General features: G+C 37.7%; 2 protein-coding genes across 6 annotated transcripts; both read left to right on the top strand.

Annotated features, from left to right (window-relative positions):
* Window positions 1–33,870: 33,870 nt before the first annotated feature.
* Window positions 33,871–123,358, top strand: RGS17 (regulator of G protein signaling 17). 2 transcript variants are annotated; one of them, XM_055311115.1, is made up of 5 exons: window positions 33,871–34,000; window positions 95,297–95,440; window positions 113,419–113,508; window positions 115,602–115,836; window positions 123,165–123,358. In XM_055311115.1, the coding sequence occupies exons 2-5, from the start codon at window positions 95,322–95,324 to the stop codon at window positions 123,351–123,353; spliced, it is 633 nt and encodes a 210-aa protein (XP_055167090.1). In that variant the 5' UTR covers window positions 33,871–34,000; window positions 95,297–95,321; the 3' UTR covers window positions 123,354–123,358. The 2 variants fall into 2 exon arrangements, with proteins under 2 accessions (XP_055167090.1, XP_055167089.1); XM_055311114.1 differs by lacking the exon at window positions 33,871–34,000 and adding an exon at window positions 99,652–99,751 and having other exon boundaries at window positions 95,340–95,440.
* An 8,416-nt stretch (window positions 123,359–131,774) lies between these two features.
* On the top strand, window positions 131,775–142,921 carry MTRF1L (mitochondrial translation release factor 1 like). Of its 4 annotated transcripts, none has more exons than XM_055311692.1 (7): window positions 131,775–132,065; window positions 135,593–135,672; window positions 137,935–138,118; window positions 138,602–138,765; window positions 140,307–140,424; window positions 141,794–141,930; window positions 142,690–142,921. In XM_055311692.1, the coding sequence occupies exons 1-7, from the start codon at window positions 131,807–131,809 to the stop codon at window positions 142,888–142,890; spliced, it is 1,143 nt and encodes a 380-aa protein (XP_055167667.1). In that variant the 5' UTR covers window positions 131,775–131,806; the 3' UTR covers window positions 142,891–142,921. The 4 variants fall into 4 exon arrangements, with proteins under 4 accessions (XP_055167667.1, XP_055167669.1, XP_055167670.1 ...); XM_055311694.1 differs by lacking the exons at window positions 141,794–141,930; window positions 142,690–142,921 and adding exons at window positions 140,562–140,670; window positions 141,702–141,741; XM_055311695.1 differs by lacking the exon at window positions 142,690–142,921 and having other exon boundaries at window positions 141,702–141,924.
* Window positions 142,922–144,179: the final 1,258 nt, after the last annotated feature.

The raw sequence follows: 144,179 nt of genomic DNA, 5'->3' as shown, positions 1-144,179 counted from the left end.
AAAAAGAACCCATGTAATCTTAATCATCAAAAAAAGTAAAAAAAAAAAAACAAAAACAAGCAAATAAATACATATTAATCATCATTGTGAAGCTACGGCTTAGATATGGTAGCGATAGTTTTCTTTTTTTTTTTTTTGAGACAGACAAGGTTAGTTTAAGTGAAAATGCCTGATTGTTTTTCCTTTTTTTTTCTTGAATTTCTGTGGTAATCAATATCCAAAAAGACTATTCCATGTTATTATTCATAATTTTCTTATCTCATAACTATCAGTATCATTTGTAAGAGGAAAAGTATGTTCTGTGGTTATTACTGTATAAAGTCATCAAATATTAATGCAAGCGGAAAAAAAAACCTTGATAAAAATGACATTTTTTTACAAGTAAATCTGTGAATTAATCCAAACAATATAGGGGTGGGATAGAACTCAGAGGATGGACGAGAGGGTAGATAAGTGGTTGAGACCCCTGCCCTTTGTGTAAGAATGTGATGTTCATGACTCATTGTCAGGAAGCCATGCTCTTTAAATTTCAATAACGGTGATGAGTTTATCCTGAGTCATCCACGCTCTTGCCCAGATGTTTCTGTGACTAAGTGCTTAATTTTCAACAAGCGCATGCCAGCAAAACAAACATATAGCACAAGACATTTATATTAATTTATAATGTTTATAAAAATCAATAATGTATTAAATTGCTATAATTTCTAAACCAACTCCTATAAATATGCAGATTTGCTGCACAAAATGATCCAGGCCACTAATATTTTTCACCACTAATCACTGAAGACTCTCCAGCCACCTAGCCAGCACACCAAGTCACCAGCAGTCTTAAAAGACAATTTCATATTACCAGCCTCTAGGGTTGTTTTACTGCTATTTCCGATCTATTCACAGCCATACAGGGTTTTTTCCCCTTCGTTCCACAAAGTAGGAAGCAAAAAGGATTTTTCAGCTCTTCTGTGCACTTAGAGGGAGTATGGAGGTCTGACTTTGACTTAGGTCATGATCCCAGGGTCCTGGGTCTGGCTCCCTACTCAGTGTGAAGTCTGCTTGTCCCTCTCCTTCTGCCTCCTCCCCTCTCCCTGCTTGTGCACTCTCTATATATAAATAAATAAAATCTTTATTTAAAAAAAACAGAAAATCATAAAAAAGAGAAATATATTTACAGTGTTGCACTGTTATTTATTGGGGAAAAAAAAGAAGCTACACATAACTGGACCTGCTAAGTTCAAACCCACGTTGTTCAAGGTTCAACTCTATTAGGCAAGGTTAGGCCACATATTTTTTTGTTACAGCCAAAAGAGGCTGCCTCTTTTCTAAAAAGCACACTAGGGAAAGTTTCAAGTTTTCGATCTTTCTACAGATCTCACAATTAGTAGAAGAAATCTATGGAAATTCTAGAAGGAGAAAAGTTAAGTCTTTGGAGTTATTACATGAAATCCTTCCAAAATTCAAGATCTTCCTCTTGGCCTGCTCTACTTACATTGATTGTCCAATAACTAGAGATCATATAAGATAGAAATCAAGATAAGTTCAGCATAGTTGATACTAGTTGTGTCTTGATAGTAACCTGCATGTCCACCTGATTTTTCCATGTAATAATACCTTAGGACCAGGAAGTTTAATTGTGGAAGGAAAGTGGTTCTGTTTAGAATAGTAGACACATCATAGTTAGGTAACTCCTATCCCTCCGTTACTTTCCTATTTTATTAAGTAAAATGCATAAAGAAAATAAGCCACTACAGAGATTTATAAAATTATTTTTAAACAGAGGGCATTATCACATTTGCATTTTGAGCAATCCTTTGTGGGGACAATATTAAGTGTGGTTTCAAGTGGGAAGAGCACAAAATCAATTAGAAAGCTATTTCATGAAGGCAGGTGATTAGGAGCCTAAGACTAGAGGTCCAGCTGTTTCATTTGTGACTCAACCCACCACCACTCCTTAGTCTTGCACCACTCTTGGTGAAAATTGAAATGACAGCCGAACAATCAATGGAGCTGACATAATCCAAACTGAGTGGTTAGAATCAACCCTCCTGAAATAGAATAAGGTGGTGGGCAGAAGGAAAAGCAGCCCAAAGCAATATTGTAGGGGGGAAAAGGCCGAGGGACTGAAGCTTGGACCTTAGCAGTGAGCATTTTTTATCAGGACTTTGGGAATATCCTAACTTCAACTGTTGGTGGAGAAGCACTCAAGAAAGGAAGATTGGAAAGAATAGAAGGTAGAAAGCAATAGAAAAAGCAAGCAGTGATGTGGGCTGAACAATTCATTACCAGTGACTGCCAACTAGATTAACTTATGTACTGTTCATTGGGAAGCTAAGTAAAAAATGATTCTAGATACAAATGTGGGATGGGAAGACTGAGTAACATTCTTCCACTTGGTTCCATTAGTTTATTTGAAAGATTGAACATTCTCAGACCATCAAACCCACTCCTGTTCAAAGGGAAATCCAAAACCACAACAAATCATAAAGATAATTGATTTCTGTATTACCATCCATTTAAAATTATCTGTTTTATTACTTATTCTGATTATGCAGATAATTTGGAAGAAACTTTTTTTTCAACTCTTTCCTGCTTTTATATTTCATTAATTTTTAAGTACTCACCAATCATTGGACATTTAAGATCTCATTACAAAAGAAATATTCTAATGTTTAAAGTTACTAAAACAAGACTTCATTGGTGTTCAATGTTCACTATGGGTTTTTTTTTTCTATGTTGTGAGAATTATTTGGAAGAGGCAGGAATCAAGAACATGAGCACAGCTTTGGAGATACACAATTTAGTCTCACGTTTAGACTATCTTTAGCTGGAATCCAGTTAAACATTTCAAAGGAACGTTTGTGCTATATGTGAGAATAGCAGAGCTTTGAAAGCATTAGCACGCATAAAGGAGAATAGCACCTTTACAGAAATTAAATCTCAACTGAGGTCAAGCGTTAGTTTTCAGCCCTACATTCTCATGTTGCTTTCTTCTTTAAAAATTAACATTTACAAAAATATTCTAAACATAAAAATAGCCAATTTATTTTTAAACCTTTTATTGGAGTAAAAGATAGCATAATGTTTGCCACTTTAACTATCTTTAAATATACAATTCAGTGGCATTAAATTCACAATGGTGCATAACCATCCTCATTGTTTCCAAAACTTTTCTGTCGCTCCAAATAGTATCCATTAAACAATCATTCCTATTCCTCCCTCCTCCAACCCCTGCTAACCTCTACTCTAGGTATTTCACTGGAAATACCCAGTCTTTCCATCTCTAGATAGGGAGCAGAACCATACAATCTTTTGTCATTTTGTGTCTGGTTTATTTCACTTAGTACAACGTTTCCAAGATTCATCCATGTGATAGAATGTATCCAAATTTCATTCATTTTTATGACTGAATAATATTCCACCTTATGTGTGTACCATATTTCGTTTTTCCATTCATCTGTTGATAGACACTTGGCTTGCTTCCACCTTCTGTCTTTGGCGAGTAATGCTACAAAGAATATTGTCCTACAAATATCTGAGCCCCTGTTTTTAACTCTTTGGGATATACACATGCAAGTGAAATTGCTGGGTTGTTTGATAATTCTTTATTTACGTATTTATTCATGAGAGACACAGAGACAGAGGCAGAGAGATAAGCAGGTTCCCTCTAGGGAGCCTGATGCAGGACTCGATCCCAGGACCCCAGGAACAATCACATCCTAAGCCAAAGGCAGACGCTTAACTGCTAAGCCATCCAAGCATCCCTTTTTTTAATTATTTATTTATTTTATTTTATTTTTTTAAGATAGAAAGATTGATTAGAGAAAGAGAGAGAGCAGGGAGATGGGATCAGAGGGAGAAGGACAAGCATACTCTGTGCTGAGCATGAGCCCAATGTAGGGCTTGATTTCGGGACCCTGAGATCAAGACCTGAGCCAAAATCAAAAATCCTGAACCAAAATCAAGAGGCAGGCACTTAATTGGCTGAGCCATCCAGGCACCCCCATTTGACAATTCTATATTTAGCTTTCTGAAGAACCATCAAATGTTCCACAGTGACTGTATCATTTTATATTCCCATTAATGGTGTATGTGGGTTCCAATTTCTTTATATTCTTACCAATATTTGCTTTTTTCTTTTTTATTATTATTATCATTTAGCCATCCTAGTTGGTGTGAGGCTTCATTATGATTTTGATTCGCATTTCCCTAATGACTAATTGCAATTTATTTGTAAAAACCAAATTAAGTAAAATAGTTAATATTAATGTTTCTAAATGTTCATTTCTGGTCTTTTATTTTCTAAGGTGATCTTTAAATCTTTGTATCCTTAGATCAATATTTTCAAATGTGTTTTATAGGAAAGAGTAAACTTATTTGCATTTTTTCATTTGTAATATATTCTAGGGCCAGATTCAGCAATGTTTGGATGAAATATACAGTTTTCATTTTAAGTGTGCAAAAATTCATGGAATATTTCAAACCAAGTTGATAGCAGCAGAAAATACATTCAATGCCCAGATATTACTAATCTCTTTAATAAAAGTTTCATATTCACCTGATTTAAATAATATATAACACTCTTCTAGTTCTATGAGAGACTCTTAAAAAGAGTAGATGAAGGACTTTCTCTTTGTATTATTTTCTTGATCAAAGTACATGTCTGCATCGCTTCTTGGCCTTTTGGCTAAGATCAAGCGTAAAATACAGGTCTGGGCAGCCCGGTGGCTCAGCGGTTTAGCGCCGCCTCCAGCCTAAGGCGTGATCCTGGAGACCCAGGTTCGAGTCCCGCGCGTTGGGCTCCCTGCATGGAGCCTGCTTCTCCCTCTGCCTGTGTCTCTGCCTCTCTCTCTGTGTATCTCTCATGAATAAATAAATAAAATCTTAAAAGAAAGATAAAGTACATGTCTGCTTATTAAAAATGTAGCTTTGTTTTAAAATACCTTAAGAGTGTCATCTGATCCACATGACTTTGTAAGATACAAATAAAAATATTTGTCTATCTTAATACTTAGTCCTCTCAAATTCATGCCTATTTTCATATTCTTATTTTATTTTTCTCAAAGTATAAAAACTGGGATTTATTTTTTAAGAGCTGTTGGGCATGACAGGGCAAGAATTAATTATCATAGTTTAAACATAAGTGAAGTGTTCTAAAAATATGTATATTGCTTAGTAATTAATCTATAATTCAGACATCCAGTGATTTTAAAACATTAAATTTTGTATATGGTTTAGACATGCAGATGACCCATTCCTAATATTAAGATAAAGCTTCTTCCAAACAATTTTTTTATTTTAATAATTTATTCTCCATAAAAGTATATATTAATTTGATGTTTCCTAATTTCCTAACTCATACCAGTATGGAAAGAAAAATAACTTATGGGAAAATACACTCTAAATTACATTCAATAGTTCGATGACTATTAAAACAAATATTCCTCATTTCTTAATAGCATTCCATTAAAGGTTCTAAAAATAATGTATGGAGTTGCAGAATCACTGTGCAACTAATGTAACATTTTGTGTCAGCCATACTTCAGTTTTAAAAATGTTCTAAAATAAGGAGTAATGGAAGATTTTCCTTTTTTTTTTTCTCTTCTTCAAATGAGAGTCACTTAGACAAAGGATTGCCAATTTATCTTTAAGTTTCTTGTCTTATCTGTTTCCAGCAGCCACACTCACCAACAAACCTCTCCCACTCAGAAGCATTGAAATAGACAGGCCAAAGTTGTGGAAAGGATGTATGTCTGTGATATGGAAACGGGAGTGGGTTGCTTCATTTCTGTCTCCTTCTGGAGGATTAAACTGATACTAATCCTGCAAAATATACAGGGAAAATCTCCTTTGCCAAAACACACACTCACACACAAGTCATTTGAGTAATAGGGGGAGGGATGCTTGAGCAGCTCTAACTTTCAAAAGGGGGAGACTAACTTCTAATTGGTAACAGAAGAGTTTAAAACATAACCAATTATCAATAGGTTGTAAACATTCACTGCCCAGGAGATCCTAATAATGTCCTCTACTAACAATTCTTCAAGTAATAGTGGGAAGTAATTGACAGAACATTCACCGAAAAAGAAAGAAAATAGGCAGAAATAGCTGACCTAAAAATTAAAATAAAGGCAAGCATAGCACTCTTGGGTCAACTAGACTTATTGCTACAAATGAGAAGGAAAGGTATCTTGACACTTCATAAACTTTTGAGTCCCTAGACAACATGTGTGGTCTTACTAACGATGGTGAAAATGAACAGCCACAAAAAATGTAAACTTCAGAAATGTTTGCCTAAAACAAATGGTTAAGTTGTATCTGAATCTGAGGGACTTTATCCACAAAACGGGGTGATGGAGCACAATCTACAATGACCTCCTGGGTTCTGTTAGAGTGCACCTAACCATGCCCAGGAGAACGGGAACACCCAATAGACCCGTAATTGACACTCAAGAAAGGGTGTTATCAGTCAGGAAGTTCCATCTCAATTCTTTATGTTAAGTGTGACCACAAGCCCTGCAGAGCAAAAGCAAGAACCTCTCAAGTGAGAGCTTTTCATCATTTACTCCCTCAGTTGCAAGGAGGAAAGCATTTAAGTGATAAAGGGATTCTGCTCCACAGCTAAACGTGGTATCTGAGAAATCCTAAGAAATATGTGAGTACACACACACACACACACACACACACACACACATCCTTCAAAAGCATATCTGAGAGCAAGTGGCTGTGATAAGAAGTCTACTGACTACTAAAATCCAAAGCATTCTCTGGAAAGAGGAGTGCTTGGATTTTTTGATCAACAATAGTACATCTCCTGGAGTTCTCATTGGCCATAAATAAAGGAAATCAAAATAATGCTGTTTCTAAGTGTCCATCATACACAAATACTTCTATCTTCTCTTGATAAGTGGGTATAGATATTTTGAACAGGAATATGTCTAAATGTATTGTTGGGTTTTATTTTTAGATACAACATGTATGGTAATGAATATGCTAAACTGTATCTTTCATTATATCCTATTTTATTTTATTATTTGATATTTCATACAAACAACCCCTGGACCTGATATTCAAGATTTTATTTTCATCCATCTTCTCCAGCTTCCAGGAAAGAACTCCCCCTTACGTATGTAAACGTCCTATGATCATTCCATGTAACTTGAGCTTCCCCACAGCATGACAGATCCAGGGTGGTCAAATTTCTCACAAGCCTGCTTAGGGTTTCAACTACAAAAAGTGGAATCTGTCAGGCCTTTAAGAGGCTAAGCTCAGAGAGCCTAGGTGGCTTAGTAGTTGAGCATCTGCCTTTGGCTCAGAGCATGATCCTGGGATCCTGGGACTGAGTCCGGCATCGGGCTCCCACAGGGAGCCGGCTTTTCCCTCTGCCTGTGTCTCTCTCTCTCTCTGTGTGTCTCTCATGAATAATTAAATAAAAATCTTTTTTAAAAATTAAAAATAAATTTAAAAGAAAAGGTTGAGCTCAGAGTTGGCTGTGTATCACTTCTGTCATATGTTATCAATCAAGCAGATGAATAAGCTGTTCCATATTCAAGGGTAAAGGATTAGAATACTTTTCAATAAGGACAGTACAAAATATGCAGCCATTTAACTTATGACAATCAATGGACCCAATAGTGCTCAAATTATCTGTGACTAAACAAATGGCTGTAAGAATCTTGGGGGAGGCCTTAAATGCAAAAATCACAGTAGAAGCTGGGGAAGAAACCATGCCTGTCCTAACAAGTAACTTTTCTCTTTTTGAGAAACAGTTTTGGGCTTGCTATTAAGTTCTGGTAGGGATTGGCCTTAGAAAAAGGGACACCAACTAATTAAGTGAACTGAGCAGAATATTATCAAGTGGATCATCCAATCCACCAACTAGAGACATGCCCAACAGACATGCCAAGGGGAAGGGGTACATATTTTCTCAGGCTTTGGTAGGTCTTTACTACACAGTAACATCAAGCGGATATTCACATTCCAGGATGCCTGTTCCTGCTGCACATCACTTAGTCCTCAGCAAACACCTGAGCCTTATTCGGAATTCCCTCTGACTGGATGAATGAGAAGGAAAAATGTTAAGCCTGCTTTACAGATGCTTCTTCATGATATCCACACAAAATTGGATTATCATGGCTCTCTGTTTTCCATTTAAGGTGGTCCTGAAGGACAATGGGAATGAAAATTCCTTCAAGTAGGAAGAGTGTCAAACAACTATATTCATTGTTGTGTTGTCTCAGGTATGTGATTCTTACTATTAAGGGGAGATAGGAGTGCTGATGTATGGTTGGAGACAAGGAGGAGAATGCATATTATTTAGGGAATCCTACTGGATCCCTAGTAGTTCACCCACATGTGATTGTACAAGAGAAGGACATAATTCAGCAGCCTAGTACAGGCAGGATCATCAAGAGTTCAAAATTCCCAGGAATAAATTTCAAGTCACCTGTCAACTAAAGAAACTGTTCAGTGAAGGTATTGGTCAAAAGCAAAGGAAATGTGAAATGAGTAGTTAAGAAAGAAATTATTCTATATCATATATGACTTTGTGACATTTATAAATGATGACTACAACAATCACCTACGTTTTTGCATCGTGCTGCTATATTCTTATTTGTATATGACTCTGGGTTTTTTTCCCACTCTCTATTCTTACCAATGATATTATACAGGATGTGTGGGTAATGATGGTAATGATATTTTAGTGCAGAGATTACAGGATATCAAGATGCTGCTGAGTTATGAACCAATAGAAGAATGAACATAAACCAGAAATTAATGCAGAATCTGATGAGACTTTGTGCAATTGCTTTCAGAAAGAAGGTTGTTTTGTTGATGCAGGAATGGATCCATTATGTTAGGCAGTAGCATTTTGAAGGCTATGCTTGCCTTTATTTTAACTGACTGAGCCACCCAAGTGCCCCTACTTTTGCATTTATTGAAAATGTTCATTTTTTTCCTTTTGGTATGTTAATACACAAATTTCATTTCCAGACACTGCAGTACTGGGAGATGAGCTCAAGAAGGGTGGGGAGGAGCTGGAATTGGTGTTGAGTGAGCCGATGTACATTCTCTACCTGGTTTGCCCCTTTGGTTTTTCAACATTTACCTCTTCCCATCTTCCAGTACTTAAAGTTCCAAATAACCTCACAGTGACTTCAAAATATTTCATCTCAGGTCATAATCTCAGGGTTCTGGGATGGAGCCCCCCTTGCCCCCTTGCACTGCATCTGGCTCTGCACTTCAGGGGGGAATCTGCTTCTCCTCTTCCTGCTCACACACACTCTCTCTCTCTCCTCCTAAAATAAACAAAATAAAATCTTTTTTAAAAAATAGATGCAAAAGTAACACTCCACGGAGACCTGGGTGGCTCAGTCAGTTAAGCAGTGGACTCCTGGTTTCAGCTCAGTTTGTGATCTTAGGGTTTTGGGATCCCACCCCACGACCGGCTCCATGCTCAGTAGGGAGTCCTCTTGAGGATTCTTCTCTCCTCCCCCCTCTGCTCCTCTCTCTGCTCTCTATTGTCTCTCTCTCTCTAAAATAAATAAATCTTAAAAAAAAAACAAAGTAACATTCTTTAAAATCAACTCATATTCATGATTGTTTCAAAGCTCATAACCAATAGAAGTTAACTTCCTAACCTAATAAAAGAATTTGCCAGCCTTGGCAGCAAAAGTTGCCTCATATTAAAATATATCTACATTTCTACCATTACTTACAATATTCCAAACTAACACAATAAAACAGAAGAATAAATGAAATATTAACGTGAAATAAAATAGGAAAATGTGTCATTGTTTGCAGGTAGTGAGTGCATTTGAGTACCAAAAATTAAAAAATAGTAATGAAAACAATTATAATACTAACATTTATTAAGCCCTTACTGTATCAGGCACTTTTCTAAACTGTTTATTTACAGAAAGTAACTGAATAAAGAAATTATTAGCAAAAATTATAATCTCTACCAAAAACCAAATATTTTGGATAAAATATAATTTTTAACAGTCCAGCAAGTAATTAGATACATGCATATACAACATACACAATAAAATAATGGTCCTGTAAATATTGGAATCTAAAAAGAAAATATGAAATAAAAAAGCCTAGTCCCAATAGAAATAAGTGTACAAGTAGCCTAGAAATAACCAAATTAACAATGAATAAAACCTATAGGGACAAAATTGAAAATATTATCTAAAGGCATAAAATACAAATAGATAAGCAAATGTAAAACAGGGGATTCAATATGGTATATAGTTCATGTCTATCTAAATTTATCTGTAAATCAATGTAATTCAACTCAATGTAGCAAGATTTCTGCTAAAAATTGACAAACTGGTATTAAAGTGCATATTTAAAATAAGCATATGAAAATAGAAAATAACTAAGAAATTAAAGAATAAACAACAAAATGAGGAATTGTGGGTTATTTTGAAGTTATGGCAACTAAATATTTTATTGCACAAAGACAAATATATCAGTGGAAATAAAATTGGAAACAATGAAAACAAACAAACAAACAAGTAAACCTGCACTGAAAGGAAAGCTTCCTCTATAACAGGAATGGCATCATGAATTAGGTCAGATAGGAAAATAAAATATGATCCCAGATGAATTTAAATAAGCAAGTATAAAAAACAAGGTAAGTAGTTTAAAACTCTTTGAAAGAAATGTAGAATATCTTTAGCATGTCAAGACAAGAAGAAATTTGTTAAGCAAGATATAGGCTGCTCAAATCATAAAGAAAAATATACTGCAAAATTAATACATCACAAATGACAAAAGTAACTATAAGCAAGGTTAAAAAGCAGGCTTTGGACAATGGAGATATTTGAAACATATATAACATACAAAAAATTATTTATCAAAGTGTATCAAGAATTCCTACACATAGAACAGTGAGCAAATAATAAAGTATTCAAGCAGAAATTCACTGAAAGGAAAATCATGTAAGCAGCAAATGAATTTTCCAGTTGATTTGCATGTAGGTGGGATCTGTGTAACTGAGTTTTGGCAAATAGGATGCCAACAGAAGCAATGAATGGTACTTTCAATTTTGGGGGAAAATAAATCGAAATGGAGAAGGAGGAGGAAGAAGAAGAGGTGGAATAAGAGGAAAAGTAGAGAGAGAAAGGAGAAGCAACAGCACCTGTCACCACCTGCATGGTCCTCCAGCTCCCTTCGTCCACCTCTGACAAAAGTGAAGATAAAGTACTCCTGTGGCAGAGCTACAGGATGAAGGAAGTCAGCTTGCTGCCATCTTATTCCTTATGCCATGGCTTACTATTGCAGCACAGCCTAACCCTAACCTAACGTGACACTCAATCACTCAGTCTGATGTAGCCACAATTTCTACATCCCAGTTAAGGACAACTATTTCCCTCCAAATGTTCTACCTCCTTTTCTTCCTTGACATCCAACCTCCAATCCATCAGTGAATCTTACAGCTCTGCCTTCAAAAAACATCCAGAATTGAACTTTGATAATCATCATCCAAGTGATCTTCATCTCTCACTTAGGTTACTGCAGTGGTGAAGCAATTACTCTCCCTGCTTCCTTATCATTCTCCTATAGTCTAATCTCAACACAGTAACTATAGTGATTCTCTTGAAATGCATGTCAGGATTTCTGTAACACTATGTCAGCAACGCAGTTGCTTTAAACCTCCCAAACATCTCCAGAAAACCAGATAGAAAAACCAGTACAGGGGCTTCTGAGTGGCTTGGTTGGGCAACAGACTTCTGTTTCTCAGAACAGGCCATGTTCTTGGGGTCCTGGGATCAAGCTCTGTGCTCAGCAAGGAGTGTGCTTCTCCGTCTCCCTCTCCCTCTGCCTTCTCTGGCTCATGCTTGCAGGCAGGCACTCTCTCTCTTTCTCAAATACATACATACATACATACATACATACATACATACATACATAAAATATTTGAAAAAAAGTAGAGAAAGAGGTGGACAGAAGGGAGGATTTTTGAGGGGCTCACAGAAAGGAACCCTAAGAAATATGAAGTACTTTGGAAGACAAGGCTTGTGAACCTCAGGGACAAGAAGTAGAAATTCTTTCTATGCTAGACAAAGTTTTGAGAAACAAACAAATGGCTAACAGAGAGAGAGTATATATTTAATCTTTCCTGGTAAAAACCAAAAAAGAAATTCTTAGACTGTGATTCATAGAAAGCCACCCAAATCTGCATTTCTCCTAATATCCCAGGAAATCTCACCTTATTTTGTTCCTTATGCAAACATAAGAAACAACAGAAAACTCTTTCTAATGTCACATGAAATCATTACAATGGAAAGATAAATGAGACCTTAATAAATAAGACAAACAGTAAGAACTCACTAGAAAAATGAGGTCACAGTAGATGAAAACTGCAATGTAATATTTCAGTATTAGACAACAATTAAAGCTTTGATAAAAACAGCACAAGAAATAGAAAATCTCAGAAGAAATTTTTTATGGTTTTTCGTAATTTTTTTATTGGTTTTTCGTAATTTTTTTATTGGAGTTCAATTTGCCAATATATAGCATAACACCCAGTGCTCATCCCACCAAGTGCCCCCCTCAGTGCCCATCACCCAGTCACCCCAACCCCCCACCCATTTCCTCTTCCACTACTCCTTGTTCATTTCCCAGAGTTAGGTGTCTCTCATGTTTTGTCACCCTCACTGATATAAGTATCAATAAAGAATTAGGAAAAAATAAAATGGTATGTTGTAAAATAACTCTAAATTAGAAAAGCACGAGAGTAAAGAAATACTAAAAAAGACACAATAGGGGAAATAGGAACAAGAAAGAAGAAAATTGAGGGGAAATCAGACAGAAATAAAGAAAATGATTTTTAAAAATCCAGGATTTGAAAAATGTGTGTGTAGTAGGCAGAATAATGCCCTCCACCAAAGATGTTTACATCCTAATCCCAGGAACCTGTAAAAATATTGCCTTGCATAGTAAAAGAACCCTGCTGTTGTGATTAAGTTAGAGATGTTGAAATGGGGAAATTATCCCGGATTACTCAGATGGATACATTACAATCATAAGAGTATTTATGGGACTGAGGCAGGAGTGTCAAAGTCAGAGAATACGTGACAACAGAAGCAGAGGTCACAGTGATGGGAGCCCATGAGCCATAGAATGCAAGAAGCTTTGAGAGGCCGGAAAAGATGGAAATAGACTCTTTATAGCTTCCAGATGGAACAGAAACCAGCCAGTCTCAACTTCTGACATCCAGAACTCTAAAACTATAAATTTGTGTGGTTTTAACTCACAAAATTTGTGATAATTTATTGTAGCTACCATAGGAAATGGGTATAGGAAATGTGATAGACATTGAAGACAGAAAATAAGAAAACCACATATATAATTGAAGTCTTCAAAGAGGAAAGCCAAAGTAATGGAAAAAACAAATATTTAAAACCATGATTGGAAAATATTTCCTGAAATAGAATAGTAAAGAACAGAGCACACTGTGTACCTGAGAAAATTGACCAGAAATGATCAACTTCAGACCATACTGTAGGCCAAAATTACTATTTTTTTTTATAAAGGGGGGATCCCTTTAGTTTCCAAACAATAAGTCAAAATCACTTATAAGAGAACAACTCTCAAATTAATATGAGAACTCTCCAAAGCAACTTCTATGTTAGAAAAAGAATGTAGCAACTTTAAAAAAAAAAAAAAGATTTTAAAGGAAAGAAAATGTGAGACAAGAATTTTATGTTATAGCCAAACCTGTCTTCAACATAAAAGCCAAAGGCAAACATCTATAAATATGGAAGATCTCAAGGAATATCATTCCTATAATCACTTCATGATGAATCTACAAAAGAATGAGGTTCAAACACAAAATATTTGTAGAAAGTTTAGCAAATATTTAACTTGATAGAACTAAGACTGAAACACAGGAATAAGGGTAAAAAAATAGTTTTTACATGTTTAATCATTAACATTAACAAAAATTACAACTTAGAAATATCATGGATAATGAAATAAACCCACAGATTACCACAGATGACTTAATTAGAGGCAAAATAATATTATCTGAAGCTAATAAGTTAAGTAATAGAAGCTGAAGTATATGTAAGACTTGAAATATATATAAGACTTAACAGTATATTTTAGGATAATTAAGGCAGTAGAAGTTTAAGTAATTTGGAGAATAGAGATTAACACCAAAATAATGCTCAAGATTAAACTTGGAAGGTCAAGGCAAAGCAGAAACTAACTTTAGTCTTAGATACGAACAGAATCTAAAAAGAGAGATGATTAAGAGTAATACAAAAATAGTATAGGGCAGCCCCAGTGGCGCAGCGGTTTAGCGCCGCCTGCAGCCCAGGGCGTGATCCTGGAGACCCTGAATCGAGTCCCGTGTCGGGCTCTCTGCATGGGGCCTGCTTCTCCCTCTGCCTGTGTCTCTGCCTCTCATTCTCTCTCTGTGTCTCTCTGAATAAATAAATAAATAAATCTTTTTAGAGAAATAAATAATAAAAATAGTATAAATAAAACTACAAAATTTGAATCACAACTTCCCATATCCTGAAAGAATTATCAACAGAAAAGATTTAAAAAGGACACTTATTTTTAGTTGAAATATTAAGCCATATAGAAAATATATTATAAAACAAGATAACAAACTGAAACCAACAATATCAATGATTAAGTAAATGTAAATGAGCTTAAATCACTTATTAAAACATTCAGATTACTTACACAGCAAAACCCAATACTTTGTCATACCTAAAACAAAGGGTTTTGGTAAAGTTAAAAATTTAAGAACAAGCAAAGATATGCAAGGCAATGCAAAAATAACGTTGTGAACAATATCTTGAGGTAGAAGGAATGAAGTAAAAAAAAAATAATAAACAAGTCAAATAAAGGTCATTTTATAATGCAAAAAGCTACATTCAAAAAAGTGCATAACACTGATATCTAGCTATCAAAAAAACATGAGAGTCAAATTTTCCAATTTGCAGCAGAAGTAACCACTGTTCTTGAAATTCATAAAAATAGAACCACATGAGACTGGCTTCTTTCACTTGATAAAATGTTTTTAGAGTTTTATCCATGTTGTTGCATGCATTGATATCTTGTACATATTTTATTAATTATTTTATTTTTAGTGCTTTAGTCTATGAACATACCACTTATTCACTCTTCTATTGAGGAAATATTTTTTCCAATTTGTGATTATTATGCATAATTCTGCTATGGCATTCATGAACCTTCCTGCAAATAGGTTTTCATTTCCCTTGGGTAAATATCCAATATGGAATTATTGAGTCTTGGGGATAAGTATGTTTTGCTTTATAAAGAATTGAGTTTTTCAAACTGGTTGTACCATTTTATACACCAGCAATGTATGTGAGTCCCTTTGACTCAAAATCCTTTTCAAAATCTGACAATTTCAGAATTTTTAATTTTACCTTTTCTTGCGGTCATAGGCTGATTTACATTCGTTTGCAGTTATAAACCATTTCATTGTGGTTTCAATTTACATTTCCCAGATGACTAATGACATTCATACATTTTTGTGTGCTTATTGACTACTTATAATATTTCTTTATAAAGATTCTGTTCAAATAATTTATCCATTTTAATCAGGTTGTTTTTCTTATAGATTTTTGGGAGTTTTTGATATAGATTCTAGATAGACATATATGTCAGATATATGCATTTTGAATATTTTCTTCCCAACTATGACTTGAATTTTCATTTTTGTACTGTGACTTTTGATAAAAAGAAGTCTTGATGATGTGCAATTTATCATTTCTGTTTTCATACAAAAGATTACTAAGTTTTGTAGATCCATAAAACTCTAGCAAACATGCAATTTTAGCTCTTAGGATTATCTATTTCATATAATTTTTTTAAAATATGGACTGACATGATAGTCAAGCTTCTTTTCTTTTTCAATATTAATATCTGGCATAGTACATTTTACACTATTCCTCTCCCCCACTGAATTGCATTGGCAATTCTATTGAAATTTATTTAACTGTAAAAATGTAGATCTGTTTCTGGATTCTTCATTCCACGTCATTGACTAATTTTTTTTTAAAGATTGTATTTATTTATTTATTTATTTATTTATTTATTTAGGAAAGAGTGAATGAGAGAGAAGAAGCAAGGGGAGGGGCAGAAGGAGAAGCAGACTCCCCGCTGAGCAGGGAGCCTGATGTGAGGGTGGATCAGGGACTCCAGGATCATGAGCTAAGCCCAAGGCAGAAGCTTAATGGACTGAGCCATCCAAGTGTCCCTGACTGACTATTCTTAAGCAAATAGTATGTCTTCATTATTGTATCTTTATACTAAGTTTTAAGTCAGGTGTTATAGGGATACTTGGGTGGCTCAGTGTTTGAGCATCTGCCTTTGGCTCAGGTCACAATCCCGGGGTCCTGGGATCAAGTCCTGCATCAGGCAGTCTGGAGGGAGCCTGCTTCTCCCTCTGCCTATGTCTCTGTCTCTAATGAATAAGGAAATAAAATCTTTAAAAGAAAAAAATCAGGCATTGTAAATCTTGGAACTCTTCTTTTTCAAGATTGGTTTGTGTATTCTCAGTCCTTTGTATTTTCATATGAAATTTATAAAAATTGCATTCAAAATACAAGTACTATTCCAAAAATGATTTTGCATCCTCATACCTTGCCAAATACACTTATTAATTCTAGTTGATTTTTAATTTTTTTCCTCTAAATTTACTATGTACAGAATCCTGTCATCAACAAATAAACATAAACATTGTTCCCTCTTTCCAAACCTCATGGCTTTCATTTTTCAGTGCCTTTCATTTTTTTAATCACTTATTGCACTAAGTAGAACCTCCAATGGAATATTAAATAAAACTGGCAGGAGTGAATTTCCTTGTTTTGTTTCTGATCTTCAGGGAAAGCATTTAATATTTCATCATTACATATAATTCACTGTGTTTGTCAGGCTCTCCTCATCACATTGAGGAAGTACTTTATTGTTTCCTGTTTGCTAAGAGTTTTTATCATGAATGGGTGTTACATTTTGCGAAATACTTTCTTTGCAACTTATTTAGATGATTATTTGTTTTATTCTTCTTTATTCTGATAATACGGTGAGTTATGTTTATTTTTCTAATGCTAAAGCAAACTTGCATTCCTGAAATAGACCCAGTATTTGTGATGTGCACAATCCTTTTATGTATTGATAGATTAGATATATCAATTACATTGTTAAGAACTTTGTTTGTATTTAAATGAGTGCTATTGGTACATAATTGCCTTTTTTAAAAGATTTTATTTATTTATTCATGAGAGACACAGAGAAAGAGGCAGAGATATAGACAGAGGGAGAACAGGCTCCTCGCAGGGAGCACAATGTGGGATTCATCCACAGACCAGGGATCACGCCCTGAGGCGAAGGCAGACACAACTGCTGAGCCACCCAGGCATCCCTAGAATTGTCTTTTTTAATATAATTTTCCTTTTGGGTCAAAAGAAGGGTTATTCTAGACTCATAAAATTAGTCAGAAAGTGTTGTCTTCCTCTATTTTCTGATAGTACTCATATAAATTTGGAATTATTTCTTTTTTTAGTGTTTATAAAAGTCACCAATGAGCCACCTGGGCAGAGTTTTTCTTGTAGGAAATATTTTAATTACAAATTAAATTCCTTTATATAATATAGGAAGATTCAGATTTTCTATTTCTCCTTATGCATGATTATTTTCTGTCTTTCAATGATTTTGACTATTTCATCAAAGCTATCAAATTTACTGGAAAACATCATTCATAATATTCCTTCATTATCCTTTTAATTGCTGTGGGAACTGAAATGGTACCTATCAATTTTTCCTGTCAATTTTTGTTGTTATATTTCCTCTCATTTTTTATTGTTAAAGACTTAGTAGTAGAGGTTTATTGATATTATTGATGAATTCAAAATACTTGCTCTTGCCTTTGTAGGTATTCCTTATTTGTTTTCTCTTTCCTAGATTTCCTCTCTAAACTTTATTATTTCTTTTCTTCTTACTTTTGGTTCATTTTTCTTTTCTTTTCTTTTCTTTTTTAGCTTTTTAAGGTAGAAACTTATTTCATTGATTTGACATTACATTTTTTTCTTAATAATTTTCTTAATCTGACAATTCTTCTTGACCATAACTACTAATTTTGTGGAAAGAAAGAGAAGGAAAGCTAGGCTTAAAATGCAGAAAGAACCCATGCAACTGACCCTGGAACCTTGGGCCTTGCAGCTCAACAGCATGGCCCAAATGACGCTGGACTAGGGCAAAATCAGTGAGATTCACATGGTGGTGGAGGGATTGGGCTAATAGGAGATAGATAATCCCAATGTTATTAAAGTTGGTTATCCCCTCATTTTAGCTGCCAGACATAGGAAATAGCTCTCACTGTCTGGAAAAGTACTATCCAAAAAAGGTATAACTTCATCTCCACTATTATTTTATATACTTCTGATATGAAATTAAGCATTACAAAAGGTACAAAGATTCAAGGAAAAAGGACCTGCAATATCAAGATACTGTATCTAGCAGATGAGGACTTTGAAAATACTAATGCATATAAATTATAGCAAAAGGTAAAGAATGGGTAAACATGGTAAATCTCAACAAATAAATGGAAACCACAAAAATAAAGACACTAGAAAGTCTGGAGCTGAAAAATAGACCACCTGAAATCAAAAGTACATTAAATAGGCTTAATAGTCCATGAACACTGCAGAAAAAAAGTGCCGTGAATTTACACACAGGTTGACTGATGCAAATTATTCAAAATAATGAGGGAGGAATAAAAGGATCAAAGAAACTGAATAGAAAATGTAAGCAATGTTCACTAACTTTACAAACACAAAATTGAGTTTCCAGGAGACGTGGGGAAAAAATGAGAGGAAGAAAAGTTGAAGAAATAGTAGAAACTAATCTATTGTGGGGTACCTGAGTGACTCAGTTGGATAAGCATCTGACTCTTGGTTTCAGCTTGGTCATGATCTTAGAGTCATGAGATTGAGCATAAAGGTGGGCTCCCAGAGAGCTGAGCTGAATGGATCCCACAGGAGATTCACTCTCTCCTCTGCCCCTCCTACCCCCTCACCCCCATCCCTGCTCCCTCTAAAAAAATTAATATTTTGTAACTTATACAACTTCCTTCTGTTCTGATAGTTATTTCCTAGTTATTCCTTATTTTGAGTGTTTGCACTTTATTCACCTTTATTTATCAATTTTACTGGTGGTTTATTGATTTTATCAGCTTTTCAAAAAATCTGTTTTACTTTATTATTTATTCTGGTTCAATTTGTTCTGCTTACATTTTAGTAATTTCTTTATCTGCTTGTCTTCAGATTATCTTGTTTTATTCCCCTAACTTTTTGGAGGAAATAATTATCATTATCATAATTGCTTTTAGTCTTTCTCAGCTTTAAGAACCCAACAAATTCCAAGCATGTAAATAAAAGAAATCTACACCAACATTGTAGTGAAACTGTAGGGGAATAAAGACAAAAAGAGGAGCTTAAGAGAACTCAGAGAGAAAAGATAGATAATATAAAAGTGAAATGATTAATAGAGTGACAGTTGTCTTCTCAGGAGCAAATATAGAAAATGAAATATGTGAAATGCCTTTAATTTCACATCTAAATATAACTCTAAAGAAATATGTGCTCACACAAATCATAGGAAATATTTCTAAGAATATTCATATCAGCAATGTTCTTAATAGCTCAAAACTTGAAACTACTGAAATGTCTATTAACATTAGAACAGATATACAAATGGTATATTTATTCATTATATCATGGTATGGCATATTCATAAAATAGAATACTGTGTAGTAATGAAAATAAGTACAGCTCATGCATCAACATGGATGAACCCAAAATCTAATTTAAGTAAAAAAAAAAAAAGTAAGTCACAGAAAAAAATACCTATTTAATTCTGTTTATGTAAAGTGCATAAACAAGCAAAACTTACAAAATATGTTTTAGCAATATATATATGTGGTAGGTAAAATAATGCTCCCTCCCAAGATGTTAACCTCATATATAATCCTCAGACCCTGTGAATATGTTACCTTACGTGGTAAACACACACAAACACACACACACCTTTGAAATTGTGTTTAAGGACCTTGAGATGGGAAGATTATCCAGGTGGGTCCAATCTGATTACATGGAGCCTTAAAGGCAGAGAATCCCTTCCAGCTGTAACCGAAGGGAAACTAAGTAACAAAGTCACTTAAAGGAAGATGAAGTGTGATTTAAAAAGGTCAGAAAAGACCCAGAAGTGGACCCTGAACTTTATGGTCAACTAATATTTGATAAAGGAGGAAAGACGATCCACTGGAAGAAAGACAGTCTCTTCAATAAATGGTGCTGGGAAAATTGGACATCCACATGCAGAAGAATGAAACTAGACCACTCTCTTGCACCATACACAAAGATAAACTCAAAATGGATGAAAGATCTAAATGTGAGACAAGATTCCATCAAAATCCTAGAGGAGAACACAGGTGACACCCTTTTTGAACTCGGCCACAGTAACTTCTTGTAAGATACATCCATGAAGGCAAAAGAAACAAAAGCAAAAATGAACTATTGGGACTTCATCAAGATAAGAAGCTTTTGCACAGCAAAGGATACAGTCAACAAAACTAAAAGACAACCTACAGAATGGGAGAAGATATTTGCAAATGATGTATCAGATAAAGGGCTCGTTTCCAAGGTCTTTAAAGAACTTCTTAAACTCAACACCAAAGAAACAAACAATCCAATCATGAAATGGGCAAAAGACATGAAGAGAAATCTCACAGAGGAAGACATAGACATGGCCAACATGCACATGAGAAAATGCTCTGCATCACTTGCCATCAGGGAAATACAAATCAAAACCACAATGAGATACCACCTCACACCAGTGAGAATGGGGAACATTAACAAGGCAGGAAACCACAAATGTTGGAGAGGATGCGGAGAAAAGGGAACCCTTTACACTGTTGGTGGGAATGTGAACTGGTGCAGCCACTCTGGAAAACTGTGTGGAGGTTCCTCAAAGAGTTAAAAATAGACCTGCCCTACGACCCAGCAATTGCACTGTTGGGGATTTACCCCAAAGATTCAGATGCAATGAAACGCCGGGACACCTGCACCCCGATGTTTCTAGCAGCCATGTCCACAGTAGCCAAACTGTGGAAGGAGCCTCGGTGTCCATCGAAAGATGAATGGATAAAGAAGATGTGGTTTATGTATACAAGGGAATATTACTCAGCCATTAGAAATGACAAATACCCACCATTTGCCTCGACGTGGATGGACCTGGAGGGTATCATGCTGAGTGAAGTAAGTCAATCGGAGAAGGACAAACAGTGTATGTTCTCATTCATTTGGGGAATATAAATAATAGTGAAAGGGAATATAAGGGAAGGGAGAAGAAATGTGTGGGAAATATCAGAAAGGGACACAGAACATAAAGACTCCTAACTCTGGGAAACGAACTAGGGGTGATGGAATGGGAGGAGGGCGGGGGGTGGGGGTGACTGGGTGACAGGCACTGAGGGGGACACTTGACGAGATGAGCACTGGGTGTTATTCTGTATGTTGGTAAATTGAACACCAATAAAAATTAATTTATTAAAAAATAAAAAATAAATAAAAAGGTCAGAAAAGGGATCCCTGGGTGGCGCAGCGGTTTAGCGCCTGCCTTTGGCCCAGGGCGCGATCCTGGAAACCCGGGATCAAGTCCCACGTCGGGCTCCCGGTGCATGGAGCCTGCTTCTCCCTCTGCCTGTGTCTCTGCCTCTCTCTCTCTCTCTCTCCCTGTGTGTGACTGTCATAAATAAATAAAAAAGGTCAGAAAAATGCAACATCGTTGGCTTTAAAGGCGAAACATCAAGAGCCAAGGAATGTGACTGGTCTCTGGAAACTAGAAAAGTGAGAGATGGGTTCTCTCCTAGAGCATCTAGAAAGGAATGCAGCCCTGTCAACACCTTGATTTTATAGCCCAGCGAGACCCACATCAGATTCCAGACCCACAAAACTATAAGATAATTCATTTGTATTGTTTTAAGCTGCAAGATTGTGATAATTTGTTATATCAGTAATAGAAAATAAATATAATATACATGTACTAAAATTATGTTTTTAATGTATAAGAATGAATTAACACAAAATCCAGAGTCCAAATATACTCAGAATTCTGAGGTACTGGGAAATGTTTTAATTCTCAAAATGATAGATACATGGTGGTTGTTTTTTAGTGTTTATTAAACTTTATCATGAATGATGTATTTTATACATAAAATATTTTTAAGACAAAAGCAATAAACTAGGCATGTTTGCCACAAAAGGAGCATCTCCTTCAGTGCTCTGAATAGGCATCTGCTTGGGTTGTAGATTTACTTATCAGTGCCATGACTGGATGGATGGATGAATGGATGGTAGGGCAGAGAGGTATGGTGGCAGTGTGGTCTTTTGCATTTTCTACCCTCTAGAATAGCAAGGTTGTGTGAATTTCTCATGAGTGTGTGGACATCATGAAACCTAACCTGTTTTTGAGTCAACTTGCTGGAGTCCCAGACAAGAGGACTGCCCACTTGGTGAGAAGACTTTAGCAACAAGAGTCCATGGAGAGACTGCCAGTGACAGAAACCAGTGTGACCACAGTGCTGGAACAGCAAGCAGCTGGATCCCAGGTATAAGGGGCTGAACAATGGAAGCCCTTGCACAGCCCTCCTAAGAACTCATGTGTGTGCTCACAGCCAGCCAGCATATGGACACATGCCATATAAATGAAAACGCCAGTAGTCCATTAGTGTCTGTTTCCAAAGCACAAACAGCCAACAAGGAGAGAACTGTGGCCAAAACCAGTTAAATAAAGACATGTTTGCCCTTTTCTCTACATCTCTCGTCCCTGACTCCCTTCGACCCAGTGGAGCTGAGGCCTGGCTAGAGGAGGTGGGGGAGGGAGTAACAGAGCAGAGTGTGCCCAAACTTCATTCCAAGTCCCTTGTGCCAAGAGCCTGTCCTGCAATGGAAATAAAAAGAGTTTTGAAAAAAAATAAATTAAAATTTTAAACTGGGCTGGAGTGAGCTTAATAATGGAAAGTGACCAGATAATTATGGAATCTGCCCAAAATATCATCAAGGAATGGGAAAAAGGGATTTGACACAGAAAGGTTTAAAACTGTAACTGTAAAATGGAAACTATGCAACAATATTCTGTCAAATTGATACTGCTAAAAAAAGTTACATTGACATGGAAAGGTCACATGACCCTGTCAAGCAGTGAAGTGTAATGTTCAAGTTCAAAGATAGCGGGGATTGTAGCCCCTACATCAAGTGTCATAGCTCAGCCAGTCTTTTTTTTTTTTTCAGCCAGTCTTTAACCTGAGATAATTTAAGCTTTTTGTGAATCTACAAAATGTAAAATAAATCCAAAAATGAGAAAGTATCTCAGTTTGCTCAATTTAAAAAAGGATAGTAGTACCTATTTTATAGGGTTGTTGTATGGATAAATCAAATTATAGGCACAAAGTGAACAGGGTAGTTGACACAGGGTAAGTGCTCAATGGATGTGAACTTTAATGACTGGGTGAGAGTCCCAGAGATTTTCTGGAGCTGGTGAGTCTTGGGCTACAGAATGAATAATCATTAGGGGACAGGTCCACTGAGGGGTGTTGGTAATAGGGAACGATGGGGACAATCCAGGCAGTGAAACAGCATAAGCAAAGAAACAAAGCAAGAAACAGAAGCACTGTGGTGTTGGAGGGGTAGGGGAGGGTGGGACAAACATTTTGGTGCTGCTGGAGCAGACCCTGTTGGTCAGGGAGAAAAGTCTGAGAAAGGAAGGTAAGGAAAGCCTCGAGTGCCCTACCTCATAGCATTCTGTGCTCTGCATCCCAGAGAAAGGTCCAAACTCTTTCATTATTATACATATAAGGTCCTTTTTGATATAGCTCCTGTCTACCTTTCAAAATTCAAAAGCTCATGCGGTGCATAGACAGAAAGATAGATGACTCCAACATGTGACCTGAGGTTTTTTGAATACATTAAGGGTCTCCCATCTCAGCACACTGCTCACACTCTCCTGAATGCTGGAAACGCTCTAATTCTAACTTCATGTGATGAATTCCTCCTTTCAAATTTAATTTAATAGGCACCACCATCACCACTGGGAAACCTTGTCATTCTTTTTTTAAAAAAAATTTTTTTTTATTTACGTATGATAGTCACAGAGAGAGAGAGAGAGAGAGAGAGAGAGAGAGAGAGAGGCAGAGACACAGGCAGAGGGAGAAGCAGGCCCCATGCACCGGGAGCCCGATGTGGGACTCGATCCCGGGTCTCCAGGATCGCGCCCCGGGCCAAAGACAGGCGCCAAACCGCTGCGCCACCCAGGGATCCCCCCTTTATATATATATATATATATTTATTGGGCACTTTTTCCTACATGGCACTGTGTATGATGCTGGGGCCACGGTGTGAGCAAGCAAAGTACCTGCCCGCAAGAGGCAAGTCTTATGAGGGAGATGATCCAATACATAGGCAATTCCTAAAGAACGTTATGACTCAAATCTGTACAGGGCACTCTGAGAGCCCTGGACTCCTGACCCAGGCCCCTGGGATCAGAGAAGTTCCCCCTCATGACAACAATTCTTCTGTATTCCTGTCGCACCCACTTAGACTGCCAGGGAGGAAGGAGGAGGAAGAAGAAAATGAAGATGTGCTAAAACATTATGCTTTGGTATGTGTCAGCAGCAATGATAAAGCACTTTAGATGAATATCTTATGTAATTCTCACAACAACCCTATAAGGCATCTAGTTATTATTCCCATTTCAAAGACGAAGAAACTGAAGTAAAGAGGTAAATTAACTTGCCAGTGTCACTCAGCTACTGAGTGGGAGAGCTGAAACTCTAGCCTTGATCAGATTAATTCCAATTCCATGCTGTAAAACACTGTACCATGCTTTTTGTGTAGCCGTAAAATGTCTCAATTTTTAAAAGATGATTAGAGATTGAGAGCAATTATCACAATTCACTGTAAATATTGCTTACGTGTCTGTCTCCCTCATTAGCTCATGTCCTTCTAGATTCTAGGAGCTTCTCTAGGACATAGAGAATAGAGCCTACACATTATTCACCTTTCATCTACAGTCTCAGATAGATGACTCAAAATTAGCACTCAGTAAATGTTCATTTGAATGCATTAATGCAGGTATGAATGAGTGAATCCTTAAATGAATGAATTATCTTAAGAACTGGAAAGAACTGAACACACAGAAAAAGCCACAGAGCTCTAGGGGATGATGACAGCAGGTAACAGGCAAAGGTCCAGGCTGGCAGGGCAAGTTGTTAGCATTAGAGAGGTCCAACCCAAGGCAACAGGCAGATGTCCTGGCATCCAGGCAGAGCTCTGTGGCAGTGGATTTGGCAACAGGAAACAGATGGAAAACCAGACGGGCAGGTGGTTGGCATCGAGGATTTGGGAAGCAGGTATCTGGTGGTGAGGTACTAGAGCAGAACCTCATTGCACTTAAGTATCTGAGTAAAGAGTGACATTCCTATCCCAGATGACAGAAGTGGGCATTCAGAGGCCAAAGGGACACAGCAAAAGACAAGATCTGAAGCACAGGTTCAGGATTCAAAGTCAGAGCTGCACCAGCATAAGAGACTGATAGATGCCTCTGCACTGCCCCTTTTTGGAATCCCTCTTGTTTTTTGGACCAAGAGGTCCTGCCAAGACTGTTGGTTAAGTCTGTTTATATTAATTTATTGGTCTCAGCTGTGGGGATAGGAGGGCTCTGGAAACAGGAAGTCAAACACGTCGTTATTAAAGGAACGTTTCTGTGATCAGGCCAAAACCAATGGAGTCATCCTTGATTTCTTAGATTCTTTTATACCACACATCCAAACAGTCAACAAATCCTGTAAACTCGACTTTGAAAACGTATTGAGTGTTTTCCTTCTGCTTGATATTCCCAGAGCTGTGATTCCAGCCCTTACCTCCACCATTCCTCCTCCAGCTTGACTGTAATACCAGCCCAAGAGCACTCCTGGCTTCTGGTCCATCCCCTTCCCCTATATCCTCAGCCTAGGAGTCAGAGAGATGCGCTTCTCATTTTGCTCCATTTCTTACCTGGTTGTTGTCTTTTTCTTATTGATCTTTAGCAGCTCTTTATAAGGTTATGTTATATACACATTGCATGTAATCTTCTTGAAGGCTGTAGCTTCTTGCATAGACACTCCATTAGAAACCTTCCAATGGCTTTCTAATTCACCCAGTGAACATGCCAACATGCTGAGCTACAAAGCAGTGCAGGATTACCTTCTTTTCTCTCTCTCACACCATCTCTTACAACTCCCTCCATTTGTCCACTGCTGTCCCGGGACTATGATTGACATACTCTCACCTAAGGGCCTTTGCAGTAGCTCTTTCCTCTGCTGGAATATTCTGTCTCCAGAAAGCCACTAACTTAATCTCTTGTTTCCTTCACATATTTATCTGAGAGAGAGACAGCATGAGCAGGGGCCAGGGCAGAGGGAGAGTGACAAGCAGATTCCCCACTGAGTGGGGAGCCCAACACAGGGCTCAACCCCCACATATTGACTCAAATATACCTTCTTGGTGAGGCCTTCTTTCCTTCCACATGTATATTTTCAGGACCCTTTGCAACTCACAAGCACACATACTCTCCCCTTTTCCTGACTTAGTTTTTTCCCTTAGATCTTAAAATCATCTAATTTACTATATATACCTTGATTTTTGTCTCCATCACTATAATATAGGTCCCAAATGGGTAGCAATTTTTTTTCATTTTCTTTCTTGCTGGATCTCCAGTACCAGGAACAGTACCTGCCACATAGCCACATAATAGATGTCCAGTATATGTTGCCCAAATGAATGGTAAAAAAATAGAAGTTAGATACACTTATGTTTGAGGAAGATTCTGTTTATGACTTTATGACTAACTAGAACTAAAACTAAAGTTAACTTTATTTAAATTTTAGATCACAGAATCAATAAAATTGAGATTGATACCAAATATATGTGTGCATGAGTGTAAATAATGTGTGTGTGAAAGAGAATCTTCTCATGTGTTTAGTAGCCATTTTGCCTTTTTGTAATCAAGGAGCCTTTCATATGGCAGTGTATTTATCAAATCCCAAGAAAGAAATTTATAGATCAATTTCTATTACCCCAACTTATTTACCAAGTGAAGTCATTGTTCTCAGAATACCAATTTTGGAGAAAAAAGTAACAGTTTGAGAGCTTCTCAAGAACTATTGTCCTGAATATATACAATTCCCCTTTTTCAAAATCATTTGACTCCCTATTAACTAAAATAGTGATTTTAAATACTAGACAAATGTACCAACAGCATTATCAGACATTGTTAATAATCACAATCATCTTTCATGTTTAATATCAGATTTGGGGGATCCCTGGGTGGCGCAGCGGTTTGGCGCCTGCCTTTGGCCCAGGGCGCGATCCTGGAGACCAGGGATCGAATCCCACGTCGGGCTCCCGGTGCATGGAGCCTGCTTCTCCCTCTGCCTGTGTCTCTGCCTCTCTCTCTTTCTCTCTCTGTGACTATCATAGATAAATAAAAATTAAAAAAAAAAAATATCAGATTTGGCTTCAGAATCCTGTGCAACACAGTAGTAGTAAGTGATTAGACTTGGTATGGAGGTGAAATCAATTTGCAATACTAGAGACTTTACTCCCCACCCCCACCCCTGGATGTCGCCTCAGTTTACATTTAAAATTCAGTAACTTTATTAAATCACTAAGCTATACTTATCAAGTTTTCCCATGCATATCCTGTTATTCTGAACCAATACAAAATCATGATACCACATTGTGATTTCCAACCCAAATGCCCCTCCACGCATCTCAACATATGCAAATAGTTCCCATTCTTTGCAGGGCTCCCCAAGGGCCACAGTCAGCTATAAGCGATGAGCTGAGAGTGATCTCTAGACTCTATACTACTCACTACTGTGTTCTTTATGACTCACCTTGCAATCTTCCCAGAGGCCTGCACAATGCTTTGCATACTGAAGGTGCTGAATAATTTCTAAATGGCTGCAACTTAGAACTTAACAAGCAACTTCCTATTTGAATATTATATTTTAAATCCCTCCTTCTTTGAATTCTTATAACAAATCTGCAAAGCCATTCAAAACTAGCTCCATGGAATACAAAGAAAGTTCCCAGTGTGTACTTCAATGGGCCACTTTGACCATTCGCAATTTCTGTGCTGTGCAGTTGAGAGTTCTGATTATAAAACATGCAATTTCCTTTTTCATCATTCTCTGCCCTACCTCCTGGAAAGAAAAAATAATACCACATTATCTCAAGTGTTCTCATTGATTTCTTCTGGTTACTTCATGTATGTAGAGCCTATCTCACTTTGATTATAAACTCATGTCAAGGATATGAACGTTATTTTCCATGGTATTTCTATTTCCCACGATGATGCCAGGACAGACACTCCCTAACTGCTCTTTGAGTGAGTGGGTGACTGAATTAATGGACAGATGAGACTGGATGGGCAATCATTCACAGTATTAAGTAAATTCCACTAAAATTCAAATGTGAAGACTTAGGTGAGACTACGAAAGATTTTCATATACTACTTTAACATTGTCACACTGTGAAACTAGTTCACAGGAAATCAAGAAACCACAGAGCCTTTAGCAAAGCTTTGGCAATGTGAATATAGATTTTCTGATTTGCAACTTAAGTATGTTGCAATATGAGACTCAGAAATTAGTTACCTGGGCTCTTGTAGGTCATGTACACAGTACACACATACATGAAGACATTCATTAATTTTATGCATCTCTGAATTTGCATCAATCAAAACATAGTAAAGATGTGAGAAACTACTGCAAAATCAACCTTCCCCACCTTCCTTCCATCAAACACTGGAGGAAGTTCTGACAAAGTCAAAGCCTGCTCTACAATCCAGCTACTACCACTTAGAATCTTCCCAAAATCTCAAGATAATATAACGTAGACCACTAAACTCTGAAATCTTTCTCCATTCACAAAGAATCTGACTGTAATAATTGAATATCATCATGTTTTCTAGTTGATATAAACATTTTGCTATTTTCCATGGAGAAGCAGAGTACTGTTGTTCAACACCATATGAGAGATCTGTTGAACCAAAGAGAACGTGAATATGTGGGGCCCATCAAGTGAGCACTTTTATAAAGTACTTGGGTGACTGAGACTCAAGTTTATTTTATCAAACCACTGCAGGAATTTATGATGTACAAAATTGAGCATTAACTGATAAAAATCACATGAAGGTCTTTATATCTGTTTCCATGGACTTCATTCAATTATGTTGAGGTATAAAGCACTAATGCCATTCTATCAGAATAATATTAAGCCTTTTAAGTTTGATGCTGATAAGTTAAAGAAACATTAATAACTCATGATTTATAAAAATGTACATGTAAAATGTGAAACTCTAATTATATCTCATTTTATATATCTGGGAATCAGACTGTTTCCATCTAAAAAGTTTTCTGAGAAGAATGTGTCTCTAAGGCTTGATTGAAACCAATTGAAGAAACATGGTAAGCTCTGTTTACCAAAACTAAAGAAAAAAGCATGTCTAAGCAGTCACATTTTAACTGTCTTTCTGGCTCTACTCTGATGAAGTTTGCCTAGACAGAGCAGTCAGGGTTTCCTAGATTGAAGAAAATTTCTTCCTTTTCCCTCTGCTTTTCAAAGGTAAAACCATTGCTTTTAAATAAATGAACATGTTGGAAAAGAGACAATGAAATGTAAAGATGCCACATAATTTCTTCCTGAAATAACTGTCCAATGTTACCAAACTCACTGAGGTAGATTTCAGGTGTCCTAAAGATGAAAAAGACCCCTAATTATGAGTAAATGTACTGTAAACATTTGATGCTCTGTCCTTTTCCAATATTTTCTGTCTGCAAATATTTTGCTTGCAGATCTCCTGTCTGCCTTACTATGAAGTCATTATACCAAAATCTGCTGCTGTATCCAGATTCTACTTGAAAAATGCATCCATAATGGTATGGAAATGATCATGATCAAACACTTCTTTTCATAGTTACCACACAGCTGCTTGATAACGATAAGCCCAAGGAGCTCTTAAATTCTGTACAAAGAGAAGGCATCTCCATGGCTATAATGAACCGAAATCCATTTCTGACTCATATATAATAATTTTATATAACATTTACAGTTTTTGCAAAAAATTTGAAGACTTAATACCAGGCATATGGCAGACATTAATAAAGTTTATTGAATGGATTTTTTCACCGAGTCATTGTTTAATGCATTGCTGTTGCAAATATTTCCTGCGACCCAGATGTTCACATAGATTGCAAGTGATCAAACTCTATGAGGTGAAGGTCATTAAAGCTGTGGTTACTTGCACCCATCTCTTCAACACTCAGAGCGAAGGCAACATATCCAGTTCCTACAACACTGTCATTGAGCATTCTAATTAATAATGCATAAAGGATTTCACTACAAATTATACCTATGAAAGTCACCAAGAAGTTGCATTTGACTTCAGCAAGTAAATTATGGACAGAATATCCAAGTTGTTACAGGTGCAAAATGTTGCCCAGACAGCCATTATTATATTTTAGAGAAGCCCATGGAAGTAAAAGATCTCTTTTCTTGTTGATGATGCTTGTCATAAAGTTGGTTCTAAGAACAGGACTCTGGCATCTAGTTTAAATGTGTGACATTGCAAGGAGCCATCTTTGATAGAGTGGGCAGCAGAAACGATGTAGTCTATCTGCGGTCTTCTGGGAAACAACAGATTCTGATAGGCAGCAATGAGGATCCAAGAAGAAGCACCAGAAAAAAGAAATGAGGAATGCTTTTGCTAAGTGTGTTATTTATTCACTCAATCATGAATTCATCCGCTAAATCCTGAGTATATACAGTGTGCCAAATCTTGTTCTGAGCACTGGAGATAAAACAGTGAAAAGTGCAGGCAAAACTCTTGAGATACTTTATTCTAGAGGAGGAGAAGGAGATAATAAACAAGTAAACCGGGACGCCTGGGTGGCTCAGCGGTTGAGCGTCTGCCTTTGGCTCAGGGCCTGATCCCGGATTCCCAGGATCGAGTCCCACATTGGGCTCCTTGCATGGAGTCTGCTTCTCCTCCCTCTGCCTGTGTCTCTGACTCTCTTTCTGTGTCTCTCATGAATAAATAAATAAAATCTTTATACAAAAATAAACAAGTAAACAAATACAAGCCAACTCAGATAGTGAAAAGTATTTGAAAGAAAATAAAGCAAGGGAACCCAAGAGAGAAGAACTCTGGGGAAGATTACGCTGAGTGGTTAGGTAAAGCCTGAGTTGGTGATACATTAACAGAGACCTTTAGGATATTAAGGTTTAACCTACTCTAAAGATCTGGGGGCAGAGGACTAAGGGGAGAAAGGACAGCAAGTACTATAAGTCAGACTTATTCAAGAAAGTAAAAGAAACAGGTACACTACACATAGCTATGGTCTACAGGAGCATGGTGTAAGAGAAGTAATCTAGGACAAGGTTACACAGAACCTTCTTGGCAGTGGTAAGGATTAGAGGTCGTATTTAAAGTACAGTGAAAACTCATTCGAGATTTTTAAGCAGCAGCATGACATGATGTGACTATGTTTTTAAATTTCTTTTTTAAATTGGCTCCATGCTCAGTAAGGAGCCCAACGCAGGGCTTGAACTCATGACCCCTGAGATGGAGACCTGAGCTGAAATCAAGAGTCTGACATCTAACAACTGAGCCACCTAGGCGCCTCAATTGATGTGATTATGTTTTTAAAAGATCACTCAGATGTTGTTTAGAGAATGTGTTGTTTTGGGGTTGTGGAAGAGAGACTAACTGCTGCCTTTTGTAGGTAGTTCCTGTGAGAGATGATAGAAGCTTGGACTATGGTTATCACAATGCAGAGGGAGAGATGTGGATGAACTGGAGATATGTGTTGGAGGTTGAGACAAGGTGACTTGCTAATTAATTAGATGTGAGGTGAAAAAAAAAAGAGAGAGAGAGAGACAAAACAAAGATAGCTTCTAAATTTTGACTACAGTAACTGAGTGGAACAATTTGAAAAGGAACAGGTTTGGAGGGGGTGGATATCTAGAGTTCTGCTTCTGAGATGTCTGTGAAACATAAGAATAGCCTCTACCTTGTAGAGAAAATAAGAAACATATGTATGTAAAACATTTAGATCGGAACCTAACACACAGTAATGGTTCAATAAATATTTACTAGTATAATTATTCCTCAAATGGAGCCATAAAAGTAGTTGAAACACCATAAAAGCATTCTATCAGACCAGGACCAAAGATATAAGTCTGGGAGTGATACAGGGTTTGGGGCTACCCAAACCATAAAACTTTTTTTTTTTTCAATTTTAATTTTGAAAAAAACCCACTTTTTTTAAAAAAAAATATTTTTTTGCATCATGGACCAATACTACTGCAAAAATCCAACAAAAATTCATTGCAAATAAAAGAAGGCTTCCAAAGCACAACTGACTACTGTGCTTGGATGCCAAGGCATGCCATGAAAGTTTCTAAATGTTACTCTCCATTTCTGTACTTTTCTCTCATTAGAGACTAGCAAGGAACAATTCACAGACATCAATGCCGGTCCAGGAGATACACTTTGAAGAGCACTAGTGCTTAAAGCCATGATGTAGCCGGAGAAAGGAGGCCTGGAGCAAACCCTAAGACGTATATTTAACCCACTTAGATAGAGGGGGGCGGGGGAGGCCAGGAGGGTGTTCAGTAAGGGAGCCTGAAATAAGAATAACACCGTTTGAATGCAGGGGCGCATACAAGCCATGGGAAATCGTTATGTATTTACGAATAAACAGTTTTAAGTAGGTATAAGAAAAAAAAGCCTAATCATTCCAGCCAGGAACTCACTCCTCTTCCCACAGATGTCACATCTGAGGAGAGACGCCCGCTTCCCTAATTCGCCCTCACAAACACTTCAAATTTAATCATCGGAGATGCAATCTAGCGCTCACGACGCATTAAGCATCCGAAAGCTTCTTCACTACGAAGCTGGGTTCCGCTTGCGAATGGAACAATTATCAGACCCGAGAGCTCCCGAGCTGTCCCCAGAGGATGCTCCAGGCCCCTATAGCATCAACGCCTCCGTGAGTTAATTCGCGACTCTTGCCTTGTCATCGGCTCCTCTCTCTCCCTCCAAACTCGGGCGGCCGCGGTCCAGACCCCTGGGACAGAACATATGCCCCCACCCCCCCACCCCTCCAGACCAGATCTGAAATCATTCTTACGGGGGAAAAGGGTCAGATTTTTGGGTGAGGACGTCAGTAAAGAACTCTTCACAGGGTGGACTCCTTGGGTGTGCAAAACTTGCTTAACTCCACTCTTTCCTGAAGCCCCACGCGGGGACTGCTTCCCTGGGACCCCGCTGCTGCAGCTTTTTTTTTTTTTTTACCCCCCCCCCCCCGGCTTAAAGCCCAGCGCCTGGTTTCCAGCGGGCTCCAGAAGCGCACGAGAAAACACCGCGCGCGGGCTGCGGGCGAACGTGGGGGGGAGGAGCCCAGGCGCCGGAGCCTCCCCGCGCAAGAAGCTCCCCGGGCCCCGAGGCTCCCGCCGAGCACCCCGCGCCCCCCAGCCCCCCGCCCCGAGGGCGCCCCGCCGAGCCGAGCGCGCGGGGGCCGGGCCGCCGGGGGGGGGGCGCGGGGGGCGGGGCCGTGACTCACGCGGCCGCGCGCGGGGAGGAGAAGCGGCCCCGCGGGCCGAGCCGGGCGAGGGGCTGCGCCCGCCCGCGGGGCGCATGCGCGCTGCCGAGCGGCTCCCGCTCGCTCCCCGCCCACCCTCCCTCCTCCCCTTCCCCTCTCCCCTCCATCCTCGCCTCGCTCCCTCTCTCCTCGCCCGCTGGGTGCTGAAGTTGGGCGGATGGCAGCGAACCGGCTCCGCTAGAGGACCGAGCAGCCCAGCCTCGCGCCCCCGGACCCCTCGGTGCGCTGCCCACACCTCCAGGCGACGGGGTAAGGTGCTGCCGCTGGAACCGAGCGGTGCTAAGTGAGTGACATCAAAATGTCTGCTCGGCCCCGACGGATGAATTCTTAAAAGGTGGTGGCTGGGGGCGGCGAAGGAGAGAGGGGGCGGAGAGTGCCCCGCCGGAGCCCCGGCGCCGAGGCTGCGGGCGCGGCGGGAGGGCGCGGGGGCCGCGCCGCCGCTTCGGGAAGTTGGATCCCGCGTCGCTGCCGCCGCGCGGGCCGCTCGCCGCCCTCCAGCTGCGGCCGAGGGGCCGGGGGAGCGCGGCGCCCGCCCCGGGAGCCCGCGGTCGGGCGTGCGGCGCGGCGGCGCGGCGGCTCGGCGGCTCGGCGGCTCGGCGGCTCGGCGGCTCGGCGGCTCGGCCGGGGGCGGCGGGGACCCCGCGGGGGCGCGCGGTCCGGCCGGGTTTTCGTGGTGGTTTGTTAGAAAACCGAATGTGACATCAGCGGTGCCCCACGGACCGATCACCTCGGGGTGCTGGGGGTTTTGTTTTGTTTTGTTTTTTTCTTTCTTTCTTTCTTTACCTTTGGGTAGATGCATCAACCAGGTGGGGAAGGTGGAAGCCGAAGGGATTGCAAAAATGCATACCCAGAGCGTCGGTGAGCTGGGTGCGCGCGCGCGCGCGCGTGTATGTGTGTGTGTGTGTGTGTGTGTGTGCAGGGCGTGGGGGTCTCTTTTGTTCCTCCCCTCCCGTTAGTCGTAGGAAAGGGAGTTCTTGTGTGCTGGGCTTCGGGGGGCCCGGAGGAGGAACGCCCACCACCCCCCTTAGCCGCTGCCCTGGTGGGTGTACCCGAGACTTCCCCTGCCGGGGCTGAGGACTCTCTCCATCGTCGATGGAAGCACAGTTTAATAGCTGCCCCCTCGCCAGCCTCCTTCCTCCTCGCCTCGCCTCGCCTCGCCTGGTGCTGCGGCACCGTCTGGCTGCAGACGCTCCGTCGTTTCCTCTTCTCCCTACCTCCCTGTCTCGGGGAAAAATGTCGGAGGACTGGAGGATGGCGGAGGGACAGCGCCGGCCTCGGGAGCCGCGGGCGGGGAGATGCTCCTCGCGATCCCGAGGCCGTGGGCAGCGCGTCCCGGGCAGCCCCGCGCCGGCCTCGGGAGTCGCTGGGTCCCGCGGGCGGCGAGGGGGTCGGGTCGCCCGGCCGGGAAGGTGCCCGCCGCGCGGACCCGCCCTGCGCCCTGCGCCCTCCGCCCTGCGCCCTCCGCCTCCAGCCCGAGCCCGGGACCGGGACCGCTCACCTGGGACACTGCTGGTCTCTCGGGGAAGACCGCCCCTGGCTCCTGGCATAGTTTCCCTAACCTCCCTGACTCTTCAATAAATGCCTCCCTCTGTGAAAGAGTCTCTGGCAGGTTTGTCTAGAGAACTTTGCTAGCTTCCCATAGTTTGTTTTTTTTTTTTTCCCCTTTCTTTCTTTTTTAGACTATTTTACAGGGAGATTATTTCTATCATGGGAAGGCGATCATCAATCACAGAGAGAAATCTTATAGTTTGGTTCCCACTTAGAATAAACATTTCTGAGACTGGATGTCATCTGCATTTCCGGCGTTCATCCATACCGGTTTTCCGGGTAATGAATCCTCCTGAAACCATTGAATTGGAGAAATGAGAAACAGTTTGGGTTTTTTTTTTTTTTTTTTTTTACTGTTGTAGTGGGAAATAAGGTTTTCCTCCTGGTCGCATAGCTCCTAAGAACTATGTGTGTTAGGTAATTTTGAAAACTGAAATGCTTTAAATTGTATTTGTTTCTAGAGTCTTTGGGAGTTAATAGTAGCAGGTATCCATCATATATGCATTATAGCGCTAATATCAAATGCAAAGGTGATTTGTGCTCATTAGTTTAAATGAATGAGAGCAGTTTGACCTCCTCCAGTTAAGTTGCTGTTATTAAGCCATTTCTTATGTTACCATGAACTAAAACAGTAATTAGCACACTCACGGGAGAGTAGATTTACTCAGTATTTTTATAATCTTAAAAAACTATATTTAGAGAAACCATAGGAGGGTAGTTTATGATTTTTGGAGATGATAAAACAAGTATTTATTATGAGAAGATTGGATGGTATCATTTATTAAATAGGATGAATCTCCATGGCAGTGACACCTGATCTCAGAACTATGGGCAGTCATCCACCCTCCTAAATTTGAAGTCTGAAAACCACCTAATTTACAAACAACATAAGGTATCTGTTGTACCAATTTGGACCTTTTTTTGCTCTGGTTTCTCAATGATTCCTTGGTGTTTAGTCCCCAGGGAAGGGAATTAACAAGGAGAGTTAATTTGTTGTCCCTGTTCAATTTTAAGGCATGCCAGTTTTTCCTTCTCAAATAGGTATCTCTTTGCTTTTAGGGATCTCCCTACAGGGTCCAAATTTATCTGAACTCAGTGTTGAAAGTCTAAATTACTGTCATCCATATGGACTTCTGATCCTTTTTCTTAATAATAATATTCCTTAGGGGCATCTGGGTGGCTCAGTGGTTGAACATCTGCCTTTGCTCAGGTCATGATTCTGGGGTCCTGGGATCAAGTCCCTACAGGGAGCCTGCTTCTCTCTCTGCCTGTGTCTCTGTCTCTCTCTCTGGGTCTTTCGCGAATAAATAAATAAAATCTTCCATAAACCACAACATAACATTTCCTATAACTAGGACCTGGGGCTTTGTAGACAAGGAGAAATATATATTTATTTATAATATATGTATCCTAACTTATTTCATCTTCTTATAAATGCCAAATAAAAGTAAATGATCTAAATCTAAATTTATAAACAAATTTCGTTGACTCATAAGCTAAAATGTAAGAAAGCATTTACTTGTTAATCTATAGTTGTAGAGACAATGGCCTTTGCTATAGAAGTTTGCTGAAAGACATGGGCTTTTCTGGAGAAGTGGAAGGTGGGCATATGGGCAAAGAGGTATGGAGCCAAGAGAGATGTAAATCTATCCAACTCCATTTCTGCTAAGAACTCTTTTTCTGAGAGTCCAGGTCTGCTTACTTAAAAATCAAATTATTGTACCACCCAGGAAGGCAAATGTATAGCCAGCCTGTGGAGGAGAATAATACCATGTGATATTTAAAAGCATTTTCGTTCATCTGACTAGTACAATTAAAGTATGAATGCATTATAGAGGCTTCAAATTGTAGGACATTTACTGGGGGGTGTCCTGGATCCTCAGGAGTATTTTAAGTTTTTATGGAAAGCTTAAAAAAATTCCTTACATGTATGTAGCCAGGACTTTCAGTGTTAGACTGACAGTCTTATTTTCCCTTTCTCTTTCCCTCTCCACTTATCCCTCAAAGACTTTCCTAATATCCAAAGAAAGTCATTTAGACTGGTTCTCCTGCTTTTGTGCCAACACCTAGCACAGTATCTCGCAAAAGGCAGGTGTTCAATAAATCTTTCTTAAATGAATGAATGTTGCAGAATTCATATGGCTCATGAAAGCCTTTGGCATTACATTTATTAAAAGGAGTGCTCATGCTCATTACCAGGTACACTAGTTTGAGATCCTAAAGATCCTGTTCATGGTCCTAGGTCTTTGAAGGAAGCAATTTTTAGAATTGTCACTTTGTGAATATGCAATTTTTAATATAACATTTATATTCTTAATTTTTTTCAAATTATAATGGTACTATATGCTTATTTTAGATCCCCTAGAACACATAAATATATATGAAACAGAAAATTAAAATTATGTGGGCAGACATGGATGTGATGAATAGGAACTTTGGGTCAAGCTGACCTTAGCTTATGTCCTGGCTTTTCCATGTAAGAGCTTTGTCACGATGGTTAAGTTACTTACCTGTTCTGAGTCTCAGTTTCCTCAGATATTCAACAGGGATAAAGACCCACGGCCCAAGATGTTTGTAAGCATAAATGTAATACATTGTATATAATGTGCTGAACATGTGCCTGGCATGTACCTGAGAGCTTATAATTTTCCCAATGCCTAAAGAATTGCCATTGAAGTTACAGTGTAGTTTACCATGATGCATAATGTGTACTATTTTTTAAAGAATTAGAATCATATTGTAGAACCTCATACTTGCTTTTTTAAAAATTAACCTTTCTTTGTTGATATTTCCCAAGAAATTTTTTAAAATTGACATTTTTAATACAATTTAGTAATTGGAAAATAATTCAATGTGTGGATGTCTTAATTTATGTAGTCATTGTTTTATTTTTAGATTTTTATGTTCTTTCCCACATTTTACTATTTTAAGTGATATACATCCTTAGGCCTGGCTTTTGTCTACCTATCTGTTTAGCATTTTTTTTGTGTGTAGGCTTGATGTTTAGCAGAGCCTCTAGTTCTTACCCATGTAATAATCATCTTTTGAAAAATCTTTCCTAACTTGATAGGTGAAAATGGTATTTTTTGTTACTAATAATGCTGATAACTTTTTTTTGACATGTCCTTTATTTAAAGTTTTTTTTTTTTTTGGTCTTTAAGGATGGCTTGTTCAAGTGTTTTGCACATTTTTCTATTGGTATTCTGCTATATTTTTCTTATTTATTTAAGTGCTAATGTTAATTTTTAAAAATAGCAGGAGTAAACAGAGAAAGGAAATGCTTAGTGACAAAGAGTGCATGTGGCAGAGGCTACAGAGATCATTGTGGCTGAACCAGATTCCAGCTCAGCTGGAGTGGAGCAAACATCACCAAAGTCTGGAGATGGATCAGCCACGGATTAGGGCTGCTGTGGTGTCCCTAAAGTACTGCCACCTGCCTTTGTACCTGGGCTTTTCAAAGTGTCCTGTCCCTTTTAGAAGCCTAGAGTCACTAAATAGTTAGGGTCTGCTGTTTTTCTGTTTAGGTACTGTGCACACACAGTCATACCTTACTACATGATTAGATCCTGGATTTTCATGGATTATATATTTCTGTTAGTTGCCTAAAGTAAGAGAACTTTTGGGTTTTCCTGAGATAAAGGAAATTTAAAAAGAAATATAAAAGTAGGTGGAGGTCCTCCGCAGGGCATTCATTGAAATTTCTCAGCAGAATGCAATCAACTAAAATTGAATTATAAAACAGTATCAGATCGGAATCTTATCTCAGATTTTCAGCTGGAGGTAAAATTTAAATATTTAAAAAGTGAGAATCTAATCTAGTCTCTTAATGAGTTCTGTATCTATAGTGTTTCACATGATTCAGCATTCTTATAAGCTCCTAGTTTTGACTTTTTAAATTCTATAACTTTTGACACATTTGGTTTCCAAAGCTTGAGTATTTAGTTGGAAAAATCTGCAAAGTCCCTTAGTTAAGAAACTACTTAGAAAGGGTAAACTGTTGTATGACCTCTGGTTCCAGTTTATCAAATATAGTAAAACCTCAGTAATTTAGCATCAGTGAACTTGGAATTTATAATGAATGGGAGGCCCTACTAGGACAAGCAGGAAGTTGTGGTGGAACAGGAAATCTTGTTTCAAAGAGAACTGGATTTGATTCTTGCTGTACTCTTTACTAGATGTGCAGACTTTTTCATTAAATTGTATAAACGATTCAGACTTGAAATTCTAGCTTGAGTAATAAACATCTAAAATCTCTGAATTTCTTAAACTTTGTGTTTGAGTTTTTTTTTTAATCTGTGTCAATAAATGTAATTTTATTATAGACAATGAATGTGGTTCACAAAGCAAATATTTACTTCCTTGTATTAGGTCACAGGCTTTTTGTAGTACTGCTGATTGTCTATTGAAATACAAAGGTTATAATTCAAGAGCCGTGACATTACAATAAAACAGACACAACCCAAGGGAAATTATGACATAATGAAATGAGCAGGTAAGTGTTTATTTCATTTCTTCAATTATCTCAGGTCTTCCCAGTGGTATAGTGAGTTAAATCCAGGGAAAACCCTTTTGTTAAAATTGATAACACTGTCTCTATTTACTTCTAGTCTCTGTGAAAGGCAGGGGCTTGTTTTTGGTGTAGCATGAAAGACTATCTAATCTAGAGATTTTATGAGTCAGTTTTAGTTCTAGGAAGACAAACCCATGTCTCCACCCTGTTTCTCTCACTTCTTCCACTTATTCAAGCTTCAGTTAATCAAAATCAACAAATATTTGAAAGTCTGCTATATGAAAAGTGGTAATCTGTGATTTAATTTAGAGGATGTGAAAAAGCATGTGGAAAATCACCCTTAGAAAAAAGAGACTTTTGTATTTTATTTTATTTTATTTTTTTACTATAATTTTTTTATTGGAGTCCAATTTGCCAACATATAGCGTAACACCCAGTGCTCATCCCATCAAGTGCCTCCCTCAGTGCCCATTACCCCACCCCCCGCCCACCTCCCTTTCCACCACCCCTTGTTCATTTCCCAGAGTTAGAAGTCTCTCCTAACTTATTAAACTCAACAGCAAAGAAACAAACAATCCAATCATGAAATGGGCAAAAGACATGAACAGAAATTTCACAAAGGAAGACATAGACATGGCCAACAAGCACATGAGAAAACGCTCCGCATCACTTGCCATCAGGGAAATACAAATCAAAACCACAATGAGATACCACCTCACACCAGTGAGAATGGGGAAAATTAACAAGGCAGGAAAACAACAAATGTTGGAGAGGATGTGGAGAAAGGGGAACCCTCTTGCACTGTTCGTGGGAATGTGAACTGGTGCAGCCACTCTGGAAAACTGTGTGGAAAGAGACTTTTTTAAACCAGAGAATGTAACTCTGTAGAATGAGCCCAGATTTGGGATTCAAATAACTGGAGTTGTAGCTTTAAGCTTGCTGAGCCTTGCATTATCATCTATAAAATTGAAGACCTGATGCTGTATACCTCAAAATGTGGAAGGATTAAATGAAATTATGTCTGCAAAAATGCTTCAAATACTGGCAATCACTATGCAAGTGTTAGCTACTGCACTAGAGTTAAATAATTTAAATTAATCCAAGAAGCATCATGTAAATGGTAAGTCGTTAAAGGGATTTTAATTTCTGGCCAGTATTTGTCTTCACTTATGGGTCTTTATTAATGTTGAAGTTGTCCTCTGTGTGTTTGCTGGCTTATCTTTTCCTGACCAGCTTGTTTAACCAACCAGTTAAATAAACATCCATTCATTCATAAATATTCTTGAGCACCTACTACGCGTCAGGTTCTATGATAAGATTTTTGGATGCAAAAATTAATTAAACATGGCCCCATTCTACAAGGACTTCACATATAAAATTCTTCAATTAGTATTTTGCTTCTATCTAGTGAGCATTGATCATTCTTGTTTGCAAGTCATAACTAAATACAAGGTGGAAGTAATGAGTAAGAATCTCCTTAGGATTCAGCAATTTTAGGCAGATTGACCTCAAAGTGTAGACGTCTCTACCCCAAATGAAAGCAACTAAGCAGAGACTTAGATAAGGAGAAGGGAAAGCAGGAAGTGGCTCTCACTGGTGGATGATTTAACAGCCACCTCCACACCCAGACAACAAAAGACTAGAGGCTTAATGCTTTTTGTGAATCTACCTCGACTCCTGTTTCTCACTCATTAAAATAAAAAAAAAGTCTACATACATTTATACTATGCCCTTTCTGCCTCACTTGAAAAAATTTACCCTGCATGATCATTAAAATATAATTTAGTGTATATTAAAATGTTGGGGGAAGGGTGAGCGAATGAAATCAGAGAGTGACACCCTTACTCTTCCTTAGGATTCACACTTTCTGTGCAATAAAAATATAAAATTTTCTCCTGATACTACTCTAATTTCTTCTTTGATAACAATCTTTTTGTAATGTAGCAAATTGATCAGAAATCCAGAATACTCTTTTCAGATTAAGGAAAAAAATTACATTTGATTTTGGAGAAAGGAAACCATCTTCAACATCTACTTGTTGAAATCATTAGGGTAATCTCTTAACCTAGCAATTAGTTGTATCCTGTTCTAGGAAGACTTGATATTATTTATAAAATCAGGGGAAAGACTTCAAATCCTCCCTAGAAAAATGTGAACAGTTAATTTACCTATACATAATAATGAAAGACATTGACATTATGAATGAATGAACTTGAAGATAAGCTACACCCTCATTTCAGCCACTAAATTTAACTTGCTTGTCATTAAACCTGTAGCTAGGCTGTTAATAAGTAACCATATGTGATAATTTGAGTTTTGAACCTATTTCTTTCTCAATTTATTACTACTCAGCACTACCATACCATGCAGCGTTTTCCTGTGCCCTATGAGTTTAATATGATCAAGACTTACATAAAAACAAAAGAAAAACCAATTATCTTTTATGGGGGCATTAAGGCATAGACATGCAATACAGCAATACAATGACCTGGATAACTTACAGACTTATGACTAACTGAATGCTGTATTTTGGAGCATTAAATACTCTAATGTAAATTAGAGTATTGAATATTCCATTGTGAAGTGGAGTATTATCTTTTCTCTACCTACTGTGTGGGTGAAACTTGACATTTGACTTACCGTTTTCTCTCTTTGTATTATTAGTATAATTGGTAATATAAGTATTATTCTAGGTAGATAAATCGAAAAGAGTAGCAATTCTTTTTGTATATCTAGCATTTTATAGAAAACAGGTGTTATTTTATATAATTTTTAGGATAGTTCCATAATTTTTGCCTGAGATTTAAAATGTATCAAGAACTAAAATATTAAATCTGTCAGGAGAAGAAATGAAAACAACAGTCCTTTTGTTTTATTTTCTTCTGGTGGTCAGGAATAAACTGGCCTGATTTTCATATCTCTGCTAGTTTATGATAAATAATATTGTCCATTTTGATTCGAGCTATTGGAGCCCATGTTTTCTTAATTTGCTCATGTCCAGTAATCTGGGTTTTTGCTGTTGAAGAAATATTTTAGACTAAATTATCTTTAGTAAATCCAATGCCTAATGACCCACCTATATTTACACAAATGCTGGATTTAGTTGAAGGATGTATTTATCATTTTTAATGCTAAAAACAAAGAGAGAATCCTTATACATTGGTACTGTCTTCAAAGTTTAATATTTTGAAAAGGGAATTTTATGTGACAGTGTTGGAGTGTATGTGTGTGTTTCCCCTTTTTGTTCATTGGTTGATAGCAAGAAACAACTGACCTGATGCCTGTGTAATCATAGCCAAGTGTTTAGGAGGAAAAGACACATATCTTAGAATACAAGGGCAAAAACCAATGAGATAAGAAGGAAAGTCAAGTACGAGGAAGACAGGTCTCAGCAAACAAAACTATTAGCTAAAAACTCATTATTTCTTAAAGTATAATATCATTCAATACATTATTATATAATCCTGCTATATTATGTAACCACTTCCAATTTCGTGAATTCATGTGACCTAATCTTAAGAAGGTAATTTTTTTTCATTAATTCAGTAATTTCATTCATTGAACATCTGAGTAATGCAAGTGGTGTCTTATGATGTAGAATTTCATTAAATAAATGTTAATTCCAGGAAGGAAAAAATGTGAAGCACTTTTCTTGACCTGATGTAGGTTATGTTGAATAGTTAAGCATTCTTGTAGGCAATACCAAAATTCACTTCCATCTATTAAAAAATCTCCAAATTTTTCTTTTTAAATGTAACTACTTCTAAGTCCATTTTACATAAAATCAGTATTTTCATGATATAAAGAGACCTTTATTTACATTTTGATTTAAAATATCAGCAATGAAAAATAAAATAAAATAAAATAAATAAAATAAAATAAAATACCAGCAATGAATAAATGCACATGCTAAGATTTGTTTTATTGAGCAGTGGGCAGTCCTGTGGCTTAATGGCTAAACTATTAAGATTTTGGGCAGGGGTGGAGGGAGTGACAAGTGTACTTGGAGAAGATTATTTGCTCATTTTATTGAGATTATTTTTAAGGGAATGTGGATTTATGACTTAGTAGGCTCACTGAAAGTAGTTACTCAGTGATGCTGTTAGTTACAACCAAAATCAACTTTGGCATTTAGTGTCCTGGCCTCTGACCCCTAGCCCTGGGAGTTCTAGCCTGGTTAGATCTCAGGGAAGAAGGAAGAGTTCATGTGCTTGAGGGTAGAGCCCACAATTGAAAAATGAAATCAAAGGCAGGCAGAAATAATGAAATGATCTTTTGTTGCAACTGTAAATATGGCCTCTTTGGGTCTGATTTTCCAAGTGTTTGCATTTGCTTGCCAAGTTTTCTTTAGGTTCAACTAGTCATCAATTTCACCTTTTTTATTTCCTGGCTCTTTATTTGTAATTAACGCAATGAATTAGAGCCCTACTCTGTAGCCTATAATAGGAAAATTAAATAAGCCATAGCTAAGATGTAAGGAGCCTAAAGACCAGTTGAAGAAAGAAATATGTATGTAAATTGCTATTGTTTTTCTATTCTAGGAGAGAAACAAAGTGCTGTGAGGACTCAGGCACTTTAGATTAATTTTTGATGGCTAGATCCAGGATCTGGCAAAACTGTCATAGAGGTTGTGACATTTCCTCAAGTTATTGAAAGATAGAATTTTGACAGGCAAACAAAGGTCTTCCAGGCTCAAAGATAATGTAAATAAAGGTACGGAACTAGGAACATTCGAAAAATACTTTATGGCACAGTTTTCCGGTATATAGTACATGTAAGAAATCATAGGTCATTAAGGCCAGAAAGAAGACAGGTCCTGGTGGGCATGGAGATTGGTGTGAGAAGCCAGGCACAGAGCACCACAGCACTGTGCAGGTAAGAGCTGTCTTCATCAGGTCTATGCTACAGAGAGGATCTAGAGGGAAATAGGAACACAAATTTAGCTGTCCAGGTGGGAGAAGCTGAGCCTGGACTGGGAAAGAGAAAGGTCCAACCTAAGGCAGTGGGAAGATGACATTGTGAGAACATATTCAACTCTGAGCCTCAGGACTCAGTTACTGATGAGATTTAGAAGATGTGAAAGGAACCTCAAAGCCAGCCTGGAGGACTTGAGCCTGTGTCTCTGGGTAATACAGGTGTCTCTGAGATATGAAGAAAACCTGATGAAGAGGATAGGAAGGAAATAAGCTGGTTCAGTTTGAGAGTTTGATGTATGTATCAGAGTTCTAGCAGATAGTGACTGAGCAGGCTGTTGGTTAAAAGCCTAGTTGATTCTGTAGGAAGCAACAGGTCTGCCCTTAGGCTATGTCAACCAAGGCAAACAGTGTCTAGAATGAAGCTGGTGACAGTTCTGTTATGCATATTCATACCACAGCTGGAATGTTATTTTGAATTTCTTTCCTTCTGGACACCATGGTTGAAGGTTTGCAACACAGAAATTAACAAAATCCAGTAGATCATGGAAGAAGTGATCCGAGGAATTTGTACTTCCTGAACCTGGAATAGAGTGGTTCCCCTAGAGAATACGTGTATTTCACCATTTGGAGAAGAGTCATGTGAATAAGTAGATTAATTAAAAATTGCCCCAGTGATATTATAATGGGAATAATAAAACCACATGGAAGAGTTGTAAAGAGACAATATGTGGAGTGGCCCTGGCACATGTTTGGTATTCAGTGTGTCCTAGCTCTTAATGTTACTCTTAGGAATGGCATTAGGGGTGCCTGGGATGCTCAGTCAGCTAAGCAACTGACTCTTGATTTCGGCTCAGGCCATGGTCTCATCAACCTGACATTGAACCCTACTTTGAACTCTGTGCTCAGTGGGGAATCTGCTTGAGATTCTGTCCCTCTGCTCCACTCCCCCCACCCCACCCCTCAAATAAACAAATTAATATATTAAAAAAAAGAATTGCATTAGAACTGATGGGCATGTGTCATAGAAATAGATTTTGCCATCCTATTGGAAATAACTTTTTAACAGTCAAAACGGGCTAGTTAGATGGGTTGCTTTGAAAGGCAAAGTGAGTTTGCTATCAAATGCTTGGTGGACACACACTTGGCAAAGATGTTTTAGAGGAGGTTTAAGGAATGGGCTGGTAAAAGAACTGCAGGGCTTCATTCTGACTGAGGTTCAAATGGTTCCAGGGAATTTGGAATGTGAACTCAGGAGAGATGCCGGGGCTAGAAGTACAGTTTGAAAATCTTTTACTTAGAAGTGACAGTAGTAGATGATTGCCAAGAAAAAAAGGGTAGAGAGCAGTGAAAGCTTGGAATAGAATCCTAACGTATATCTGCATTGAATGTGCATGAGGGCAAAGAAGGAAACTAAGATCAGCGCACACACGCATGCATGCACAAACACACACACACATATTCATACATAAGATGGGTCAGAATGGAAAAAAAAGTGTTAAAAGGAGAATGAAGACACTGTAGTATGCCGTGAAACCAAGGAAGTGGAGTTGGTTTTAACCAACTCTATTTATATTTATAGTAATCTTCCCCAAAAGATTGGGAAAGGGAGACAGGTTTATGAAGGAAGAGCAGCTGAGTTATGTTGAGTAGCAGGGAGGGTAAGCCTGGGACCAAGGCAGCACGTGAGATTTTGCAATGAGGAAGTTGCTTGTGATTGTCCAGAAGGCACTTGTGATTAATGATTTATACATCATCTATTTCTGAAAGGTCTGAAGCAGCTTAAATAAAAGCACTTTCACATAGGGCAATGAAAGTGAAACAAAATAGAGATAAGAGGGCACAAAGAGAAATAAATGGGGGGAGGGGTGCACATACCATAAAACATAGACAAGGCTGCTCTTAAAACAGGAGCAGTAGGCTTTACTTGGGAGGTTCCAGTAGCCAAAACGAAAGGGTTGCAGGACAGGTTACCTATAACTCATTGTTTAATGAAAGAAAATAGTTTTTCAGAAGAAGTTTTATTTCCTGGCACTAAATTGCCTGCAGAGTATATCCCACTGATTCTTTTTTTTTTAAGGTTTTATTTATTTATTCATGAGAGACACACAGAGAGAGGCAGAGACATAGGCTGAGGGAGCCTGATGCGGGACAGGATCCCAGGATCCCAGGATTACCCCCTGAGCAGAAGGCAGATGCTCAACCACTGAGCCACCCAGGTGTCCCCCCCTCCCCCACCATTGATTCTTAAATAAGGTAAAGTGACATATTAGACAGTGAGGGCAACAGTGTTTCTGCTTGAAGATACAGGCTTGCTTTGAATTGCTCTTTCTTTTTTAAAACCATGCAAGGTCAAGTGTGTGGTATTAAGTCCGTGAAAGACTAGCTGGGCATCTGAATACTCCTGAGTCTGAAAAATCAGCATTTAGGACAGCATTAAAGAGGAAGGTATCTGGGCATCCCTGGGTGGCTCTGGGTTAGCACCTGCCTTTGGCCCAGGGTGTGATCCTGGGATCCTGGGATCCAGTTCCACATCAGGCTCCCTGCATGAAGCCTGCTTCTCCCTCTGCCAGTGTCTCTGCCTCTCTTTCTCTGTGTGTCTCATGAATAAATAAATAAATAAAATCTTAAAAAAAAAAAAGAGGAAGGTATGCTAGATGGGAGAGAGCACAGTGGGACTGGGAGGGAGGGAGGGAAAGACGCACCTTACAACCTCCTGTCCTCTGCATTTGCCACTCCCTCTGCCTAAACTCCCTATTCTTTTCATCATTCAAGTTCCAGTTCAGATGTCACCTCTTCAAAGAGATCTTCTCTGGACTCCCTGCCTAATGTTGTTCCTCTCTAACGGGAATCTGCTTTGTTTAATTCATAGCGTTTACTGCTCTCTTAAATTATTATTAGTCTCCCTTTTCCCATACAGCAGAATGTAAACTAGTACACTGAGCGATGCCAAGAACAGAATAGGTGCTCAGTATGTTGAAGGCATGAATGTTTTGTGGATGGGGAAGAGCCCAGTTCCATGCTCTCGCTAAACGGAGCTATTGCTGGGAAGGGTAAGCGCTCCCTAAAATGGTAGCTGAGAAGAGAAGGATGATTGTGATAATGACATATTTTGTACTGGGAATTTTAAGAACACTGAGGTTTGAAAGAAGAGCACAGATTCTCTGTACATTTTCCTTTCTACTCACAAGGAGCCAGGGCACTAATACGAACAGTAGGTTCATGAATATTCATTGATCAGGTTTCTAAGGGGCGAAGAGCATCAATAGGGCCCGCCACTGTGGCATAATTCTCATTTCTTTTTGGATAAGATTATTTAATATCACCCATTTACATCTTGAAAAGTATCTTTCAGAAGTATCTTATGCTATTTTAGCATAAATAATGTGGTGTAGGACTCTTTCTCAGGGCAATTAGCTATTAGGTACAATTCCTTTTAGGATCGCTCCTGACAGTAAAACCCCTATTGGTGTCAATGGGTGTGCGTACCTATGGGTGAGGAAGGCACAGCATGTGTATGGTAGAAAAGAATGCATCAAAATTGCCTCAAGTGTAAATCAAGTCACTGACATACAAATAGAAAAGCAGAGGTGCCAGGTGAGGGAAGACCCTTAGTAATGGAGAGGAAATAGGAAGCAGCTTTAAAAAAAAAAAAAGATTTTATTTATCTATTTGACAGAGACAGAGCCAGCACAAAAGGGGGGAAGCAGGAAGAGGGAGAAGCCAACTCCCCTGGGGCAGGAAGCCTGAGGTAGACTCGATCCCAGGACTCTGGGATCATGACCTGAGCCAAGGCAGACCCTTAACCGCTTGAGCCACCCAGGTGCCCCAGGAAGCAGCTCTTGAGGTTGTTTGAAAGAAGTATGGAGGGGACTGAGTGGTAGGCGACTGAGGAGAGGTAACAGCAGCCTCAGGTGGGGAGCAGAGCCAAGGAAGACTTTCTTTAAACATTTATTTTAGGTGTAGGGAGGACAGAGTTTGTTGGCAGTGAGAAGCAAAATTATCAATGGAGAAGTTTCAGGGAAAATACCATAGACTTCTCTGGAGCACTCCTTCTATTCATTCTTGAAAATTTTTAAATGTTTCTGTATCAAAACATAAGCAAATATATAATATTTGTTTTTTCATTCATTCATTCATTCATTCATTCAAGGTCAGCCTGGTGCTTGGAAAAAATTTTGATTATTTAGCCCTATTTTGAGCTTTGCCTCCAGACTCCAGGGAGAAGTTAGCAGTTCCAAGGTAGTGGAATTTCCCCAAGGTTATAGGCAGGCAAGGGATTTTAGAAACACAGAGTATAATAAGCTCAAAAGGCACCTTGAAACTATCTGAGTCCACAGAAATAATGGGTTCTTTTTTCCCTTCATCTCCTCATCACTAATATTTTAACTCATAGCCAGAAGAAAGATGTCACAGGACAACTATTACAAATTGGGTTTTCTCTAATGGGTCTACTGGAGGCATCCAAAATGACAAACGGTGTTTGCAGCTTAGAAGATAGAATAAAAATTCTCAATCTAATTTTCCTTGTATGCTGAATGAGAAGTTTTAATCATAATATTAACTGTATTACCTAGTCCATTGATGAAATGTTTGGTTAAGACAAGTAAACAAAGAGTTTCCTAATTATAATTTGTTAAATCATTCCACATAGGGATGTCCAACCTAGAAAGTGTTGCCTTTGTGTAATGAGCAAAAGTAAGTTATCATAGTCTCAACTGAGTAAGAATGCAAGTTTAAAAACTAGAAATTAGTGTAAAAAAGAAAAATCTGACACTTCACAAACTCCTTGGGAAGGCAGTCTTTTGAATACAAAATGAAATAAGGAAGATTTTCTTTTATTCAAAGGCAGAATAGTGAACTGTCATTCAAAAATAGGGAAATAAATAGGAGACTGAAGCTTGAATAATAAAAATGAAAGAAAGCAAGCCATTAACTGCAAACCTTTCAAACTACAGAGCAGAAACTATATCCGAACCCATGATATTTTGTTGTGTGTTTCTAACTCTGCACTGCATTTGGCTTTTATAGGAATAATCTGGGAACATGGAATGAGTGATTTTGGGGAAAAGTTGTAAGAAAAATGGATCATGAATGATGGAGAGACAGAATTTTTGTGCATTGCTCATCTGGTAAAGTTTCTTACTTTCTTTTTTAAGTTTCTTTTTTAACAAATACTTATTGAGCATTTACTGTGTTCCAGGCACTGTTTTGGGAGATTCAGATTTATTAGAGAACAAAGTACACAAAAATGCCTGCCTCATGAGCCGCATAGGTGTGATCTTTGATTTTTTTTTTTTAATAGACTCATAGAGGAGTGGAAAGCACTTTTGGAAAGCACTTGTGATCTTTTTTAAAGCAGAGCTATAAAAATATATGTATATTATTTATATTCTCTGTATATTCCATACACACACACAGACACACACACACACAGACACACACACACATATATATTCTTTATATATATGTTCTTTCACTGGTATTATTAGGTGCAAATAAGTGACACTAAATGGGAGTATACCAAAGACACAGTGGCTATATCAGATTGGAATATAATGGGAATTTTCTAGACCTTGATTCTTTTAAAAGTTGACTTGTTATCAGTTCATTTCAAACCAACATATTGTACTACTACAAACGTATTCATTGCAAGTCAGAAAATACTGGAACGAGAGGTCAGAGGAAGGAGACAGCATTCTCCTGCCTTCTCTCCTTCAAGAAAATCTATGACTGATAGCATCCAAAGTTCTGGGCATAAGGGGGAGTGAGCTCATTTTTCTTAGGCTACAAATCTGACTTCCCTCCAGGATTTTCCCAGGAATGAGCTGCCTGTTTTATCTTCATCCCTTAGCTGTTCCTTGCATTTGCCTGCCAAACTTTCTTCCTGGTGTTCTATGCTCGGAGGTACATTTCAGAGAATTTAAAGCATAATTAACTGGAGTTGAAGAATTCTGAGGTACATCAGAAAATGTAGATCACATTTAACAGAGGTAGAAACCAAAAGGAATGAGTTCCTGAAATGCATTATTTAGGCAGTAAGATAGGAATGAGGTTTTATTGTGTCTAAGCTCTTGGAAAAATTATGTATGGAAGCTGTATAATGTGCAGAGCCAGCATGGGAGTGAAATGAATAAAAATGGATAAAACTGTAAAAGAGAAGAGGCAGAGGCAGCTTAAAATTACAAGGAAGGATGTGGTACTTTTTTTTTCTTCCTTTGGATAGGTGTTTAGCAGATTGCCCTATAACTGACATGTACTCAAAGCTTCCAATTATATTATAGGAGAAGCAAGCAATATTTCCTGGAAGAACTCATTTCGAGCAATCTGAGTGCCCCTTTTACCTATGATTTGTCTTAGTTCATAATGACATATACAGAATCACAGGATGGCTTTGTTTTCAAGGATGGCACTGAAGCAAGAAATGATAAATTATCAAGAGTTGTTAGGGGTTTGATTGTTGCCAAGGGGAAATGAAGGAAAGAAATCTGAATGTGTTCCTGGAAAAATAAGTAAGTCTAGCTAATGCCCTGGTTGCTATTTTATTTGTGTTTCAATGACAGACTTGAGAAGATGTTACAAGTATTCCATCACCACTTGCAATAATTTAAGGCTCAACAGAGCAAGTGATATTTTCAGAGCTCGGGCTTTAAAATATTACTTTTTAAAGTTATGTGATGTTTGGATAAAATTAAAATGTGATTATCCTAGTGCCTGATGATAGGAAGGATAGTATAGACTCTAGATAGCTTATTTTGTGCTTGTAATTGTCTTATGCAAATAATATGAAAAACTCATTGTAGAATTTATTTGGTTTAACTTCAAGGAACAATTAAAGGCTTCATGGTGAAATGAAATCAGCTTAAGTAAAGTGTTACACTTGTCCTTGACACTTCAAATATAACTATAATATTAGGTGTTGGGAGAAAACATGGTACCCATGGCTGTGAACACAGAACTGTCAGAATGTCCATTTAATCTTGAGATGGGATTCAGGAGATCGACGTTCTAGCTATAGCTACAAAGGGGCTCAGTGAGCTCATGAATCCTAGCATGACAAAAACTTGTAATATTCATGGAGGAGCACATCAGTATCATCAGAATATTTCTGGAGGCTTCCATTCATCATCTAGGATTGCTGATTCATAGTAGACCTCAGTGTCTCCCTCAATAGTGAGTTCTCTCCCCCAAAAGGAAGATTTTAGATGCAGACTATGTCCTGTGAGGACCAACCTCTTTTTCTCCTTTCTTCTACCACTCTCCTTACTCGCAAAGACCAGCATACTTAACCTGCAGAAAATGGTTTCTATGCTGCCACTTTTATGCCTTTGCTCAGACTCCTTTCTGCCTGGAATGCTGTACATGTTTCCCTTCACTTTTCTAAATCCTGACCGTCTTTTATGGTCTAAGCTAAAGTCCTGAGACCTTCACAAATCCTTATCTGGCCACCTCAGTGACCTGTCCCTTCACTAAAACTGCCTGCATCACAACAGTGACATTTGTATTCTTGTCTTCCCCATGAGCAAAACTGTTTCCTTCCCATATTCTTATCAGAGGGTGGCATCTACATAGTCACTTGTGCTAGAACATCAGGAGTTGACCTTGAATTCACACTCACACTGCTCCTAACTAATCTATCCCTTACCTAGGCTTATTTTACTTCTCGAGTACTTCTTACCTCTGTCCTGTTTCTCCACTTCTTTTCTCCCCATTCACCATCATCATCTTGCCTGGACTATTGCAGTAGCCTCCTGCCTGCATTTTCACATCATCCCATCTGTTCTGCACACTGGTGTCAGAATGACCAACATATGACTTCTGTTGCTACTTTACACTCAGAAAGCATGCCATGTCTCCCCTTCACCTACAGACAAAATCCAAATAGTCTGCATGGCCCTCTGCATGATTCTTCCCTTCCTGGTTTTCTTCAGTTGCTATTACTTCTCAGGCACCTTATGCCCCAGTCACACTGAATGAATGAATGAATGGGTGGATGGATGGACAAATGAATGAATCTTTAAAAAGTAAGCTGTGCTATTATAAGCCTCCTTGTTTTTGCTCACACTGTTGCCTCTGAATGAAATGTTTTACCTGCTTTTATCCACTTAGAAAACTTCACCCTACCTATTGCTTTTATTTTATTTTTAAGATTTTATTTATTTATTAGAGACAGAGAGGAGAGAGGCAGAGACACAGGCAGAGGGAGAAGCAGGCCCCGTGCGGGGAACCCGATGTGCAGAACCCGATGTGGGACTCCATCCCGGGTCTCCAGGATCACGCCCCCGGCTGAAGGTGGCGCTAAACCGCTGGTGCCACCCGGACTGCCCACCTATTGCTTTTAATAAGATTATCTCTGGCTACCCCTGGCATAATTCCATGCTTGCTCTTCCACAAGGGAACACTTGGCACAGACTTGAATGGACTCATAGCTAAGTTATAAGCTTATTGAAAGTGGGGACTGATTTTTGCTGGGGCTGGGATGGGGGAGGTGAAAGAACTTTTCTCTAAAGACCCACCATAGGGCAGCCTGGGTGGCTCAGCGGTTTAGTGCTGCCTTCAGCCCAGGGCCTGATCCTGGAGACCCTGGATCGAGTCCCACATCAGGCTCCCTGCATGAAGCCTGCTTCTCCCTCTGCCTGTGTCTCTGCCTCTCTCTCTCTCTCTGTGTGTGTGTATGTGTGTGTCTTTCATGAATAAATAAATAAAATCTTTAAAAACAAACAAACCCCCACCTCTTTAAAAAAAAAAAAAAAGACCCACCATAGATTTATTAGCTGTCCATAAAGCTGAAGTCTTACCTGTCAACACTCTCTGGAATAGGCAATGGTATATAGTATAAGGTGGATATAGAGTCACATCTGTTCACCAGGTGACCCAAGATTAAATTGGACTCTGTGAAGTAGACTACTTGGGATGCCTCAGACAGATTCATTGAAGTTGACCAGATTCCAAATTCCTTGAGGCTACTCTGCCTGAGGTTATTATTTTGCAATTTGAGTAGAAAGAACCCAGAATCCTTAAAATGCCCTTTAGGCCCACAGCCTCCTCTCCTTCAGACCTCCATATCCCTCTAAAGTCATCATTTCCACTCCTCCCTTGCTACTATGCCCCGGCCATACAGCCTCTTGGCTGTTCATGCAATGGGCCAGAACATTCCTAATTCAAATCCTTTGTTCCTCCTGCCTAGAATGGTCTTCCCACAGATATCCATGTGGCTCACTTCCTTATCTCCTTTATCTTTGTTTAGATATCACCTTTTCAGGGACACATTCTTTGGCCACTATCTAAATTGCAAGCCCCCTACCCCTTGCTTCTCTCCACCTTGTTTCTCTCCATAGCACTTAGAAGTCCTGTGTGATTTTTATGTCTTATTAATTTCTGTATTCCAGGTACTAAAACAGCCTAGCTCAAAGTAGCCATTCAATAAATATTTGTTGAATAAACCAACAAATCCATCTGACATGTACAACAGCTCTTCTTGTGTATTTCTCTGAATAATCTTTATGTCCATGAACTAATTTCAGGTCCAGTAGTTGGTTAATGTCTGATCTTAGTCAAACAGGTTCTGGCTTAAGAGTCATTTATCTTAGGTTTCTCTCTTGGCTCTGCCACTTACTAATTATGTGACCTTGAGCGAGTCATTCCATCTTTCTGGGTCTGGTTTTTCTCATTTATAAAACAGGGCTAATGATACCTAGTGAATTACCAGGAGTATGACAAATACTTCAACAAGCAAACATGTTGGTTGGTAACTATTTTTATTTATTATCTCTACAAGGAACTGAAGAGGCAACATGGCATAATGAATAGTCAAACAGATGTAGATCTGATGTCTGTCTCTACCGCCTGTTAGCTCTGTAATCCTGAGAAAATTTACCTCCTTTCCTTAAATAAAGAAGTAATTTTATCTCTGAATTGATTGAAATACCAAATGAAATAATATACCATGTTTCCACAATTCTATATACAGGTGTGTCTTTTTTTTTCATACGTTAACATTTTCAGAACTCGATATGTACTTGTGCTTTACAATCAGTGAGGTCTTAGGTTTGGTGAAATGTGGCATCTACTTCAAAAGTATTATATATTAAGCAGGATGGTAATTATAGTTTAGAATCTCTCAGGTCACTCTGACAGTTTTAAAATGTTTGTCTCTCTTCCCTTATTGGGAAAAAGTGACTCTCAGTGAATAATGATACAGAAGCGCATTTTATCTTAAAATTGTTGAATAGCCATTATTTTGCAGGTTGCCTTTAAAATTTGCTACTTTTTTTTTCTGATTTCACCCAAAAGAAAAGAAACTGTATATTTATCTAAAGCATCAACCACAAAGTAAGTTGCTCAGCTTATTTCTTTGTAATAAGAGGAGGGCCCTTTGTTTTTCTGGGTCCCTCTTCCTGTGTCTTCACCTCGAGTTTGGTTTATACTTTCTCTTCCCTTTGGTTTGGTCATGGAGAACAAGAATAGAAGAATATCCTGGCAACCTCAGCAACCGTACTTTAACATAATACGGTTGCTAGGAGAAGAGGGTAGTAGCCGCACTTGAGAGGACACGTGGCTCTGCCGGCCTGGAGAGCCAGTGGGCCAGAGCAGGCCTTCTCTCCGCCCTGCCTTCTGCAGGAAGGCATGGAAATAGAACTCTCCTGCCATGCCCTCTGTCAACGGGTGATACTATTTTATGGCCTATTTTAAATAAAATATAAACACAAAGGGAATAAAGAAGTTCCTACTAGTAAAGATGTCATCGTAAAGAAATGTTGTATCTCCAGCTATCAGTCCTAAAACAATCTCCTGTTGCTCGGAGAACTACTAACTCGGTGTTAGAATCCACCATAGGTCATTGCTCAACTGTTGTATCCTCCTGTATGTTTTGTGGTTTGTTGGAGCACCCTGGTTTTTAGTTAACAGACCTGGGGGAAGAGTGACTGACAAGGACTATGTCCGTGACTGCAAGAAATTCTCCACACATTAGCCATACTCACTGCTCACCAGATTACCACCAGTCTGAGATGGCCGTATACTTGAATAATGATTTGCGGTGAGAAAGCTCATTGCACAGTTCATTTTACTCATTTGACAATTATGGCAGGGATTTTACCAAGTGCCAGCTACTGAGTATCAGGGCAGCAGCCAAAAATAAATATATATTTTTAAAGATTTTATTTATTTATTTGCGAGAGGCACAGAGAGAGAGGCAGAGATGTAGGCAGAGGAAGAAGCAGACTCCCTGTGGGGAGTCCCATGTGGGACTTGATCCCAAGACTCGGGGATCACGCCCTGAGCTCAACCGCTGAGCCACCCAGGCATCCCCAAAAATAAATATTTTAAGAGAGAATGCATAAAGCAAGACCCGTGCACAATGAAAACAGAATGCCTAATGTTTGCATTGTACTTTTCCTTTATTTGAGGAAGGCACCAAAACGTTTTGGGCTTAGCCCTTATTAGCATTTGAAAGAGAGTAATATGCAGACAAATAAACATTTTTGGATCTATCCACATAGGCCAGCCCTTGCTTGGCAACTGTGATTAGATTCTTCCACAAACATAGGGGACTGGAGGGAACTCGGAGTGACCACCACTGGCTATGACATTGTGTTACAGCCACGGGAGTGAGATAGGCCCACAAAAGTCAATGAACTACCCCTGGATAATTTTAAGACAACTCAGATAGAGATCTGTCCTACCGGTTTTCATTATCTACTTGCTGGGTTCTGGACAGAGTCTGACTCCAGTATACATCTATTACATTCTGTAGCTGCCGTTTCGTAGACGAAGGAACGTGTGATTCAATTAATCATGTTCCAAGTACTGTATCATTCACCTACCCTCGTTTTTTCCTTCTCTGAAGAACTGATTAACCAGATTGACATGTAAGAAATTCTTCGAACTCGGTGAGCCTATGCCAACCAGTTGTTTGATTCTTTTTTCCCCTTTGATCTGAATATTAAGAAACGAGAATGTTAACTTCCATTTGGGTATGCTTCAATCCAAAATAAAAATGGAAATAGGTTACATACAGAGTGATGTGGCTATGACTTCAGTGTGGAACTTAGAAACATTTTTTTCTTTGGGAAAGACTAATGATTTATATCCAAAAAAGAGTTCTAGTATAGCAAATTATTATTCTACTCCTTCTTAGTCCAAATCACATTTCTGGGAATGTAACAACTCTAGAACTAGTCTTTCTGTATGTTCATGTCTGTTTATGTACATATGGATATATTATATTCATGATTTTACTTTGACCCCTAAAGAAAAATCAAAGACAAACTATATCTCTGGCAGGCTATGTTTTCTATCCTCCCTACTGGTGTCCCATCTGACTCTCCCAGCATCATCTGGTGTCTGCTGTTAGGACTTCTAGAAGGAGTGAGGTGATAAGGTTTATCACTTCCCTTAATAGAGGGCTGTGAAGGAGCAAAAATGCCTTTGAAGTACAAAGACAGGTTGCTGCATCTGATGGGATGCCAGGCAATGAATCTGATATCTTGCTGGTAGATACTACTTCATAACCACCTAATGCTTGCTAGTAGAATAAGTAGTAGTAGGATGGTTGTGAGCTCTGCAGTCCATCAGACCAGGTTCAAATCGCTAATTCCAGTGCTTAGAGCATAGGTAGTTGCTTAAATTATTTAAAACGGAGGTTAATGGAAGTGGAGACTATTTACTGGACAGAATTATAAAGAATAAATTAGGTAAGATATTTTTTGAAGATTTATGTGTTTATTCATGAGACACAGAGAGAGGCAGAGACACAGGCAGAGGGAGAAGCAGGCTTCCTGTGGGGAGCTCAATGCAAGACTTGATCCCAGCACCCTGAGATCACGACCTGAGCCTAAGGCAGACACTCAACTGCTGATCCACCCAGGTGCCTCTAAATTAGGTAATTTAAAATATCTAGCAATAATGTCTAATATTTATGAGTACTTAAACTGTTATTCCCACACTTCAGCAGTCTTTTAACACTTGGGAACCTAAACTCCATTAAGTAACTGTCCTTCATCCCCTTGATGTCCTCTTGCTCCTGGATGCAAAAATTCATGTAAAAACTTGTCTCTGGATTGCTGTTTTCTAAATGCTACTGGGCACATGATAGTTGTTCGGTAAATGTTAGGATTAAAGAAGAAGAAAGGAATGTAATGAACATTTAAATCTACAGGTCATTTTTCCTTGCTTTTTGTTCTTAAGAAATATTTTACCATTTTCTCATGCAGTCAAAATACATATTTTATCAAGAGCCACAAAATAACGGCTGATTAGTTCACTGCTTTTTCCATTATGTGTCAAGGAACAAATAAGTCAAAGTGCTGGTTAAGCTATTATATTTCATTCTTAAGTTACAATCCAACAAGACACTGAGTCGAAACAGTCACAAAACAAACAGGTTCTGGATCCTTCTGCTATCACCAATGTTATTTTTAGAGGAAGAGGCCCTGTGATAAAGAAGTGCAGTCTCTACCTTTGGCCATGTTTTTCAGATGCCTTCTACCATCTTTCTGAAACTCTTCAAGAAAAGTTCATTTATCTGAAATTAAACATGAAAGTCAGAGATTTTTCAGTTTTAAATGAAGCATTCAACCTGAAGACATGGAGGCCAATACTGTGACTCTTTTGTTCATCCAATTTGGCAGCTCAAGTTTTCTAATGGACGTTTTCCTTCTAGAAAAACAAAATACCTTACATTTTAGAGGTCAGTGTGGACTATTACTTATGTGACAATGACCATAATGGCCATAGAACTATAATGTAATAATCTGTAAGCTGAAAGAGACTTGAGATCGTCATCTAGTTTGATTCTCCTCCTGTTAGGGAGAAGGCAGAGGAAACCCAGTGAGATTAAAGGGCTGACTTACTGTGATAAGGAAGTGAACCCAGATTGACACTCACGATCTCTGTTTTTCAGCCACTCTTGCTTACTGAATGTTTAAGTGCAGAGCAAACACTTTGCCGGCCTTTTATGTGCATCACAGAATCCTCACGATAAGGTAGTGAGTTAAGTCTTGTCATTCCTTTTTTTTTTTTCAAGTGGAGACAGCCCAGAGAGGCTGACTAACATTTCTATATTGCACAGCAGGTAAGAGTCAGAGCCTGTCTTCAGACTCACTGAATGCACTTTTCCCCAACACTTTTTGTCCTTTTCTACCCTATGCTTTTGCATATGATGTCTCTCCTACCTGATGGGCTTGTTAGCCCTCTTCCCTCATTTTTTTTTTTTTTTAATTTTATTTATGAGAGAGAGAAAGAGTGAGGGGAGGAACAGAGGGAGGGACTAATAGTCTCTACACTGAGCACCAAGCCAATGCAGGGCTCAATCCCAGAACCCTGAAATGACCTTAACTGAAATTAGGAGCCTGCCGCTTAACCAGCTGAGCCACCCAAGGTGTACCCTACTTCCCCCATTCTTAACACCCAGCTGAAATGTCATGACTTGAGAAGCCACTCCAGTCCTCTCCTCTGGATTCCAGTAATACTTTGTTCATATCTCCATCAAAGCCCTTATACTGTGGCATTCTGAATCCTGTATTTGTGTTTCTCTTCCCACAAGACCATTAACTGCCTGAAGACTCTACTCTGTCTTATTTTTCCCTTAAATTTCCTGGATTTAGCATTCACCCAGGACATAGAAGCGTTAGCTGGATGACTGTATTATAAGACAAACTCTGTGTTTTCGAGAACTGAAGCTGATACATTCAAATTGTCAGCTGAAAACAGTTTGGATCCTAAGTATTATTTGTAGTTATTTGCAAAACCAAGCTACTAATATTTATCATAGAACAAACGTACTGCCTAGCACTCCAGTGCCGTGTCAACCCCTCATGGCGCGTTATGTACATCCTCCTGCCATTTTATAAAACACCGACTTTCGTCATGAGATGCCACCCGCCACCACACACCTGACTCACCAAATATATTTTACCACCACTATCTACATACAGCCGCCCCACCAAGTCTGCCCATGGCAAACAGTAACCACCCCCATCAGAGCTCCAAATCTCACCAACCCACAACCACCCCACCAAGCAAATCTCCACCCAAAATGGCTAGCGAAAATCGGCAGATTCCAACCCTAGACATAACATCACGCCACGCCACTCACCAAACCGACCCCCAGGCAGCATACCACCTCGCAACGCAACAACCCATTCATCCGTCAAAACCAGCTCTCTATCCCAACGCTTACACCTTACCGGTATACCCTATCAAACACCCACCAACCAACCCAATGCTCCAAAAACCCCCGAGCCCTCCCCCCCGTCTACCACAAAACCCCACCAGCTCCCCCACCAACCACCAATACCCGCACAACCAAGTAACAAAACCAATGACAACAGTAGTATTCTTATAGCAGCTATCTCAGAATAATACCAAACCTCGTCCAACCCAATGAGGTGTCCCAACGCGTACCACATACATAACATTACTACCCAACGCTGTCTCGGGATTCAATCATCCCCGTACGTAAGATCAGTGCCCCCATCAGATACCCCCCCCCCCACCCCCGCCACTCTCCTACTCCTTGCATTCCCGCAACCTACCACGCACTGCCAACGACCGAGACAAATCCTTATTCCCACCCGACATCCTACTTCCCCACTCCTTCACAGCCAGCCTAATAGAGCCCCACAAGTCCGCAGACAAGCCCAACTTGTCACCTTACTCTTAAACCCCAAATAACAAAATACAAATACCCCCCCCACCCCCCCCACAACCCACCCACCCCCCCCCGACCCCCGACAAAAAAGAGGATTACGTAGCCAGAATCACAGAGGCAGAAAGTAGGCTAGTGGTTGTCAAGGGCTGGGGGGGGAAGGAAGAATGGAGAGTTACTCTTTTATGGGTGTAGAATTGCAGGTCTACAAGGCGAAAATTGTTCTAGAGATGGATGGTGGAGAAGGGTAGCACATTCTGAATGTACTTGATACTACTAGGGGATCCCTGGGTGGCTCAGCAGTTTAGCGCCTGCCTTTGGCCCAGGGCATGATCCTGGAGTCCTGGGATCGAGTCCCGTGTCAGGCTCCCTGCATGGAGCCTACTTCTCCCTCTGCCTGTGTCTTCTGCCTCTCTCTCTCTGTGTCTCTCATGAATAAATAAATAAAAATCTTAAAAAAAGTATGTGATACTATTGAACAGTACACCTAAAAATGGCTTAGATCGTAAATTTTATGTTTGTATATTTTGCCACAATAAAATTTTAGAAAAGTTATAATAGTCATCTCAGTCTTTTTACCCTGGAAAAAGTGCAAATGAGAAATAAGAGTTGGTCAGTGATATTTTACCAAAATTTTGTCAGAATTCCATTGAAAAGAATTTGAGTACATGGTGCTCTGATTTGAACACTGACATCGTGAACTCAATATATTTATTGAATAATTGATCCAGCTTTCTGCTTAGATCTTCAGTGATAGTTTAATAAAAAATCATGCTGTTAACTTCATTATTTTCACACCCTTTGACAGGCATATTAGTGCAAGCACAGGAATTCATACATAAAAATAAATAGTATATTCATAATGGATTAATAAAAATAATATGCATATTCTAGAAATATGTGATGACTGTTTCAGAAATTCCCACAAAAACATAGCAAACAAATATTAAACTCCTAATGGACATGCTTGAGATTTTGCATTATTATTAAAATTGTTTTTAGAGATAAATGTTTATCTTATTTAATTTATGAAGATTATGTTAGTCACAACATTATATGTGAATGTTGTAACTATAGAACCTACTTGTTGAATGTGGTAATTATTTTTTAATTTAAATTCAATTAACCCGTCGGGCTCCCGGTGCATGGAGCCTGCTTCTCCCTCTGCCTGTGTCTCTGCCTCTCTCTCTCTGTGACTATCATAAATAAATAAAAATTAAAAAAAAAAAAAAAAAGGGATCCCTGGGTGGCGCAGCGGTTTGGCGCCTGCCTTTGGCCCAGGGCGCGATCCTGGAGACCCGGGATCGAATCCCACGTCGGGCTCCCGGTGCATGGAGCCTGCTTCTCCCTCTGCCTGTGTCTCTGCCTCTCTCTCTCTGTGACTATCATAAATAAATAAAAATTTAAAAAAAAAATAAATAAATAAATTCAATTAACCAACATATCATTAGTTTCAGATGTAGCGTTCAGTAATTTATCAGTTGCATATAATACCCAGTGTTCATCATATCACCTGCCCTCCTTAATGTGGTAATATTTTAAAATGATTATTTATGAGAGAGAACATGCACTCAGTGGGCATAGGGGTGGAGGGTGGAAAGGAATAGAGAGGGAGGGAGAAGGACAAGCAGACTCCACGCTGAGCGCAGAGTCCAATGTGGGGCTTGATCTCATGACCCTGAGATCATGACCTGATCTGAAACCAAGAGTTGGACACTTAACTGACTGAGCCACCCAGGTGCTCCTGAATGTGGTAATCATAAAAAAGATTTAAATTTTTTTAAAAAATTTTATTTTTTTAAAGATTTTATTTATTTATCCATGAGAGATAGAGAGAGGGGGAGGCAGAGACGTAGGCAGAGGGAGAAGCAGGCTCCATGAAGGAGCCCGATATGGGACTCTATCCCAGACCCTGGGATCATGCCCTGAGTCAAAGGCAGATACTCAACCACTGAGCCTCCCAGGCATCCCTTAAAAACGTTTTAGATTGAAAATCCTGATTCAAAAATGTTTTTTAGAAATTTAACTTACAACAAAACTGGATACTCTATTTGAAAAAAGGTATAAAATCCACCCACTAGGGCAGCCCTGCAGCCCAGGGCCTGATCCTGGAGACCCCGGATTGAGTCCCGTGTCGGGCTCTCTGCATGGAGCCTGCTTCTGCCTCTGCCTGTGTCTCTGCCTCTCTCTCTCTCTCTCTATGTGTCTCTATGAATAAATAAATAAAAAATCTTAAAAAAATAATAAAATCCCCCCACTGGGGATGGATGAGGAAGGGAAAAGAAAGAAGGGACTGGAAAATTAAATTCTGAGATTTTTGCCTTTCTCCCATTGATTACTTATGCAACTTCCAATTTATTCAATACATTGAAAACCATTCAAAGAGCTACAAGAGAAACAGTTACTAAGTGGAACTGGAACTATTTCCTTTCCTAGTGACACAGAACCATACTTCCTAAAGTTGTTCAATGCTCTGAATTTTCTGTATTTGACTTTCAAAGAATAAGTGTCATGATGAAAACAGAAATTAGATGGAGAGAAGCAGAGGACTAGAAGTTGTTCTCAAATAAAGGAGATTTTATTTCCTCCAGTCACCAATTTTAAATGCTTGAATCACTTGAATATTATAGTTTACCTACAGAATCATGGATGTCTGTAACATAGTGTAGAAGAGTACATACAGAAAACCTCATCCTTGATGATACCAGGTAGAAATAATCATATGTATATATAATACACTTCTAAACACATTACAGTATTTGGGCTTGAAGACAACCCGGGAGGTATTAAGAGGACTTTATCCCTATTTCACAGATACAGAAACAAAGACTCAGTGAATTTAAGGCACTTGTTAAAGGTGACCCAGTGATTTAATATAGGTAGGGCTGAAGCCCAAGTCTTCTGGCTACAAGACCAGTGATCTTCTTACTAGATTACTTTGAGTTTCTCTCCAGAAAGCTAAATGGAAATTTGTTGTATATTTATCCCCTTGTCTACTAAACCAAGAATGTGTTGAGTTGGTACCCTTCTGGGCCTCTCTCTGTTCTCCTTTTCTCTGTGCACTCTGTAAAGTATGTGTACCATTTATCTTATCCTTTAATTACCTTACTCAGATGTGTTGCAGTATCCCTACCACTTGTCCCCTTGTTTACTCCTCATCCTTGAAAAAAGGCAAGGAATGGTCATAATCAGGAGTTGGGTCCCTTGCATAGTAGATAAGATTTTGGGGAAGATAACGTGAACTTACTCCTTGTGGAAAAAGAAAGATGAACCAAACCAATCCTAAAGTCACATGTACTTCACTGACTTAAAAAAAATGATCACCATTTTGGGTACCAGTGAAAGACATCCCTGGAGAACAGTGAGTTTCAGAGATTCAGAAAGAAACAGGTCATATGACCCTAATAATCTAAAATGGAGTTCATCTGCTTGTAAATAGCAGGAATGGAGTTCATCTGCCTGTAAATAGCAGGAATGTACCATGAAAAATATCCATGTTGAACAACACCAGCCTAAAATCTGGAATCAAATGACACATCGCATGTACAATATTTTTTTAATTAAAAAAATGTTTCAAGTACATAGTAAGACTAATTACTGTTGGTAATAACATTTCCTGAGTAACATCTTCCTATTTCTTGGTTTCCTCAAGTTATCTGTAGTCCTTGGTAGGACTCTCTCTCCTATAGGAAAGTGAAAATTTAGTATTCTAGAGCTCTGATGCCAGGAGTTAGTTCATGTTCCCCCTTTTACTGGTTTTCAAATGAAAGCAAATCATAGAAGGAAATTGAAACCATAACTGCTTCTGTAACACTTTGTTCCTCAGGGGGTACTTGGTCTAAAAGGAATGCACAACAGCAAAACACATTTAAGGTACAAGTTATATGAGTCATCAGATGCTGTTTGTATAATTCCAAAACATTCATAAGCTAAATTGTACTGGGATAATTTGTGAGCAATGTTCTGACCTCTAGCATTTCCAAGTCTCACTTGACTTTGTAGCTTAGAGGTATTTTTTAAAAGTGGACTGTGTCACTTTAATTTTTTGATTCCCAAGCCCATGCTGCTCCAAGCCATGTATAATTGTACATTCTTTATTTGAAAGGCAAAGTGAATAAAGATGGAGTTGGAGGTGGGTGAAGACAAGAAAATACTCTATGACAAAACAACCAAATTAATGGATATTAATTTTTAGAATATGATACCAAAGTATTGTGGCGTCTTAGATCTTAAAACTGATAATGATAACAACTTTAGCATCAAAACCAATCAGCAAGAATACTTTTGACTGTCTGAAAGAAATGAAGACCTCTAAGACTTCAACTGCTGCCATGAAAATCATGAAGTTAAAGTTGCACCACAATATTTATTTATTTTTTTCTTAGAGCATGCCCACACACGTGCAGTAGGGCAGAGGAAGTAGGAGAATCTTAAGCAGGCTCCATGCCCAGTCCAGAGCCCATAGCACAGCTGATCTTATGACCTGAGCCAAAATCAAGAATTGGATGCTTAACTGACTGAACCACCCAGGCACCCCATGCATCTCAATATTTAGATTGATCAACAACACCGCATTTTGTACAGGCAAAGAAGATTTATCTGAAGTGGACAGTGATACACCTTGGAAAATTCTAACATAGCACTTCTCTAGATGGGTAAAAGATGAATTATGTCTACATTTTTAAAAGAAAGAATACAAAAAAGTTCATTGATCTCTTGAAAATTTCTTAATGATTGGCTTAAATTAAAATTTTCTTGTAGTAGTAAATATCAGTCTTAAGATATTTCCAGCTGCATCTGGACATCGTATTTCCATCACCTTCCCTAATGCACTTTTTCTTGTTCAAGTAAGAAGCTCATGGTTTGATCTAAATATGCGTTTGCCAAATACTGATCGAAAATTGGTACTCATTTTTTAATTCCTCCAAAGTTTACAGAATATTATTCAATGGAAGCAATATTTTGAACTCAAGTATTTGTACTAGAATATGCTTGAATTATGGATTTTAAGTATTGTATCTTTGCATAATACATACCTATGGGAACATTAGCTTAACCATTAATGATGATATTTCCTTAAAAATATTCAAGGGATTACACTTGATGAAATTATATGAGACAGTTATCAAAATTATCATATTTTTCAAGGATGAAATTCTGTATCTCAATACACCAATGGAAGACATTGTACAGTCAGTTGTACTTTTAGACAATTGTATCCCTAGGCAGCCTCAACTTTTGAATATCATTTTCCAGTGAGATTGGTTAGTAGGAATCTATTCCAGATCCTTTTTATAAAGCAAACTTCTTTTTCTGTGTAACTTTTTCTGACCTATAGAATTAGGTAATTAGAAATACTAACATTTCTTTAAAATACTTAAAAATGTTTAAATTGTTTAGTCTTCATAAATATTTTTATCCTTGTCTAAATCTTGTATTTATTACTATACAGACTGTTGTTAAATGGTGTTGTAGACATTAGCAACTAGGGAGTGAAATGTATATTTTTACCTCTTTCTGTTGTAGAAGTAAATACCCTTAATGATGAAGTTATTATCAGCATCCCTATTTTTTCTTTTTCATAAATTGATAATTTTTCTTTAATCTAAATTTATTTCTCTAACACAGTAGAGCAAATAACATTTGTGAAAAGGAAAATTTAACCTGGAAATAATAAGTGATTATTTTGAAAGCTTCATATACTGTTCAGTCCTTAAGTTAATCAAAGTAGGTCAACAGTAAGATGGTACTGCCAAGAGAATCCTCTTAAAGATTATGTGGACTATATGTTGATGCCTGGAAAAGATATATTAACACTTTATGTTTTATCTGGAAAAAGGTTTCATTACACATTTAATAGACTAAGCCTACATATTTTAACCAGCATGATATAAAAATTAAAAATAATGTAATTATAATTTATATACTTATATTACATGTATAAAATACTAAAAGATCTTTTTTTCTTTAGCAGACTGTAAAATGAGTGGCTAGTGAAAGAAGATCCAAGTTTAAATAGATCATCAGTGTGGATAATTGCCTTGAAAAAAAGATGGTGTAATCATCTGTATCAATTTTAGAATCACACTTTTTTGTATACATTGACCCAAATTTTCTTAATATCACTTTTTTACACAAAAGTACCATACTTCTTTAATGTTGATGGCAGAAGCAGCATTCACCAAATGACTGGACCACTTCCAAACTGTTCCTTTCAACCACTTAATCACCAACATTACAGTTAGTTTAGAACCGTGGTTTTCAGTTTTATTAAAAATGGGCTTTCTCTTTTTAGATGAAATATTATTTAGGATTCAATTTCAAGAATATACATGTTTTTACTAATTGGATTCAATTGGCAAGATAAGCACGTATATCTATTTCTGCCTTCCCAAGTCCCTTAAGAAAGAAATATATGTATATATAAATATAAATACAAGTATGTGTTTTATGATACATCCTTAACAACAATGAAAGGGGGGGGAAGAGAATACTATTGGCTTAATCTCTCATTTTGAGGCATTCCTGAAAGAAACAAAACAAGAGGAAACCAGAGTCCAGAAAATGAGAAAACTCTTTTTATAGGTGGGAACAGTTCTAGAGCTTCTGCAAACACATAGTCAAAATACGTAGGGCAGGATGTGTTTCTGGGAAAATCATTAGATGAGCAATTGAAACTACATGTGGAACAACTGAATTGTTTCTCATTCTTGTTCCCCTTATAATAATCTGTGGGCAGCTGCAGTGTTTACCCCAGGCTAAAGCAGCAAAGATGTCTCAAAAAAACCTGGTACTATCCCAGATGGCTTGTAATCTGAAATATAAATGGGTAAACCATGTACTCCAAAGATAAGCTACCTGGATGCACCTCATGCCCAGTATGGCATACTCTGCACCCCACAGTCAACAGAAGCATCTGCAGATGGGCAAACAGATGGGAATCTCACATACCAAGATGAGTAGACAGTCAAGGAAGACCAAGAAAGACAAGTATCATGAAAGAAATACAATAATGCCAGCAAATTGAGAGACTGACATCTGAGAGAACAAAACAGAAACTTTAAAATAAGAATGATGTCTTTAGAGTGTGTATAAAACATAAAACATCTCATTCATAAAATAAAAATAAATTTACGAAAAGGAAACAATTAGACATTGGAAATAAAAAATACATGTATTTGTCAACAGGGATAATAGGTCAGGTTTAATGCATATGAAATATTTAATGAATATAATAAAATCTGGGTTCAGTTTTATATTGTACTCAGCACCTAGACTAGTTATTTACTGTTACATAAAACTTGTCACCCCAAGACTTAGTAAGTAGTGAAACTCATCAGTTTATGTGAGTCAGGAATCTGGGCACAGTGTATCTGGGTGCTTCTAGCATAAATTCTCTCATGAGGCTGCTAAGAAGGCATCACCTGGGGGCTTCAGTGATCTTGAGGCTCAGCTGAGGAAAAGTCTTCCAAACTCAGTCACATGGGTGTTGCAGAAGCCTGCTAGTCCTCTTGGGCTGTTGGCCGCACACATCAGTTCCTTACCATATGGGATCTGCCACAAAATGGCAGAGTGAGGGATGAGACAGAGGTCCAAGACAAGCCACAGTCTTTTTATAACCTAACCTCAGAAACGATATCTCATCACTTTTGCCATATTCTGTTCCTTAACAGTGAGTTAGTAAGTCCAACCCATAGTCCAGAAGAGAGAATTATAATCTGGTGGCTAAAGGGAGGCAGGGATCATTGGGAGCTATTTCAGGTTTCTTAAAAGTGTCCTCCCATGACATCAGTAGCTCAAAGCTCAGACTCTCCTCTAAATCAGATCCGGGTGCCATGCCGCTTAGGCATAGTTTCCTTAAGTAGAGCTTGCTGAGCACTCCACCTGTAAGATTGAAGAGACAGGTACCTGTCTATCGTATATCCAACATCCAATGTCGGACAGGCAAAGAAGAACAACATTTCTCTTCAAAACTGTGAGGGCAGCCCTGGTGGCTTAGCGGTTTAGCGCTGCCTTCAGCCCAGGGTGTGATCCTGGAGACCTGGGATCGAGTCCTGCATCGGGCTCCCTGCATGGAGCCTGCTTCTCCCTCTGCTTCTCCCTCTGCTTCTCCCTCAACCTCTCTCTCTCTCTCTGTGTCTCAAATAAATAAAAAATCTTAAAACAAAACAAAAAAACTGGGAGGGCTGGGATGCCTGAATGGCTCAGCAGTTTAGTGTCTGCTTTCTGCTCAGCGTGAGGACCCAGGATCAAGTCCCACACTGGGCACCTTGCACGGAGCCTGCTTCTCCCTCTGCCTGTATCTCTGCCTCTCTCTGTGTCTCTTATGAATAAATAAATAAAATCTTAAAAAAAAAAAAAAACCTGGGAGGGCAGGGATGGATGGAAATTCAAAAAAAAATTTACTCTTCCATAAAAATTCTGTAAAATGTTGGAAGTTCTTGATTAGATCTCAAGGGCTAGGACTAACACTTCCTGCTGCTCAGCTCTGCATCTGAGGCATCTCTCCTTTTCTTTGAAAGGTAGCATGTGTTTGCAACTGAGTAGTATGTGCATATGTTTGCATTATGAAAGACCAGAGGATATGTGTATTTGTGGACACACACACACATGCAAATAGTTAAAAGTTGTTTCTAGGTTATGGAATATTTTTCATTATTGTGAATATCTTTGTTTCCTAAATTTTCTGCAATAAACATCTTCAACCTTTGTAAAAAAACACACAAAATTTTTTTCTTAAGAATGGGGGAAAATACACGTAATTCAATACCCGAAGGTAATGTAATGAATGAATTTTTACTATCAGATCACAAGATACAAAATGTATAAATTACATTGCCAGTTTATTAATTCATATTATGAAATATTACTGCTAGCATTGCTTCCCTATAGCATTAATTATGTGAAAAGTCAAAATGAGAAGATTACTTGGTGAATACTGAATCCAAGCAACTGATGAAATGAGTAACTAGTATCTTCACAATGTAAGTTGATCAGTGTTTCCACTGTGGTACAAATGGTTATACGGAGTCAGCCTGTTCAGCGATACATGGCCTTGATCTGAGCTGGTTTTGCCTTCCAAATCTGCATCTGCCATGTAAAGAGATCATCTTCTGTTCTCACAGTTTTCCTCAGAATACAGTTCAGTAGCTTAGATTTCAGTATTTTAAAATACAATTGTATTATGTCTCCCAAACCACTTTATCTCAGCATTGACAAAGAAATTGGGGAGGCCACTCTCATAAATGATGAACACTTTTATATTTGAATTCTCACTACTTTTACTCTCAGAGTTCTGTTACTTCTTTGATACTTTCATGTATTAAGAATATTTTGGTTGCACTTCCTAAATTACTTTTTAAAAGTTTAGTGTCTCCAACATTGGTAGATTTTTCTTCCTCTAGAAACCTACCTACCGCCTAAGTAATAGTGCCTACCTCTCAATTAAATGATTTAATATATTTAGTGTGTTTAGAATATTGCCTGCTGGCATTAACCATGATAATAATAATGCTTAAGCATTCCAAACTATCCTGGAAGGGACATTTTAAGAGTTTGCATTTCCTTCAGGGCAGCTCTAAATATATTATCCATCACTGACTGTCGCATTGTTTCTTCCTCCAGAGATCCTTAAAAACAGGATTCATAATTTCATTATAATTGATGTGCTGGGTGATTTTTAGAAAGTGAGAAATGGGGATCCCTGGGTGGCGCAGCGGTTTGGCGCCTGCCTTTGGCCCAGGGCACGATCCTGGAGACCCGGGATCGAATCCCACATCAGGCTCCCGGTGCATGGAGCCTGCTTCTCCCTCTGCCTGTGTCTCTGCCTCTCTCTCTCTCTCTCTCTCTGTGACTATCATAAATAAATAAAAAATAAATAAATAAAAAAATAAATAGAAAGTGAGAAATGAAATCAATGACCACTGGTGTTCCTTTTTACCTGGTGATCCAATGGTTATTTTTCTCATGCTTAGAATTAACTTTCAGATAGCCTGGTAGTTATAGAATATATTTTTAAAAGCACTAAACCCAAATTTGTCATTAGTTCTGAAAATCAATTCTCATTGAATATAATGAATCATGGCACCATGTTATCATATATACATGTGTATATAAAATGACTATATATATGGTCATTTTCTCCTTTTGGTGAGTGGGGGTGGGGAGCAACAGGATACAATTGCCATGGTGCATTTTGTGGTTCAATCCATAAAAGAATTCTTTTTTTTTAATTTTTTTAAAATTTATTTATGATAGGCACACAGTGAGAGAGAGAGAGAGAGGCAGAGACACAGGCAGAGTGAGAAGCAGGCTCCATGCACCGGGAGCCCGACGTGGGATTCGATCCCGGGTCTCCAGGATCGCGCCCTGGACCAAAGGCAGGCGCCAAACCGCTGTGCCACCCAGGGATCCCCCATAAAAGAATTCTTGAAGCAATTATTTTAGTGTAGTGGTCAGGAATGACTAAAGACTGTGAGCTAGCAGGGACGTAATTATCCTTCAGGGGCTGAATGAAGATTGTTTCTCTTAGACAAAAACAGGAGAACATGGATCCCAAAGAACTCTCCTGACTTACCAAACAGTAAAATTGAGAGGCTAAGGTGTGCCTGGGGGCTCCATCAGTTAAGTGTCTGCCTTAGGCTCAGGTCATGATCCTGGGGTCCTGGGATTGAGCCCAGCATCAGGCTCGTTGCTAAGCAGGAGCTTGCTTCTCTCTCTCCTTCTGCCCCTCCTGCTGCTTGTGCTCTCTCTCTCTCATTCGTAAATAAATAAATAAATAAATAAATAAATAAATAAATAAAATTGATCAGGTTAAAAGGACATCCCATCTCCTTTACCCTGCATCTTCATATGTGAATCCCTTGAAATAAAATCATGTAAACCTGCACAGTAAACATATGCTTATACGTGCAGATTGGGTATGTGCTTTTTGTTCCAAAAGGTCAATGTCTTAGGCACTTACTTGATTTTGTTAAGGAAGAAAATGTAAGAATAATGCATAAACGTGGCTATGAAACACCCAATGTATTATTTACAAATGCCATTGCTAGCTACAGAGAGAACCAGACATTTTGTGAGTGATTTTTCTTTCAATTAGAGCTGTACTACTCAAAGCATAATCTGTGGACTGATGCTGGTATGTGAGCTGATAGCCAGTGATCAGTCACAGAATATAAATCAGTGCACTGTTTTCCTTATTCTTCTGCAAGCCCCTGATCTCAGTGTAGACCAGTAATACACACTTTAGACTAGAATTTTGAGAAGCACTGAGCCAGAGTATTGTAGTTCCAATCAGTTCTGCTAGCCTGCTGTCCATGTTTTGGCCTCAGGGTCTGGTCTTGACCTTGCTGCTCATCTGCTCTATGACCCTGGTGAAATTTACTCAGCTCTTTTGCATCTTGGTTTTCTCCTCTGTAGAAAGGATGTGGCATGGGTAATCCCTAAGCTCCTTTGTGGAGCTGTAATTCAAGTCGATGCAATGATTGAGTTTAGGTATAGAGAAAACGCTAGGTTAAATTATGGCAATTAAAAATTATCCTGTTAAAATGATGCATGTGAATACTGTGTAAGAAACATGATTATGATAAATAAAACCAACAGTATGCCCTATGCCATCTATCAACTATGTAAAAATACATACATAAAAAAGACTGGGCATAAATTAAACACACACACACAGAGAGAGGAGAGAATTATGAAAAGCATTGTGAAACTCTGAAGCCTATGCATTGACTTTTTCTTTCTAAAAAGAAATTAAATTTTTATAACATGGTTATATTCCCCACAAATATAAATGAAGAAGCATACAAAAGTATTCAGTTAAATATAATGTACCTAAGATTTTGAGTCTTTTTCTATATGCTTTAATGAATGTCACTGCTGTGTTTTCACTATTTGGAATATCCTATGGCATTTTTCAGTTCCTTCTTCCTATACCAGGTAAGTCTTCCAGAGCAAATATTTATATACTTCTAGTTACTCTGGAGTCAAAGAAGCTGCTCAATCGACAGTACCTGCATAACCTATTACATTAAAGGAGGCACAGCTTCTAGGTGAACTAAGGCAGGCTCCACCTGTCCTTTATGTTACCTTCCAGCCTTCTCAGACACCTTACATCACTTCCATCTTTAAAAATAAAAATTTCCTCCCTTGACTCTACATCCTTTTCTAGCTGTTCTCTACCATTCCTCTCCCCTTCACAACCAAACTTTGGAAAGAGATGTTGAAGCTAGTTGTCCCCCCTGCCTTACCCTTTCCTCTGTACCACACCCCTTCCAGTCAATCTGAGGTCCTTGACCATCTATATGACCACTTTCTGATTGTCACTGACCACTGTGTACTTAAATCCAATTAGATACAGAATCTACACTTCAATAAAACAAATTTGCTAAGGGCTTTTAAGTAACTCACAGATTTTTTTTTTTTTTAAGATTTTATTTATTCATGAGAGACACACACAGAGAGAGGCAGGCTCCATGCAAGAAGCCCTATGTGGGACTCGACCCCAAGTCTCCAGGATCAGGCCCTGGGCTGAAGGCAGTGCTAAACCACTGAGGCACCCGGCTGCCCAGCTCACAGATTTCTGAGAGGGTCAATGAGAGGCTCTATAGCTAAATGTCCAGGAGCAAGGCCCAGCTGGGCTGGGCCATCTGTAGAGAACATAACCATTGCTGTCTCTGTTGAGCATTGATAAAGCTCCAGGCTGGTACTCCTATCCTTGTACAGCCAAACCCTTCTACCATCTTACATCCCAGAAGACCAGTTCTCTGCAATGTGGCCATCTCTTCCCTCTAGAAATAAACATATCATTCATCTGATTTCCAATGAGTTATTCATCACTGCATTCTCACAACCCAAGGTCATACCCCATACCTGAATGTTCTACATCAGTACTTTCAACATTCCTCTTTCTTGATAATGAGGTTTACAATGATAATTCTCAGTATTTGTGTGTGTGTGTGTGTGTGTGTGTGTGTGTCTTTAAAAACTACCCCTTAATGTGGAAAGCTACATTACAGTTTATAATATGGTCATTTCAAGAAAAACAGGTCAAGAAAAGCATGTCATTTTATAGTCTGCAGCATTAACAAATTCAAACAATTTTAACTTAAGACCTGACAATTTTAGCTTAAAAATCTTAAGGTTTTTCTTTGTTAAAATGTGGCTCTTTGGGTTTACATTTAATTTTAGCTGCTCTTAGGTTTCAATTCCAAGATCTAGCCCTGGAGTAATATTTACTGGTTTTGTTTCTTCTTTGTTTCTCCTTCTCTCCTCCCCCATCAGTATAGTCCAAGAATTAATGAATCGTTTCCCTCAAAGATTAGTACTAATGACCTTATTTCCATAAAAACAGACTCACCACTCTGCCAGCTTTTTCTTCTGCAAGCTTGCCTGAAGGAATGATCCATTAGTTAAATTTTAAAAGAAACTAGAAGATGTTTGTCTCCCAGAAATCTGATTGTGACATAGGCCTTCACCTGTTTCAGCACTTAAAAAAAAAGACATTTTAAAAAAATTTATGATGAAAGCTATTAACTACTCTTTATGCCCTAAAAACTGATGGAGAAAACTAGCTTTCTTAGCTTCATGAGATATTCATTGATTCATTGTCAATAAGACAAAATGTTTCCTCACCATCGGAATTCAGATAAAATATCTAATTAGAGATATAGTCTTATCTTGGAGGAAATAGAGACTGGAATTTGTAGGAAAGAGCCTAGAGAGGAGGGAAGTTTTCTGATAAAAAACTGCAGAAATCTGTGTAGAATCTTGAGTTTTTGCTGGGTACTAGGCCACGAATGCATAAGGTAAAATTTTACAAAATCAAGCAAAGAGGAGGCAAGAGTAGCAAGAAACAGCTCCCAGGGCTTACAGTTTGGTCGGAGGGCACTTAAGCTCCAACTGGCCAGAGGAGATGGACAGTCCACAGTAATCCCCTGGTATGCATCTAGTGGGGACTGTGGTGGAGTCAGGCCTTAGTAGGAGAGCTGAACTACGCTTGGAGACATGGCTCTTCAAGATCCACACTAGCAAAGCTTGCATTGAAGGGGCCTTCAGCAGATCATGCTTATCTACAAGTAGTTTACTGACCTGCCAAAACAAGTCCAACTACCATTAAGAGAAGAAAACAAAATTTCTTCTTTAAATTTGTGAGTGGATTATGCAAATATTTGGGCCTAATTTTGGGGGGAAGTTTTAAAGTCATGAATTCTCTGCTTTCATAATTGTAGGAACATTTAGATTTTCCGTTTCTTGTTCTTATGTCTTTCAAGGAATTAGTCCATTCGATCTAAGCTGTCCATTATTGGCATAAAGTTGTTGATAGAATTCCCTTATTTTTTAAATATCTATTGGATCTGTGATATCACTTTTTTTCATTCTTGATACTGGTAATTTGTCTTCTTTCTTCGTTGACTTCAAATATTTCAGTTAACCAACCCACACATTCAGAGACATTTTGTTCATTTCCAATCTTTTATTACTGTAAATTATGATTTAATGTATAACCATGTGCATGTGCTGTGTCATATTTATGGAGATGAATCTTCATAGAGATTGACATGGTAGAGTTTTGGGACTGAGTTTTGGGATTGAAATTAGCTATATTAAAGGACAAATACATATGTACTTTTGTTAAATATTGCCAAATTGCCCTCTATAATGGTTGAACAATTTTGTTTTCCCTGCAGTAGTATATGGAAAGTAGTTCTTTCTCTACAGCTTTTCCGACAGGATATGTTGTCAAGCTTTTGATTGATAAATCTGATATTTGAATAGTGGTATATCAAAGTAATACGATTTGTATTTATGTTTTCTTACATTAAAATGCAATTACATCTTTTTAGTATAGGACCATCTATATACATTTTTTGTCCCCTTTTTATTAGGTTTCTGGTCTTTTTTTCTGTTTAAAAGAGCTTTTTAGATCAGCAGATTGTAATCATGCCTAGAGCAAATACTCTTTGATAATCTTCACAACTCTCAGTATTTGTACTCTGCATCTCTGATTGCCATGGTTGCTTCTTCTACCCTCTAAGCTACAAATTTAAAACAAAAATTTCTTCCATTTCAGCATTTGTCTATTGATGCTTATAGTGGTGTGTTTTTGTTTTGTTTTGTTTCTTGCCATGCAAAGTCTTATTTTTTCTAAAATTTCATCATGGTTTGCAAGATTTTCCCTTTTCCCATATTATAAAGAAATTCACCCATATTGTCTTGTAAGATATGTATATTTTCAATGTTTGCATCTATGTCTGGAATATATTTAGAGTATATTCTGGTATTTGGTTGGAAGATTCCGTGAACATTATCTCTTTCTAAATAACTATTCATTTCTTATAATACCATTTAAAAGTACCCTTTTCACTTTTATTCTGTACTAAATTTCCGTTTTTTGGTCTGTAAATAGTAGTATCAATATTGAACTGAGTTTACCAGTGAATGACAAAGAAGAATGGAGTTTTGCAAAATAAGGAATCAAATTATTTTCGGTTTATTTAAGACTAGCTTCCCTAATTTGAACTATGTAAATAGTTGTTTTGGTTTTCTTTAACTATGCAAATAAATTTTAAATATAGCACAGAATAAAATGTATGAATTCATTTATTTATATTGTTACTTATTTGCCATTTTGTAAATTCATGCTTTTGAAATCATCAGCCCAGTTTTGCTCTCTTTTCATCAGCACCCAAGGGCAGGGCAGCTCACAGTTTCATGCTGAATTGCACTAGCACGAGAGTAGAAGATGGCCTCTGCTTCCTCAAGCTTCCTCCCTCTTTTTTTTTTTTTAAATTAATTAATTAATTAATTTATTTACGATAGTCATACAGAGAGAGAGAGAGAGAGGCAGAGACACAGGCAGAGGGAGAAGCAGGCTCCATGCACCGGGAGCCCGACGTGGGATTCGATCCCGGGTCTCCAGGATCGCGCCCTGGGCCAAAGGCAGGCACCAAACCGCTGCGGCACCCAGGGATCCCCGCTTCCTCCCTCTTAATAGTGTACTTAAAAAGAAAACTCAAAGAATGGGCTTTAGTTCCTTTCCCGAACTGAAGTTTTCATATGAAAGTCAAACAATCAATCATCTAATAAACAATCTGTCTTTGATACCAACCATGAACTGCTGTGCATACAAAAATCCTTTTTAAAATATTCACCAACCCAATTACTGGTGAGACTATAGACTGCTGACAACATCCAATTTACTAAGGCTAAGGAAGAATTCCTAAAAACTGTATCCTGTTTGTAACATCTAAATACCTAGCAACTGGGAAGGCAGTCTTTTTCCTGCCAGTTATAGAACTAAGGAAACATTTTTTTTCCAATTTACTCCAGTCATTTCAGTATGTTAACTAGAGAGTTCCAAATGTTTCTGACCTCCATTCTGCTTTGACAGGGACTTCGGTAGTAAGGAAGCTGTTGAGAATGAATAGTGTTTTAAATAGCCGATTTTATGTGACTAGTTAAAACAAGGGATGCAGAACCAAACAAAATGAAAGGGATAGATTATTAGGAAGAATACTACTCAGGTGGAATCGATTTTGTCTGCCTGTTAAAACTCAGAAACACTGACTTGGGATCAACAAAACACTGCTGATTTCTGGTTGGGCCAACTTTTGTGTAAATGAACAGCCAGCAGTCAATTGTTACCCAACAAGCCACAGAAAACACTATCAGCTTTGGAAATGGAAGATTGTGTAAATTTGTATTACAAATAGGGATAGCTTTTTTCTTACGAATAGTAAGGTTCATGTCCTCAAGAATATTTTTAGATGTTGAAAAAAATTCCTTTTTATATTTCAAGAGTGACAAGAAACACTCTTGTTAATAATCTTAAAATATATCTGAATTCTAATTCATCTCTTGAGGTAGGTCTGAGTCTCATTTCTTAGTTTTGGTCTGGATGTCATACTTAGCATTCATTAAGATCATTGAACTGAACCCCTTTCATCAGTCAGTGAGTACACAGGACCCACATGAATGTGGACCAACAGAGCAACTCTTAATGGTGGACAGCCAAAATTTGTCTCCCTAGAATACTCTCTCCTCTAGCCTCCTGTGTCCTAAGGGACGAATCAGTATGGTCTACATTGAAGAGTTTGGCCAATATGGACCTCTTCCAAGAGGTCAAAGGGAAGGCAGAAGTTGGGATATTTACTTCCAGCATGGTCACCTGCTGCCTGCTTCTTTTAGTCAACCTCAGACCACAGCTTTGGTCAGAAGGCGTCTCCCCATGTAACCCTTTCTGTCCCTATCTCCTCATAACTATTTTCTCTCCTTGTATCTGTATGACTAGGAGCCATAACATCACCTATATTACTTATACCTGTCCCCTGTTCTCCAGAGTACTGCCTTGTCCCTTGGGATTTCCCTTTTTTGCCCCCACACCCTTTTGTAAACAGCCCATCATAAAAGACTCTTTAAACCTGACTGTCCCCCAGTTATCTCCTGGGACCCTGACTGCTTAAACGCTCTTTGAAAATTTCACAGAATATCCTCAAAGTATTGCAGGCATGTTTGTGGCACCTCAAGATAAGTCTGGAAGAGTAGCAGATGCTAATAACATTTTCCCAAGTGGAGCAAGCCTGTTTGGATAAAAAGCCAGGAACTGCCTCTTCTGGATAGGGCTTGAAGAGAAAGAGAAACAGAGGAGAGGGCTGAGCAGAATTGATGGTTTCACAGGAGAGGAGTGATACCATTCCTTATGGTAGTTGTAATGAAATGACATGTATGTTGTCTTCTAAAATATTTTAGAAGCCCCTTGGGAAATGTATTTGTAGTGAAGGGGGATGCCCTTTTATTGCAAACCAACCTACAAACTCCCACTGCACACTGACAATGCAAACTGATGGGCCATTAAGATGAAAAACAAGACACTATCTTTAGACTGATATGAGCTGTATATAATAGGAACTTAATGTATGCATGTTCATTGATTTTCTGGATTTGTAAACCTTCAATTGTAAATCACAATCTTTTTAATTTTGGATTGAATTTTTCACAGTTCATATAAAATCGAAACCAAGTATTATACAGTTATTTGTATAAAGAATAAGTATTTCCAACAGGTATTTTAAACAAATGCTGACTTTTATAGGCTTCTTCACTGAATAAAATAATTTAACTCTGATTATTTCAAGCTACTTTGGAAAAAAAATGGAAGTGCAGACAATCACAAAATATTGGCAATGCATCATGGATTGACTGAGCTATCCAGCCTTTCTGGAGCATCTGGAATATATCTATTGCCTGACAAAGAGATTTACCTGAGGGCTGTTACTTCAGGTTATGATCACTTCTCAGATCCTATCAGAGCCTTGCCCTAGAAATTTGTGCTAGAGCATGTTGCATAGGTATTATTAACAAAGAAAGAAGGATCATAGACTTTGGAGATAGGCAGTCTTAAGTTTAAACCTGTACTGGGTATTAGCTCGATACCAGGAACTAATCTGTCTGGTTTCAGCTTTCATGTATATAAAATGGCAATATCTACCTCACTGGTTTGTTTTGAGGGCTGCATGAGAATGTATGTAAAAACTGCTCAAAAAAAAAAATCTGAGTGTGTAATGGCACAGCCACTTTGGAAGACACTTTGGCAGCTTCTGACAAAACTAAACATATTCTTAACATATGATTCAGCAATCACACTCCTTCATATCTACCCAAAGAAATTGAATACTTATATAGACATAAAAACCTGCACATGATGTTTATAGTAGCTTTATTCATAATTGCCGAAACTTGGAAGCAACTGAGATGTCTTTCAGTAGATGAATGAAGAAACTGTCATACATCCAGACAATGGAATATTATTAAGCTCTAAGAAAAAATGAGCTATCAAGCCATGAAAAGCCATGGAGGAACTTTAAATGTGTATCACTAAGTGAAAGATGCCAATCTGAAATGGCTACATATTGTATGCTTTGCACTATAACACATTCTGCAAGAGGAAAAACTATGGGGACAATGAAAAGATGAGTGGTTGCCAGAGGTGGGCAATGACAGGGGAGACGACTAGGCAAAGCACAAAGGATTTTTATGGTAATGAGCATTCTCTTACGATATTTCAGTGACGGATATATGTCATTACCCATTTGTCCAAATCCATAGATTGTTCAACATTAAGAGTGAGCCCTAAGGTAAACAGTGGATTTCAGGTGCTTATGATTTGTCAGTATAATATACGTCATTCTAGTGAATGATGATAATGGGGAAGATATATGTGTGTAGTGGGGGAATATATGGGAAATCTCTCAAATCTCCCTCTCAATTCTATTGTAAACCTAATACTGCTCTCAAAAAAAATACTCTAAATGTTTTTAAAAATAGTTATCTGCATCTCACTTCCATTAAATTATATGATCCATTTCTCCCTAACTCAGCAACATAATGTCAGAAGCCCTATTTCATGAGGCTGACTTTTGCTGAGATCTATAACTGCAGTATGTTTAATTTTTTTAGTATTTTAATGGCTTGTGAATTATGTGGAATAGAGCAATGTAATAGCATTTTTTTCCAACCGCATGTGAATTGTTTATACATTTTCACATTCCTAAGTGTGATAATATTTCTGTTCCTCTATGACAAATCATTACCGTCAGCATTAACTGAGCAACTAATGACAGTAGGGCACTGCCTTTGATACTAAAGATACATGTTAATAATTTAACAGTACACTTATCTTCAAAACATTTCATATAGAAAGGACAAAAGCATGCAAATCAGTGTAATTACCACAGTGTAATCACCAAATTGAGAGCTACTGTGCGCCCGGCACTGTGCTTATTACAAGGGTCTTTTCATTTAATCTCAAACATTCTGATGAATTATTAGGTAATATTATTATCCTGATTTCATAGTTGCATGACCTAAAGCTCAAAATGGTTAGGTAACTTGCTCACGGAGTAAGAGATAGAGCTTTAATTTAAACTTTCAACTATTGTAATAGAATACATCCTCCCTAACAATACTAGTTCTGACACCGGGTGCAGACAATTAAGTGTTAGAACATTGCTATTCGATGTGTGATCGCATGTGATTCCTGTGCTGATTTGCAAAACATTTGTTATTGGTCCATAACAAAGTAAATACTGAAATTGAGAGTAAGTTTTTAGAAATGTTTAGAGCAAATTTGACAAAGTAATTTTTATGTCTATTAAATCTAATAGTGGGGATCCCTGGGTGGCTCAGCTGTTTGGCACCTGCCTTTGGCCCAGGGCGCGATCCTGGAGTCCCAGGATCGAGTCCCGCATCGGGCTCCTGGTGTGGAACCTCCTTCTCATTCCTCCTGTGTCTTTGCCTCTCTCTCTCTCTCTCTCTCTGTCTCTGTCTATCATAAATAAATAAATAAATCTTAAAAAAATCTAATAGTAAAAACTAATCAGTGCTCTGTATTGAATCTTTTATTATTTATTTTTATTGTGTTTGGCCAAAGTATTGCTCCATGGCTGATTGGAAATTTAAAAACAAAAAACAAAACAGGGACACCTGGCTAGCTCAATTGGTAGAGCCTGCAACTCTTGGTCTTGGGGTTGTCAGTTCAAGCCCCACATGGGTCCTCAAATTTAGTAGGAAGGAAAGAAAGAGAGAAGGGAGGGAGGTGGAGAAGAAGAAGGAAGTAAGTAACCACTGATAACATTGTAAAGAACAAAACAGAACAAAAAAAAAAACCCTAGTCCTTCACTACCAATAGTGTGAGATTCACTCTTCAAATCCAGAAGATTAGTGGGATGGGAAAGGGTTGGAAGTAAAGTAGGAAGTAGGAATTATGACAGTGTTATGACAGTGTAAAGAGCTAATGATAATTGAGTACTTACTTTGTGCCCATGACTGTGCTTCTCCCTCTCTGTCCACACATACACACACATACCGTATAAACTACACGTATGCCATACACATGTATATATGTACATACAGATGTATATATATACTATATATAGTGTATATATATAGTACCACTTATACATATATACATATATTTCTTTGTATGAAGTTATCATTTAATATCTTTACAACAGCCCTAAAACTTTGAAGTAGATATCTACCGTGTCCATTTTACCTGATTATGTTCTGGATGTTACTGCTAATATCTGCTGCTTTCCTCAGCGTTATTCTTTGCTAAAGACCAAACCAATGGAGATGCTCTCATTATCAGTGCTCTTTTGTGACTATCTGAGGCTGGAAAATAACTGTGCTTCCCCACTGCCCCCCCCCCCCAATAAAACCTGTCACTTCTTTTCTCTTTTCTATATTTCAGAGGGTACTTGGTGGGAGGTTGGGAATAGCTGTGTCAGGGGCTTTGGGAGAGCCTTTATTCCCTCATCATACTTAGCTGTTCTAGTAACTGCTGCCCACTCTTCTTGGAATGAGTAAAAATGTTTTGCTGTGTGAGTGAAGAGTGCTGACTGAATTGATTTCATCACTTGTGTATTTCCTGGAGTTTGGTGAATTTATTAAAACAACAACAACAACAACAGCAACCACCAAGAAACTTGAGGTGAGGTGAGATGAATTTTCTAACAGGACCAGTGTGCTGAAAATGCATATGTTAAAGGCAGAGTGAAGGGAAGTAACTGTGTTGATTAAATAGACCTAATAATGTGCTACAGGGAAAAGGTGACCATAAATCCTCTTCAACGAATTTTTACCTTGAGTAGAGCACAGGTGAGCTTTTGAAAAAGTTTCCTGGTTACTGAATTGAATCTTTAAATGTTCTCTTTTTATAGATGTCTATTAGTGTAACACAATATACATAGAATGTAGCTTTGGAAAGAATAGATAGTATATTATCTCATTTGCTGACTGTATCTGAGAAAGTGGCAGAGTTAAGCTGTTCTTCAATATAGAAACTATTAGGAAGTGTAGGAGAGAATCAGAGGTAACATTGGCTTGGTTGTAGAAAAAGATTTGAATAGTATATAGGGATATTATGTTAAACACAAACATAAATGGGATATATTTTGTGTTTTAGTTCTCTTCTGGTGATGCTTCCACATAGTATTAATCCCTTTATTCCCATTTAATGTGTTTATATAGACACTGCTCTGTATTGAATTTCCATAACAATTATCCTTGTTTGTGTAACAATCTTAAATAATTATGGGAACAATTACTATTAGAAACAGTCTCTGGCATACCCTTTTCAAATGTGGTTTTATTTTCTCTACTGATTTTTTTTTTCTGTTTATAGTTTGTCTTTTTTTTTATGTTAACTTGCTTTTTTTTTTTAAGATTTTATTTATCTGAGAGACAGAGATCACAGGAGCAGGGGAGGAACAGAGGGAGAAAGAGAAGCAGACTCTCCACTGAGCAGCGAGCCTGATGCAGGGAACGATCCCAGGATCCTGAGATCATGAACTGAGCCAATGTCAGATGCTCAACCAATGAGCCACCCAGGGACCCCTTAACTTCTTTTTTATGTGAATTGAAATAATAAGCATGTCTCCTCTCTGAAAAGCACTTCAGTGATTCCCAAACTGATTATGTCACATAAATGAAAGTGCTGTCAGTACTTCCCTAAGTAAACACATGATGATTCCATATTAATCAATGGTATTTTCTAGAATGGCACAATGAAAGTAATAGCCATGCTAAGGATTCTTATTGTCACCTTGCAGTGCTTATGGGAAAGATTTAGTCCCATTTCTAAAACATTCACCCTAAGCTAATGCTGCTGTTTTCAACTAAAGCAAAGCCTGAATAAGTCAGGTAAAAAGTGGATTTTTTAAAAGCCCTACTAAATCTGTATTGGATTTTCGATTTTCTGTTATTGCTAAGTAATTGAGTGACTGCCCTTTAATATTAACTGAGCAAATCTGGCTTCTGTTGGGGAGCCTGTCCACTCACCTATGCTGAAAAGACACCTCTTTGTTTTGCTTCTCTCCTTTAACACATGTTGACTGAGCTCACTGGTTCATAAACAGTAGTAGGTATCAACATTTTAGGAAGAAAAAAGATGGGATAAAACTTATGAGAGACATTTCTCCTCATTAATTTTTTTCCTCTGACCAAAATAGAGAGATGATTGTATATGGAGTGGAATACTTGTTCCATTTCACAAAATTTCAGTTCTTGGTGGGAGCTTGAGACACATAATTACTCTTTCATGTGTATCAAAATTACCAAGATGACTGGCCCAGCCTATGCCCTCAAAGAGCTCATACTCTTGTAGGAAAAACTCACAAATGGCAAAACTCTAAAACAGTATGAAATTGCAGATGAAAGAAGGTCAAGCAGTGCTAGGTACTTTCCCATAGGCTGGTTTGTCAGAGCCTGCCAGGAAAAAGCACCTCTGTGAGGTGCTAGTGATACCAAAAAACAGTGAAGGTCTTTAGGATGTCAGAGTCCAGTAATGAAACAGTCTTGCCCACTAATTACAACTCAGAGTGGTAGGTGCACCGTATGTGTCAGCACTGAGAGGGAAGCACTTATTTCTGCCCAAATGGGTAGAAGACAGAGGGAATGATAAGTGAGATGAGCATTGAAAGGGTACTATTTCAACAAGCTCTTTGTGATTTTTCATCCCACTTTGTGGTTTAACTAGAAGATGCTGTGTCTTTCTGACTTACAGATATATCTCCTCTACACAGCAATCACAGTGCCTCAAGTTCACAACTTAGCACGGCCTGAACCCATGCTTCTCAGGCCTTAGTAGTTATACAGATCATCAGGGAATCTTGTTAAAATGTAGAATCAGATCCAATAAGTCTGAAGTGGGGCTTGAGATCCTCAATTCTAACAACCTCCCAGGGGATGGGAGGCTGCTGATCCATGTACCACACTGTGAATGGCAAAGGCCAAGGTTTTAACTCTATATGAGAACCTTAGCAATTACCAAGTCACTCACTCAGTCACCCTTCAGTTACATTTAAAGCCCCATCTTAAAATTTTGAAGAAAAATCATGTAAATATGAAGACAGAAGTTGTCTAGGAGTATAATAAGAACAAGTATTATGGGCAGCCCGGGTGGGTCAGTGGTTTAGTGCTCCCTTCAGCCCAGGGCGTGATCCTGGAAACTGGGGATCGAGTCCTGTTGGGCTCCCTGCATGGAGCCTGCTTCTCCCTCTGCCTGTGTCTCTGCCTCTCTCTCTCTCTGTATCTCTCTTGAATAAATAAATAAAATCTTAAAAAAAAAAAAAAAGAACAAGTATTGTGATTCTGATTACAGATTAGTGAGTGCTGTTCACTTGGCACACTGCTAAGGTCAATGGTCATGCTTTCACCTCCTTACAACCACTGAGTGAAGTAAATACCATTTCCTCATTTTACAAACAATGGCAGAGGTTAAGTAACTTTACTCACTGCCACCTGGCCAGGACAAGGCAAGCTGTATATATCACCTAGGAAAAGAAACCCATGGACATACTCACTGATGGAGTCAGACCTAACCACCCAAAGTATTGACCAGAATTCTATTCTTAGGAGTTTTCACTCTGAGTGAACAGGGATTACTTCTTGAATTCTTGGTAGTTTTAATGTAATCCTAAAATGATGTTTTCGAAAACAGCATACACAAAAAAATAGCCTCCCAGGCCCCCCCAAAAAGCAAAAACTAGTTAGGATACAACTCTTTTTTTTTCCTATTTATTTATTTATTTATTTATTTATTTATTTATTTATTTTTAAAGATTTTACTTATTTATTTGAGAGAGAGAGCACACAGCAGTCAGAGGTAGAGGGAGAAGCCCGCTCCATGTTGAGTAAGGAGCCCAATGCAGGGCTTGATCTCAGGCCCCCTGGGATTGTGACCTGAGCCAAAGGCAGACGCTTAACAGACTGAGCCACCCAGGCACCCCAGGATACAACTCTTTTTAGATAAACATGTCATGAGATGGGAAATGACACTGAAGGCTTGCTCTATCACACAGACAAATGCTGGCTTAGCTGAAGCAGAGTAGTTATCAGAAATTTTAAATTGAGGAGTGAGTTGTTTTCCTTCCCAGAGAAAATACATCACAACCAGGAATAAATATCTGTACATAGTGAATTGCTTCCTTGTCCACCCCAGTGCTGAAGAAGGCCTTACAAATTTGGCTTATTTAGCAAATACCTTTTTGGGGCTAAACACTGAATCAACAACTATATGGCAAAACTGAATGCTTTCACTAAACATGAGAAGATGGCTGCAATTATAATGAAGTTTGATTGTTGGATAAGGAGTTGATTGTGGGTACTGTGAGTCACTTGAGACTCAGTGCATTTACATGTGATAAAAATTACAGTGTTAGTGGTGAAATGAAAAACCAAACTATTAGTCTTCTTTCTTCACTGAGTAAGTCTTTGTGTAGATCCCTGAGATAGGAAGATTCTACCCAATGGGTACAAAAATTTGACCACCCACCCTATGAGAAATGGTCTCTCAGCAAGAAGATAGTGATGGAAATCTTCAACATCTGTAGCCTGAAAACAGTGTACCATATCAGCGTTCTGGCAACATTAGGAACAGCTCTCTCCAGTACTATCTTGAAAGAGCTGTCACTTATTGAGTGCTTACTATATGTATGAAGATTTGTTCTGAGTATTTTACATATTCAATCCATTTGATGACCTTTACAGTAATAATGGTGCACTGATGTGTTCTATTATTATCAATCCCAAAGGGACACTTTGGGAAAGGATAAAGAGCCCTGTTCAAACTTGACAGCATTTCTTAGAGCTGTAGGAATTATAGGTAAAAAATTTGAAATCTCTGCCTTGGGAAAGTAGATTTTTTAAAAAGTAATCTGAGGAATCTGCATACTCACCATCAAAATAGTCAATATTTATGTGCATCTACTAATAATAAAAATTACTGCTAGATTCTAGGAAGGCCAACTTGAGATACCTATCTATCTATCTATCTATCTATCTATCTATCTATCTATCTCCTTCCTCTTAAGAGTTTTATGATTTTATTGGGAAACAATATATAAACAAAAAAGGTGAATAGTATTAGTCTCAAGAACTGACAATAGGCTCTTTAAGAATGTAGAAACTGATAAAAACAGGGGTTCTCTTCCTCCTGACTGTATTTTGAAGAGAGTAGTTAGCTTGGGCAGCTCATTTCAAGAGTAGTAACTCTAGAACTAAGATATTCTCTCAATCTGGGGTGACTTCGTGGCTCAGTCGGATAAGCATCCAACTCTTAGCTCAGCTCAGGTCTTGATCTCAGGGTCTTGAGCTCAAGCCCTGTGTTGGTGTCCATGCTGCGCATGGAGCCTACTTAAAAAAAAAAAAAAAAAAGATATTTTCTCAGTCTAACCATCCATGTAAAATTGAGGCCTCTGTACATCAGCCTCAACTTTTTTCAAACAGTTGTCCAGCCTCTATTTGAATGCTCAAGAATACTTGGCTTGATACCAACCTCACGGGTAAATGAAGGTCTCATCTGAGTATCAGACAGACTTTCCATATATGGAAGCAAGAGACTTAATTGCTTCTATTCGTCAATCCATCTCCTAACATTGGGATCTTACAAAGCAGATCTATATTCTCTCCTACACGACATCACTTCAAATATTATAAGAGTATGATTCGGATTGTCTGTCTTCTTCATTAGCGCAAACACCTTTGTTCTAAAAGTAGTATTCTTATGAGACATTTTTGAGTGTTTTTTTTTTTCTCCTCCTTCTAGTCTTCTGAACATATTGCAATTTCTTTCTTAACTTCTGGCCAGAATTAAACATAACCATTCGACCAGCCCAGATAAGACCCATCATCGGCTTTAGAAAACCTGTTTTTAGAAAGCATGCTTCCATTAATGCATTCTAAGTTTTCATTACCTATTTTATTTACATCGTACTATTGATTAATACTGCATTTATTGTCCAGTTAATCACCTAGAATTTTTCATGTGTTCCTTGTAAGCCATGCTTTCTCTCATCCTCATCTTACGAAGTTTTTTTAGATCCAAGCTCATATCCTTATATTTATCTTTTAAATTTCATCTGGTTTTATTTTGTTCATTGCTCAAACTGTAAAGATTTTTATTTGAGATATAACTGACATATAACATTGTGTAAGTGTAAAGTGTACAAGTGTTGGTTTGATACATTTATATATTGCAATATGATTACCACTGTAGCATTAGCTCATACCTCCACCATGTCACATAATTATTTCTTCTACGTGGTGAGAAGATTTAAGGTCTAGTAACTTAGCAACTTTGAAGTATATAATACGGTATTGATAATAATTAGATCAGTGCAACTGATGTCCAGAACTTACTCATGTTCTAACTGTAATTTTGCATCCTTGACCAGTATCTCCCCAGTTCTTCCACCTTCAGTCTCTGAACTACCATTCTACTCTGTTTCTACAAGTTCAGCTTTTTTAGATTCCACATATAAATAGCAGCATACAATATTTGTTTTTCTGTCTGCCTAGACATGTTGTTACAAATGGCAGTATTTTCTTCTTTCTCATGGATGAATAATATTCCATTTTACATATATATATACACATATATGCATAGAATTCATACAGAATATAGATGAGTAGAATATTATATTCCATCTATATTATATTCCATCTATAATATAGATTCCATCTATATTATAGATGCACACACACATTTTCTTTATCTATCATCCATTGACAAATATTTAGGTTGGTTTCCAGATCTTGGGTAGCATGAATAATGCAACTACAGTGAACATGAGAGTTCAGGTATCTTTTCTATATCCTTTTTTATTTGCTTTGGTCATATATCCAGAAGTGGGATTGCTGGATCAGATGGTAATTCTAGTTTTAATTTTTTGAAGAACCTCTGTACTGTTTTCCATAGCGGCTAAATCAATTTGTATTCCCACCAACATGGGAATACATGCATGACTTCCCTTTTCTCCACATCCTCAACAATACTTATTTTTTGACTTTTTGTTAATAGACAATGTAACAGGTATGAAGTGATATCTCTTTGTGGTTTAGATTTGCGTTTCCCTGGTAACTAGTAATGTTGAGCATCTTTATATGTAAGTGCTGGACATTTGAGTGTAATCTTTGGAAAAATGCCTATCCAGTTTCTCTGCTCATTTTTTTTTTTTTTTACTGCTTTGTTAGTTTTTTTATTGAGTTACATGAGGTCTTTATATATCTTGGAAATTAACCCCTTTATGAGATACATGGTTTGCAAATACTTTGTCTCATTCTGTAGGTTGCCTTTTCATTTTGGTGATTATTTCTGTTGCCATGCAAAAGCTTTTATATATTTGGAGGTAGTCCCACTTGTTGATTTTTACTTCTGTTGTGTAAAGATGGTTTTGATCATTGTATGTGATCCTGCACAAGGGAAAAAAAGCAATGTGGAGTAAAACTGTGACCAGGTGGAAATGAGATTATAAAAAAGAGAGAGAGAAAGAAATGAGATCAGATGTCCTTCTTGCTTCTTGGAAGATACAACTAATGCTCAACAACAACAAAAAAGACCTCCCTCATCACTACCTCAGATTTATGGGTTTACCTCGCTAGTAAATTTGCCTAAGCTTTGAGGGGGGGAGGTGATAATGCTAAGGATTAATCTTTATTCCATAACAGCTTTCCCAGCACCTCACTATAAAAACTAAATGAAGTGTTTTCCAAGGTGGCCAGTATGAGAGGAGCAGTCTGGGAGACCACTCACTACATGTGCTCCCAGCCTTGCTATGCCCCTGGGTCATGGGCCCTTCCAGGGCCACACAGCTCAGAGTATGAAGTCCCAATTTCGTGCACAAGTATGTACTTCTCTGTAAAGGAGAAACCAATTTCCCCACCTCATTCTCCTTTATCCTGTGAAATTAAACAGTTTCTTGACAGTCTATCTCCCTAGGGAGTTTGAATGGAGGAGAAAAGAATTGGCCTCCACATTATCGAAAGTGTTTGAGTTTTAGCCCTTGGTTATGCACTCTTGTGTAAAATTTTATTCTTTTTTCCTTTATGACATTAAAAAAAATTTGTTTTGCTTAAAATTAGAATCCATTAACTCTACAGAAGAAAACTATAACAGTTACACAGATTTTCCCTTCTGTATTTACAGATAAACTCCAGTGACTTTTCTAAAGCACCATTGTTTAGAAGGACACACAGGAAGTAGATGCAAGTAAGGTTTTCGGGATGTGAATAGCCGCTGTTCGCCATGCCCATTCACCCAAAGAGAGTGCTGTCACTAAGTAGCTCTCTAGAAAGTTTTTCTTCCCCACAGTGTGTATAATTCTTTGAACAGTGCAGCTATGTAGCAAAATATGACAATAGACTGTTTTTCTTATATATAGTTATATGCCAGGCAGCCCAGGAGAAGGTTAGACTCCAAACACAGTTGATAATAATACTGAATATAAATATGGAACTGCTGATATTCCAGGATACATACAGATCAATCAGAGAAATAGAAGCAACCTGCTCCAAATGGTATGGGTACTTACAGAGGAAAAATCAGTGAGTAGTATTTTTTTTTTTTTTTGCCAGAAGGAAAATGCTTATGACACAACACACACAATTACCTCAGAAAAGCACAAAGAAGGCATTAGCCTGTGATTTTTTCCTAATGAGCCAAAGGACTTAGGAAACAGTGAAAAGTCCTACAAATCTAACAATTATTTGAACTCCTCTTCAGCGTTTTATACCACTACATTGCACCCAACAGGGCATTTCTCTATAAATTTTCCAAAATTGGGTATTTAACAGTGACAAAATGAAGGTATTTAATTCTCAAGAAGGTGATTAAATCTTTCTGCTAACTGGTGGGATAAGATATAGATAAGGACCTCTGTCTGGTAAAAAGCTGTATTGTATTTATGTGTGTGGGGGTGGGGGTGGGGGGTGTTTCTGAAGACAAAAAATTAAATACAGAAAGTACAAAAGGTAATAAAACAAATACTCCTGGGTGCAGTTCTCCAATTAAACAAATATTAATAATTTGTTATTGCTTCAGGTCCTTGTAAAAGAAATGATCAGATAAAGTTAAAAATCCCTTCTTTTCCAATCACATTTCCATCATTATACCCCAGTAGTCATGGATCTAGTTCATGTTTTATTACTTTACTATATATATTATCCAGAAGTAAATAAAAGGTATTGTTTTGTATACTTACAAAAATTACATTAATAATACAAGCTGGTTTTTTAAAAATATTTTGCAGCTATTTTTCCATTCAATGTTATTTTACAATCTCCCTGTTGAATCCTGTAGATCTAAGTTATTCATCTTAAGTGTTGTTTTATATAGCATCCTATAACGAGATCCCCATTTTTATTCATTCTTGAAAGTATGAAAATACAGATTATCCCATTTAAGGAATTAAAAATATTGTATTTCATATCTTCATATACATATGTCAAAGCTTCTCCAATGTATAAACATGAGAGTGGAATTTGTTAGCTACTTTGTTATGTGGCCAGTATTATTCCTCAAAATGACTGTATGAGAGCTTTTTGTTTACTCACATCCTCTCTCAAAATTGGTGCCCTGTGACTTTTTAATTGTGGGGAAATTAGCTATGGAATAATTGTTTTATTTGAATTTCCCTGATTACTAGTTCTGAGTATATATTAATCTAATTTGGGGCATTTGTATTTTCCTCTTCTGTAAATTGCCTGCACATCTCCTTTACCCATTTTTCTATTAGGTTATTTGTATTTTTCAGTTGTGATGTGTTACTTATATTTTACAGGTAATAATCCTTTGTATCCTCTAGTCTGGTTCTTATTTTTCACTTTATGTGATCCTAATTTGTTCAAAGGTTTTTGATAAACTAGACTATATCAAAAATAATATTTTCCTTTCTGGCTTGGGCTCATAAATCCTTTTCCCACCCTGAAACTATAAAAGCATTTTTCTATATTTTCTTGTCAGAGTTTTGTAATTGTAACATCCAACCCTAATTCATCTGAAGTTTATTTGTGTGTGTATGTGTTATAACTTAGATGTAATTATCATATAGAAATCTAATGTATCAACACTATGTACTGAATTTTTTTTCTGAATGATAATGGAGGCGTCCTCTAACTTAAGCATGATTGCATATGTGCTTGACTCTGTGTCTCAACTCCATACAAATTCCATAGTACTGATCTATTTATGTATTCCCATGCCAATGACATGTTGTCAAAATTATTATTATTTTATGTCATTGATATACTATCCCCCTTGTTCTTGTTTTCAGAAATCTCTTGGTTAATTTATGCCCTTTATTCTTCCACATAAATTTTATTTTTTTTCTTTTTTTAAGATTATTTATTTATTTATTTATTTATTCATGAGAGTTCCATGTAAATTTTAGAATCCCTTTGTTGAGTTCTATGAAATTCAATTAGAATTTTTATTACACTCATATTGAATTTATGGGATAATTTGGGACAGTTAACATTTTGAAGATATTTCATTTCCCCACTTGAGAAAATAACCTTCTCTATCCAGGTGTATCCTATGTTTTTTGATAAAGTTTTGTAATATTTTCATAAAATTCTCAAACAACTTGTGTTAGAAATATTGTCAGTTGCTTTTTCATTTTTTGTAATTCATTTGAATGATGCCTTTCTTTCTTGGATATATTCTAATTAGTTTTTGGTAGTATATTAGAAATATGTTGATTTTTGAAGCTTGACTTGGTATCCTTCTTGAACTATCTCTAATATCTTTATTGAATCTCTTGGAATTTCTTTGTAGACAACCGTATCACTATAAATATTAAAATTTGTGTTTTCATTTCCAATCCTTATTTACTTTTTCTTATTTGATTGCAATGGCTAGGAAATTAATAATTTTCAGTGTTAGGTGTGATAATTGACTGTCTTTTTCTTATCATCAATGAAATTGCTTATAAAATTCACCAATCAAATAACAAAAATCTTTACTTTCATGGAACTTATTTTCTAGTTGATTAGACAAACATGATCTAGTTGAATAGGTCATGCTTGAGAAAGGGAGGTGTGTTTTTAAATAAGGTAGCAAGGAAGGTTCCACTGAGAATGTAACATAGGAGTAAGGATGAAGTCAAGCACTGAGTACAGAACAGTCAGCGCAAAGGCCCTGACACATGATTGTACCAAGCATGGTTGAGGAAAAGCAAGGAAGCCATTGTGGTTAAACAGAGTGAGTGAGGAGGAGAGAAAAGGAGATGCATTCAGAGAAATGAATGATGAAGGACCAGACATTGGCTTTGACTCTGAATAAGATGGGAAGCCGCTGGAAGATTTAGAGCAGATTTGGGTGGAAGAATCTTTGCTGAAATCATCTACTTATGCTTTAAAAGGTGCACTTTGGCTGCTGTGTTGAGACAAGAACGGCATGGAATAGAGAGAAGTAGTGAATGAGTAGTAGAATGAGATGAGGAGTAGTGAAAAACAGAAGGGAGTGGAAGGGAACATTTAATAGGGCTTGCATTTACCGATTTACTGTGAGGGGTCTGAATGAAAGAGAGGAGTCCAGGATGATTCCACAGGTTTTCGTTTTTGTTTTTTTCTTCTTTGGTTGGAGTAAATAGGTAAGGCTTTTCATTTTCTGAAAGTGGAAGAATTGTGGGAGGAACAGGTTGGTGGAGGAGGAAAGAGCGTCAGATTGAAACGTGTCTGCGATGGCAAGTTGAGAAAGTCAAGGGGAGACGTCAGGTAGGTAGTTGGATCTATGAATCCTGAATTCAGGAAAATCATTTTTACTGGACTTGTAAATTTGAGATTCTGAACAGGCAATAGATAGGTCCAGTAAAAGTCTAATGAGTTCATAAAAAAAAATGACAGAGGAGAGTTGTAGGGAGAGAGTATGAGATGGGAGAGATGAAGGAAAAAACAAAATAGATTGTGATGTGACTCGTGAGATAGAAAGCAAACAGGTGAGTGTGGTACCCAGGAAGGCAGGAGAAGAAAGCATTTCAAAGAGGATGGAGTGATCACTGTGTCACAGGTACTGATTGGCTTGGAGATTTTGATAAAAGGACTCTTAGATTGAACAATCTGGGGACATTGTGATGCATATAAAAACAGTGTTAGTGGAGGGAAGGGCAACCCTTCTATTTCCCTAATTTATGTCATCTTAAATTTATTCCTAGACTGTTCTAAACAGAGAAACATGAGATCTTACTTTAGCTAGTCATTAAGTTCAATATCATACTTTATCAATTTCAGTACTTTGATATTTGTCTCTGACTTTTTTTCTTCTGACTGAAGTAGGTTTTATACCTGATAACCTTTTAACTAGAAATGCTACAAGAACATATAAGCATTTGCCCATGAAAAAAAAATCTTTAAAGATTTTATTTATTTATGAGAGACACACAGAGAGAGGCAGAGACATAGGCAGAGGGAGAGACAGGCTCCCCATAGGGAGCCTGATGTGGGACTCAGTCCTGGGATTGGGGATCACACCCTGAGCCAAAGACAGATGCTCAATGGATGAGCCACCCAGGTGCCCTGAAAAATTTTTTGACTATATCCCTTACATGATGAACATAGAATGTTTTTAATACATATTTTATTCTCCAATTTAGAAAAATTAGTGCTTGAAGACATAATTTTTGAAGCATGAGCTCACAATACCGAAATAATCCAAAGTACATTATGGTTTTAATAAGTACTGCTGTCAGTTACACATGACATTGTATGTATGTGATTTACATACATGGCATATTTATGAAAAACATCATGTAGTAGAATTCATTTCTTTTTCTGTTAAGTCATGCTATATTTGATATTCTTTAACTCAAATAAAGCTTTATTTTTTTATCCTCAACAAAGTCCTAGGTCAGGATCGGTCAGGTAAAATAGGTGACAACTCATTTGGTCACCTTTGTAAGGTCACAGGTATCAACACATCCTGTACCTCAATATTTTTCTCATTTGCCATGATATATACATCCCACCAAAGTAATTTCCCTGGATTTGGTGACTTTTTATCTTTCCACATTTCCCTACTGAATGAAAACAGATCTGAGGTGGTGGAGGGAAGGGAGGTGTTATCTTTGCGACTGGGACATGTAACAGAGAAAAAGGCACTTTGCCAATATGATCAGGCTCCAGCCCCTGGAGGGAAAAGTCAAACATACCAAGAAGAAGATGCAGTGCCTTGAAAGAAGCTAAGAGAATACCAAAACACACTTGATCTTCCTCACAATGTTACATAGTTAGAAACTTTGCAACCTGCTTTGTAAAACTCAGTGAACCTGACTGTAAACACCAGTGGAGAAACAAGTTATGTACCCCTGCTACAGTCATTTAAAAGTGTTCACCAAGGAAAGTGGATGAAATCATTCTTGAGTAAAGAAAGAAGTTAAACATAAATCTTCCAACCTTGTCTTATTTACCTTACCAACTGATTTTGATTATGTGGCAATGTTGGGGGGGGTTTTGTTTTTTTTTAAGATTTAATTATTTATTCATAACAGACACACAGAGAGAGGCAGAGGCAGAAGGAGAAGCAGGCTCCCCATGGGGAGCCCGATGGGGGACTGGATCCCAGGACCCAGGGATCACGACCTGAACCAAAGGCAGGTGCTCAACTGCTGAGCTACCCAGGCGATCCTGCAGGCAACGTTGTTATGATAATTTTATGTAGCAGATAGTGGTGGAAGTTTGTCCCTGAAGTTTGTAAGATAGTCTCCTAAATTTTTTTTTAAGATTTTATTTATTTATTAGAGAGAGAGTGCGCGAGAGCAAGCAACAGAGCATACAAGCTGGGGGAGTGGCAGGCAGAGAGGGAGCGGGGGAGAAGCAGGCTCCCTGCTTAGCAGGGATGAGGGCTAGATCCCTGGGTCCTGGGATCCTGACTTGAGCTGAAGGAGATACTCAAGCAACTGAGCCACCCAGGCACCCCATAAAAATGTTTTTTTTTTTAAGAATTTTTAATTTGACTGCTAAAGTTATTTGTTTTTTTTTTTCTTTCTCTTAATTGATCTCCCATCCCAATTAAATTACACTCCCTTCAGCCTAGGCAATGTATCTTTCTTTTAGTTTTTTCATACCTTTTGTTTTCTCTCTTCTTTCAGCCAGTTGGGTACGAAAGTAGCTGAAATGCGAAAAAGACAGCAGTCACAAAATGAAGGAACACCTGCTGTGTCCCAAGCGCCTGGAAACCAGAGGCCCAACAACACGTGTTGCTTCTGCTGGTGCTGTTGCTGCAGCTGCTCCTGGTATGTGGCACTCTCTGTAGGATAGCACCCCTGAGCTAGCTGGGGGCTGACTACAGTGAATTTGCATGTTCATCCTTGGGATCTCCTTTTCCTCCTTCACAAGTAGGAATTATTGGAGACCATCATTGGAAATAGAATATTTCCCCAGAAACTACATTTAAATTGAGAGTAAGGTAAACAATGAAAACTTATTTGATATCCTGTTTTTCTCTATCCACACATCTTAAAGAGATGGTAAAAATAAGATTATGGTTATATACTTATTTAACCATACACAATATTCTCCAGGGTTCCAGAAGGTACAGGGACATTAAGATAATATCTAGCAGTACTGTACATCGCATTCAATGTCGTGTTTTAGTTATATGCTGTTTCACAGGATATTGATCATTCAGTTACAGAGCCACAAAACTGTGAGTCAGGGTGGCACTCTCAGCCACAGACACCTGAAAAAGGACAGAGAAAGAAGTACCACAGACCCATATCCACAAATCTAAAACCCAGGACTATGATGGGCATAAAGTCAGTCAACTAGTTTCTGAACTTACAGCTGGCAAACATGCTTTCCTTTGTGATTTTATCACTGACACGTTCTGTAACATCATACACAGTTTTAAACTCTGCTATTTGGTTTCCTCATTGGCAAAATGATGAAGTTAGACAAGCTGATTCCCAAGGTCCTGTGTAGTACTAAATGTCCATGATGCAGGCACCTCAGAAAACCTGCTCCAGTTCCAAATTCCCCAAGTGCCTTCCAGTAAGAAAATCAATGACTCACAGTCCTAAGATTTATATGGATGGGATTCTCCAGGGGGATGCAGGACTTAATGAAAACTTTCCGTAGAACCGTAAGTTTTGGGATCCTTTAAGATCCAATTCACAGGGACACCTCTGGGCCTCCTGGGCCTGGGTGGCTCAGTGGTTGAGCATCTGCTTTTGGCACGGGTGGTGACCCTGGGGTCCTGGGATCAAGTCCTACACTGAGCTCCCCGCAGGGAGCCTGCTTCTCCCTCTGCCTGTGTCTCTGCTTCTCTCTGTGTGTCTCTCATGAATAAATAAAATGGTTTAAAAAAATCCAATTCACAAGTGGATCTTCTGAATTAGTTAGTGGTCTTCTGGATCTCCCTGACTTATGTCAAAACTCTGAAGAAAGGCCCAAAGGCTTGAATCATCTTCTTGTATGTGATCTCTACAGTTATTGGTATTATTTGGTGGCATAATATTCTATCACTGTGGCCAAAATAGATGAAACGTGTTACGGTTTAGTTTTTTTTTTTTGGAAGGTTTAGTTTTTATAAATATCAAAACTGCTTCCCAGATGATGATTCTTTGTTAAGGAAAGTCATAAGTGACTCCTTTTCTTTCATTTTTAAGCCTTCACTATTTCAGGTGGAGGAAATAGAGTTCTAGAAGAGGGAAATATTTCAATAAAATTGTGACTATTTTTTCCTTTATCACTACTAAAGAGATCATTTAACTTTGGTCTGAATCCATGAAGTAAAGCGTAATGCCTTAATATGGTGGTTTGGAAGTCAGACTGCCTGACTCATGCTCGCTATCTGTTTGACTTTCAACAGGTTATTTTAATGTCCTCAAATTCCTCATATATCAAATTACAGTCATAAGAATCCCTACTTCATCAGGTTGTTGTACATTAAATGAAATAAAACACAAGCTGAAAACAGTGCCTGACACAGTGTATGCATCTAAGAGATAGCTCACTGGGGGCACTTGGGTGACACAGTCAGTTAAGCGTCCTACTCTTGGTTTTGGTTCAGGTCATGATCTCAGGGTCATGAGATTGAGCCCTGCATCAGGCTCTGCACTCAGTACGGAGTCTGCTTGGGATTCTCTCTCCCTCTGTACCTTCCCACCTCTGCCTTCGTGCTCTCTTTCTTTCGCTCTCATTCTCTCTCTTGCATTAATTAGCTCACTGGATTATAGAACACTTCATATTGGAGAAAATAAAATCTCCTTAAAGAGGAGCTCGCTTGAAATAATGTATATGTATTTTTTAAAGATCTACTTATGAATATAATATAAAAACTAATCTTCAAAAGGAAAGCTAGTTTATTTTAGATTCTATATGAGACATCCCAAATATATTGTTACATAGTGTTGGAGATTATGTTTCTATTTCTCATTTGTACTATGGCTATGTTCCAGGAATCAGTATATGATTTTATTTACCTGCCAAAATTTATTTCTGAATTGCTTCAGGATTATAACATCAAAACAGATAAGGAGGGCAGCCCCGGTGGCGCAGTGGTTTGGCGCCGCCTGCAGCCTGGGGTGTGATCCTGGAGACCCGGGATCGAGTCCCACATCGGGCTCCCTGCGTGGAGCCTGCTTCTCCCTCTGTCTGTGTCTCTGCCCCTCTCTCTCTGTGTCTATGAATAAAAAAATAAAATCTTAAAAAAAAAAAAAAAAACAGATAAGGAGTACGGAAGTTGTGTTGCGCTATATTCATTTGCTTGTCAAACACCTATTTGGCGAGGTTTCCTTTTTTTTCCTCTCCTGCATATATTTAGTGAGACTTGTTTTTATTAATCTTAAAGAACACACTAACAAAACATTCAGTATGAGTTCATGAGCATGAGCTTCTCACAGAACACGGACTATGGATGGAAAACAAAACAGCTTTTGGAAGCTGCATGAACTCTCCACACCTCTGAGTTGATGCCTATTTGAGCTTAAAACATTTGGTGCACTGGATGAGGGCTCAGAGTTCTAGACTTAAGTGTCTTGTCGAGAACTGTGTTTGTTAGCAATGAGTCATGGGTGCCTGAGTCTAAGCCATAAAGCACACAGTCTATAAATGTATAAACTCTTCCATATATGATAAATCAGAGGTAATTTCTAATGTAAACAAATTGAAAAAAATGAGAATAAAATCGTCTTGAACTATGAATTCTAATTGTGACAGTGTTATCTCATTGCAAATGAGAATCTCCTTAATAAATGCATTTTGAAAATATCATTTTTCTATTTTGGGTTTAAGAAAAAATATTTAAAGCCTTATTAGAGTGGGAAAACAAAAGAAATAAATGTTCTTCAAATTTTCCAGGTTAGGTCAGAGGAGCAGAATAGAAAGAAACACTAAAAAATGTTAAACTTAGGGACCAAAATAAAGTTAGAAATCAAAATAGGAAGTAATTATCATTTGTAAAAAGGAGCAATTGTCACGTAGCTGATTTCTCCTCCTTTTAAGGAAATAAAATGCTAGGAAAGTAAATTTCTATATCGAGTAATAAATACAAAACCTCACCCTGGCCTTCAATGTTATGGATCTTTTCAACATCATAGTGTTTCCCTCAAATTTGCATTTATCTTTCATAGTTCAGCATCAGCTCCTCTCCCATATTTAAACTTAACTGTGTCGTAATAAAATGACCACTGTGCTTTTGGGGGTGGGGGATGATACAGAGATTAAGTACAAAACTGCTGAATATTTCCATGGTTTCCTTCCAAAGTCTAAAAAGTTGAGACTTAATCTGTAATGACTTGTTAAGCCATTCTGTTCTCTGTTCCTTTCAAGGAAACCCTTCTGTCTTCAGATCAGTCTACTTCTCTTTTCTCCCCACAGCCTTACATTTCAAGGGGAGAAAACAAGGGAATGTGGTTTAGAGCATGTTAGTTGTTGTAACATGAATGAATCATGGAGGTCTGAGTTTTGGCCACAATATAAACCCTGTATAAACTTACAAGTCCTTCTATATATGGGACTAAGCTTAGCTACTGACCAGAAGGAAAGAGGATTTTGTCAAGACCACGTGTCTAACAGTTCAAGGCTGCCACTATGAAAACTTAATATTTCTTTTATGTCTGGATTCATACAGAGGTAGTTAACCCTCTTCCCTTTTCTTGATGAGAAAGAAATCTTTGAAAGATGTGGGCTCCCCACCAAACTGCCATCGCTAGGACAGTAGGGGGCAGTGAGGCCCTTGCCACACAATGCACTTTAGATGGCACACTGTGTGCCATCTCAAAGTAGAAACTGTTGTGGGCTCCTGAAAGCAAAGTGCCTCAAGAAGGAAATGGAAAGTAGAGCCTTCAAAATTTATGTCAAGCTTAAATCTATTTCCAGATTGTCCCATGAGCTCTCTCCTAACATCAGAGGTTATGTTAAAATGTTTTTCAAAGAAATCTTTAGGTGCTAATCCATCCCTTTTTTGATTTCTTGTTTTCCTGGTTGTGTCCTATCAAGCAAGACAGATTTCCATGGTCAACCATGAAAAATCAGAACTCAAGAGACATCAGCTCTCATCTCTCCAGAATGGTCCTATTGACTTCTTATGCCGTGTGGTGGAGGTGAGGGGATGACTCCAGGGGGGTCTGGGGCTGGGATCTGCAGCCCTGGGCTCTCTGCTTCTAGTTTCCAAAGGAATGGCTCTGTCTAGCTATTTTACATATTACACTTAGGTATAAGCTTTCTTTAAAAAAAAAAAAAAAGATTATTTATTTGAGAGAGAGGGTAGGGGAAGAGCAGAGGGAGAGGGAGAGACTGTCTTAAGCAGACTCCACATGGAGCCCAACATGGGGCTGGATCTCACGACCCTGAGATCACTACCTGAGCCAAACCCAAAAGTTGGACACTTAACCGACTGCACTACTCAGGTACGCCATGCTTTTGGCTGGAAGAAAAAATGGCCTTGTTAGAAAATGATGTCTGGAAAATGCTGTGTCTGATGTTCCAAATAAGGAAACTGAAGCTTGCCTACCTTCAAGAAGCTCATTAGTGACAGAAGTGAAACTAAAATGCAAGTCTCTTAATATCCAGTCCATTGTTCTGTCCACTTGAAGATGACACTTCCAAACTTTTCATTTCCAGGTTTGATATGAACCATTTCCAAAGCTTCTTAGTTTTCAGATTGAATTCACAGTCTCATACACCACTGTTAACAAGATTTGGCCCAATGCATTGGATATTCTTCATTGTCCTCAGGAGAAGTTGTCCCACCAACTGAAATTAGCCCTGTGAAAGCTAAAATTCATTCTCTCCCTTTTAGATACATGACTTCGCAGAATTCCTAGACCATGGGATATAGCTAAGTAAACATTAAACACTTCATAAACATGCTTTTGGCTGCCCCTCCCTCTATTCTTAACAAGTACCCCAGTTTCTGAATTCAAAACAGGGCAAAAATCATGTCCTATTTTATCCTCTGATGCTGTCACATTTTAGCTGTGTGCCATGAAAATAATACAATACGTGCTTTAAAAGCCAAAGATTATTTTTCAAAAGAAAAAACAAAATACGCATCTGCTCCATGGTGAGGAAACCATCCCCTAGAAATAAATCTGCTAACACATGCAAGGTGAATCATTTCATCTGAGGCTCCAGTGATAAACACTGTACCTGTCATACTCAGAGACCTGATTCATCTCACATGGGAGTGTAAGTTATGTGCCTTAGGCTGCCGAAGTACTCCACCATCATAAGTATCACTTACAAACAGTTCTACAGTTTTGAAACTCATCTCATCATGGCATAGGTGAATTTCCTCAAAAGTTTCTGTGACTTGCATAAACCTAAAACTCGCACAACCAAAAGCCATCTACTAAAATGAACCCTAGTTTCCCACACCATATCCACAAAATCAAAAAGTGGACATTAGGACCATGGACCTTCTTTACAATTTATTGAATTTATTGAATGCCTACTATTGCCTGATATAGTTGTACTTCATTGGCTTTCACTATATTTCCCCTGCCTCTACATAGACAGAGAATAAATTCTCAATAAGCAGTTGAATCCAGAGCGGTCACTCTCTAGAAAGCTTGGTATTCAAACTGTCTCTGCCAAGTCTGTGTTATGTATGACCAGAGTGCTATCTATTGGAAACTGCAAGAATTAGAATGCCTTGATCCTTTTCCATTGAAGGCATGCCATTGGTACTCTTTTTGACTCTGTTTACTGTGAAGGTTTTTGAGTATCACATGGCAGTGTTTAGATCATCAATGGAAAGATGTATATGTATAAAACAGAATAATGTATGAAAATGTTATGCCCAGTCTCATTTAGAAAAATAGAAAGAGTGAGAAAGAGAAAGGCTGGAAAAAGAAAATTAAATTAATTCAAGTCAGAAGGAGGCAAGGGGCAGCTTAGAAGGAAAGGCGGCTCACAGCCAGCTGGTTTGGTGAGGAACCATGGAAGTGTCCTGCTGGCTGCTGGGGATACCTAGGGTATGATTCCCCTGAGTGGAGAGTAAGAAAGAGAGTCTGGTATAAGGAACCTGGTAAGGAATCACAAAGCTATAAGAGGATATGGAGAAGAAGAAAAGAGGAAAGTCAGATGGCCTAAGCCTCACAGAATGTGGAAGAGGAATGCCAGCCCCCACCTTGCCCTGAGGGGATTGTGGGAGGAGCTGCCTGAGAGAGGCACTGCCAAGAGAGAGCTGGGTGCCAGGTAGGGCCAGAGCAGGAACATGGGCTACAGAAGGCTGAGAACACAGAAGCGTGTTTGACATGGAATGGGAGTTCCAAAGAAATGAGGAGTATCCTCACAGTGGGAGAGAGAGGAGCCTCGCTCTAGCAAAGAAGCCCAGAGGCTGATACAAAAGATACTGTAGGTATAGTGGTTGGAAGTACACTCTAGAACAGGGCCCTGCACAGGCATGTGAATTGGCCCAGGTGCCCCAGTTGACTTGAAGTCACTTCTGGGTCAGGATCACGAGCAGCTCTCTAATCTGCTGACTCACTGTATGTGGTAATGTGGTGAGGGCCGCCTGGGTCTGGATGGGCCAGGATGTGGCAGATGTTTAAGATGACCTTGGCATTGGGCTGGTGCTGTTCATACCCATCGCCATGCCTCCCTCTGCCCTGAACAAAGCTGAACACATGAAGGGCCAGTTTGACTCCCCACCTCACCCTACTGGTTTCCATACTAGGGATTCTCCTGTTTAACATCTGTTTTTGTTTTTTGGGGTTAATACCTTTAAAATTTACTATGTGGATTTAATAGTTGAATTCATAAAAGTTCATAGTGGTCAATTGGCACTGAACATTTCTGTAAACATAACTAAAGTTAATTTAAAGTAAAATAAATTGACTTATAACATTATTTGGCACATAGTAGATGTTTAATACTAAGGCGTTAAATGAATGACTGAATTTGGATTTTCTATTTGAGTCTGCTTTATAAAATATGAAAATTTGTGTCACAAAAAAACATTTTAAAAAATAACAAGCATATCTCTGAGGCCTTTGTATAATTATGTGGCAAGTGATGCTGATTAGGCAGCACCAGATTTCTTCTTATGCATCATCTTCCTTCATTCTCCTTCGGACTCCTGCATGTGTGTATGTTAGCAGTGATAGTAGTAGGATACTGGTAGCACTAGTTGTAATTAGTAGTAGAGAGGGGCAGGGGTTCTGGGAAAGAGCACTAAAATCTCTTTACTATTACTAGGATATAAAGTCAAGTAGAACAAAATAGAAGGCTGAAGAGATAGGTAGTGACAAGCAATAAATACCTTTAGTGCCCTATTAAGGAGTCAGGACTTCATACTGTTTTGGATAGAAGTGACTGAAAAATATTAAGCAAAGAAGGAGACAAAGTCCATTGTCTGTTTTAAGTATATCCTTCTGGAGGCAGTGGAAAGTATGTGAGAGGACAAGACAAAAAACAAGGGGAGTATCAGGAGATTTTCTAACAGCTTTTGTGAGAGACGTTGGGGCCCCAAATAAAAAGATGATAAAAGGAATGGAGAGGTGATCAATTCAAGAGACATTGGCTCTGCTACCAAGAGTTTGCACTAGATGAGAAAGGGGAGGGGAGTATAACTCTACATTGCTTGCCCCCGTGGCTGGGCTGATGGCTGGGCTGGTGGCCCCATCACATGGGAGGACGCTGGAGTTGGAGGTTGTATAGGGCAGGACAGGTGGTGAGCTGGACTTGCTCTGCTTAAGGCACCCAAGAGTTAGGTGTGGAATGATGATGTGAGCTAAGGATGGACACCTCAGGAAATTCCAACCTTGAAAGAGAAAGCAGGGAAGTGCTGCATACATGGAATGCAGAGAAGGGACAGTCTGAGGGTAACAAAAAAGAAGGCAATGACTGATGGTGCCAGTACCCAGTACACCAGGGAGGCCTAGCATGATGAGAATCATAGAATGTCTTGTCACCTGCCCAGCTAGAAGCTTCTCAATTGAGCTCTGTGAGAATCAAGCTTCTCTTCAAAGTGCACAAGGAGGGGGCACCTGAGTAGCACTGGATTGGGCATCTGACTCTTGGTTTCAGCTCAGGTTGTGATCTCAGGGTCATGAGATCAAGCCCCACATCAGGCTCCATGCTCAGTGCAGAGTCTGCTTGGGATTCCCTCTCCCTCTGCCCCTCCCCTCAAAGTAAATAAATAAATATTTTTTTAAAAAGTGCACAAGGAGGTAGAATTTAGAGAGAGAACTGCTGACGGAGGAAACCATGAGTGCACCCCTCTTCAAAGGCTGTGAGATACACTGATCTTAGGTGAAGGTTCAATCTGAGGAAAGCAGGAACTCCCTTCTTGACTTAAAGCAAAATTATTCACTTTCTAAAACATTAAGAAATTCAGCCCTTTCATATCCAGGTCAAATTCATTAACTCTCTGGATAATATTTAAGAACTTCCCCTCTAGCCTCCCCAAGTCAATAATAAAACCAAGCATATGACATTTTTGCTACCCCTACCCAATCTACAAAATGTTGTAGTAGTTACATCTGATTGAAATAAGTATTAATTCTTTATTTTTTCCCTGCCTCTCATTAAAACTCTATTATTTCTTTTAGGCCTGGCTCAGTTTTTTTTCATGGTCTAGGCACAACAGACCAATCAATATATTAAAATAAGCCTATTTTAGGACTTCACTTGGGAATTACCTGTTCCTTGTCAGATACAACAATAAAATCCACTTCTTCTATATATGAAGTTTATTATATAAGTCTGCTTAATTGGGTTGTAGAAATATTGTAATTTCCAAGGCTATAAATTTTGTATCTTTGTATCAGATGTCAATATACTATGTATCAGTGTTCATCTGGGACTGTGGGTTCCTAAGTAGAAAACAAATTTCTGCCATTGCTACTTTTTCTATAAAGCAACATAGATTATTTAAAAGTACAGGACCATTTTAATCAACTAATTCCATAAATAATAGTAGAATAATGATTCCATGTGTTTTATTCTAAACAGATGTCATTTTGCCCCATTTAAAGACTATACAAATTTTAACACATCTTCCTCATCTGAAGCCTACTTACAAGAGGTAGCACAGAGAAGGGAAGAAACAGCAATGCTGGAACAAGGCCTGAATGTGTCCTTGTTCTATGACATACAACTGTGAAACGTTTGGCCAGTGACTTCATCTTTCTGAGCTTCAGTTTCCTCATCTGTAAGATGTAATTAATAACATACATAAGTCAGTGAGTGTAGGTTTCAGTATGGTCTAGGGGTCTCCTGAATAATCCTTTATTTTTTTAAGATTTTATTTATTCATTCATGAGAGAGAGAGAGAGAGAGAGAGAGAGAGAGAGAGGGGCAGGCAGAGACATAGGCAGAGGGAGAAGCAGGTTCCTCACAGGAAGCCTGATGCGGAACTCAATCTCAGGACCCCGGGATCACACCCTGAGCCAAAGGCAGATGCTCAACTGCTAAGCCACCCAGGTGCTCCTGAGTCAACTTTTACTGATAGGTATTACTTCTGCCCTGTCCCTATCCCCCCCACAAGTCTCAAGCTGAGAAGAAATTACTAGATTTTGTAGGGTTTGACCACTGTGTGCTTAGCGTGTTCTAGTCACATGTTATCAGTGAAGGTAACAGAGCCTGTTCCTGCATTCTCTATCCCTGGCCCTTTCTCCCCAGCCATTACATTCACCAGGACAGGTACAACTCAGCATTCCTAGAGCATGTGACACACAGCCATAGGATTCCCAGAGGGCTATATGTTCCTTGTATCCTGGGCCCGAATTTCCCCACAGATCAGGATCATTGCTTTCAGTCATCTTTGTTCTCAAGGAAGCTTCCTGCTTCATCCCATACATATTCACACACATAGTAACTAGAACAAAGCAGGCAAGGAATGCATGGAGGGATGGAGACGTGACTCTGCCAGCTGTCAGATGCTTTTCTGAGTATCAACCGCTAGAATTCTAACTCTTTCACTCTGCTTTGGATGACAGGCACACAAGTTACCTAAAACCAGGCACTAAACTCCAACTTAACTGATGCATTTAAAGACTTAGACTACTACATGCCATTTTAAACACAGTGTCTACTAACCAAATAGAAGTCCATTTGGCCTTTTCACATCCAAGATATTTGCTTTCCCACAAAAGCATCAACTAACTTAATTATGGCTTACAGGAAAAATTACAGTGGGTTAAAAGATTAGAGCTTAAAATAGGATTTAATCAACCTGAGAACTGAAATAGAAGATTCTGATGATGGGCGTGTATTATATAAAGTACATCTAAATATTCAGTCCTGTACTTCTCTTAATTTTAAGGGGTGGGGGGAAGAAACCTTGTTTGTGCCAAATAAAAAACTTCGGTTATTTGACTAAAAATAAGCTTTACATAATGGATCCAGATTTTAACTATGTAATAACTTGTCAGCAGTTGGCATCCTAAATAAAATTGATGTGTCAATGAACCTAAAATACATGATGTGGAGTTTGAAATAAAAATGCAATATTAATGGAAAAAGGGAATTTTTGAAACCCATCTTTTCAAACACAAGCTTGTATAGAGGGATTATTAGCAAAGAGAGAAAGGATGAATAAAGAAATTTGTCTTCAGCTTCCATGCATCAAAAAAAGATGATTACTTACATATAACCCAAACTGGAATGAAAATCGTTTGGAAATCTATTCTCACAATGGCTCTTTTCAAGAATTGCCAATAAAAATTTCTTGTCTGTTGCTAGATAGAAACCTTGCCAAATTAATTTATCTTAAGAACGTGTGACTTAAATTCCATACTACCCCAGCAAGAGACAAAAGAGTTTCAATCAACTATTGGAAAGAGTAACAATAGGATTCAATGGTTGAGCATCAGCCTTTGGCTTAAGTCGCGATCCCAGGGTCCTGGGAGCCCTGCATTGGGCTCCTCGCAGAGAGCCTGCTTCTCCTTCTGCCTATATCTCTGCCTCCATCTCTGTGTCTCTCATGAATAAATAAAATCTTAAAAAAAAAAAAAAAAGGAAAGGGGAAAGGGTAAATATAATGTTAATAGGATTATGCCTTTTTTTTTTTTTAAAGTATTCCTGAATTAGATGACTTGGGGCTGGGGGCTATCCAGAACATTTTTTTTTTTCCAGAACATTTTCTAAATACTAAAAGGAAAAATTGGTACAGTTATGTGCACCTCCTGAGATTAAACGTATCCCCTTCGAGTTTATTTTACTCACAGAAAAACTGAATGACTCTTCTCCAGTTCCTTAGAAAGATATAATTATCAAAACTCCACATGTAGAAGAATATTTTTCCAAATAAGGGTAATTACTCCCAGAAACTTTTTCAGTTTCTTTTTATTCAAATTTGATTAAAAATTATATTTATAAAGGCAACACAGCCATCTAGTGGACATATTTTTAACAGCAGATTATTTTATTTTGGAGAAGTTTATTAAATAAAAACTTAAACCAAATAAAATACTTGTTTTATGACACGATTCTGTTTCACATATGATTATTATATGTGGTTTACAAAAGGGAGAATATTTACGAGGCAGTGTTTTTTCTTTTTTTGGACAAGTATTGTATAACATTTCCAGATACAAATTTCTAGCTACCATTTCCATCCCCACATACCCCATTCAAAACCAAGCTGTTTCACCAAAACGTATACATAAAACTGATGAGGCTGAAGTCAGAGGTTTGACTATGGCTGATTCGTCTATGTGAGAAATTGTGGATGGCATATGGTTACTGGCCCACCTTCTGGTGCCTTTTCCATTTTCTTTTCTAAGCAACACATTAATGCCATTCTCCTTTCTGCATTTCCTTCTGCTGAAAGTTACTCTGCTGATGGGAGCAACTTGTACTCCGAGGAGGCTCTTTGCTGGAGCAACACCTGGTCTGCAATCATGAGCAGCATCTCCTCTTCTCTTCCTCATCTAGGCTTCCCTGTCAAAACCCTCTAACAGCTCCTTCTTGGTCATCTCAAATTCCAGGGAGGAAATTGAGAAATTGCTTCTTGGCACTATCTACTGTATATTTAGCCCTCCGGGCTGTAACTCCTTTAGCCTGATAGCCGTGGGACAATGCCAAGAGAGGAGGCATTTGTACTCAGTCAACCAGTTTATCTTAAAGATTTTCCCTCTTCCTGACATCTAAGAGCAATCAATCTGGGACACCTGGGCGACTCAGTGGTTGAGCATCTGCCTTTGGCTCAGGTCGTGATCCCGGGGTCTTGGGATCAAGTCCTGCATCGGCTTCCCCACAGGGAGCCTGCTTCTCCCTCTGCCTGTGTCTCTGCCTCTCTTTCTGTGTCTCTCATGAATAAATAAATAAGAGCTTTATAAATAAATAAATAAATAAATAAATAAATAAATAAATAAAAGCAGTTAATCTTTGTAAATAACTAAAAAGGTAAAAATACTACAATTAATTCTTTTATATAAAGAAAAGTGGCATTGAATCATGAAGATGAACAGACCAGAAATCAGAAGATGTGAGTTCAAGGCCAGCCCTGAAGTGTTGTAGTTGCGGGGATGGGGTAAATCAAACTCGGGGACTGCTTCCTCTGAAATAAAGTGGGAATGGTGAATAACAACTTCCCTCCTTACCTTACAGGATTGTTGTGAGGAAGTAGTAGTAAGGTAATGTATAAGAAAGTGTTTACAATAATGGCAGAGCGTAAGGCTTTATTTCCTCACGGTGAAATTAAAAGGTCTTTAATAAACCTGGAAATGTCATTTTAACATGAGATTCATTTGCCCTTATATTTGATTAAGCATGTGCAATAATTTGCCTCTTTGTCTCAAGTTTTTGGTTTTTGCTTTACAACTGTGTGTATAGTGGATCTTAACATTATCCCCATTATGAGTGGAGGAAAATAAAGCATGGAAAGCTAAAGTCATTATAAAGGTATATTTTACATTTGGAGAGCACCTTGTTGTTTTCTTGGCCCATTACATAAGCACACCTCACTGCCTATTCTCATTTATTGCTCCCACCCTGAAACATCTGATCTGCCCATTTTGACCTACATTCATATCATGGCTTTTTACAACTCTTACATGTGACATCCCCCCTCTGCTTGGAATTCCCTTTGTCCTGGTCTCCATCTGAAACACCTGTTCTTTGTTCAGCTCAGATTAATCATTACCTCCTCTGCGAAGCCTCCTCAAATCTTTCATGCAAATGCATAGACACTCCAACTACCTAAGAAACACTATATGCACACCACTATTTTAGCTCTCATTGAGTGCTGTGTGATTATTGTCAGATCTTTTCAGTTTCAGAGGCTGTCATACTCATCTTGAATTTCCATCCCAGGCTACATTGCATGAACCAGGTGTCTCATACATATTTATAAATTGTTGTTGACTCCTAAATAAAGCGGTAGTATTATTTTATCATGGTATTTTCACTGAGAAAAAAAATGAAAGATTTAAAGAATAACCTACCAGTTCTTTTTCAGAGCCTGAAGGATGTTGATTCCATTTTTGCACTGGAAAATTTGAGGTAGAAGCTATTAAATAAAAAAAGAAAAACTGATCTACTGTGAGAATTTTAAGATATTGAATAGTATCTGTCTTTACCAATGACAGTGAATCTTTCTCCAGTCTTGAAGTCATAGAATTAAGTTCAAGCATCATGTGAATTCTTAAGTTGAGGTTTTGTATAAATATATGTGGTTTTGTGATTGGCCTCTATCCTAGAGTTACCGTAGCTACTGTAAAGTTTTCATCTTATTGACAACTATTTCAAGGGCTCTCCCTAAGAACTAGTTGTTTTTCCTACAAAAGTAGACTGTCTTCCAAAATAGGACCTACACACATCCATGATAATGAATCAGTAGGTAAGCTCTGCAACAAGCAGCAGGTAATGTTTACCCACCCCACTGGCCTGACTCTCCTGTAAACAAACCAACAATTCACCCCTAAACAAAGAAGGCAGATTTCCTTATTTTCTGAAATGTACCAAATGTATTTCTCCCTTCTCAAAGTTGCCACTCCAGAAGATTTCTAATGGAATTTTATTTATTTTTTTTAATTTTTATTTATTTATGATAGTCACAGAGAGAGAAAGAGAGAGAGGCAGAGACACAGGCAGAGGGAGAAGCAGGCTCCATGCACCTGGAGCCCGATGTGGGATTCGATCCCGGGTCTCCAGGATCGCGCCCTGGGCCAAAGGCAGGCGCCAAACTGCTGCGCCACCCAGGGATCCCTCTAATGGAATTTTAAATGCTTATTTTAATATACTTAGCCTAGATTATTGGCACTGTCTTCTATAAAATACTTAAGCTTTGATCAAGACTCCTACAGTGAGCATTGTACATGCATTCTCTTTATAGCTTTAGTTGTTTAAAAAGCAGAATTGTTGGTTACAAATGTTGTAAACAGGGACGGCTGGGTCGCTCAGTGGTTGAGCGTCTGCCTTTGGCTCGGGGCGTGATACCAGATCTTGGGATCCAGTCCCACATCTGGCTCCCTGCATGGAGCCTGCTTCTCCCTCTGCCTGTGTCTCTGTCTCTCTCTCTGTGTCTCTCATGAGTAAACAAATAAAATCTTTTTTAAAAAAAAAGTTGTAAACATTGTAAAAGTGAAAAAAAACATATTTCCACCCGACCCCCTCATAACTGTTAAACTTGATTTACTTCTAAAGCTTTTCTCAAGCATGAGTATATCATCTATCTATCTATCTATCTATCTATCTATCTATCTATCTATCCTGATCTATCTGTGTGTGTGTGTGTACTTATCTAGAGCAAATATTTCCTGTCATTTATTACCTTAAAAAAAAAAAAAAGCTCCACTATATTACTTAGAGCAAAACCAAGTGAAACCGGGGACAGACATTTATCATTTCTAAGACATGGTTGGCAAACAGTCTAGTACCAACTCCTTTATCATTTTATCCATTTGTCTTCATCTTAAAGTGGCATTATCAGTGGTTCTTGATAATTGGAACTCTGAAACCAATTTTTTAAGAATAGTAGTAAAGGAAAATTAATTAAAAGAATGCTTGACAATTGCTGAAAGTCAGTTTCTTTCTACAGGGCAGTGTTGTATCCGATATTAGATCAAGAAATGGAGCAGTGAACAGTTATTGAATATCCATCATAAGCAGTTTTGGTACAAATGTGTGTCCATATTTTACCATCTGTAGAAATGAAAGATATAAACACAACCCAATATTTCATGATGATCATTCTAATATGGTGGCATTTGAGATGTTTGTAAATATCACAGAAACAGATCTAAGAGCCAGAATTTCTGTTCAGAAACTTGTGAATCATGCATGTGGATCCCAGATTTGTTACTCTACAGCAAAGACGCAATGGAGAACAAATTTTTTATTTTTATTTTTTGAGAACAGATTTTTTCAATAAGATGTTCCATAAAGTGAAGTACAGCTGCATTTGCATGGCATACTCTGTGGGACACTGTGGAAATGTAACAGAAATACATTCTCAAGGAGGTTATTATTTAATCAGTGAAACCAGGCTCATTTTCTGGCCTTTTTATGGTATTTTACTATGTGTGTGCACATATGCACATACAAGCTCAGTAAAGCTTGGCAGGATAAGTATTAATTTCCTATTTCAATATGATCTTTTCAGAATTTACAAAAATGCTGCATATTTTATATACTTTGGCATCATGAATTTCTCCCAGGAAATTTCACAGGATATTGTTACTAGTGTATTCCTACCTCCTCCCACCCACTTTCCCATAGTTACTAGAAATACATCAACTTCCAGAGAAGCACTCCTACTCAGAGGTACTTTGAGAAGTTAATGGATCTTCTCACCTCCCTGACCTAAGTGTGTTGCCACATTGAGGGCTAAGTGTTCTAGATTACATCAAGTGCAGACACATTCAGTCTCCACATGCAGAGACATAAACAACTATGCTGCTCTCTCTCTCTGAATCCCACCTCACAGTTTTCCCCCTTCCCAACACTGAAGGCTCTGAGGATTGATTATAAGCCTGGACCTGCTGCTTGATTATAAGCTGCTTCTCTGCTGAACACTAGTCAGTTTGCTGGGTGTTTAAGTAACAATCAGCTTCCCAGAATCCTTTTAGCCACACCACCTTTGCAAATCCCATTGAGTTCTCTTTTATCCGGGTAGTCTACTTTTCCCAAGTAGATTTTCCTATCTAGTCTCTTTCAGTTGCAGATTGGCCCCTCTTCTTTAGATTCTTCCCTTTGCAACATTCTCTCTTTCCTTCCTCTTGCCTATGAGAATGAAAGAATGAATTAATATTTGAGTGTCTGGGTGGCTCAGTTAAGTGTCCAACTCTTGGTTTTGGCTCAGGTCATGATATCATGAGTTGTGAGATCAAGTCCTGCATTGAGCTCCACACTCAGCTTGGAATCTGCTTGAGGATTCTCTCCCTCTGCCCTTCCCCCCCATTCATGTGCACATGCACACACTCTGTCTGAAATAAATCTTAAAAAAATTGAATTAATGAGACGATGTCTCCACTTCATTACCGAACTTCTCAAATTCACAACAATAATTTGCTGGAATCCTCATCCCACTAGCCCCCTTCTTTCCACCACAACCATATTTAGTGCCCCTTTTATTCATTCACACAAGTAGTATATTGCCTCGATGCCTATCAGAGAGCATAATTTTTAAAGTGTACTCAATAAAGAGTACAGAGTTGTGTGATAGAATGGGATTCAAATTACAACCGTACAACATATTTAGTGTCCAATGTTGGGCCAACCTACTAGACATCTCTGTGGCTCTGTTTGCTCATCTATAAAATGGGCATAATAAAAAGGACAGCGCCTGGCACATAATAGGCACTAGAAAATAATAGTTTCCATTTCCCCTCATTGAATAAATGAATGTCCAACAAGTGAAAGGCATGTTATCTGAACTTTTTGTCTCTGACCGGCTCCCATGAAGCTTCAGGGCTTCTAGAAAGAGGGATCAGTTTGCTAATTGCTTATTCAGTAGCTCAAATTTTCAAGACCATTGAGTCATCCCAATACACAGTATTGCCCATAACCTTCCTCATTATGTCTTGTTTACATCTGGAACCTTGAGTGTTCCACCCTATAGTGCTGCTCAGCAGCAGTTTTCCTGAATCGGACAATTTGTGTTCTGGGTTACTAAAGCAGAACTAAAATCCTGCAGAATTTTAAAATTTACCTTCTAGAGACACAGAGACCCCTCTGACCCAATGCTCCTACCCATACCCTCACAGTGGCTGGCCTGCCCCTCTCAAGACATGAACAACTGACTAAACGGGAGGGAAGGACAATGACAAAGTCAAATATAAATCCAGTAGTTCGAACTTGAGTGGATGGAGGATTGATGGTATCAGGGACAGAATACCTAGGATGCAGAAAATGATGATGTGAATTGAGCAAATTTTGTTTTAGATTCTGAAACATTTTATCTTCTTAGCTATTAGTGGGGGAAAATAAATAGAAAACAAACAGTGAATAGAACTAACCAAAAGTCAAAATGACATTACTCCAGAGAGTAACAATGATGTTGTATATCAAATATTAAAGCATATAATTGTGTATCTTGGGAGATCTTAAGTAATTCAAATTATGTAAGGATGAAGTCAGAACGTATAACAGTACCCATTTTTGAGATTATTTACTTCAATATTTTGCTAAATTATTTTCATTTCTTTAATTAATATAGGCTTCCCCATTTAAAAATGGCATCACTCTTTGTGTACTTTATATATTCTCACATAGTTAAAAATAAAATTCTTCTATGAAATAGTTTCTGCCATTTTTTTTCTTTTCTTTAAATAATTGGTTTTCCCTAGACACAATAAAGTATTATACTACCTTGCAGCCTCACTGTTAGGAATGAAGAAAGAGGGGAAAATGCAGGAAGACCCACACATACCACAAAAATGGAGAGTATCCAAGTCCTAGAGGAATGGTAAGTGTTTTTTACCTTGTAATTGTGTCCTGTATTTGTACACCATTTACATCTACTCCATGCTCAAGTATCTCGTGTCCTGGTACCCCTCAAGATGGTCTTGTGAAATGAATGTATTCTCAGTCTGGGAGATCTTATTTTGTGATGGCAACTGCTTTTCATCAGTTTTTCTATTAACTGTGTTCAGCTATCAGCTAAAACACTGCCTGAATTTATCTTTCTCTTTCAAAAAAGGAATGAATGTTAAAATGAATTAGCCCCCGATTGTCCTAATTCTTCTCTTTTCCATGAATATTTTTTTCTGCATTTTGCTCTTTATCAGAGAGTCTAAAATACACACAAAAAGATACATAATTACCAAAGTTGGTCAGAAAGGGCACTCAGCTAGTCCCTCTTCCATTTTCCATCAGAACAGACTCTAATCAAGTATTTTCTCCAAAATGAAAATCAACTTCTCATTGTAATATCTATAGAACAAAATTAAAATACACGTAGATTACTTGTATAATTATAGGTGCTTTCTTTTTCTGCTTCCTATGAAAGTATCTTAATGTTGGTGCTTCATGGTAATTTTTCCATCTTAAAATTTTTTAAATGAATGAGGAAGTTCAGATATTTTGGAATAGTAGCATCTATTTAAAATGCTTAGTCAAAAAATAAAAAATAAAATACAAATATTTCTTTGACCAAGTGTATTTCAGGTTGGAAAATTATTTCTTTTTTTTAAAATGTTTTTATTTAAATTCCATTTAACATACAGCATAGCATTAATTTTAGGTGTACAATACAGTGATTCGACACTTTCATATATCACCCAGTGCTCACCACAAAAAGTGTACTCCTTAACCCCCATTACCTAGTCCCATTTCCCCACCCACCTCCCTTCTGGTGATCATTAGTTTGTTCTCTAGAGTTAAGAGTCTTGTTTCTTGGTTTGCCTTTCTCCTTTGTTAATTTTTATTGCTTTTATTAAATTCCATATATAAGTGAAATCATATGGTGTTTTTCTGACTTATTTCACTTAGCATAATACCCTCTAATTCTATCCATGTCATTGCTGAGTAATACTCCACTTGTGTTTGTGTGTGTGTGTGATTTATATATATAAATCATGTTTTCCTTATTCATTCATTACTTGTTTTTTTTCCCATAATTTGGCTATTGTAGATATGCCATTAATATTGGGGTGCATGTATCCCTTTGAATTAGTATTTTTGTATACTTTGGATAAATACCTACTTGTGTAATTGCTGGATCATAGGGTAGTTCTACTTTTAACTTTGAGGAGGTTGGAAAATTCTTAAATAAACCAATGGACAGGAAAGGAAGATCAGGACCAATTTACTGTGAGAATCTCCAAGCTTCTCTTTTCCGTGTCTTTGATGTATAAGCAAAGGGAGTAATAACTGGTGCTTTCTGCATGGACATAGTCACTGAAAATTTGAATATAAATATCTAGAAAGTCCTCAGTGTCATTATAAAGGCCCTGCGATTTTTAACGCTCATACGCCATTCATGTGTAATACTTCATTCATAATATTCAAATATAGTAATGATAGAGCCTAGGAAAATATGTAACAAGTACACACAATGTATTCTTATTTCAGATCTAGTGACAAATGAAAAAGTAGCTATCAGAGAAGACAAGAGAATGTGTACCTTATAGCTTTAACAGTAAAATCTACATCAAAAAATAGAAATAAATAAATAAATCTACATCAGATGCAAACAAAAAAATTCAGTTTGCCTTTCAAATTAATGCATAGGCTGTCTTTGTCAACTTGCAATACATTAAGGTCTGAACATTTCCAGGCTTCGTTACAAATTTGAGATAACCATGTGCATAGTGTACATAGCCCCTTGCTATTTGAATGCTTTGCTCTGTAACACACATTTGGGCCAAAATGAATTTTTCTTATTACCCAGAAATAACTAAGCCTCGTCTTGACACTTGCCAGATCTGGCCAAAGTAATGGGCAGTGGCCACTAGATGGCAGCAAGTAAATAGCCGTTTCTATCTTTTCTCCCCTACCTGGACTAAGAATTTTTAGGTCCAAGTTGCCTTTGATTATGGCCCAATTCTGTCTTTGCAGTCAAAATCCTACTTCAGATGAAGTCTTGTCCTGGTCTCAAAATTTTGACAAGATGATGAAGGCCCCAGCAGGAAGAAACCTTTTCAGAGAGTTTCTCCGAACAGAATACAGTGAAGAGAACCTACTTTTCTGGCTTGCTTGTGAAGACTTAAAGAAAGAGCAGAACAAAAAAGTCATTGAAGAAAAGGCCAGAATGATCTATGAAGATTACATTTCTATACTATCACCAAAAGAGGTAAAAATCTGGAAAATATTAATGTGGGCTTCCTAAGACCAAGGGTGAATCCAAAGGGACTTCTGTCTACATTGGTAATGCATGTGGCTCTGTGGAGAGGCTAGAAGACTTCCCTAGATAGATAAGTGAGATTTTATTTCGAGAATCTACCTGAACATATGTTTGAAGGCTAGGTTTCTGCACTATGCTTTGATCATTTATCTCTTGCTGAATTGTGTGTGTGGTAGGCTATTTGCTTTTCAGAACATTACAAAGCCTGTTAAGTATAATTTGCTGAATACAGTGACTCACCCTAAAGTGGACAAGAATTTACCGTGGGGCAGTGTTTCTCAAAGTGTGGTCCCAGATCTCCTGTGTGAGAATCACCTGGAGTGTTTAACAAGCACATCCTTGAGGCCTACCTAGGACTTCCGAATCTGAATTTTTGGAAATAGAGCCCAGGAATCTGGACTTTTAACAAGCTTTCCATGTGTATTACTAGTTTGAAAACCTCTATAACAGGAGATTTAAAAAAAAAAAAAAAAGATGCTTCCCATGTTTGTTGATGCTTATGATATTTTTTATAGAACTGAAGAATGGGCCTTTATGAGCCATTACTATTTTAGGGGAAAGATGGATAATAACAATTTTATTTATTTGTCTGTTTGTTTATTTATTTATTCATTTATTCATTCCAATTATCCTGTTATTCAAAGTGTGCTCTATTTTTGCCATTGCCGAAATGTACCTAATAAATAAGGAACATTTCAAGCAACCAAATTAACACTTTTCCATTAACTTAAATTTTTTTTTTTTATCCTGAGAAATGCTCCAGCTGCCAGAGTTAAAAGCAATTGATGAGGGAGGAATTAGTTGTGTAGCCAGGCCTCTGGAGTGCCGAATGACAGAGTTCCAGACATGCTTTAAAGCATTGGAATTTAGAGGTTCCTGAATCCTTCCGTTCTCCATACCACCCTCTTTTTATCTTTTGTTTCTGCGCATTTAATATCCTGACCTGCTACCTTCTGCTCCACACTCCTCTTCTGTGTGTGCAGACATTTATAGTTCTCTAGAAATAGGCTGTGCTCACTGGTGCCTCATCCAACCAGGGATGTGGCCCCAATAACTGCCTTATACTCCTCACTTTGCAATCTATAAAATGAATCCATGTCTACTTTAGCAATCTCTATGTTTGGAAGGCTATATAGACTATTTCACTTCTAATGAGGTATATCTAATTAAGCTTTAAAATTTTTTTTAAGTAATAATTACTATTGGCATTCCAGACTACTCCAGTAGTACTGTCTCTACAAAATGAAAAACCTGGAATTGGATACACAAAGATTGTTTTATTTTTTATTTCCCTCATTAATATAGAAAAAGTATTCATAGCCTCAATGCATTTATTACTGATGCCACTTTGTGGTTCTAACATCAGAAATACATTCTTCAGGTTTGTAGACTATCTGGAACCTGAGCATCTAACCAATTCTACCTGGATTTTATTAGCATATAAATTTCAGTAGTCACCCTTCAAATTTTGTATTCCGACACTGGAGAAAATACATGTCACATGAAGACAGCCCTGCCTATATAGTACTAAGAACACTGAACCAATCATTCAAGTGCATGGGATACTGGTTCTGGCTCTGCTTCAACCTGATTGTGTGGCCTGGGATAAATTAGTTCACTTCTCTAATTTGTTAGTCAATTTGTTTACAAAAATAAAAAGGGAAACAAAGAATAGTAAACCAATCCAGAATGATAGTGGTAAGGCTCCTGTGCTACTTAGTGCATTCTCTCCACCAAGTGACATGGCTAATCAGTCATGGTTCTCACTGCTATTCCCAGAATTAACCTGAGAATTTCTTTCAACACAATATTCAAAGCAGCCTCTACGAACTAATTGGAGTTGGGACCCAATTCCCATTTGGGGGCCAATCTGGCCTTTCTACCTCTGAAACTCTATTGTTCCTACTTATTCAGAATATTTTTAAACATGAATATTTGAATCATTTATAAAAATGACTAAAAATTGTCATGGATTCCATCTTTTTTTTTTTTATGGATTCCATTCTTAACTAGAACCTCATCTTTCTTCCCTAGACTCTTGTTTTATCTTAATTTGACTGAGTTTTCATGTTCCTCTTGGCTAAACAGAAAGTCTACATTCTTGAAATTATTTATATAGAGAGAACTTATTTTCTTCATGAAGCAAGTGTACTTGAAATTACATTTCATTATTTGAAGAGCATGTTTTAGGCATTTTTAATAATTTGAGCATTACGTTATAAAATATATGTTTGTAATCAGGAGACAATATAACTTCCATTTCTTGGTATAGCGTACATTTCAAGAGGGAAGGGGCCAAATTTGGGATTAAAAAAACAACTAGAAACAAAGAATAGCATTTTTCAAAAGTAAATTTTATATGTGATGTTCTCAAAGAGAAAATGGGGGTAGTAAAGAGGAATTTAAGATTAATAGCAATCTTGTTGCAAATAGCAGATACTGATGGCAGCTTATATTTGTTAAAAATTGAAAGGATAAACCCAGCAAAATAAACAACTTTTTATTAATAAAAAGTCCATTTGGGGTTACTGGCTCAGTTGGTAGAGCATGCAATGCTTGAACTAAGTTTGTGCCCCATGTTGGGTTGTAAAGATTATTTTAAAAATAAAGTCTCAAAAAAAAACTATTAAAAGCCATTACCTACTATAAACAGGATTGATCTATTGAATGAATAATTATGAATCTTGCAACAAATGTAAGACATAAGTGAAGAAAACTGTGTTCAGTTTCCTGCAAATCTCTTTAGTGACGGCATTGTCCTTATCATTGTCCTTCCTTATCATTGTTCATTGCTGGCATTGTCCTAATCCAGCCTACTACTACTTACCATCCTTATGACACTAAGCAACTCACTTTAGTGGTCTCTAGCCTCAGCCTCATTTTGTAGAATGGCATAGAAAAAGTTCAAAAACTCATTAAGTCTCTGACTTTCAGGCTCTTTCCCATGGTGATTTGATTAGTAGTAGGAGTCGTTTGCTTCTTCTGATTTCATTCTGAATTTTCAAGTTGCTATCTGGGAGGAAAAAAAACAGTAAACCTATCTAAATTCCAAAATTATCTAAAAATAATGTGTATGTGATAGACATGCAGATTCTGTGTGTGCAAGTATGTGCCTCTCCAAGCAAAATTATGTGAATTTAGCACTTTCAATGATTTAAATTAGTTTTTCTAAACAGGACTCATTTGACTGTATTCTCCTGGATTCATTTCTTTATGCATGCATATGATCATTCAAAAAATATTTGACTGTTTCCTGTGAGCCAGATACTGGCTTAGATGCTGGGAATATGTTGATGAACGAGAAAAACATTGGCCAATCTTTTACAGAGCTTACATTTTGGGAAGACAGAAATCATGTCATAAGCAAGTAACTAAAAATTGTGATAAACATGAAGGGGGTGGAGGTCAAGGGTGTTTACAATAGGGGTCGTTAGGTAGGGTCACTCTGAGAAGGTAAAATTCAAGTTGATAGAAAGTTTTGAAGACAGTGTGCTTGATCAAAAAGGTGTCATGAAACTTAAGGTTAATTATTATCATTAATAGCACTTTTGGGCTTAAACTTTGTTATTGACAAAATGGTTTCACATATATTATTACAATATAAGTCTCACAAGAATCCTTTAGCCACTAAGACAGAGGGCACCATTTTATAGCAAAGGAAATGAATGGATTCTCAGAGGTGAAACAACTGCTTTACGACAATAGAACTATATCTGAAAGAGAGAGAACACAGCCCAAGGTCTTCTGATTCCAAATCATATTACAACTGTAATATGTTGATTGGTAAGCCCATTGCCTTGCAATTTCTTCAAGACACTTCTATAGATTTCTATAAACCCATTCTTAGAGCTTGAGACAAAAAGAAATAGCAATCATAACTATATGCCTGAACTGTCTCTCAGGCAGGCAAGAGAAACATTTGAGCCCTACCAGGAATATGTTTACTGCACTTTATCCTACCAGTGATCTTTGTTCCAAGAGATAAATTCCAATAGTCTTATTTGCAATTTATAGCTATTTTCAGTAGAAAATAATCAACACAAAGTAATATGACTAAAAGTCATATTTATACACAAATTTATACACATGGTATAAATTTGTTAAAACTGATGGGAGAATCAGATATTCTTTATAAAACATTGTGAGAAAACCAAATTTAGTTAAAAAGAACATCTCCAGTGCAGAAGCTGTCATTGGTAAAATTTAATATGAACTTATAAAGGGAAAAAAAATCAGAATTTTACTTCAAAAAGAATCCTAAATAAAGCAACTTCGATAAAATTAAAAATAAAATGGAAAAATGGAGGAAAAAACATAATCACGATATCTAAAGAATTGTTTAAGGAATTAATCTGATTAATTTTAGGAGGGTTTTCCACAAGGGAAAAAGACTTCTGTTGAAAATTCATCATTTTCAGTAAAATTCTGCCCCAAATATCCACAAAGTCAAGATTTCCATTGCATCTTGATGGATAGAACAGAAATGCAGGGTCAAACGTAGTGTGCAACCTCTGGCAATGTTCACCTATTTCAATGTTTTCCTCTACTGGGTAGGAAATGTAACAAGATGAAGCAGGTGTATCACTCAGTTTGAGCCAGGTTTTCCCAAGCCACACTAGCAAGAATTCCGTCTTCATCCCCTCCACACCACCGCCACCTTTGTTGAACCTTCAGCAATCATGGCATTTTCCTCCCAACTAGTTTGTGAAGTTGCTGGTGGATATTTGTATGTTTACAAGTCACTTGCTTTTCTTCTTCCCCGGTCTCCTGCTCCCTGTGTGACTGAATGCTTCCAAGTCCCTGAGGTCTATCACAAAGTCATATGAAACTCTTAAACTTCACTTGCCACCTCTCCAACACAGCCTCTGTTTCCAGCACTGCTACAACTGCTGGGTGAATGCTGCCCAATCCGTAAGAGCTGTCTGGTGCCCCATCCCACAGGAGTACTTCTTTTTTTTTTTTTTTTTTAAATGCTGTGACTGCTGCATTGTATCCTCCCTTCCCCTACCTAGATGTGTTTATGAGGACTGTGTACTACCAGTATTCCCATTGCCCAATGGTAGGTCTTGTCTTGTGCTTTTCAACTTTCTCTTCCCTTAGGATGAGTTATTTATGGGAAACTTCTTTGTCCCTTAAGCCTTGGACCTCAGATTAGATGGGATTATGAGCCATCTGGTTGTGCTTGAATCCAATGATGACTATGGCTCAGGCCCATGCTGGGATCCACCCCCACTAATTTGTATTATAGATGTTCCACAATCTGAAGCACAAAGATGCCACCAGATGAAACTATAGATTATTATACCTGTGGGGTTTATCCTTGTTATTTGACCTCTCTACACTTCTTTTGACTGACAGCCTTTCCAAACAAGCAGATATTAAGGTAAATATTTTATGTTTTAAATAGAAATCACAAATGAGTTTTTGTTACAGGTTACTAAATGTTGGATGGTATTACTTTCTCTATGATCTTCCACCTCTGTTTTTAATTTGCAAAAAGTAAAATTATACAATGAGGACTCAAGACATTTAATAATTCAAGGTATTTTATTTCTGTCTCCAGATAACTAATATGGTTCTAGCTACAATTATACTATATTTAATTATGCTGTTATCTAAAAAATAAATGATTTTCTTTCTTTATTGCTAATGTAACATTTCCTCCTCCATTGAAACAAAAAATTTCAAGTTCAAAAGTAAGAGCAAAAACATCTACAAAAACAGTTTAATGTATTTGGTAAGATTTCATCTTACCATAACACCACTTGTCAGTATAAAATTGGCTTAAACTCCAGTGTCAAAATATTCCTGTTGAGTAGAGAGAGATAAACAATATTTTTAAATAAAAAGCTTAGAAAAAAATTCTGTATTTTTAAAATTATTTTGTACTTGATGATGACCTCAAATGGCAGTAACACAGAATAAAACCTAAATGATCCATTTCTGGAACTTTTTTTTAAGAATTCCTATAAGACAATATGTAGTTCAGCCAAGAGACTTTTAATTTTTTCTGTAATGTTGGTCTAGCTAGCCACAGAAATTTAGTCTGGATCACTATCTCCCTCCCATAGCAACCATCTCTGGGGTGGAGCAATCAAACCAATGGAATAGGGATCACAGAGCTCAAGAATCTAGCAACATCAGATGGAATATGAGCTACTTCAGTCATTAGGACTTAGACCCCAGGCTTAATCCAAACAGCAGGTGGGAAAAGAAGCCGGAACCAAAAAGGCTTTTGTGAAATGCTTATGACAAAACGTTTACCTATAAATATGAAAGGTTTGTATAGTGTTGGGTACCTCATGAGACAGATAATATGGATCACAATGCTCTAGTCCATGTTCAACAGTGAGGAATGAGACCGATCAGGACAAATTGGGGATGGCTGGCCTCTTAGGATTTGCTAGCATGTCACTTCAGAGCAGAGCTTACTTCTGTTGCCCAAGCATTCCCTTATAACTACTTATTTTTCCCCAGTTCCCTTTCCAGAAGTCCTACCAGCTTCAACAGGATCAGCATTTAGTGAGGGAAAACAAAACAAAAAGCTATCATTTGCAGAATTTTACTTATTTACGCTTTTTAAATAATACTGTACTGATTACTTGTATGGGTATTCTGAATTCCTACTTACATTTCTCCTTTCAAAGACTCCACTTCAAGCAACTGTTCTACTTACTCTTTAATACACAGAAGACATGGAGAATGCCTGCTGTGGTTTTGCTCTTCTGTACCATTTTACATTCATGGTTTCTTACTTTGACGCTGTAGGATTTGCTGGGATATAAAACCATCAGGAAATCAGCACTCAATATCATGCTAATTTTTGCCAAAGAACTACTCTCTGCTAGATTTTTACCTTATCCCATCAAGAGAGTCACCTCAGCAGTCACATAAAAGGATAAAAATTTGTATTCTGGCTAGGGATTTTCTGGTGCCTCAATGAACAGAAATGGATCAAAACCCCCTGAGTTGAATGCATAGACAAGAAAAATCCAAATGAGCCAGGATATCTGTGAACTGAATTTTTGGTTTTAAAGACAAGTTGTTTTTTGTTTCTTTTAATTTAACTTCTGAAGAAGAAAAGTATGCAAGGTTATATAGCCTTGGAAAAGGTAACCTCAAAAAAAAAAGAAAAAAGAAAAGGTAACCTCAAGATTTTAGGCAGTTGAATTTAACTCTTTGAAGTTTCTTTGAAATGTCACAAACCAGTATTTACTTAATTGAGATCTTTTGGAAAAAAAATGTTATTTAATGTATCTGCTCTTATTTCTTTTTAGGTGAGTCTCGATTCTCGAGTTAGAGAGGTGATCAATAGAAATCTGTTGGATCCTAATCCTCACATGTATGAAGATGCCCAACTTCAGATATATACCTTAATGCACAGAGATTCTTTCCCAAGGTTTTTGAACTCTCAAATTTATAAGTCCTTTGTTGAAAGTACTGCCAGCTCTACTTCTGAATCTTAATTTTCACTAAAAAAAAAAAAAAAAAAAAATCATTTTGGAGGGCTGGGATGGGAAATACAAGTAGTTAAATAACACCAGAAACTGAGTTCCTGGAGAACTCCAGTTTAGCATTCCTCAGGCTACTGTGAAAATACAACCATATGGTCTTTGTCTCCATTTTTATCAAGGTGATCCTGGTTAAGTTTGGAGAAAATACCACAAAAAACAACGAATTGCCAAATTAAGTTTGTTTTATTCAACACTCATTCTACTTGCAAGCAAACTGTATTTGTAGTCCTATGAACAGTCTCCTAGCGTATCCCCAGAGACTGCATGTGCAAAGTAAAACTGCTTCATTTGCCACGTAGCTGTTGTAATATTTAATCCAATGGCATAACTTATATCTGTATTTAAGGACTTTTGTGCAATATGGTCTTATAGAAATAATTGCCAAAAAAATTGGCTGTGGTTTGCATTTTTAAATATAATCTAAGACAGAAAAAGCCAATTTTTAAGTTGTAACAATGATATTCAACATGCTATATACTGTGTTCAGTACACTCATTTTGAAGCCAATATTTCTGTACATGGAAAAAGAGCTATTTATCTCTGTTTGTTGGGAAATCCTAATGGGGGAATTTCCTCTGGTTGTTCACTGCCAAAACTGTGGCATTTTCTTTACAGAATAGTTTGCTATGTAAACAACAAGAAGAAGAAAAGAGAAAAAAAGCACAAAACAATTTGAAGATATTCTATCTCAATGACAAATCAAAGAGTGATAATTGTTTTTAATTGTAATAGAAGAAAATCTATGTATATATCAGATGTCCAATACTGTAATTAACTTATTAAAGACTGGCTCTCCAGTTCTAAAACGGTTGTGTAAAGTATGTACTTTAGCAAGAAAAAAATTACTAAGCTCGATAACTTAGTTTTGGGATATTAAAAAAATAGGATTTAATAAAGGAATGCCTACATGTAGCATATAAAACATTTTGATGAATAGCATCTGTCCTGTGGCATATTTTCCTTGAAAGCAAAATCTAATGAAAAGCTAAGTTTTTAACCAAGTGAAGTTTTGTAAGGGTTATGAAGAAGATAATCCTCTACTTCAGACCTTAACTGTTTTCATAGTATCTTCAGAATGACTTATTTTAAAAATGTTAAAACCAAACTATTAATACTCATCCATAACTGAAAGGCAGTACAGTGCTCAAATCTTTAGCTGCCATATTATTTTTTATAAGTACTGGTAAATCTTTAAGACAGAATACTTGCCTGACATTGGCATGTACTTTTGACACTCAAGAAAACAGTATCCTATCATGCACACACACACAAGTCAGTGTCATATTTATATCAAGGTGTTACATTTGAATATTAATATCCCCTGGAGGCTATTTTTTTAACTTAATAAATATAGTATTGAGTCACCTAAAGTGAAAGTTTTAAAAATATTTATATCCACTGAGAATACTGGCCTTATATTAAGGATGATATTAAAATTATAGGTTTTTGTCATTTTTTAACTACCTCTCATTTTTTAATTTATTATACATTTTTAAAAGAAACAAGTTTGGGGTTTTCTTTTTAAAATTTATTTTACTTGAAAGGTTGGCATCGTAAGTTTCTTTTTCCATAAAACAAGACATTTCAAGAATTGTTTTTTTAAGTGAATTTGATTTTCTAATTTATATAGAATTCAGGAGATATGGTTAAAAGGGCTATTATCTATTCCCTATGCAAATATTTTAACTGTTGCAGTGTTTGACAAAATGGGATTAAAAAAAGTTTGCAGAGTAGAAAACAAAATGTTCTGTTTACACTGGCGTTGCTGACTATCCTACCATATTCAGCACTTTTAAATACATTATTTATGAAAATGTAGTTAGAATACAAGATAGAAAATATTTATAATAATTTCTTTTAACAAATGCCTGTTTTTGTCTGAAAGTGTTAGTGTGTTAAGACATACTTTATCCATGTCAATTAGATATTTACTATTTGAGTAGTTTTCAGTAATATGTTGAAAAAAAGATAGCTATGAAGATGTTTACAAAAGTCCTATTTTTTTCCAAAAGAGTGAAGAAAAACCTAAAAGAATCATCACTTCTATTGTGAAGTTCTATTGTTCCTAAATTATTTAATTTCTTCTTGATTCGAATTGAGTTTATCATGCTTCTATGATGTATACACATATATGTTGTAATATTATACTTGTTGCTATGTTTGAGGCACAATAAATTGGTGCACATGAATAGAAAATATGTAATATACTATGATACACTGCATGCATCAATCTTTTTAAATGTCTACTTTATATTCTTGTTGTTACTATAAATGATGGTGACCTGCTAGCCATAAGTTATCTTTATAAGATACTTTGGACTATTAGATGAATTGTCTGTTTGACAATACCTTTAATATTTTACCAAATGTAAAGATAAGGGCCCTTATAAAGAGTCCTAATCTCTAACCTGGGCATTTGTAGAATACAGACTTTGAAGTTAGTATATCCTTTTGAAACCTGGTTTGGAAGTTGGGCTGAGAATGATTCTAGAGCAGATTTACACATCGGATGTTGGTAACCATGTTATGGAAGCATTTCTGCGCTAAATTCCTATTTGGGGGGGGAGGGGAGGTTTCTCATTTAATTTCAAAATTAAATTGTTTAAAGTTTCTATCTAAGAGTATGTCTGTATATTTGCAACTCTACCAATTTTTAAAGTATAGTATAACTCTTTCTGTTTTAATTACAGAGCTGTAATAAACACACAAAATGCCCTCAACTGGTGTCTATGCTACCATTCCAAGAGCACAATATTTGTTATGGTAGAATTTGATTTTTCCTAGTGAATATATTCCTCCCTGGGGACAAATTAGCACTTTAGAAGGGTACATTTTGTGTTTTAGATTGTCAGGATATCTTTGTGTACTCTTAGAATCAGCTAATGCACACAGAAAGAAGATTAATGCTCTTTCTATAGTGCCTAAATTCAGAGTGTCTATCATTGAAAGAGAAGTAGAGGGTATAGATTATATATAAATATATATAACAAATTGGAGAGCCAGATTTCTTCAGAGATGGATCTTGTACATAGATCACACTAATAATGGATGGATGACACTTCTTCTTCTTTACGCTAAATAATTGTTACTATGTTACTCAATGGTAATATTGATGTTCCAACAGTGTTATAGGGCAGCTCTAAGCACAATGGGTGCACTGGCATATGAACAACAATAGCAAAACACAATTTTGATATCAACGTTATGGAGTGTAAAAATCAAGACCGTAATGTGGTCTTTTTTTTTTTTTTTTAAGACCTTAAAATATGTACATAGGATGACCAGCTCTGATATTTGGTCATGGTGCATGGGGTGTTTACTAGTGTCCTTTAATGCTGCCTAAGTTCTTACTTACAGAATGAAATGCATATCATATATTTACCTAATAGTTCAGTTTTGCAAAAGGACTATAGAAATAGGTAAATAATGTTTATATATTAGGGGCAAAAATACAATTTCACCCCATTAAGCTGACTTAAAATAACACCGGATTCTTAGTTTTGAACATATCCATTTTTTTCTATACACTTTTAACATATTGAAAAAAAAAGTCATATTGTAATTTGTTACAAGTTACATTTGCAAAAAATACAATCTATCAGATGCTTTGAGGAATAAATAAAGAAGGAAGAAATGTTAAATACAATCAGAAAACAGGAAAATAAGAACTCTTTCAATAGCTACCTAAAATTTCTTAGGCCTAAAATGCCTATAGATAGAACCCTATCAAACATGAATTTTAAAAACTTTGGATACAATGGCAAATTATTTCAAAAGGTGGTAAGGATAGTTCCAGAAAATTCTCTTTCCTGTGTATTTATATTAACAGCATATGACCCTAATTTTCAAAATATATTATGCAAACATTTATATTTGCATGCTCGTCAGTTCTTTTTAAATTTCTGACCAATATAAAATGCTTGTTCTCCTGAGAAAACAGTATTAAATCTGTAAAAGTTTTAGTTATTCCTCACTTGTTACTACTGCAAATATTTATCAATAAAACTGATACCAAAAACTTGGCTGCTGATCTTCCCTGTAACGTTCTTATAGTATCTTTGAAACACATGATAGTGCGCAGACTGAGATTGTTGTTCCCAAATACCAGGCTTTACTTATAAATTTGAAATCAGGTTACCTTTCTGTCTCATGTGACTTTGGGCAAACATTATATTGAACCTCTCTGAGCTTGTTTCCTCATCTTCAAGTAGGGATACTCCATTTACAAGGTGGCCATGAGAATTAAAAGAGGTCAACATGGAAAGCATGAAGTGTGACATATATTTATTATTATCAAAATTCTCCAGTTCAATAATTATTCTCACTTCAAAAAATGTATGAATTAAATGCCACTTTAATGCACTTTTCTCTTCTTTTGGAGGTATACTTTAAAAATATGATTTAATTATTCAAACAAATACAACCATGCTTATTTCAAGATGGAGGACCATATGAATCTGTTACTGCTTTGTTCATTAATATGATTCAAATTCAGTCTGCAGTTCATGAACATCACACTGGACCTACAACCAAGAAGTAGGTTTTTTTCAATGACACACATACACGGATATAAATATATAGATGTGTGTATGCAAATGTGTATATAATATTGTAGGCTTAAAATAAATGCTTAAATAAGTAAGATAAAAAATAAATCATTTGAAAATTTTATTTCCAAAGGAAATAAAAAACATTCCCAAGGATAGGAAGAATATAAACATCAAGTAATTTGGCAAATAAATATGTGGAAGTAAAGCTAAAACTAAGTTATGAGAGACTATTAGAAAACATTGATATTGGCATGGAATAGAAAGCATTCTGGTATGATTTTTAAAACAATTTTACCATGAAAATATGAAATTAAAAGAAAAAAGTGGTTGTGTGTTCATAAAATTTTTCATTAAACCTTTTATTTTAGAATAGTTTTAGATTCACAGAAAAGTTGCAAAGATAATACAGAGAGGTTCCATATACTGCACACCCATTGTGACACTTGTCACAACTAATGAACCAATATTGATGCATTAAGTCCACACTTTATTCAGATTTCCTCAGCTTTTAATGTCTTTTTTCTGTTCAAGGATTTCATTCAAGATACATACAACATTTAGTCATCCTGTCTTAAGTTCCTCTTAGCTGCAACAGTTTCTCAAATTTTTTTTTTGCTTTTGATGACCCTGACAGTATTGAAGAATACTGGTCCAGTACTTTGTAAAATGTCCCTTAATTGGAATTTGATGTTTTTCCCATGATTAGACAGGTGTTACCAGTTTCTGGAAGACCACAGAAGTAAAGTGCTATTTATATCAAAGGTACATACCATCATCATGACTTACCACTGTTAATATTAACCTTGACCATCTGGTTGAGGTAGTGTTTATTAGGTTTCACCACTGTAAAGCAATACATTATTAAGAGATCAAATTAGAGGTAAAGATACTGGACATTAACACTGAGCTAAAAAAATTCTAAGCAGAATCCTCAGCACTGCTATTAGGTTCCATTAAATGACTGCTAACATATACCATGAAGAAAATACAATAAACTAGAAATTGAAATGGGAAAATAAAACTCCAAAACTATAGCTTAAATATTCACTTAATGGAGGTGAAAGTGAATTTTTTGCCTTGAACTATCTTTACTTTATCCTCTACATCCCTTGGATAGTAAAGATTTTATTTTAATTGTCAGAAGAGGTAATTTAAATCTATTATTTTTTGCTGAGTGCTTTTCCATATTGTCCTCAACAGAACAATGAACACTGATTATTGAAATAATGTAAAAGACTTGATTTTTTTCTCCCTTGCTCTAACCTATTTGTCATAATATACAACTTCTTGTATATGATTTTAGGGTGTTTGCTAAATATAAAAAATAATTTCAATGTGTTTAGTTTTGTAAGATTTATCATATCGAATGTGTGCAATTTTTTACTACCATGTTCATTGTACTTAATCTATATATCCATATTTTGTAGTCTGCTAATATTAGTGGACCATAAAGGAGTTTTGAATGCATGAATGCAACTTGAGACACATGCTTGGTTATTTGGCACTGTCAGAATACTGTAGGTACTTATAAATTGAATAGATAATCTAGATTATATTTCCTCCAATTTAAGTTGTTTTGGGTTTTTATTTCCCCGCCTTGAATCTATGTTATCTTTTTACCTCTGTACAAATAATAGACTTTCTGAAAATGCTAGAATCTTCGATATGTAATACTCAAATTTGAGCATGACAGTAATGTAAGGAAATTCAGAAGTCTCAAACTATTTTTTTTTTGAGTTTTCAAAGTAAATCAAACTACAGTTGTTTTCATTTGACTATACTGTGGAAACCTTTGGATATTATTGTAAGATGCACATGCGTTACACTTTTTTAAAATGTTTTGAATTAATAAAGAATTCACCATTGTATCTGTAGAGCAAATTACTGTTTCCTCATTGGTGTAACAGTCAAGAGTAAAAAGTACACTTACTTATATTACTTAAATTGCTTATGCATCTTAGGGAATATAATTTCTGGTCGGATTCTTTACAGTGTTCCATAAAGTTATCGCTTCTCACACTTTTTCACCTTTATAAATAATAAAGTATATTCTTGAAATAACTTGTTATGAGAACTCAGCTGAGAGAGATTAATCGTGTTGAGTTCAAAAGACTCCCGCCATTTCTATGGTTTTAAAAAAAATTTCCCTGTGGCGCAGTGGCTTAGCACCGCCTTCAGCCCAGGGTGTGACCCTGGAGACCCTGGATGGAGTCCCAGGTCAGGCTCTCTGTGTGGAGCCTGCTTCTCCCTCTATCTGTATCTCTGCCTCTCTCTCTGTGTGTCTCTATGAATAAATAAATAAAATCTTTTTAAAAAAATTTAGTTTAAAAAAAATAAAAAAATAAATTAAAAAAATTCAAAGTGGAGTTTAGATTTGGGAAATAACTGATTCTAATAAAGTCAAAAAATGGCCTGCTCAGTCCTGTTCTATACTCGGATCAGAATTAAAATAAAATGGGTTTCAACCACTATCTTAAACAATTTTATCAAGTAATGTGGCTTGAATACACAAAGTGAAACGAATAATTGAGGTAATTACTTGGAGCGTTTAAGTAGCAATACCTGTTTTCTGCTCTATACAATTTGGAGTCATCTCATTCCTTCCTCCACTTTGCATTTTTATGTAGACCTAAGGAATGAATAGAGACGATGCAAGCTCACTTTACAAGAATTTTACTTCACCTTAATAGTTTTGATTAGACGACTTAGGGATGACCTAACCTTGTCAAAGGCTCCCGTATATACCATTTGGTTAAAAAAAAAAAAACAAAAACAAAAAAACACGAGTTTACAGTATTTCAGCTCTCTCAACAGTGAAAACATTTAGAACACCCTGCGCAAACCAGTTAGGTAGTGGGAGTTCCCAGGCTGAGTCAGCCTTTGCATCCCCAGGACTGTCTTGGTTTTATTTATTCCTTCATATCCATCCCTCGGGTGGCTCTGAAAAGCTCTTTTGAAAGGTGCAAAGCATTATACAAACAAGCCACAGTATCCCAGGCACCAATCCGCTATCTCAAGGTTTTTGGAGAGAGATGGAGGAGGTTGGGCTACCGAAGGCGGGGCTCTGAGGCTTTGCTGCGCTGTGGTTTACCGCAACGTGGAATCGCTCAATCCCTTTCCAAGGTAGCTAACGGCAACTAGGAGGAGGATGGATGGGCAGCCGACTCGCTGAGGAAGGAAGGAAGTTTGACAGCGAGTAAATGACGTGGCACCTAAGGGGGCAGGAAAGCAGATCTGGGGAAACCCCTCTCCTGGCTGCCTTCGAGTCCGCTAGCCCCGCCCTCATTAACACGAGCCTTACCCACCGTCGAAAAGAGGCACGAGCAGAGGAAAAGGAAGAGCCGTAGCCACACGTACACGCGGCGAGGCCCAGCCTACAGCTCACTCTCGGAGACGAAAAGCCCGGCTGGCGCTGCAGGACTTCCGGGGCTGTGTCCTCAGCTCCCCTCCCCCCCCTGCGGGGCTCGAGTCCTCACCCAGGGCTCGGGAACTACATCCTCGACGTCGGAAAACCGCGTGGCAGGCTGCAGCATCCGCCTTCCAGAACAGCACACCGCCCGACCAGACTCAGACAGGCGTTTCCGACCCGGCTTCTAAAGATGCCGACGGTCCCCGGACCCACTCCCACCACTTCCCGCCCCGCCCCCTTCCGGCCTCTGCGAATCCCGCGGGGTTTAAATGCCGGCCGGGAAGTTCCCACCCAAGCTTTCGGGAGGCCCTTTAAAGCTGGCGCGCGCGCTGGGCGGGGGCGGGGCCCGCCCAGTTCTCGCCGGCTTCCAAACTCCGCGCGGTGTCGCGAGACTCGCTGTCCGACACTTCCGGCTCTGGTAGACGTCCCAGGCTGCCCCCTCAGCGATGCGGTCCCGGTTTCTATGGAGTGCTGTTCGTCATCTGTGGGCCCGCCGGCTGGTCCGCCCGGCCCGCCGGCACCTAACCTGCGGGAGCCTGCCGCTGGAGGAGCTGTTCGCCCGAGGCGGGCCCTTGCGGACCTTCCTGGAGCGCCAGGCAGGCTCCGAAGCCCGGCTGCAGGTCAGGGGGGCTGAGCTGCTGGCGGCGGCCCAACTGCTGAGCGAGAAGGAGCGGGAGCTACAGGACACCGAGCAGTTGCTACGCGGTGAGAGCCGGGCCCAGGGGGACGGGCAGATTCTGGGCTCTTCGTTGGTCTTTCCCGCTAAGCCGCTGGGCAGGTGTTCACACCTCCCGAGTTAGTTCTTTACTCATTTGGAATTTTTTCTTTTCTTTTTTTTTTTTTTTGGTTTAGATCGGAGGTGGAGGCGTCACTGTGCGTTCTCACCTCATCGTCGCCTGTGTGAGCCCTGTGCTCACTGGTCACAATGTTCCGCCCCCTTGTACAGGATTTCAGTGTATTGATAGGCTAAGGTCGGCAGATCTCCAGCTCACCAAGGACAAACGAGGGACTGTCCCCAAATAAGGGCTTGAGAGCAGTGTTTGTTAGAGTTGTGGTAAAGGGGCCATCTGCGATATTCAAGAGAGGTGCACGCTAAAACCAGACTTTGGACTCACAGTCGGAGACCTAAAAAGATGCGCTTTTAACGGGTTTCCTAAAGTGATCGGTGTGCATTCGACTGCTAATGGGTCCTAAGTTTCTGCATTTCTGCAAACTCCCCTGGACCGCGCTTTGGCTAGTATGGCTCTAGAGAGGGCCACAGTCTCTTCGGGGAGAGAAAATTAGTACTAGAGCCTCAAAATGAGACTAGATATCCGAATAGACACCTGGGGGAAGCAAGGAGAACTTGTTGGGAAGGCCTCGTGCAGGGATAAAGGGCCACCCTACAGGATATTAATAGTTTATTTAACCGCTGTTGATCTTTTACCACACTCTGGCCTTTGCGTAACTGTTTTCACGTATTCACTCATCCAGTTCACACATCAAACTATTAAGTAGGTACTATTAGCCTTATGGGCCAGGAGAGGAACATGAGAAATAGAGGTAAAATAACTACTCAGGCCAGACAGCTTTCAAGGAATGGAGTTTAGACTGGGCTGACTCCAAATCTTTAATCACTGTACTCTTTGTTAACCCAGGAAGAGGAGAGGTTATCAGGAGTGGCAGGTTGAAACATTTTCTAAGGAGAGTAGGGGGAGAGATGTGAATACTAATTTTAGAAAGTTGATCATGGGACGCCCTGGTGGCTCAGCGGTTTAGCGCTGCCTTCAGCCCAGGGTGTGATCCTGGAGCCCGGGATCGAGTCCCACGTCGGGCTCCCTGCGTGGAGCCTGCTTCTCCCTCTACCTGTGTCTCTGCCTCTCTCTCTGTGTCTCTCATGAATAAATAAATAAATAATCTTTAAAAAAAATTAAAAAGTTGATTTTATCTTGTTGGCAGAAGAGAGCCAGTGGAAGCTTTTGGATGGGGGAGTGAATGATAGAAATGGCTTTCTTGCTAGGAAAGCTTGATTTGTGGTAGTTTCAAAGTCAACCTGTAACGAGATTGCAGATGCCATGGAAAACAACATCAATGCGGTAGTTTAGGTGAGAGTCAAAGAGCCTCTAAATGAAGTTATTTAAGAGAAAAGGTGGATGCCCAGAAAGGGCGCGGGGGGGGGGGGGGGAATTAATTACGCATATTGGGAAAAATACTTTTGGGGAAAAACTAAATTGGTTTCATAGCTTAGACCAAGCTTAAAATCAAGTGGATTTAAGGGTTAAAACTAAGCCTGAATAATCAGCATATACTTGACAAAGTAAAGCTTGGGAGCAGATGAGAATGTTCAGGAAGAATTTGTAGAGACAGAAATAGGACACTAACAAAAGCAGAAATACATAGTATTTGAGGAACAGGCAGAGGAGGAAGCTATAAAAGATCAAGAAAAACAGGCAGAACTTTGGGAACTTGAACAAGAGAAATGAAGCAGTAAAGACCAATTAAAATTTCAAGTAGGGAATTGTTGATACCTTAGAAAGGGCTCATCTTTTCAACTCAGGCTGAAGTAAGCCTGTAGATTTGGCAATTTTGTCATGGGTGATTTTAATAAAAATGGTGTTATTATGAAATCAGATATAACAGCTGGAGAAGTAAATGAGAATTAACAAATTATAGTGGGGAAAACATAAATAAATAAACTGGTAGGCAGAGGAGAAGGCAGGCATGTGATAGTGGCCTGTCAACATGTTGATTAATAATATTGAATGAAAAAACTAGTGTAGTTCCATGGCCTAGGAGTAACTCCTCAGTCCAAACTCTAAAGCCATTAGCCACAAATGGCTAATGAGCACCTGTAACATAGCTAGTTTGAGTTGAGATGTGCTGTAAGGGTAAAAACAGATTTCAAAGACCTAATATACAAAATAATTTTTAATATTTTTAAAGTACATGTTGAAATGATAATATTTTGGTTATACTGGGTTAAATGAAATGTAGTATTAAAATTAAATTACTGTGACTTTAGTTCCAGTCTCCTTAGCCTTACAGAAGAATTGCATTTCAGAATTGAAAGGCACCTTAGAGGTTATCCAGCCCAGTCCTTCATTTTTCTCAAGATAATGGAGATTCAGAGAGGTTGGATATGTTGCCCTAAGAGAACCTTTAGTGGTTGAACTACGACTAGAATTCATTTTTCCTTTTTCTACTTCAACACATTTGCCATTTCAGCAAATTTCTTCCATGCCAAATTTGTGCCAGAATAATTTCCTGCCTTTCCACCAACACTTCCCATCATTGCTTATCTCATGGTTTGTGTTGTCCTTACCTCTCCTTTTTCCGCCCTTCCCCAAAATAAACAAAAAACAATCTTTAGTGTGCTATCATTTTAATATTTAACCACCTAGTGTTTTAGGTTGTTATTCTTTGTTTTTCTCCCTAAGAAAAATAAAAAGAAACTAAAATTATCTAAAACTCTGCCTTGAGGGCAGGTCTTACATATTAGTTCCCAGCATAGTTGGTTCCTCATAAATGAACAAACATATAAACTGATACTTTGTAAAGGTCCAGTCTCAACAAAGAGAGCTATTTGTAAGAGCTAAAAAAATTTCCCTTCTCTCCTTTTTGTAGGTTGCCTGTTGTCCATAGGGTAAAGGGATGAGACGGCATATTTTATAGGGTAAAAATGAAAACTCAAAAGATGAAATAAGCGAGTAAAGCGAGTTGTGGGGGGAGTACTTCATGCAGACGTTCTGTGAATATTAGGAGGATCTAAATGTTTGGGTGGATATTTATTTTATATTAATGAAATATAATGTGTTTGTTAAAGAGATAATAAGTAACTTTCAGTTTTTTAATTCAATTGTAGTTTAACTGATGGAGCCTTCTGTTCCTCTTCTGTTCTAACTACTGGATGTATTTGTTTTTATATAGTCTAAGTTGGAAAACTAAAAGCATGTTTGTTAATATGAATATTTCATGGAGGTAGAGTTATAGAATAGTTTAATAGCTTCTTTATTTTTCTTGTAGATTCTTTTTTATTTTATACTTCTGTCATCAGGAAAAAGGTTTGTTTAAAGTTACATGCTAATAAACACTAATGTATAAAATGCTACTTTTAATTAATGGCAGCTATTAAAAGGACAAGAAAGACATTTTATTTTTCCCTTTAGCTACAGTAATAATAAAATGATCTTGAATTATGTTGGCAATTTGACATTAAGGAAACCTAATCTACTGTTTTATTTTCACATTCTCAGATGAAAATGAAGATTTAAGGAAACTTGCAGAGAATGAAATAACCTCATGTCAAAAAGAAATAACTCAGTTGAAGCACCAGGTATGGTATCTGTACAAAGAATAAAGCATTTGTGCTATTACTTTTAATGAATTTTATTAGGAGTTTATAAAAACAACTCAAGAACTAAGTAGCTTGTTAGTATTTAGAATTATAGGGTTTTTTAAAGCAGGATAAAGCATACTCCATGTGACCCTTTTTTTCATACTAAAAGGATTGGAGAGCTGTGGGGGGGTGGAAAGTGACTGTTACATTGATAAGATTTTTCGGAGAAGTAGTGAAATAAATATCAGTATTGTTTTCCCCCTCTTTAGGTATTTTAAGAGAGGTGAGAGTGGGGTAGATGATGGGTAGAAGAGGTTTTGGAGAAGTAGTAGATCGTAAGCTCCTTGGCAGCAGAAGTATTTCTGTACCTTTTATCCCTGACACTATTAGAGGTCAAGACCTAGAGTAGGCCTTTGGGCTTTTAGAACTGAATTATAAGGCTTTGGTTTTACATCTAGGAGAATATATAGGCATTAGATGAAAAGTAATCATTATATTAAATTAGAACCACTCTTTGTTATTCTGGAAACCAGAGCTTAAAGATTTATAATAGTTATCTCTGAGGATATAAATAAAAGGACATGGTAGGTAAGGGGCCAGAAAAGGGGGTGCTTAAAGATTCTGTCTTTTATCTAGTCAGATATGGACTCATCAAAAGTTAATATCCTTACCAACCATTCCAGAGGGAAGGTTCTACTATGAAGTGAAAAGTCTCATGTAATTTAACTTCTACCCATTTTCTAATTTTTTTGTGAAATAGAAGCACATATGTATTAAAGGTTTCTGTTCATTGAATAGTGTTAATTAACAAACACGTAAATTCAATCATTTACTCAAGATTTGAATGATCATGTTATAGCCAGAAATATAGAAAGGTAGTATCAACCATAAATCCCAACCAACATGAAGTATGATATTTCAAAATTCAGGCAGACCTGGGTTCAAGTTCTAGTTCTTACACTTTCTAGTTGTATGTTTTGGGGCAGCTAGATCAAATAATTAAACTAAGCTTAAACTGAGTTTTCACATCTTAAGTAGATCCATTAATACTACTTCCCAAGACTGACTTAAGAATTAAAGTATATAAAGTGCTTAGCGTAGTGCCTGTCATAATTTAAGGGACCAATAAATATTGGTAACTTTTCTTATTTAATTCACCTAATCTAAGAAGCTTTTATTCCGTGTCCCTTAATTAGTACACACTGAAGGGAAGGAGGACTGATCTAGGCAGCAGGATTTGAGTTTTTATGCCTCTCTGCCAACAAACACTTTTCCCTTTAGCAAGTCATTTAGTCTCTGCCTCATTTTCCTTGACATGTAAAATGAGGGAAGAGGGCCAGATCATCTATCATTTCTTAGGGCCTTTTCAGTTCCAGGATTATAAATTTATCTTCCAAATTAAAGAAACTTAAAAAGATACAATTTGAGTTTTTTTTTTTTCTTTTCTTTACTGCCATACTAGGCTATAGATTTCAAAAGGATAGAGTTAAGAATCTTCTCTTTCATTCTACACACAATATAGTGTCCTACTCACAACAAGCTCTTAATTATTAATTAAATAAATAAAGTTTACATGAGGGACGCCTGGGTGGCTCAGCGGTTAAGCGTGTACCTTCAGCCCAGGGTGTGATCCTGGAGACCCAGGATCGAGTCCCACATCGGGCTTCCTGCATGGAGCCTGCTTCTCCCTCTGTGTCTCTGCCTCTCTCTGTGTGTCTCTCATGAATAAATAAATAAAATCTTAAAAAAAAAAAAAAAAGTTTACATGAACACCAAAAGAAACAAATCCATACTGTAAGTTTCAGCTGGACTTTATAGCATTTATAATTGAAACACTAATATTTTATAGAAGTTGTGCATTACTATATGGTTCTCATTAGCAAGACAGTTGAAGAGCAATTGGAAATATTGTTTGTTTAGGGAAACTTCAGGTAAATTAAATATTTAAAATCCTGCATCGAACAAAATAAAATAAAATAAAATAAAATTCTGCATCTAGGGGGTCTCTGGGTGGCTCAGCGGTTGACCGCCTGCCTTCAGCCCAGGGTATGATCCTGGAGTCCCGGAATCGAGTTCCACGTCAGGCTCCCTGCATGGACTCTGCTTCTCCCTCTGCGTGTGTCTCTGCCTCTCTCTGTGTCTCTCATGAATAAATAAATAAAATATTTTTAAAAATCCTGCATCTAATCATTTAGTTATTTTTTGTTAAGTTTTAAATAATTCCTAATTCTAGGAGGGGTGATATTTTTGTATTTACAGATTATCTTACTTTTGGTTCCCTCAGAAGAAACAGATAAGAATGATTTGATCCTGGAGGTAACTGCAGGAGTTGGGGGTCAGGAGGCAATGTTGTTTACTTCAGAGATGTTTGATATGTATCAGCAATATGCTGCTTTTAAAAGATGGCATTTTGAAACCCTGGAATATTTTCCAAGTGAAATAGGTAAACTGTTTAATTTGTTTTGGGAAAAGTACAGATTTAATTTATCCATATGTGTCCTAGCATAAGGGTGGAAAGACCATGACTAAACTCTAGAATTTATTGGTAAGGAAGCTTACCTGATCTTATGCTCATCATTTACTCAGTAATTTTGAATGCAAACATACAAATTTTGAAGTGACCTATAAAATGTTAGTCATTCACTACTCACCACTGAATGATTAATGGTTTTTAAAAGTGGTCTTTTAGACATGTTATTGAAGCAGTTGATTAATACCATAAATACTTTGTGTAGTGATTATTAGTAATAAAGGTATTAAGTATTAAAACACTGAATATCATGGACTTGCTAAAGTTTTCAATACCTTTTACATTCTGTATGCTTATATTGTTTTGTAGTTCTTTTAAATATATTTCAGGGTGGTAGAAGTGATGGTCAATTGTTTATCGCGAGAATAATACTTCTGTTCTTCTAATATTTTCAAGGTGGCCTTAGACATGCATCTGCTAGCATTGGGGGTTTAGAAGCCTATAAACACATGAAATTTGAAGGAGGTGTGCACAGAGTACAAAGAGTGCCAAAGACAGAGAAGCAAGGCCGCATCCATACTAGCACCATGACTGTAGCAATCTTACCCCAACCGACTGAGGTAAGGCATCAGTCTCCTCTCCTTGGAATCCTGCGCCCAGCACAGTGCCTTGCTCCCTGATCACTTTATTGAACTGATATTCAATATTGAAGTCCTTTTCTTATCATTTGGCCTTCATCACATATTTTAGGTTTTGTGAAGAATCTGTTACCTTCATCCAAAAAGTATGATTTCACAATAGATGTAACAAAGGACCTAATGTAATGTAACGTAATGTAAAAAAGGACCTAATGTTGCATTATTTATTAGTTTTTCTCCACACTAAACTTAAAGTAGTTATTCTGCGATCATCTCTATAGGAGAATCTACCTACTTTAAATAGAGTTTAATACTAATTACTTTTTACAATGATTTTTGCTTTGTCTTGACTTTCCAAGAGTGTTTAATATCAAGAATGCTGTTTTAACAAAGTAACTACTTAACATTAAAATGGGAATATATTGTTACAATGTTCATAATGAGTACACTTCATTCTCATAACCAAATTCTTAGTCTATATAATGTTTGTAAAAAAAAAAAAAAAAAGAATTGTTTGCTTTCATTCCTTCTGCTGAAGGTGACAGGAAATATAGGACTTGTTTTTCAGGATGAAACATGAATGATTGGTGAAGAAGGAAGTTTAATTGAGGGTTTCTATTAATTTTGGAGAAAGGTTCTATTTGACTCTAAGTTCCATTTTTTAGATCTAATTTTTGTGTGAACCCTAGAGGAAGAACAGAACAGTTAAGGAAGAATGTGAAGTAGAATAAATGGCAGGAGCCACACTAGATACCAGTCACTTTTGTTTAAGCATCTTGGAGACAGAAGTAGTTTACAGAAAAAGATGGGGTGAAGTCTGTACCTAATGCTTCTAGCAACTGTATGATGGAGCCACATGGAGACAGGCTACATGTAGGGCCTGTGAATGGTAGAAGTCCTGCTTCCAGGGTTGTAGATGTGTCACAGAGTGGTCCACAGCTGTTCATGAAACAGCTTTTTAAATCTAGTGCTTCAGATGGTGACTCAGATGGGACGAGCATTACACTGGTATCACATCCTAGTGTATGTATGACTTCTTGGCTTTGCTCTGTGCCATTTCCATGTGCCTCTCCTCTGTCTTCAGATATATTTAACTCCTCCTTTATTTAAAATGAAACAAAATAAGCCTACCCTTAGTTCCTAAGATAGCATTGTTTTTTTTTTTTTCCTGTGTTAAAGCCTTTTTAAACTCAGAAATAATCCACAAAAGCCTACGTAAGTTCCTATATTCACATTTCTGATATTAACAAAGTTCTTCTGTTGTGAGGTAAGGAGGTTAATTTACAGAGAAGTCTAGTTTTTGAGGATTTGGAGGGTTTCCATTTTTTATTATATTTTGATCCACTACTCTTCCAAAAATGAGACTTTTAAAAATGGTACCCTTCCATCTACTTTATATTCTTAAAATTAAACCTTTTTAATCTTATATTAATTCTATATATGTATAAATGGATAGTTCTTTCCTTTGAATAGCTCATATACATGTGATATTTTTCAATCCCAGTATTTCCTCTTGTGTATAGATTAATCTGGTGATTAACCCAAAAGATTTAAGAATTGATACTAAGCGAGCCAGTGGAGCTGGAGGACAGCATGTAAATACCACGGACAGTGCTGTCCGGATAGTTCATCTTCCAACAGGTACGCACTTAGCCCTTCAACATAAAACTTTGAAGAAAGAAATCAAATTCTGAATAACTTGACTAATTTTCCACTGTAATAGATCTTCAACTACCAGATATACACTCCTAAGGATTATTATTAAATACTTTATTTAGAATCCTTAGATGAAACTCTGCGGGATAATTGCAAAGCCAGGAAGATGGAGGGATCTAAGCCCAGAGAATTACCATATTGGTGACCATGAAGAAAAGATAGTCCTTCCAGGTAGCTTCCTAAAGTTTATATTTAGTAAATATCACTATTAAAAGAAAATCCGGGGTGCCAGGCTGGCTCAGTCAGTAGAGCATGTGACTCTTGATCTCAGGGTTCTGAGTTCAAGCCCCATGTTGGTATGGAGCCAACTCAAAATTAAAAAAGAAAATAATAAGAAAATCCAAAATCCTCAGAATGAAGTCATTATCATGGGTTCTTTGTCAGAAAATGCTCTAAATCACTAGTTTTTAGCCTTCTTTGAAGGGAGGGGGACATGGACTCTTCAGTTTCTCAAGAAAATGAAAGCTTGGACTTGCTACCCAGAAACACGCTCACAGGTGAAGTGCTGCACTTAACTTCCAGGGCTGCTGCTTCATTAAGTCCACCCATAAATGTCCAGCAGTTCTGATTATAGATAGGCAGTGGAGCTACATCTAGATATTTTTTATGTCTTCAATATACTATCAGGTAGAACTAAACATACTTTACAGTCATTACTGCAGCGATTTACATGTGATAAAGAGCATATAGATAGCAAACCTCAGTTATCTAGAAAGATTATAAAAATCTCTTACTATGACCAATCTCAAATATGCATGGATCGGCATATGGATGGTAGGAGTTTTTGGTTTTCCTTTTTTTTTTTTTTTCTTAAATATTAGGAAAGCCTCAAGTTAAACTCTAAGATGATGTCTATGTAATACATAGTATATAAACAGGAATAGGAAAAAAAATGGATGAAAGTCCTCATAAAAATATGGATAGTGACTATCTCTGGTAGTAGGATTAACTTTTAAAATTTTTGTTTCTGTGATGAGTAATTACTGCTTTAAAAAAATTATGGTGGCCAGCTAAGGGTATGGGAAAACAACCCAAATTGAATGATTAAATGCATATTGTTCAGTATGTCTGCCTTCAGTATGAACATATTTTGCACTATAGCATATCAAGCCTAAATGTTCATTTTTCTCAGAACTCTATAAAAATTATTTGTTTATAGTTTTCCCTTTTTTATTAGAGTTCTATTTTTTCTCCTCATAAAGGAAGAAGAAAAAGAAGGAAAAAGAATATTCCTTGATAATAAATGAAGAAGATTTTCCTATTAAAACTCTTTAATTCTCATAACACTATTCAGGTGTTGTTTCTGAATGCCAACAAGAGAGATCTCAACTGAAAAATAGAGAGATGGCTATGAAAAAGCTACGTGCAAAACTGTATAGCATGTATCTAGAAGAAGAAACAAGTAAAAGATACAGTGCTAGAAAGATTCAGGTAAAGTGAATATAAAAAATGCTCTAAAGTATAAAATATTTTTAGATAACCCAGTTCTTATATATGTTAAAATTGTTCCAATGTATTTGTTAAAATAAGGAAACAATTCAAGTAGCTGAACCGAAGGTTATATTTGTTTTATAGTAATCTTAAATTTCTGCCCTGGTTTCTATATTCAGCGGCTTGTTTTTCTCAGACTTTTAATGAAAGTTACTAAAAAGGGATATATAGAATCCTCATTTTTTAATCCTTTGAAAATTATGGAAGAAAGTTGGAAAGCAAACAACTTACTTTCTTCGTGTTTGGTATTTAATTTTGTAACTACAGCACCCTTTATTAGTTCCTTTTTACGGGAATTCATTGCTGTCAATACTTCCAGTGACAAATATAAATGTATGTATTTAGCTACCATTTGAATACCATCCCTATGCTAGGCTAAATGTGTACATCATCACGGCGTAGTAGGTATTATTTGTCTGTATTTTATAGATAGGAAACTAAAGTTTAAAGTTGAAATAAATGCATGAAGCCATAGAGCACTGAAATGGCAAAAAGATCAAATGCTACAACTCTGTTGGCCTTTAAAGCCAGTATTCTTTATTTATTAATGCTTCCATGTTATTTGATGATTCAAAATGTTTAAAACTTGGTTCTTACATTGTGTGTCAAATTATAAATCAAGAGCTTAATCTCCAGATAAGTTAAATTTGTAGGTTTAGTTGCTCTGAATCTAACTGTATCTCATATCTTTTTATATAGGTTGGAACTAAAGGAAGGTCAGAGAAAATAAGAACATACAATTTTCCACAGAATCGGGTCACAGATCACAGAATAAACAAGTCACTTCATGATCTTGAAACTTTTATGCAAGGGGAGTATTTACTGGATGAACTTGTACAGTCCTTGAAGGACTATGCTGACTATGAATCATTAGTAGAAATTATTTCCAAAAAAGTTTAAATTGATTATTAAAGACTTGTATAGCAAATCATACTGTGTGTAAAGAATAGTAATCTCTTAAAAAACAGGAGTTAACTCAGTTGGAAGTAATGTATGTACTTTTAAGGCATAATTTATATAAATCTTCTCTCAGTATATTAGTAAAAAATATACAACAGTACAATCATTACTCTGGTTATATATTTTGGACTCTTCCTATGAGAAGTACACAAACAAAAACAGTATTTTATGTAAAATGTTTAACAAATGATCACAAATTTGGTTTAACTTATGAAAAACTTCAAACATAAAATAATAGTAACATGATAATAAATGTTATATTAATCAAAGTCTGGTTAAGAGACAGAAAGCATACCATGAATTTGAACAGGAATTCCTAGTTAATATCAGCTCTTTTGTGAGAAGACGAACTCCAGAGAATTGAGTCCTATAAGGGAAGGAAGCGTGAGAAAGCCCGCCTGAGACTGCACAGCAGTAAAAGACTGTGGTGCGGATGGAGGGCCAGAGTGAGTACTGAAGTCCTTACTGTACTTGATATAAAGAAACAGGAGGACCCCCCTCCCCCCCCCGCCATTGTTCTCCACCGATGTGTGTGATCCTTCACTGCAAGAAAGAGTAGTAAAGTCACCTTGTTTAACTAGGGAAGGGAAGGAAGAAAATGCAGGAAAAGTCCCTTATCCCATAAAGTAGTGAGAGAAAAGCTGGAAATGCTGCTCTCAATGACTCAAGTTTTTGAAAACATGAGAGATACTAAAGACTACAATTATGAGAAGAGCTCTACCTGGTAGATAATGAATAAACATCGAATTTATAGTAGTTACAACGAGGCAGGATTTCCAGAGAAATAAAATGATTTAATTAAGGTTCTATGACTGAAGTGTTAAAAAAGTATGAAATGGTTCACTCCTCCAATTCCATGCCTTTCTCTATTTGTTGGTATCTACAGTAATCTGAATCCTTGTAAGCATATATACTACATAAATTTATACTGTTGTGGAGTAATGTGTTTTTTCCCGTAAGTCAACTTGTATTAGCCAAATTTCCTTCAGGGCCCTAGCTTGTGCTAACTTTCAGAGTAATTTTATCTTGCTAATTTATTCTTAGAATTTTAAAGCTGGCCAGAGGTTATCAAATACATCAGAGAATTTTGAGAAAAATCACTCTCTGCTTATGAAAGCCCCTCTACCTTCACAAGAACGTTTGATGAAATGGCTTCCAGTGACCCATCCAGCTCAAGAGAGAAAGACCTCATTAGGCCATATTCTGTTCCTCCCATGCAAGCCTGCATC

The sequence above is a fragment of the Nyctereutes procyonoides genome, unplaced genomic scaffold (genome assembly GCF_905146905.1).
Source record: "Nyctereutes procyonoides isolate TBG_1078 unplaced genomic scaffold, NYPRO_anot_genome, whole genome shotgun sequence".
NCBI lineage: Eukaryota > Metazoa > Chordata > Mammalia > Carnivora > Canidae > Nyctereutes > Nyctereutes procyonoides.
Note: the sequence above shows the minus strand (reverse complement) of the source record. Positions and strands in the feature narration are given on the sequence as shown.

Bases quoted from the DNA above. Each gene is read 5' to 3' on its own strand.
- RGS17 (XM_055311114.1), top strand. From the start codon at position 95,347: ATGAAGGAACACCTGCTGTGTCCCAAGCGCCTGGAAACCAGAGGCCCA. The intron at 113,509-115,601 runs GTAAGTGTTTTT...CTGTCTTTGCAG, and splicing joins ATCCAAGTCCTAGAGGAATG to TCAAAATCCTACTTCAGATG. The intron at 115,837-123,164 runs GTAAAAATCTGG...ATTTCTTTTTAG, and splicing joins CTATACTATCACCAAAAGAG to GTGAGTCTCGATTCTCGAGT.
- MTRF1L (XM_055311692.1), top strand. From the start codon at position 131,807: ATGCGGTCCCGGTTTCTATGGAGTGCTGTTCGTCATCTGTGGGCCCGC. The intron at 138,119-138,601 runs GTAAACTGTTTA...AATATTTTCAAG, and splicing joins ATATTTTCCAAGTGAAATAG to GTGGCCTTAGACATGCATCT. The intron at 141,931-142,689 runs GTAAAGTGAATA...CTTTTTATATAG, and splicing joins ACAGTGCTAGAAAGATTCAG to GTTGGAACTAAAGGAAGGTC.